General features: G+C 41.8%; 1 protein-coding gene and 2 long non-coding RNA genes across 17 annotated transcripts in view; 2 read left to right on the top strand and 1 right to left on the bottom strand.

Moving 5' to 3' along the window:
* Positions 1–9,726, top strand: part of LOC117080592 — a 19,255-nt gene extending 9,529 nt beyond the window's left edge. The window contains exon 3 of the long non-coding RNA XR_004435899.1: positions 9,557–9,726. This is a non-coding gene — a long non-coding RNA (uncharacterized LOC117080592). The remainder of the gene's footprint in view (positions 1–9,556) is intronic.
* A 17,849-nt stretch (positions 9,727–27,575) lies between these two features.
* CD44 (CD44 molecule (Indian blood group)) lies at positions 27,576–120,704 on the top strand. 15 transcript variants are annotated; one of them, XM_033207915.1, is made up of 18 exons: positions 27,576–28,069; positions 64,536–64,701; positions 68,173–68,306; positions 74,326–74,394; positions 77,295–77,525; positions 84,192–84,320; positions 85,503–85,628; positions 88,441–88,554; positions 89,023–89,142; positions 91,829–91,957; positions 93,674–93,802; positions 95,978–96,079; positions 97,845–97,934; positions 99,124–99,327; positions 103,043–103,105; positions 107,868–107,939; positions 110,515–110,593; positions 117,457–120,704. In XM_033207915.1, exons 1-18 carry the CDS (start codon positions 28,003–28,005, stop codon positions 117,659–117,661), a joined length of 2,229 nt encoding a protein of 742 aa, XP_033063806.1. In that variant the 5' UTR covers positions 27,576–28,002; the 3' UTR covers positions 117,662–120,704. The 15 variants fall into 15 exon arrangements, with proteins under 15 accessions (XP_033063806.1, XP_033063805.1, XP_033063807.1 ...); XM_033207914.1 differs by having other exon boundaries at positions 93,671–93,802; XM_033207916.1 differs by having other exon boundaries at positions 89,026–89,142; positions 93,671–93,802; positions 117,457–118,357.
* Positions 42,220–62,444, bottom strand: LOC117081683. Its single transcript, XR_004436240.1, has 3 exons — positions 62,324–62,444; positions 59,373–59,445; positions 42,220–42,947 (listed from the first exon to the last, which is right to left on the bottom strand). It is a non-coding gene; the product is annotated as an uncharacterized LOC117081683 (long non-coding RNA).
* Positions 120,705–128,727: the final 8,023 nt, after the last annotated feature.

Raw genomic sequence — 128,727 nt, 5'->3', positions numbered from 1 at the left:
GGCATTCACAGAGTTTCCCTCCTCCAGCCCAGTCCTGGGCAGCAATGGCCTTCATGTTAGATGCCAAAAGGAGCATTCATCCTTCCCCCATGGGCTGGCACTGGGGCACTAAACTTGGGCACCAAGGTGGGGCCTCATGGAGGCTCACGGAGGGGACTGTGTGGATGGGGTGTGCTGTGTCATGCCTTTCCACCACCGTTCCTGCTCCTGCCTGCCTCCAAGGCCTGCATATGACTCAGGAGTCAGTTCAAGTTTATCTCTCTTGGCAGATATTCCCTGCTCCCTGCCCACTCCACCACCACATCCTCTCCAGAGCTGGAAGATCCCTTCCTACATCCCATAGGTCTCAGAGCACTTAACCGCTGGTTCCAGTGGACACATCTGTTTCTGTCTTTCACCTCCCTCCTTTTGACTGTGAGATCCTTGCATTCTCACAGTGCCTTGGCACTTAGTAAACCCTTGGTACATATTGGGTGAATCCAGGATGTGCCCTGGTGCAGAACATTACAGGAGCATGTAGAGAAAGCTTTTATCACATTTCTGAAGTATCTTAAGGTGAGGTACTTGTAGAGAGGGAGAGAAATCCTAAGAGCACATTTTTGTTGAGGATTCGATAGTTGCCAGGCACTAGTATGGCTTTTTGCATACTTTGTGTATTTGCTCACTGAGTCTTCACAACAACCCTACAAGGTAGGCGCTGTCTCCACTTTGCCCATGAGAAAACAGAGGCTGAGAAAGGTTAAGTAACTTACTCAAGATCCCACAGTAGGACAAGATAGAGGGATTTTGACCTCACAGCTCAAGCTCTTAACCCTCTGCCATGCATGTTGTGTCCTTAGTACCACCTCCCCACCCTCCCAGCCACACAGGAGCCCATATCATAGGCTAGACATTCTCAAGTGGATCAATTAGATGAAAAAGCAAGACAGAGCCTGCCCCAACAATTAATGCTCAATTATTGCCCAAATGCTAATGTACAGAAGTGATGAGGACTGGACTGGAGGGAGAGCCAGAAAGGACTTCAACAGAAAGATGTGCCTCATCCAGCTAAAGAGACATGGAGGAGCAGGACCAGCAGGTGATGGGGGCTGGGGACAGGGTGGGGTGAGCAACCCGTTTCAGGTTTCTTCCAAGAAGATTTGTGCAGGTGACTGGCTGAACTTAGCCACAGTTTCAGGAATGCATAGAAATGAAACCACTGGAAGCATTTGGCTTCAGTTAAACTTGGGGCCGAACAGAGCCAAGACAAGCACACATGGCTGAGGAGCATGGGCTGTCCGATGGCCATCTCGCCAAGATGAGGTGGGAGCAGTGACTGGGAGGAGACCCAAAGCCAAGGTGGGAAGGTATCACCAGCTTCCTGACCACATGGGAAGAAAGGTGGCTCCTGTGTATCCATCAAATATTTGACTAAGAACAGATCTTAGTAAGACATTGCTTTGGCTTTGGGAGGAGGGCAGGTTTGTTTGTTTGTTTTTCTCTTACCCCTGGAGAGAAGAAATAGAACCCATGTGAGCAGGGCTTGCTGCAAAAATGTCACCTCTCCATTCAGATGCTGCCACACTGTCGGAAATGCCACCATTAGTAAGGGATTTAAAAACTTGATCCTTCTTCTTCATTCGAGATGAAAAGAGTTTGCATAGCTATAGACCTTGGCAGGTGACTAAAAAGTGTTCAGGTTCCTGAAAAACATATGAAGAATCCTCAAAACAGTAAAAATAAAATGGCCGTATGATTCAGCATCCCGCCACTCGGTATATATCAAAAAATATGAAATCGGTCAGAACTATCTGCACTCCCATGTTCACTGCAGCAGTATTCGCAATAGCCAAGGTTCGGAATCAACTGAGTATCCATGGAGACCTATGGATGGGTTTTTAAAATATGGTACATATACATCATGAAAAAGTCTTAAAAAAGACTTTAAAAAGAAGTCTTAAAAAAGAAGAAAATCTTGTCATTTGAAACAACATGGAAGAACCTGCATGATATTATATTAAGTGAAATAAACCAGGCTACAGAAAGACAAATTCCATATGACCTCACTCACGTCTAATGTAAGAAAAGTGTTGAACTCATAGAAATAGAAAGTGAAATGGGGTTACCAGAGACTGGGGGCTGGGAGGATTGGGGAAATATTGGTCTAAGGATGTGGAGTTTCAGTGAGAAAGCAAGAATAAGTTGAAGAGATTTATTTTACAATATGGTGACTATAGTTAATGGCACTATATCGTATATTTGAAAACTGCTGAAAGAGTAGATTTTAAGTGTTCTCACCACAAAAAGCAAGTGTGTGAGACAAAGCCTATGTTAAACAGCTTGACTTAGACATTCCACAATGTATACAAACACCAGAACATCATGCTGTACATCATAAAGTTTATTTGTCAATTAAAAAAATAAATTTAAAAAGGATCCAATTCCTTATATCTGTTGAATCCCCCAATAGGTCTATTAAGTATGCTGGGCTCGGCCGGGCGCGGTGGCTCAAGCCTGTAATCCCAGCACTTTGGGAGGCCGAGACGGGTGGATCGCGAGGTCAGGAGATCGAGACCATCCTGGCTAACACGGCGAAACCCCGTCTCTACTAAAAAAAATAGAAAAAAAACTAGCCGGGCGAGTTGGCGGGCGCCTGTAGTCCCAGCTACTCGGGAGGCTGAGGCAGGAGAATGGCGTAAACCCGGGAGGCGGAGCTTGCAGTGAGCTGAGATCCGGCCACTGCACTCCAGCCTGGGCGACTGCGAGACTCCATCTCAAAAAAAAAAAAAAAAAAAAAAAAAGTATGCTGGGCTCTAGAATGTAGTTGTTTAAGCACCGAAGTGATGAAGCCAGACTGAGTTTGAATCCCTTCTCTGAGTAGCTATGAAACCTGGGGCCACCCACATAACCTCCCTGTGCCTTAGTTTTCTTTGCCCATAAATGGGGTGATGATAGTACTTACCTCGGAAGGCTGCTATGATTAAATAAACTACTGATGTAAGTGATTGGAACAATGTCTAGCAAGCAGCAAGTGATATGTAAACATTAGCAATTATCATTATCCTATTTTATATGTGTGGAAAACTGAGGCTTAGAGAGGTGAAGTGACTTACTCCAGGTCACACCACCAGTTGATGGCAGAATGAAGATTTAACCTCTGCCATTTGGTCTTCCAACTTGAAGCCTCATGATCACAATGAGGAAAGCTTTCCCTCTTCTTCTACCCTCTCAAAGCAGTGATAATCATTGTGAAGACCCTTTCTTTTAAATATGACAAAAAAATTGCCTGGCAGAGAGGACTTAAAAAGCAGGTAATGAAGCCCCAAGGATAAGGGAGAGCAATGCTTATTAACATTCTGCTATCTGTTGGACTATTAGATGATGGGTTGGAAAACCTTTTTCTGTAAATGGCCAAACAGTAAATATTTTAGTCTTTGTGGGCCATCTGGTCTCTGTCGAAACCACTCAATTCTGCCATTGTAGTTCACAAACAACCATGAGCAATATGTAATCAATGGGCATGGCTATGTCTCAGTAACTCTTTATTATGGATACTGAATTAGGTAGAATTATATTTCATGTATGGTGAAATATTTATCTTCTTTTGATTCTTTCCAGCCATTTAAAAATGAAAAAGCAATTCTGTGCTTGAGGGGTGTACAAAAGCAAGCAGCAAGACAGATACCAGGGGGCTGTAGTTGGCTGACCCCTGATGCAGAGACTGAGATTAACTTAATCCTGCCAGCACTGCTGAGACTCATTTTATGCATGAGTAAACTGAGGCTCAGGGGCTTCCATCACCAGCTTACAAGGGAGACTAGTGAGGAGCAGAGCTAGGATTCAGTTCCTCTTTCCGTCTCCTCTGTGATGCCCTTGGACCTAGTTGTTCCTTCTGCTTTTGTCACCACTGTGTGAAGAGGTTGCAAGACCCTTTGTTATAGGACAGGGGAAACTGTCCTAATGGACATGCCTCTCCAACGTGTGATCATGGCATTTGCCATACTCAAGCCTTTTAAGGAAACATCGTCAATCAGTTGATGTTCAGGACATGTTGCTTCAGGAAATAGCAGATCCCAGCCACAGCATGGGGAAGGTGCCTAGTACTCATTTGGTATGTGGCATAGGGCAATGGTTCTGTCATTGCCCAAGCTCTGTGGTACTGGTGAAAAGACTCTTGATTCTCTGGCTTGTGGTCAGCAAGAAGAAGGTTAGGAGGTTCCCGCATGACAGATCACCATCATGGGATAACACAGAAAGGTGCATTGGTCTCAAGGGCTTTGGATCATACTGGACAAGCAGCAGCAAAATGAGAAAGGTGCATGTCTGAAACATAAAACTGGGCTAGGATGCTTCCCGAAGGGTGTAGCCTGGGACTGGGAGATTTTCCGAGAGCCAACTAGGCTTTATCTCCCTCTTCCTCACATCCTGCATCTCAGACCTCAGACCTGGCCTCTTTCCCCACCTACCAGACACACTCTCAGCTGAGCCAGCTGTGAGACTCGGGTCCAGCATCCAGCCTTTCCTCACTGGTGCACATTGAAGACCCAGGAGTGCCTGCACTGGAGCTGCTGTTCCCAGACTGCAGCAAAACCACAGCTGTGGCTGCTTGCAGGTCTGAGCTTGTTTAGGCTTCACCGGAAAGAAAAATGCCCCCGCCTTGTGCAATGAGTGCAGTCTGTCCTGAGAGCTGTGGCAAGCCAAGCCTGTCTGAGTGAGGGTGACTGGGGACCCTGGCACTTGCCTACTTACTTTATATCCTTTGAAAATTATTGTTTCAGAAATAAACACTCTTGAAGTGGAAAATTTAGAAAATATGCATGACAAAAGAAAAAATGAAAATGACCCATAATCCTGCTTCCTAAAAGTAACTGTTTTTCTTCTCTTTCCAGCCTTTTTTTCTATGCATGTGTGCTCCCTATCCAAAGGGGATCATAGGATAAATGCTGCTAGGGGAATTTGTTTCTTTTTTATTTAACACTGTAGAGTAAACATCTTTCCATGCCAAAGCATACTTTTCTTTGCTGTTATTTTTGCCTATCATGTTTTTGGCAAGTCCTCTTCCAAAGGTGTGTGGAACTTGGAGAGGATTTCTGTGTATTGGGGTCCTAGGCTCCAACTGGATCACTGGATCCAGTCCTTTTTAGGATCACCGGATCCAGCCCTTTTTAGGTAAGAGTGCGGGGGCAGCTCTGTGGCTTTGAGTACTAAAAAAAGCCCTAGGCTCATTGTTTGCACAAGAGTTCCTGCCCCAGCCCTGCTCTGACTCATGGTGCCATCTTAGACTTGTCAGTTCATCCCTCTGGGCCTCAGTTTCTTTACCTATAAAATGGGATGGTTGGATTGAGGGCTTTGCCAGCTTTAATGTCCATGACTAAGCACTTGTATACTGAGGAAGATTCCAGAAGCCTCTGGGAGCATTGGCTGCTGGGAGGAAGTTGTCTCTTCCCAGTCAGTAAGCTGGCATCCAGCTCAAGGCTAACCAAGGAGATAGGGGTCTTGGCCTGGAAGATCTGAAACCTCTCTGGGGTAGCTAGCACCCTATGCTGTGGTTCCCAGGGCTTCACAGATCACTGGGTTCTCCCCACCTTCCTGTTCCCTGCCTCTGGGGAAAGGGAAGCAATTGTCCTGTGCCAGCACTGAGCTCACAACTCCACTGCTTCTTGGTCATGGTATTAACAGTTGGAACCTGCAGCAGCCAATAGCTACTGGTCACTCTCTGAAATGCAAACCAGGTGACTGGGCAGAGAGTGCTGTCTCAGGCAGTGCCAGGGCCAGTGTCTGGGGGGCTGGGCACGTGGTGGATCTGGGGCTTCTGGGAGCTGCAAAGGGCCTAGGAAAAGGGCCTTGGGTGGACAGGCTTTCCTCACCTCTGTTTTCCCTTCCTCCTGTGGTCCAGGAATAGCAGCTGGCTTTTCTTAATCTGATGTGAAGAGTCCTGCCAAGAAACTTGGAGGCTGAGGCAGCTGCTGTGTGAAGGTTTTGAGGAATGGGAGCATCATGAAATATAAACAACAGAATCTTTTTTTTGTGGCACTTGGGTTGTTTGTCTTCCATACTCTTTTATAGAAATTACAACAACAACAACAACAACAACAACAACAACAGCAACAACAATAATAGCAATACAGCTACCATGTAATAAGCTTTTGCTGTCTTCTAGGCAATGAGCCCAATGCTTTACTTTCTTCATCTTGTTTGAGATGAGCTGTTGCTGGTATTATCTCTATTTTACAGCTGGGGAAATAAAGGTTCCAAGAGGTTAAGCTGTTTGCCTAAGGCTCCCCAGCAATGAGTTGCTAGGCTACAATTTGGACTCAGAACGTCTGTTCTTAAGCTTGGCCTCTTACCCACCTGGCCCTGCTACCTCCTCAAAGTTTCATGCTTCAGTTGGGCAGGAACCTCCCACTGTAGTTTCAGTTTTTCCTTATATGCAGAGATTGCCAGAGGCTTAGAAATTGTATCAGTTCCAGGCATCTATGTGCTAGGTCCCATACTCATCAACAGCATACCCAAAATGTGTAAGCTTTGGTCTTCAAGTGCTGGCAGTTTAACATTTCATTGATGAGATGAGTGATAACAGATCCTGAGGTCCTAGGGGGCATTTATGTTTTTCATGGCATCATGGAGTATGTGTTTTGAGCTATGCCTTCTGCAATGTGAATCCCAGCTCTACCACTTACCTGTGACTCTGGGCAAGTCTCTTATCCTCTCTGTGCCTCAGAATCCTCCTCTCTTAAACAAGGGGAATGCTATACACTTTATAGAGATGACTCTTAAGGATTAAAGAGAAGGTATATAAAGTACCGTCACTTAGTAGGTGCTTCATGAATGTTAGCTCTTATTATAAAGATTAAAAGAATGGTATCCTAAGTCAGATGCCTGAGTTTTATTCTAACTTAACTACTTAGCAGTTGGGTGACTTTGGATAGCTCACTTTTGTCACTCTGTGCCTCAGTTAATAGGATTGTTGTAAGGAGTAAATGTGTATCTTCTATGTATGTAAGTATACAAATACACACACATACCTCAGAGCAACACATGTTTACTAAGTATCTATTATGTCCCTGGCACATACTAACTGTTCTGGTTTTTATTTTCCATTATTATTATTCCTCTACTATCAGCATAATTTTATATTTATTACCATGACTATTAGTCATGCATCTGATTTATGGATTCAAAACCACCTCACTCACTCCTCTAGATGACCATATTCGTATTCATGGCATTGCACATTTAAGTCATCAAAATTTGTAACTTTGGAATTATTTAAAATTTTCCTTTCCCCCTCCACAATCACCCTGTCAGTACTGTCTGGGACTGTTTCTTCCATCAACACCCTCCTTTCCACTCCCACTGGCAGTCATTTAGAGTTGGTGTAAGTGAGTGTCGCAGCTCCTTCCCTGGGAGCCACTTTTGATGAGAAGAAGCCAGGAAGGGAGGGGGTACGTGGTTCTTCCACATCCACTCTCCTATGGTTGGTCGTTTCTCATCAAGGCATCCAAAGAATTATTCCTTGAACTCAATTCTGTTTACTTCTCTCCTGAAAAACAATCAACGCCCCGCCCACGTCCCCCCATGCCTTTTATTTTTCACAAAGATTCTTGAGTCTGGGATTCAAGGCTTTCCACAGTCTGGTCCAAGCTTTTTACAGGAATCACCACGGATGATGCCTGATCTTGCATTTTGCTCATGCAGTTTGTTTGTACCATTCATGGTAGGTCTCTAGTCAGTGATGGGTTCAGGAATGGGCAGTCCTAAGCTACTTCATGTCCATGGGATCTGAGGAGAAGTTTGCTTGGGGCTTCTGGGAATGATAAACTATTTTCTTTTTCCCTCTCTGCTTTTCAATGCAAACACCTTTTGTCCCAGGTGCAGCTGACAGCCAGCTTGCAACCACAAGGATGGCCACCATGAAGTCAAAGGAGAACTGAGAGAAGAACCAAGAAATAGACCAGGAACCCTGACCGAACTGCTCTGAAAAGCCCCTGCTTCTGGACTTCAGTGTGTAAAATACATTTCCTTATTGCCTAAGCCTGGTCAAGACATACTTTTGTTACTTGCAGCTCAAAGAATCCCAATGGATACACTCATCTTTCCAGCTTTATCTCCAGCCATACAGGATAACTTACTTGTCTTGAAATTTCCCCTCACAGTCCTACCTTGGTGTCTTCTCTCATTCTTGTCTTCACCTGGAATGCTCTGCCCAAACTATATTGTTAAGGTCTTATACACTCTTCAAAGTCCAGATTCAAAGGCACCAACCCATCCTCTCATTCAGAAGGACTCTCTGCCCTCCTGAGTCTCCAAGATGCTTTGTGTACACCTGATGGCACTAAAACGTCCAGCTCTACAGCACACTCATCTGCCTCCTTCATAGGATGGCATATTCCAGGGAGGCTGTTTCTCTTTATCATTTTGAATCCCCTAGCTTGGAACAAAGTGTGCTTAGGAGATATGTGTTGCATTAAGATGTGGAATTCAATACAAATGATAACCAAATGTCAAATGATGGTAACAAAAACAATCAGTGTTAAGTAAGGCAGAAAAGGATGGGATCTCTCTGGGCTGGAGCAGTGAAGAAATGATACTTATGTCTTGAGGGTGGGAACTGTGGCTCATGTCTTGTACTCCCAGCACTTCGAGAGGCTAAGGTTGAAGGATTGCTTGAGCCCAGGAGTTTGACACCAGACTGCGCAACACAGCAAGACCCTGCCACTACAAAAAAATTAAAAAATTAGCTAGGTATAGTAGCATGCAACTGTAGTCCCAGCTACTCAGGAGGTTGAGGTGGGAGAGTCACTTGGGGCCAGAATTCTGAGGCTGTACTCCAGCCTGGGTAACAGAGTGAGACTCTGTCAAAAAGAAAAAAAAAATAAGAAGAATGAAAGGAAGTAAAGAAGAAATAAGTGCTACTTATGTCTTGGGATATGCTCCAACTGGTAGGTAGAATTTGGATAGGTTGACTTGGGGGGAATTCCTCCATGGAGAGGACTAAGCAGATGCAGCAATCTGTTTCTCATTCCTCTACTCATTGTAGTATGTTTGAGGGGTTCTTTGTAATTGTTGGGAAATGTGGTCTCCGTAATAAAATTCTGGTGGGTGGAAGAGGAGAAAAGTTGGTTTCGTCCAAGTGGAAATGAGTTCTTCATTTTTTCTGTGATTATAAAATGAATAAAACACAAGTGGCAGTTGGGGGTGGGCTGGGAGCATCTCAAGACGGTTTTTATAAGCCCAACAAAGTATGACTGTGAGACAGAGGGATGTTGAACTCATCACCATGTTCCTCCAGGTATCCAAAGATTCCTTCCGTTTCAGGGGCTTATGTGTTCAGGCTGTTATAAAGAGGGTTGTCCATCCATATAAGGTACTATGGTGGACACATTATGTGTTCTTTTTATCTCATTTTCTTCATGATCACACGAGAAGACTACAAGTGCTGCCATGTGACTGGGTCTTTCCAGTGGGATATAGGTGGTAATAAAGTACTACTCTACTTCCAAGCCTAGCCCCTAAAATGGCCCATGCAATCTTTCATGGTCTCTCTCTCTCTCTCATTGTCTGGTTGAATCTACAGGTTCCAATGGAAGACTCTGAGGAGGACTTAGGCAAGGCAAACCCACCAGATGAAGGAAGGCTGAATCCCAGAGTCTCACTGCTTGGAGAAAAACAGCTCAAGAGAGCTGCTTGACCAAGAACACCTGCATTGAACCTCGTATGAGAAAGAAATAAAATTCTACTACTACATTAACACCTAAAATGTTGAGTCTGTTTGTTAGCTAGCCTACTCTGATTAATATGGATGTCAAAGAGATGGCTTAGCAACATCTGAGGGCATGCGTAAATGCAGTCCTATGAAGATGATCAGCACATGATAGGTAGGAGGCTTTTACCTGATGGTCATGAGAAGGAGAGGTAATACAGACCCTCAGTACTGGAAAGATTCAGTGTTTGCTTCACTGGTAAGGGATAGTTTGCTTTAAACTTCCTAATGCTGGCTGCAAATGGCACCTGCTGGGCAGAGGCTGGGCAGTCTCTGGACACTGATTTCAGTGCTGTTCATGAGGTCCTGCCTGCTCCTATTATTTGACAGCCCTTCTTTTAAGCCCTGTGGACTTCCTCTTTGATAACATTCCTCTGATTTTCCTCCTTCCTCTACCTTTAATTTTGAGAGATATTGCCAAACCACTATCCACAAAAGAAAGCCCATTTAAAGTGTCATTATGTGTTTGTGGGGTGGACATGAATGCTTATTTCCCTACTTACTATCCAGTACTGCATGTTATCAAACTTTTAAAATTTTATTTCATTACAAAGAAATTATTGTGGTAAAAACATGACACAGAATTTACCATCTTAAGGATTTTAAGAGTACAGTTCAGTAGTAGCGTTACGTGTGTCCACATTGTTGTACAAGCAATCTCCAGAAGTTTTTAATCTTGCAAAACTTCAACTCTATGTCCATTAAGCAACAACGCCTCATTTCCTCCTCCCCTATCCCCTGGAAACCACCATTCTACTTTCTGTTCCGATGAATTTGACTACTCTAGATACCTCATATAAATAGAATCTTGCAGTATTTGTCTTTTTGGATTGACTTACTTCCTTTAGCATATTGTCCTCAAAATCCACCCATGTTGCGGCCTGTGTCAGAATTTCCTTCCTTTTTAAGGCTAATATTCCATTGTGTGTGTGTGTATATATTTTGTTTACAACATAAATTTTGTTTATCCATTCATCCATCCATTGATGGGCACTTCCACCTTTTGGCTATTATGAATAGCGCTGTTATGAACATGGATATACAAATATCTTTTTGAGATTCTATTTTCGTTTCTTTGGGAGATAAATATACTCAGAAATGGAATTTTTAAATCATGTGGTACCTCTATTTTTAATTTTTTGGGGCCCTCCATACTGTTTTCCATAGTGACTATACCATTTCATATTCCCACCAGCAATGCACAGGGTTCCAATTTCCCCACATCCTCGCCAACAGGTATTACTTTCTGCTTTGTTTCAGGGTTTTCTTGACAGCAGACACCCTAATGGTTGTGAGATGGTATCTCCTTATGGTTTTAATCATTTTTTCATGTTCACCTAATATGCTTTAAATTTTAATTCACATTTTTTGTTATATATAGAGGTCAGAAGAACCCATCCTAGTGATGGGATGTTTCTGGTTTCCAGTCTTATAAGAACTACACCAACTTTGCAAACAACAACTAGTGTCTGGAGTGAGTTATGCCTTGGCAGTGGTAGAGAAACTCATGTTCCTCAAATGCAAGGTTTACACAGCACTTTGTAGTTTATACACATTATCTTACTCGATTATCACAGCAGCCTTACAAGGTGCAGAAGGCAGATGAGGAAATTGAGGTTCAGAGATGATAAAAGAGAGAAAGAAGGAGACTGGCTCTTTAAAATCATAACCACAGAAGCAAATGCCTAGTGATGCACAACAGATATTGCTCTCTGCCTGTCCAGCATCGGTTCTCCCCCTTTCCTTTCGTCAGGGTTCCAGTTTTGTTAGGGTGTCCACCCTATGTATTCATAACTCCCATAATGGTAGTTCTATCTCCTTGCTTAGCGATTGGTTTACCAGTGGTCAGTACAGTGTGAAAGGGATTTTATGAAAGATTTCTTCATTAAGGAAAAAAAAAAAAAAACTTTAGAAAAGAGGTGGAATTTTCTCCCTTCTTCTGGATGATGTGGTTCCCAGATGGGATGCCAGGAATTGCAGAATCTATCTTAGGACCACAGGGGGAACCAGTCTTAGGATGAAGCCAGGGGCATATGACAGAACAGAGTAATAGAAAGCACCTGGGTCCAATATCACAGAGTTGTCAATAATAACACACTATGTTTTTTTCTTACTTCTTGTGGTGTGAAATAGTACATTTCTTTCCTGATTGAGCCAATTCGAATTGAGATTTTTTAGGGGTGTTTGGCAGCTGAAATAATACTATTAAATGGTGGATGAAATTATAAAGTGACAAGAAAGTGGTGTGAAAACATGATTCAAGCACGTAAATGTCACATCCCTGCATCCCCATGTTGGGTAGTAGGTCAATACCATTCCAGAGGTGTTATGAGGAAAGCCAGGAGAGAGGGAAAGACAGTGGGTCTAACCATGGCTGCCAGAAACCGCCAAAGGTCCAAATGGTGAGAATGAACCTGTTGTCATCGTATCCAGCAGGTCAGCATGAGATCAAATATTGGGTCCCAAAAGAAACCTGTTGTACACCGGCCTGATATTCTCATTTTGAGGAACTGCAGCTGCAAACGCTCCTGGTCTCTCTGACCATCCTTTGCTCCCTTCTCCCCACAAAAGGAGGAGGAAATTCTCTGTTGGTGAGTTTGGAGATAAACTGGACATTTTCCACCTGGCACCTCCCTTTCCCTCTCAGATATGCCACCTGCAGTGATGGTCCATGTTGGGCTGCTATCCACTCTGCGGCAAGTGAGGAAAGCTAGAAATTTTATGAGGTGTGCTCCAAGTTCACTTCAGGGGACAGGATTAGGAACTCCCCTGTGGCTACATATTTAAGCTGTATTATTTTCTTCAGCTTTTCCTGGTCATGAAGCTCAGATTCTGATCTCCATCTATCTGATTCCTATATAATTCCTTCCATATCTCTTCCTGAGTTCAGAGCCAAATAAAAATATTTGGAAGGCATTATTCATTGGACCCTTAGACTCTAACGCAAACCATGAAATCAAAATTGGTTAGTTTTAATAAAACTAAAAATAAAGGTACGAATAACGGTGTGAGGGTAAAACCTCACATCCCATCTACTAGCATACTGCTTTTATGTGGTCTGTTGCTCCGATGTAACTATATTTTCTGCAGAATGTGAGGGATATTTTCATATCCTGGTGAGAGGTGGGACGTTGTTTCCAAAATTTAAAAAGCTGGGATTCTACAAAGGCTTTTAGAAAACCTTAGAAGGGATGATATAAGAACTGAGTTCAGAATAGAGTTTCTGAGCTAGGATGGGTGGGATGAGTGAGTGGCGTAAGTGGGTGGGATGAGTGAGTGGCGTAAGTGGCTCTAAAATCATTTGACCTGTTGGATTATTGCAAATCAGGCTGCGTTTGGCTCTAGGAAACATTCTGGGTTTCAGCCGCATGGTCTTGAGCCAGCTGAAGGTAAAAGAATAGAAATACAGTGTTAGTAGTAGTCATAGCAGCAGTAGTATTAGCACCAACTGAAGTATGCTGAATATGTGCTATTTTATTTTATCATTTTATTAAGTCCTCACTATGACTCTCTGAATTAAGTATTACATTAGCCTTGTTTTACATTTGAGAAAACTGAGGCTTAGAAAGATTAAGTAGTTTGTCTAAGGTCACACAGCTAGAAGTACCAAACCTGGGTTTTAACCTGGCCACTGCGACTCCACTCTAGATACTAACTTCATATTGCAATCAAACTGTTTATAACCATTCCAATTTTCGATCAGTTTTCTGAAGGGATAATGCCACAGAAGCAAAAAGCTACATGTGTAAAATTTTCCATTAGAATGTTTTATATCGCTGTGATCCAAGGAAGTGACTTGAATGCACACCAGCATGGAACTATATTAATAAATTATGCTACATCCAATCAATAGAATGCTAGATGTAATTTTAAAATATTAATTCCAGAATTTACATTAAAAATGAGCATTATATTCTACTATAAAGACACATGCACATGTATATTTATTGCAGCACTATTTATGATAGCAAAGACATGGAACCAACTCAAATGCCCATCAATGATAGACTGGATAAAGAAAATGTGGTACATATACACCATGGAATACTATGAAGCCATGAAAAGGAATGAGATCACGTCCTTTGCAAGGACGTGGATGAAGCTGGAAGGCATCATCCTCAGCAAGCTAACACAAGAACGGAAAACCAAACACCAAATGTTCTCACTCATAAGTGGGAGTTGAACAATGAGAACACCTGGACACAGGGAGGGGAACAACACACATCAAGGCCTGTTGGAGGGTGGGGGGTGAGGGGAGGAGGAGCATCAGGACAAATACCTAAGGCATGTGGGGCTTAAAATTATATGACGGTCACTTGGACACAGGAAGGGGAACATCACACACCGGGTCCTGTTGTGGGGTGGGGGAGGGGAGAGGGATAGCATTAGGAGATATACCTAATGTAAATGATGAGTTAATGGGTGCTGCACACCAACATGGCACATGTATACATATGTAACAAACCTGCACGTTGTGCACATGTACCCTAGAACTTAAAGTAAAATTAAAAAAAAAGAAAACTGAGAAAAAGAAATTATATGACGGGTTGATAGGTGCAGCAAACTACCATGGCACATATGTACCTACATAACTAACCTACACTTTCTCTACATGTATCCCAGAACTTAAAGTAAAATTTAAAAATAAAGTTTTGAATTTGTCCAGTAAATAATAAATAAGTATAAAGCTGAAAAAAAATGAGCACTATAGAACGTAAGGCTAAGGAACAAAGCTGAGGAGAAAATGGCATGCATACCCAGATGGCAACAGTCTAAAAAAAGCAGTCCCACCTGCGATCCAACACTGAAAGGAAATATGCACAAATAAAAATAACAACGTTTAATAAGAAGTGGGATCTAGGTGAATATTTTTCTTTTTGCTAAAGTTGTTTCTAACATTGCAGAGGCCCTATTTTGTCAAGAAAAGCAGAACATATCCGTAGGGGATACTGCAGGCAGAATCACGTGTGTGTGTGTACACTGGCTAGTTCATTGGTGGGGAGCAGGGTCACTGGGCACACTTGCAGAGGGCTTTCTCAATGCTGAAATGTGGCTCAGCCTCATCTGACCTGCAGATATTAGCCTGAGCTTCAAGAAGGCTGCAGCCAGGTGAGACTCTTCTCCTCTCGAGTCTCTTTAAACTTTCAGCAGACATTGAAGTCATAAGTGCAGTTTCCTATAATCATCCCACAGAAAAGGAAAACTCTGTCTCTGTCTCCAGACAGCTTGTATCCTGAGGTATTCAGGAGCCTACCCAAGATGCTGGTGACACCACTGAGATGTGGGAGAGAAGCACATGGGGCAGGACAGGGCAGAGGGAAAGACAATACAGCAAAAACTTTTCTAGAGGAAATACGATGCAAATGAGTAAAGGGCAGGAAGAGAGAAACAAATGTTAAGGCATTGGATAGTAAGTGACTTTCTCAGAGGGTTAAGACAGAAAAAGGTCATATGATTGATTAGTCGGTTTCCTCCATCTACAGAGGCCCTTATTGCAATGCAATGAACAGGGCTTTGGTGTGAGACCAGGTTCCATCTGCTTCCTGTCTGTGTGAGTGTGGGCAAATGGCTTAACCTCTCTGATCCTCAGATTCTTTAAGTGGCAATAGCCATTCCTCCAGCACAGCAGTGAGTGAGATGTTCTGAGAAAGGCCTTCTCCCAGTGCCTGTCTGATGACATAGGTGGCACTTCAGTTATTCTCTACTTCTGTCCCCTTGGAGATGGGGCTTTCTGAAACCATCCACAGTACAGGCATAGACCCAGGCTCTGCCCCAGACAGCAAAGCATTTCCTGTGCCCTCCAAGTCCATCCCATGGGACAGCTCCCTGCCATTCTCCCTTCCTCTCCAACTGGGTACCAGAAAAGCCTGCCACTGCTCACCAGAGGGAAGGGAGAGGTGACCTGACGGCTGCCCCCTGAGCATCTGTTCTGCTCTGCAAGTGAGTTTCCTGATTGCGTGTGATGAGAACGGAAACAAAAGCTGCAATCACTTTTGCACCAACCTAATATAAAAGGTCTGAATCAGGCCACCAGGAGCTGATACTCTGTGGGTGGGGGAAGAAAAAGGGACAAACCCAGGCTGAGGAAGTGGCAGGCTGCAGCAAGACCAAGGTGGGTTGAAGAAAGAGTGAAATTAAACCAAAAAACTCCCCAAAACAGTCATATATGTGACTGCTGGGAGGGGAACCAGGGCAAGAGATAGGAATGAAGGGAAAATAAGGAGAGGATGCAAAATGAGAAAGTGAGGGAGACAGGGAAAAAGAGAAGGGGAGAAAAAGTGGGAGAAAAACAGAAATTAAACGAAGACAAAAAGAATGGCAAGCTTGAGAAAGGTTAAAAATGTCTGGGAAATTGGTAGAATCGCCATCATTCCTCTGCATCCTGGAGAAAGCAAGAGGCACCTGCTGAATGCGATGATTTATGGAGCAGGTACTGTTGACTGGATGAGGGGTGGCTTCTCCGTGGGGTGAAGCAATGGAAATGTTGTTTTTGGTTTGTCTGTGGAGACATGACTACCCCATGCTGGATGTCCCCTGACCCACAACACTAGGTGAGAATAGAGGAAGTTTTCCATCCATGAACAAGCGCAAGCAATGACCATTGGTACAGCTCCATCTGGACTGGGACAGAGGACATTGGCTACTTCTGAGAAAGTCAGACTTAGGCGTAACTTGGGCTAAAGTCCAAGCCAAGGGTGTTTCTGGGTTTTCCCTTGTTTTGTTCTGAGTGCTCAGAGTTCTCATGCCCTCACCCACATCTACGACCCTGGGTCAAACATCCTGATGAGGAAAGATCATCTAAACTCATTGACCCCAAGGGAAAAGGGACTGATAAGACTTTAAATGCTCAGATGGTAGACTTTGGGGCATCAGCTGGCTGGCAGACGAGGGGCCAGAAGGATCTTCTCTGAAGGACACCATAGGGTGCTTTGCCTCCTGCTTTCTCATCTTTGTCAGTGTCATTCAGAGGTTCCCCGATGGGACTATTCACTACACTTGTGCTGTGGGCTGGATGTAAGATTGGGCCAGATCCCCAGCTCCCATTTCCCACAGGACTGGTGTGAGCATGGGAGGCTTCCTTTTCACTTCTACTGTAGACAGATCGAGTCCACCTAGCATGTGATGGAGACTGTCCTCAAGACAAGGGTGTTTCCATAGAGGTGATGTCAGAGTCACTCAACATGTGTGTGTGTGTGTGTGTGATGTTTACTGAATCTTAATATGTTTTTAGAATAATATTGCTCGATTCAAAAGTAATATACATATTTTTATAATACATGTACAAAATCACTAGTAGAAAGAGTTTAAAATTACCAATAATGTAATAATAGTGTTGTGGTTGGATAAGGGTTTAAAAGTCCTTATCTTTTATGGATACATCCTGAATATTTACAGACAAGTGTATGATGTTTGGAATTTGTTTCAAAATAATCCAACAGTTGGGGAGGAGGTAGGAGGTACAGACAGATAACATGGGCTATGAGTGGGTAATTGTAGAAGCTAGGAAATGGCTGTGTGGAAATTCATTATAATTTTGTCTTTACCTGTATATATTTAGATTGAAATTTTCCATAATTAAAGGTTGTTTTTGGCCGTACGCAGTTGCTCACGCCTGTAATCCCAGCACTTTGGGAAGCCGAGGTGGGAGGATCTCCTGAGGTTGGGAGTTTGAGACCAGCCTGACCAAAATGGAGAAACCCTGTCTCTACTAAAAATACAAAAAATTAGCCAGGCGTGGTGGTGTATGTCTGTAATCTCAGCTACTCGGGAGGTTGAGGCAGGAAAATCACTTCAACCCAGGAGGTGGAGGTTGCGGTGAGCCGAGATCACGCCATTGCACTCCAGCCTGGGCAACAAGAGCGAAACTCCAACTCAAAAAAGAATTTTATCTTCCTTTTGTGCTATATGTATCTTTCCATTAAACAGTCACTTATTCGAGAAAAAAAATCACCAATGGTCCCACCTCATGTCAGTCCATTCATAGGTAAACATAGAGATGTTGAAAACAAGACCTTATTGATTTGGTCAGTTTTGATGTTTTGCACAGTCTATTTCAGAGTACAGTGAACGGGAACTCTTTGAAGGTGGAGGCATGCTCAGTGAGTGAGGCTCACCCAGGTGTCTCCATTCTTATCATTGTGGCATGGTAGGTGCCGTGGACCTAGGAAATAAATGAAGAAATGAGTACAGACCAAGACATCAACATGCATACCCCCCCATTAGAAGAAGAAACAGGAGAAAAGACTCAGAGGAGGAGCAAGGGATGGAGAGAGAAATGTAGCAAAGACAACGGCTTCCTGGACTCCACGTTCTTCTCTTTCCTCTGGACTCACAGCTGGACCACAAAACCTTTCCAGCTTTCCTTGCAGTTAGGTGAGGCTACGCGACTGGGTTCTGGCCAATGGAATGAGGGTGGAGTGAAGGTCCCACTATCAGGTCTAGCCCATAAAAACCTCACAAACAATTATCCTCCGTAGTCTTTTTCCTTCCACCAACTGAATGGACATGACCTCAGTGAACTTGGAAGTCATGTATTGAAAACTGCAGTCTCTATCAGACTGAATTGTTTATCCCTCTTCACCATCCTATCTACCCAGAAACCCTTACAAGTATTAGGTAACCACAGGATAAATCTGTATGTGTTTAAGCCATTCTACTCGTAGCTGAAATTGGACCAAAAATGCAGAACGATAAATTCATCTGAAAGGTAGAATGAAAGATAGGCTATAGCCATATCTATAAAGACAAGGGAAAATATAATTTTAAGGAAGGTGAGTCAATAATAACAAAGACTGTTTTATAGACCCTGCTATATTCTAAACTCTTTGATAAGTTGAATAGATGTATGATTACATTATATATTTTAAGTTTCATAATAATTATATCAAACATTAAATGAGGATCTTAAGCTCAAAGAGGTTGAGTACATTGCCCAAAATTCCACAGCAAATAAATAATGCTCTTCAACACCGTATGATCTTACATCCAAAATAATAAGTCTAAAGAGCCAGTTAAAGTGACATGCAGAATAGTGGATGGGATTGAGCCAGGGAAAGGAAGGGGGTTGTTTATTGGGCATGGGATTGTGAGGATTGAGTAACAGGACACTGCTCATCCATCAAGATCTGGCTCAGTAACCCTTCTTCTCTATAGAGCCTTTTTGAGCTACACTTGTCAGTATCACCACTCTGAATTTCTTTCTTTCTTTCTTTCTTTCTTTTTTTTTTTTTTTTTTTTGAGACAGAGTCTCGCACTGTTGCCCAGCCTGGAGCCTGGAGTGCAGTGGTGTGATCTCCGCTCACTGCAAGCTCCACCTCGCAGGTTTATGCCATTCTCCTGCCTCAGCCTCCCAAGTAGCTGGGACTACAGGGACCCGCCACCATGCCCAGCTAATTTTTTTTGTATTTTTAGTAGAGATGGGGTTTCACCGTGTTAGCCAGGATAGTCTCAATTTCCTGACCTCATGATCTGTCTGCCTTGGCCTCCCAAAATGCTGAGATTACAGGTGTGAGCCACCATGCCTGGCCTCTGAATTTCTTTATTATTTACTACTCCTTATCCAGTGCATTACAAACTTCCTTGGAGTATTACTGGACTTGCTCTAAGGTCGATTTATATGCTAGATTTTTACTGCTTACTCACATTAGGTTCTTCTCTACCTTTAGGCAAATGGAAGGATTACCCTTCCCCAGTCGTCTTGCACTTAAGTGGGATCTTGTGACTAGCTCTAGCTAATGGGCTAGGAAAAGAAGTGACATCTATTATTTCTGAGACAAAGCATTTAATCACTGGCATGAGACCTTCTACTATTCTTTTTCTCTGCTGCAGCAATTGTGTTACAAGACAGAGGTAGCACAAGATCAGTGAGCAACTGCATGGAAAACAGTTGTTTTAGAGAGTTTCCTGAACGCACAGCCAACTTAGCATGGCAAGAAGTCACCTGGGTAATTGTGTTAAACCAATGAGACTTTGCTTATGTTGTTACTGCAGCACAACTCAGAGTATTTTGACAAATACAATTTAATCTTCCATCATGATCAGAGATGTCAAATATTAATCATCAGTGTTACCACTGCCTCATGCTACAGACATGATGTATATTATTAATCCATCAATGGACTTTTATCCATTGAACTGTAAAGCCTCAGAATCTTTCTCATCATGGTAAACTAAGCAGTCATTATTAATTGATTACTTGTGAAAATTAGGGGAAACCCACTAAAGTCATTCCATTCCATTCGGCATAAAATCCAAACTTCTTACTGGGGCCTGCAAAGGTGCACAAGAGCTGGCCTTACCTTCCTTTTCAATCTCATTTCCTACTATTTGCTTCCTCATCACTCTGCTCCATCCACATTAACTTTTTTAGTTCCTCAAACACACTAAGAACACTCCCATCTCAAAGCCTTTACATTTGCTATGTACTTTTTTTTTTTTTTTTTTTTTTGGTGCAAAGTTGCCTAAAATGTCACCTCTTTGCCCAGACCTTCCTAGTCTCCCTTATTAAAATTGCCTGCACCTTCCACCCACTTCCTCAATGATAATAAAATGAAATGCCAGTCGTCTTTTTGTGCTGTTGTATTCTTGGTATTTAGAGTAGTGCCTGGAATATAGAGGTACATACAAAATAGTTCTTAAACTAATGAAGGCAACTGCTCCGCCAACCTTGGTCTAGATCATAATCTCTGAAGAGAGAGGGCAGGTCCTTCTTATCTGTGGCTTGTCCTCTGTGGTGAATCCATGTAGTACATGCAGAAGGTGTCCATTAAATCCCCATTGGATGATTAGAAGACTTTTATTTTCCATTGCATCATGATGGAGTCACATCTGTGTCTTTTTGCCTCTTTCACCTTCATAGGCTCTCTCAAGACGTCTCTTCCTTTCTCTCTCCCTAGCCTGCCCTCCCCACATCCTCTCCCATTAAAGTTCAGTTCAATAAGTCTCTTTCTCACCCACGCCATGCCTTCTAGAGCAGCATTCTTCTGTGGCTGGGAAACAGTAGCCAGCAATAAAATGCGTTTTGGCCTAGCCTCGCATCCATGTTCTGTACCTATTCCTTTTCTACAGGATTTGATGCTAAGCCTAGTCAGGACTTGGCAGGAGCCTTATGCCTGTACATTACAGCCCAGAATTTCTACCCTTTGGGTGTTTTAAAGAGAAGCAGCTGTTACCATCTGCCAGATGAAAGGCTTTGCCTTTGAAAATAGACTGTGAGGCATGTTCAGGCAGAAAGGGGCTCTCTGGAGATCTGGGAGGATAGAACTCAGAAGACCTGTCACTCATTTGGATTGCCATACAACTGTAGGCAAAGTATCAGAGATGTCTAGTTTCTATCACAGTGAAGGAGAGAGAACTATGTTCTTTGGGTAGGATGGAATGATGTGGGGAGGGATTGTAGGTGAGGCCAAGTGGTGAAAAGCGCACAGACCTCAGAATCAGAAGACTTGAGGTTTAGAGTCAAAGTCCTGAATTCAAGACTCAGTGGTAGCGGCATCCACCAGCCACCTGAGCCGCTGTTTACTCTTTTGTAAAATGGTGTGATACTCTCCTACATTCAAGTCTTTTTGGTTGCATGGAACAGAAACCAGCTTATGCTAATGTAAACAGAATAAAAGGAATTTATTAGCAGGATCTGACTGCATTCTTGCCATTGGCTTCTGTAAGGCACAAGTGTGTCAAGAATGGACTAGAAAAAGAAACCCGAAAAGTGTTAGACCTCAAGAAGTATTTCCTGCATTTCTGTGAGCTTCTGTTTTATTCTTATTTACCCTGCTTCTCTGTCCTCATGGAGGTGTACTGCTGCCCCACAGCTTCCAAGTTTGTGTCTTAAGCCTTCAGCCTTGCTCTAATCCCAAATGTCAAGAACAAAGACTGATTGATCAGGATTGCTTTAGGTGTCTACTACAGGGTCGAATCAGTCCTGGGCATGGGAAGTGAGGGTCATATAGTAAAACTGTGGCTGCCAGAAGCTGCTTTTCACACTCTAGATGAAATATTTAGAGAAGGAACTATAACTTGTGGATTGGGCCAACAATCCAAAAAGGGTCTTGTGAGTATAATCGTCATTGAATAAACTCTCAGGTGCTGTAAAGAGAAAATGGTGTTATTTCTAGTCAGAATATACAACCATCTCACAATGATACCATAAGGAATCAAGGCATAGTCCTGTGCAAATCTAAAATTGTCCATTGACTAGCCAAGGTCTGAGTCTACACATTTAAAGTTGTCTTATTCTAGGATTCTAGTTTTTCAGAGGGCTGTAAGAGTCAGCATTCTCCATCCTCTACCTTAGCATACTCTTTTCACCTCCTCCACTCCAACAAAAGCTTCCAAAGGAGATCTTTTTTCTTAAAAAAAAAAAAAAAAACTGATTTCCATGATTCAGAATAAAATTTGGTAAAGACTAATGAATTAGGACTCCATTAATTTAGCATTTTTGCTATGTCAAGAATCAGAAAGGGATTAAACTTTTCTATCCCCATATCTCTTAAAGCCAGGAAAGATTTGCTAAGTGAAATAAAAATGTGACTTTGGACAAGTTTTATAAACTTTCTAAGACTTTGTTTCCTTATCTGTGCAATAGAAATTAACTTTTCATAGGATTGTTGTGACAATTAAATGACATTAGGCTTGACATATAGAAAGTACTAGCTATTAGCTATGATGTTGAAGATAATGGTGGTTGTAGTGATGGTAGTGATAACATTAGTGGTGATGGTGGATAATGGTAGTGGTGGTGGTGATGGTGGTGGTCATGATAGTGGCAGTGGTGATGGTGGAGGTGGTGTTAGTCTTCAAGGTAGTCATGGTGGTTGTGGTAGTGTGATGATGGCAATAGTGGCAGTGAAGGAGTGGTGATGATTAATTATAACAGAACCAAGAATGTATAAATTGTTCTCAGCACATAGTAGTCACATAGTGAATGAGTGCAGAGAACAAGCAATTTTCAGACAATTACAAGGCTCTTAGTTACCACTTACATATCAACCATGGATATATCCAAAACAAATCATGCTTAAATGTTCATTAAAACAGATACCTAAAGCCTTCCAATAGATGTTTAACCACTTTGTATGAAGTGGAGAAAAGAGGAATAAATATGAATTTTAGTTACTACATGAACATAAAAGAAATATAATTAAAAATAAATGTAATTACATTTCCCTTAAATAATAGTGCATAAAATATAGACTGTTTCACTTGTCTTCCTTCCAGTCAGCTTGCTACATGAAGTCACATATCATTAATTCAAATCTCATCCTCAAAAATTCACATTTCTAAATTTATTATCATCCAAGTCTAGGATTTGTCCTATCTGCATACTATTTTAACCTCCAAAGGTCTGTGTAAAACCCATTTTGTGGCTAACATGGACCTATCTAAAAAAATCCAGATGCATCTGTCCCCTTGGCACTTCCAGGGTGCAGCAGCTACACCAATTTCTTTATTTGCCATAATTTGAAAGCCTTATTAATCCCAAAGGCTCAGCTCTGTAATCAGACTTAGTTAGCTTGAGACTAATCCTTGGAGGTCATTTATTTTTCATGAAGTTTGCTTCCCAGCTACTGGTTTATTTGGACTTCACTAATAATTATTTCGCTAGAGCTTTTTTCACCACTGCTCATTTGTATATGTAGAATTCACACTGTGAATATGAACTAAGGATGAATTTTTTTAAGAGTTAAAGTTTAACTGGCATGTCACTTTTTCTTTACTGTGCCAGATCATTCCTTTTCTGGGAAGTAATCCTGTGAAATAATTAAATATTGTTCCTTTAAAAGTCTGTGACCTGCTGCATTTGTAATCCTTGAATTCCATGATTCGGTCCAAGGTCTCCCAGCTTTGCATTTCACACTCCTGCTCACATTTGGTTTAGATTTGGGTTTTCTTTGCTTGAGAGGAGCAGGATTTATTACTACCAGTCAGAAGCCATAAGGCCCCAATATTTCAGCAAAGAACACTAGTCTGCCAGAGTGAGTAATGCTCTGGCTACACTCAAGTGTCCCTGAACCAGTCACCCCAAATAGGATGTCATTGCTTGCATTTATTTAGAAACTGTCAAGTTGTCTACATGTTTCCACCCACTAGTTCATGCGATTCCTGAAACACCCCTATGTGCTTTGATGCGAGGAAAAAAAATAACAGTCCCTCATGCATTTATGTAATGCTTATTTATGGAGCACAGTGTATATGTTAGGGACTGGGAGCTGAGTATGTGATAGTGTCCCAGAAGGACATGTCCCTGTTCTCAGGTATCTTAGAGGTCACTGAGTCGCACCACGAGGCAGGCACCCCAGGAAATGGTCTTGATGTCTTCTTTCACTGACTACTCATAATAAACTATGGGAAAAGTCTGATTACCCTTGTTTTGTGGCTGGGATTACCGAAACTCCCAGAGGTTAAGTTATCCTCTGATAAGGGGGAAAGCCAATGCTCAGACCTGGGCTTTCTCAGTCCAAGGCTGCTGATTGCATTCTGGATTCTTTCCAAATAGTGTGACCTCATGTCAACTCAAATCAATTCAAGTTTCCTTTCCAGTTTCCCACATCCCATGGTTTGGCTTAGAAAGAAAGGTGGTGCAACACACAATAGGTATCAAGCATCTAAGAGTTTGGAAGGGTTTGTGTGACCAGTGAAGTGGGCAAGGTGTGTTTGGAATGGAAAGTGGGTGAGAGGGGAGCTCAAAGAGGTGATCCAGGAATTCCCAAAGGTGGGCCTTGACTCAGTAAGTCACCAGGTCTGTTATTTGAAATGAGTCATTTGTGGTATGGGGGCAAACGACTTCAGTCCCTCACCAAACTATCAGGAAGAAGGCAAACAAAATACTCCCCGCTGCTGGGGAGAATAATCCTATTACAGCCCCTAGAATTTGCATGCCCTTCTACAGTTTGCAAAGCACTTTCAGACCTGTTTTTTTCCTTGGTGGAATTGTTTACTGCACTAATGGAGAATGGACCAGGACTTGATATGGCCTAGTTTGGTAGATTTATATATTTTTAAAGAATAATCCTCTGTCAAAATGTAATTTCATGCAGTGGTCTGGTATATAAAACTGATGCAGGTGGAACTTCTGTGGTTGGGATGGGGCCTGGGGAGGGAGAGGCACAGCTTACTCTGACCACTATGTCTGCTTCTGAGGGGTCTCTAAGGAACCTCCAGGTCCCATGAAACACAGTAAGACAGACATTGTTCCTAGTGACTCCCCATGTCACTTCACTTTCTTCCTCCAAGAAAAGGAAGCTGAAATCCCTGGAGGTTGCATGAGGTGAGCAAAGCTGCTCGTTGTCCTGTATTCTTGTGAATGGAACCTCCCAGGGCTGGTTTCTCACGTGGGTAGGGCCTGAAGTCTTATCTGGGAGTCAGTTTGCCCCCAGTTGTTTCAAGAAATAAAGTGTCCTCTTGGTCGCAGACAGCAGCAGCAACAACTTTTTCCTGCGGACTGGCAGCATTTTCCAAGCACCGGCTCTTCAGGTGGGAGTTTCGGGGCGCTGTCTTCATTCCAGACTGGCAGCTCTTTGAGTCATGGCATGCCAGCTTCTGAGTGGCTGAGGACTAGATCCAGACAAGGATTTTTCAGTCCCAAACACTCTTCCTGAAAATGTAAGAGGAGTAGTCTTTAGTCAAACAGAAAAATTTGCACTGGACTAGACAATGGTGGTGGTTGCACAATACAGTTAAGGTACTACATGCCATGGATATATACACTTGTAAAAGGGGGAAATGGTAAATTTTATCTTATGCATATTTTAACATAATAATGATTATAATTTTAGCTATGTACATTGGCTCCTTATTTCCTACAGGATCAAGTTCAAACTCCCTGGCATAGCTTACACCCTGTACTCCCCACACCTCTAACCTCATGTCTGCTATCTTCCCCCAGCCCCTTCATCTGATCTAGGTTCAGATCAACTGACATTGTTCTGCATTCTCTGGACAAGCCATGTTCTTTCACTTTTCTATGCTCAAACATAATTTTGCTTTTAGTAATGACAGCAAACACTTATTTAAAGTGCTTACTGCATGCATATATAGACATAAATCTAGTGCTTAATACATGCAGGGCTTTTGAGTCATTTAATCCTCATCAATTCTATGAAGTACATAGATACTATTATTAAGCCCATTTTATACTTGGGAAAATTGAGCGAATTGCATTAGTCAAGGTCACACAACTAAGAAGCAGTCAAAATAGGGTTTGGATCTAGGTGTTCTGACTCCTGAATCCATGCTGTTCATCACTACACAGTACTACCTGTGAATGACTTGTCCCTGTAGTTTCATCTGAAGAATTCCTCCTCCTCCTTTGAGGTCTGCCTCAAATATCACTTCCCCTGTGAAGACTGCCTGGTGTTCTCCAGGAGAGAGTGTGACTCCCTTCTCTAGGAATGGTAGCACCCTGAACATACACATTTTGCAGCATATTTGACCTTGCATGGTAAAGGCCTGCTTGTGAGTTAGTTTCCCTACCAGAGGGTGAGGGCCCTGGAGATAGTGCCAGGTCTCGTTTACCTTGATACCCCACAACACTCATTACATGTTTGATGAATGAATGCATAGGTGGATGGTTGGGTGCATTTCTCTCAACTTTTCAATTTCTTGAAATAAATAACAAAATCTTACCTTCCCTCAGAAGTTCTGGCATGGTTCCTTCAGTCTTGCCACAGCCACTGATAATCACTTTCATTTTCTGTGCAACTCACCAGGCAAGAAGTCCTTGCAGATTTACTTTTAGTAGTTCACATGAAAAATAAATACTGCATTTGATTTCCAGACATTAAACAATAGTATATTATAGGTAGATATAGAGTTATCATTCAAAGTTATTTTCAATAATATTGAATTTCAGTAATATTTCATTGATATTTCAATCTCAAAAGGCTTCCCCTGAAGAATATTACAATCTCTTTCTCTCTTTAAGATCTGCTGGATAGAAGAGGTGGGAGAAAATGAATTAATGTTTACACAGAAAGGAGGATAATGGGGGCAAAAAATAATAGATGAATGTATGGGTGGATGAGAGAATGGATAAAATGACAAGTGGATATGTTGATCATGGACAGATGGGAAATGAGTGGATATATCAATAAACAGATATGTGGGTGGATGGGTGGAGAAGAGGATGGTGGATGGTTGTGGGTTTATGAAGAGGTGTGAAAAACGAAGTGCGGAATGATGGATGAGAAGTTGTATGGGAAGATGAATAGAAGAATAGGTGTATGAATAAATTAAAAGATGTGTGGCTGGATGAATTAATGAATGAATGGGACGATGGATGGACCTAAGTGGTTAGTGGATGGACAGGAGGATGGATGGATGCGAGAGCCCCGGAAAGACATAAGGAAAGATGGGTGGATAGATGGATGGGTGGATGGAAGGATATTTAGGAGGATGAATGAGCATGTGTGTGGAGAGAGGTGCCCACATCCACTGGCTTGAACACATGGGTTAGTGGAGCCAAATGCCAGCCCTATGACCGGCCATTAGTAGCTTTCCCTGAGCCGTTCTGCCAAGAAGCAAAAACTAATTCAAGTCATGTGGACTTCACTTGTTTTTGAGGGAGAAAAGAATGAGCTCTCCCTCTTTCCACCTGGAAGATTCACCAACTCCCCACTGTGGGCACGGAGGCACTGCGCCACCCAGGGCAAGACCTCGCCCTGTCTCCAGCTCCTCTCCCAGGATATCCAACTACCTGTGTAACCCAGAGATCTTTCTCCAGCCGGATTCAAAGAGAAATTTAGCGGGAAAAGAGAGGCCAAAGGCTGAACCCAACGGTACAAGCTTTTATGATGCAGTCATCCTCTGTCCTGACGTCGCGGGGCCAGCAGGAGAAGAAAGCCAGTGCGTCCCGGGGCACAGGGGCCGGTGGGGTTCGGAGGCACACGCACCCCGCGACACTCCAGGTTCCCCGACCCACGTCCACGGAAGCCCCGATTATTTACAACCTCAGCAGAGCACGGGGCGGGGGCAGAGGGGCCCTCCCAGGAGGGCTGCTACTTCTTTAAACCTCTGCCGGCTGCTTAGTCACAGCCCCCCTCGCTTGGGTGTGTCCTTCGCTCGCTCCCTCCCTCCGTCTTAGGTCACTGTTTCAACTCGAATAAAAACTGCAGCCAACTTCCGAGGCAGCCTCATTGCCCAGCGGACCCCAGCCTCTGCCAGGTTCGGTCCGCCATCCTCGTCCCGTCCTCCGCCGGCTCCTGCCCCGCGCTCAGGGATCCTCCAGCCCCTTTCCCCCGCGCCCTCGGTTCGCTCCGGACACTATGGACAAGTTTTGGTGGCACGCAGCCTGGGGACTCTGCCTCTTGCAGCTGAGCCAGGCGCAGATCGGTGAGTGCCCGCCGCATCCTGGGCAGCAAGATGGGTGCGGGGTGCGCAGCGCGGACCGGGAGGTAGCCCCTCTGGCTGAGTCGGCCCTGGGGGACTGGAGTCAAGTGAGTTGCTGTGAAGTGCGTTGGGCTCCGGAAAGCAGGGCTGGGATTTGCGCTAAACCGTTGGAGAATGTGTCTGTGGAAGCACCGTTTGGTTGAAAGAAAAAGAGAAAGAGAAGAAAGTTTGTTGGGCAGGCTGCCGGCGCGCAGTTTTGGGCGAGGTCGCTAGAGCTGGAGCACATGGCAGAAAGTAACCGTTCTCCTGGATGCACGCAGTCGGTGTCTGGACTAACAGGCTCCTGTGCCCAAGGGCTTGTCAAGCCCCACCGGGCTGTGTCTAGGCAGGGCAGAGTTAGGCGGGGCAGGAACTGGGGCTAGAATAGGGCGAATGGCTGTTATCAAGGTTGGCACAGAAGGGGTCACAATTGCAAGTGTGAGACTGGCTGGCAATGGGTTTTCCAGAAAGGGGTCCTGGGTTCTCCCAACTACCCACTAGGCATTGTTCCAAAGCTTACAGTCCGCACTGCCACTGCCACCTTAGCGCTGTGGAAGCCTGAACCAGCTCTGCGGTGAAGTCTTGGGTCTCCATGAGATTCCAGCCTGGGACAGGGAGCATGAATAGGAGAGGCAACCACTGGACCAGCTGCTTGGTCCTTGCTACCTCCTGCTTCTGCCAATCAGTGTGGGGGAAATCTCAAGAGTGAGGTGGCTCATATTCCCTGCCTGGCAGCCTCAGAGCAGAGAGAAGAGCCTTGATACCAGGGCAACATCAGGGACACTGGGGCTAGGGCTCCAATATCTCATCCCAACAGGGTCAGTGCTATGAAGGGGAGGGGCTGCGTGTAAGGTATATTCTAGCACGGCTCAACTCCAAGCATTCTCTTTCTTTGTCTATGTACGTACAGATAATTACACGGCCAATTCGCTTATCACTGGCCAAAATTAATTTTTCTCTTAAGAAGTGCCAGCTGGGTCATTAAGACAGCTCAACCTGCATGCAGTAAATTCTACTCAACAAATATTTATTAACCCAGTTCCATGGGGGTACTGAGAAAGTGAAACACAGTCCCACCTGGTTACTTTAGATTGAGTACCCAGTATAACTTATCTTGAATTACTTTCTGCTTTCTATATCTTCCTACTTTCTGCAGTAGGAAGAAAGTGACCCTAGGTAGAGGCTAGACAGGATGAGTTCTCTGTGCACATGCATCTCCCTTTCTGTGTGAGTAAGAGGTCATTACTAGGTGGGGATTTGGGGATCTAGGATTTATACTACTGAAGCTGAAATAGTAATAATAATGACAGCAATAACACAGCCGGTCACAGTGGCTCATGCCTCTAATTCCGGGACTTTGGGAGGCTGAGGCAGCAAATTTCCTGAGGTCAGGAGTTCGAGACCAGCCTTGGCCAACATGGTGAAACCCCATCTTACAAAAAATACAAAAATTAGCAGGGTGTGGTGGTGCAAACCTGTAGTCCCAGCTCCTTGGGACGCTGAGGTAGGAGAATTGCTTGAACCCAGGAGGCTAAGGTTGCAGTGAGCCAAGATTATGCCATTGCACTCCAGCCTGGGTGAAAGAGCATGACTCTGTTAAAAAAAAAAAAAAAAAAAGCAATACAGCACTAGCTACCATTTACTGTATATTTTCACTGTGCCAGGCATTATGTTAAATCCTTTCCATGTGTTGTCTCATTCTCCCCTCACAATGGCCTAGTAAGAAGTTTCCTGTTATCAGGCCTGTTTGACAGGAGGAAAACTGATGCTTAGAGAGGTTAAGTGACTTGCTGCATTCACATAGCCAGGAGCAGTGCTGGATGGAAACCCAGCTCCACTGAGCTCCAAAGCCTAGGTTTAGAATATGTTAGACTGTATAAGACGGACAAACTTGGAAAGGATTTCAAGGAGGAAAGGATTTTGGTGGACTCTAGGCCTTAGGGAAAGTTCCAAAAGGGACTGGAGCTCAAATAAGCCCTTGAAAAGTGGAAACACTCAGTATGGGAGAGAAGAGTCAAGTTGGAGATCAGGGAGAGCCCTGGGCCTGGTCTCAGAGAAGAGGACCCTGGTGGTTTCCCTATGGCCTCTAGGGAAGTTTATTTGTATGTTACCTACCAGTGCCATCTTCTGCTTTGTCTTTGGGCATTCTGACTCCTGACTCCTTCCAACTTGTCTACCTGATTCTTCTAAAGGGCCCCACCTCCAAATATTTGGCACGTCCTAACCCTTGAGGTTCTCCCAGAGACTGGCAGGCTCCCTCCTGCCCCGAGTTTCCACGGCCTCTTTGTGCAGCATCATTTAGAGGAAGCACAATGAAGTGCCAGTAGCAATAACTGCCCCGGCCCTCGCTTTCATGTGCTTGTAAAGTTGTTTGGCAGGAACTGAGACTTGGAAAGGAGACGTGACTTTGTCACAGGGCTTGGGGCTGGGCATGGGGTGGGTGGCGGGAGGGAGAAGGAAGAAGGGGGAAGGAAAGGAGCTCTTGTTGCCCCATTCTGGGGAGTGGTGGACTCTGGACAACCAAGAGGAAACTTTGGAAAGGAGCAAGGCTTTCGGGAAGAGGAAGGGATCCGGTCTTTGTATGGGAAAGCAAAAAGTGGAGAAATGGCCAAATGTAGTTATGTGACATTGGACCCAGAAACTCTGAGTTGGGGAACAGATATCTTGAATTAGGGGTCCTGTGCAGGAGGAAGAAAGTGACCCTTGGTGGAGGCCAGCAGGGATGAGTCCTTCATGCACACGCATCTCCTTTTCTCTGTGGGTGAGGGGCTCTTTGCTTGGGAATTGCATGCCTGGTGTTGAGAAAGAGGTGAACGTCTGAGAGTCCTGGGGCTTGGGGCTGGCACACACCTTTCTGCTCCTTTCTCTCTAATTGAGCATGAGAGACTCCGCCCCTTGTGGGGAGTTAGAACTTTGGCTGTGTTTTCCCATGTGAAGAAGCAAAGAGGCAAAGTTTCATCTCTGTTGGGGCTAGCATTGATTAATTGAGGTACTCCCCATTCACACATTGGACACCTACTTCCTGCAAAGGCATGGTGACAAGTCCGTGTGTGGGAGGCTGGCAGCCAGAAGGAAAATGTTCCATTTGTTTTTTCCCAAATTTCCCCACAAAGGAGGGGATGCTGGACAGCATGGAATTCTTAGTTTGTGACAGATTCCCTTCCATTCATTCAGGAACTATTTCCTGACTCATTGTCATAGACTCAGAGATGGGAACTCTAAGGATCATTTAGAAAACCTGAAAGAGAGGGACTAGTGACTTCCCCTCTCTGAGACTTGTTAAGATATTAGGGCAGGGCATTTTTCATTGGTCTCTCATATATCTCTATCATGAGGACTGTGGGAGCCTCAACCCCAACCCCTGCACTGGGCGGGGAGGGTGTGATCTACTGGGGTAACAACATTTGTTTCACGCCTTAAATACTACCTTACACAGTCATTACAATTTTATATATTACTTTACAATATACCCAATTTGAATTTAATGCAATAATAATGACATATATTTTTGACCACAGAGCAGCGTTGGTGTTTGAGAAAGATTCTCTGTATTGTCCTGGGGCTTCTAGCACCTCCTGGAACATCACTAGATGGTTAGGAGCACCGAAGTTTCAAAAGCCTGACACTCTGCTATGGTACCATATGGTCCTATGTAAAGCAGGGCCCTAAGTCCCAAATCCCTGGGAAGTACCACTCAGTGAGCACTGACTCTATGCTAGACATGAAGCCAGGGGGTAGCACAGGATATCTTATCTAAGCCTCCTAACAGGCCTATACACCTAGCACTCTCTTAACTACATTTTCTAGATAAAGAGATCGAGACTTGTGGAGATGGCATGACTTGCCCCAGGGTCCAGTAGTAGAGTTGGGATTTCCCTGCCATCTAACATCCTCCCATGTTAGACTCCAGGGTTTATGCTCCTTCAATTCATTATGTGTCCGGAGGACTTTGAAAACTGTGCGTGGCTCTCCCACACTCCCTGTCTCCTGTGGCTAGCATAAGTAAAGTGTCGCATGGGTGGCTTCTCTCTCCACCCCCGGCAGGCTGTGGACTCTTGGCTGCCCTGCCCTGGCCTGTCTTCCCAGGTATGGCCACAGATATCAGAGATGCCAACCAAGTTATTTGGAACTAAAATAAGTCACTTCCCTTATCAGAGTCCAGCTGCCCTCCCAGACATGCTCTCATTTGCAGGCTTGGAATAAAGGGAGAAGTGGTTGCTTGTCTACGAGACAAGTTGGGGCAATGCCCTCTGCCTGAATATTAAGAAAGCAGCACTACAGGAGCTCTCACTCTGACCTGGCAAGCATTTCACATGCACTGACCCAGAGACCCACTCCTCACATCTCATTAGTAGGTTGTGTGACCCCTGGCAGGAGGCTGACATGGGTCTTGAACTGAAACCCACTGTGTGGCTCTAGGTGACACATGGCCACCCAAGTGAGGTTGTGGATCCACCTGCAGTGTCAGATGCTTCAAGGCTGGGGTCCCCTGATGGAGAGGAGGTGGTTGGAGATCACCTGGGCCTCCCCAGCACTGCCTCCTGGCTGGGGCTGGGGCTGGGGGTAAGAGAGTAACTGCACTTGTGTTTCCCCAGCACCTTCGCTTTAGCTCACTCCAGCCAAGAGCCTGGAAGGGAAGTGGTTCCTGTGAAAGAATGAGCTGAAGCACGTGGCAGATGCTACCAGGCACCGTGTAGTTTTCAAAGGGGATCTTTTTCTGCCTCAGAGAGAAATTCTGGGGTTTGAACAGCAAGAAGCCGATGACTCAATTTCCTTTGTGTCCCTGCTTTAATGGGAAGGTTGCAGGCGTTCTTTAGAATTGCAGGGTAGGTTGATACCTTCTACCTTAAATTTGAATCCCACTTTTCACTCACTTAGCAGGTTGAATTTTTTTAAGTGTACCCCCCACGGCTGCCCAACTGGGTTTGGGAGGCAAGCCCGATTTGCCAGAGTAAACCAGAAGGGGTGCTTTCTAAAGTTTGTGGTTCTGGAGTCTGGTCTGGCATGGATACAGTCATTGTGTGTTCCAGATTTTCCAGGAGAGTCAGGATCTCAAATATGCAAACACTCTACCAATTGACGTATAGTGTATATTTTGACTAAATGTTTGTATATTTTTCCACAAATAAATGCATGACTTCATGTAATTGAAAGTCAAACATTTTTAAAAAATGCTTTTTGCATAAAGAAATTCACATCTTTACAACTCCTTAACTAGGATGGTGTCAATTAAATTAATGTTTGATCCAGGACATGTGTACTTTGGAGATAAGTCTTTCATATTCCTCCTCTCTCCATTGCTCAATCGCCCCACTGTGTGACGTACAAAGATAAGCCACGTGTTTGATTCTTGTTTGCTGGATGTGGACATATACACATCGCAGATGTGCCTGTAAGTACGTGCCTGATGGATCTATGTGTGCGGTGGGAATTGGTGATGCCAAAGAATGCTAAAGACTTTCATGCCCCTTAAAGGGGAAAATAACCACAAGAAAACAAATTCTAATGTATCTTCTCCTGTCTGTCTTCTGCAGCACTGGGGGAGTCCCCTGATAACAGGCATCATGTCATATTCACTTTTGTGGGCCCAGATCCCAGTAGTATTGACACATAACTGTTGAACTGCAATGAATGTCTAGAATATAAGTCATGATATCTATATATATGGAAGCATGCTGTCAATATGGCTAAGGTGCAAATACATTTATGTGTAAGTGAGAACCGTGGTGATGGCTGTGTTGCTCGGGACAGGGCTGAGGAGGGCGCTTGGCTGACTGACTGCCCACCACAGGCCTCATGTTTGGTCTACCCCAAACAGTGAGCTCACCCATCTGTTTGTTTGTGGCTTTGCTGGCTGCCTGCTGTGACCGCTGGGGACATCTGGCTAAAGACAGGGTTACTAGATAGTTGGGCTGAGAAGGGAGTGGGAGCCAATGAGATGAAGACACCAACCCCAAATTTAAACCTCAAAACAAGAACACTCCCCAGCAGCAGCCAGCTTGGAGTTCTAGTTATTTTGGAGATACTGATATGAGGTTAAGATCCTTGGGTGAGAGGCCCACACTCCTCCAGCCCCAACGCCTGCTTCTGGAAGGTGGTGGCAGAGGACAGAAGTAGAAGTACTACACAGGAGATTCTTGCCTTCTCTGTTGGTCTCTTTGGGCAATTATCAAGCTGTCGTCTGGCCGGATACTACTGTAGCTTCTTCAGGGGCAAAGCCATAGGGAATCCTGACATCCAACAGGGAGCCACTTTGGCAATGGCAAACCGTGTCTCCTCTCTACAGAGCTTGTGATGTCAGAAATTACCCGTAACTGGGGTAGGTTTTGTTTTCCTGAAGATTGTCTGCCCAGCTAGACTTGAGAGACAGGGAGACAAACACAGAATGAGGGGGTGGGTCTTGTGGGGGTGGGGAACGATGGAAACTCGCAGAGCCAGATCTCCCCGAGTTTGAGGTGCACTGGCTGCCTGGGTGTGTCCTCCTGAGGCAAGTGTCCCTGCTAAGTGCAAGTGTGGGCAGACAGATCTCAGGTGGGTGGGGAGGGACTGAGTCACCAAGGAGGTGATTTGCAAAACTCAGGTCCCAGAAACTTTCAGGTCTTCAGCTTTTAAAAGTAAAGGTTAATTGCAAAACTCTGGAGTTTAGGGAAGAGATTATTCACATAGACCAGTCATTTTGAGTATCTGCTGTTGTGGCATTACAAGTCTCCTTTGGCAGTGCCTGAAAATTCACTTGTTTTTGAGAGCTCTTATGCTTTTTCTGCTTGCATCTTTGCATAAGTTCTATGTTTCTGAGAACTCTCACCACTATTAGTAATAATAGTAAACACTTACAGAGTGTTGGTCATGTACCAGCGCCATTCTAATTGTTTCCTATATACTACTGCCTTGTTTAATCCAAACACTGACCTCATGAAGGTGGTGCTGATATTATCTGTCTTTTACATATGAGGAAACTGAGGCACAGATAATTGAAGTAACTTGCCCAAGGCCATGCAGCTGATAAGTGATGGTGCTGGGATTCAAACTCACATCTGGCTACAGAGTTCATGCTCTTTGTCACTACATTAGAGTGCTTCTCTTCGTATATTAAGATATCGAGGCACCCCAGAAATCCAGACGATTGTACCTGGAAGTACTGTAGTTGTCTTCAAAAACTTCATTTGGGAATCTAGTTGTGGGTGAGGTCATAACATCCACAGAGCTTTTCAACATGATGTCAGAGAAAGGGGCTAGAATTGCAAAAATGAAGGAGGAGGAAGTTGTAACGGAAACTTCTTCCAATGCATATTCTGAGTTGACTCATTCATTCCGATCTCTGAACAGAAGCTCTACTCTCTTCTATGTGATGGAAAGTTGAGGATAGGGTAGGACTGACGGGGATGTAAATTCAGTTGTTTGATCATTAGGATAGGGTAGGGCTGAAAGGGATGTGAATTGAGTTGTTTGTTCATTATCACTTCATTATTTGTCACCTGGATGAAAGGTGAAGGTGGCTGATTAGTGGTTCTCCATCATCTAGAACTTTGGGAAACGAGATAATCAAACAGCAGCAAAATATTTGCCCTCAGCCTACAGGCCCTTGGTTCCAGGGTCTTCTCTCTACCGGCTAGAATGGATGAGGGAGGGAGGCAAACTCTGAGAAAAGAGACTGTCAAGAGTAGGGTTGTACATATCCAGGGCACAAGGAATTTGGCAAAAGCTGGAAGTGTGCTATAGCCCTTCTCTCCAGCCCTAGCCTAAACCAGATGACCAGGCTTCTATTTGGCCCAGCATGTGACCATCCCATCAGGGAGCAAGAGAGTTTCCTCTGGGTACCCCTCACTGAGAAAAAAGCCACCCAGGAAGGAGGAGGCAAGGCCCCCTGGGAACATCTGGCTCAGTCCACCAGAAGGGACACAGGCCTTTTCCTGGGAATGGGGACTCATCCCAGATTCCAGCCCCCTTCCCCAAACTTTTTACATTTTTTTTTCAATTTTAATGTATCTCTTTACACTTAAACAGGCCTGCAGTGACTTCTAGGAGGACCCACACACCAATCATGGAAGTAGGCAGCATCTTTTTCCACTTCCTTTCCAAGATAGTAGCACGATAACAGTAAAGCCCCTTTGTAAGTATTCACCATTATGCACATTAAGATGCCAGGGAGAGGGCCGAGCACGGTGGCTCATGTCTGTAACCCCAGCACTTTGGGAAGCTGAGGCGGGCTGATCACCTGAGGTCGGGAGTTCGAGACCAGCCTGACCATCAAGGAGAAACCCCATCTCTACTAAAAATACAAAAAAATTAACCAGGCATGGTGGCACATGCCTGTAATCTCAGCTACTCAGGAGGCTGAGGCAGGAGAATCACTTGAACCCGGGAGGCGGAGGTTGTGGTGAGCCAAGATCACACCATTGCACTCCAGCCTGGGCAACAAGAGCAAAATTCAGTCTAAAAAGAAAAAAAAAAAAAAAAGATGCCAAGGAAATAAACAATTCCATGCATCCAACACCTGGTCTCCTGCCTGTGGCTTAGAAGGACATTTCTGCCCAAGCCTCTAGCCCCAGTCTTTGCACGCTCTAAATGAGTACCTACTATATGCCAGTCAGAGATGTTGCCTCTGCTGAATGTGTCCAGTCCAAAAACCAGAATCCAACAGAGCTAACTAAGCACCATCTTGCAGGAAACCAGCTGATGTAAGCTCCGCAGCCACCAGTGAGTTGCTGGGCCCACATTAGCCTGCAAGAAGGGGAGGGGAATTCAGGTAACCCACAAGAGTGTTGCTCACACAGAGGGGATAAAAGTTTGGGGAAGAAATCTCCTGTTAAGGAGTTTGTTTTTGCAGTGGATCCTCTGTGGTGAGACTAGTTGTCTTTACAATATCATTAGAGGTCAGGTACATTCCTGTAGACTCCCTTAAGTGACTTACTTTCTCCTATTGTTCCCCCTGAAAATTCATAAAAACCTCACAAACACATCTCCATTTAAAAAGAGGAAGTTTAAGAGATGGCATGTAATGGCTATCTCTTCTCTTTTGTCAGTGAGCATAAAAGCTCCTTAGGGAAAAGCCCAAACCCTCTACACATTTTCATATTCATAATAGCCCTGAGCAGTCAGCACAGTTCCCCAATTATAGTGGGTACTCAGTAAACACTTGGATGGCTCACTGAATTAAGAACGTTTCTAGACTTGGCTAGCAAGGCCATCTCTGTTACTTATTTTTCGTGATTTTTATAGGTTCTGTCTAATTCTTTTTCTTCATTTTTTTTTCTTTCTGGTTTATACAAATCTTCTTTCATTTTTCTCCATTGCTGCTTGTAGCAATCTTCAACCCCCTTCCCCCCTTGAAATTTCTGTTCTCTGCACTCTCTTCAGTCTAAAGAGTTCTTTCTCGAGGTTTGAAATGTAACGCAAGGCAGGGAAAGTTTACAGCTCATTGTATTTTGTCCAGTAGAACGGGGATCTGGATTTCCTATAGGTCTGACTGCCTCTTTGTCTACACCTTTACTTCCAAATCTAGCCTCGTGTAGAAAAAGACCCCAAACCTTAAAGTCATGTTCTCAACAATCCTCAGAGAAAAATTGTTGGCTTTTTGTCACTATGCCAGAGGAATAAAAGGGCAGTTGTTTCTTTCAGTCAATGGTTTGAAAACCTCCCAGACTAAAAATCACCTCCATATAATCAGACGCTTGGTGTGGTATAATGAGAATGAGGAGGTCTGGCTTTGAGGAGAGTCATTTAGAAGGTATAAAGACAATGGAACAAGACAGGAGGACCCACACACCAGTTAATTCCCCTCTTGCCACTTAACAGCAGCATGAGCTTGGGCAGTTGCACTTGTTAAGTGTCTGGAATAATATTTAGCACATAATGTCTAAAGCTAAATGTTTATTTCATAGAAGGTACCCCAAGAATAGAAATGATTATTATATCTTAGCTTCTCTTTATTACTGATTCACTATGTGCTGCTAAGCAAAGTATTTCACCCCTATTTACCTCTATTTTTCCACATGTAAAATGAGAGGGTTGGATTCTAGTTGATCTGTGAAGTCCTTTCCAGACTCGTGTTCTATAAATTCGTCACTCTGTGAGCTTACTAACACCTAAGCCCCATAAAACCTAATGGAAAGAATAACATAAAACCACCATAATGCAGTGTCAAAAAAAAATTGATGCCTGATTTGTATTAAATGTCAAAAGTGAATTATTAATCCATGCCAGAAATAAACATATGGACCCAATTACGCTTGAACTCCAATCGGCAAGAGTGACTCGTAGGGAGAAAGTGCTTTGCCCATAGTACTTCATAGAATCCTCTAGACCATGTGGAAGGTGAGCAGATGAAGCAGCTCTGGCCAGAGAATTTAGCAACATGACCCAGTCACACAACTGAAACTGCAGGAAGTCAGTCCTGGGATTACCTGCAGCATCTGAACACTGTACTCTTTATATTGTACTTTAAAAAACATTGCTTCACATGGCCAGAAAAACCAACCTCCGAAGGAGAGAAAAATTGTTCCCTTCACTCTCAGAGCTTCATGAGCACCTTGGACTTGCCAGTTTTCCGCAAGCAACCCTTGCAACTTGTTGGTACAAAATTAATCACAATATTCAGACAAAGCAGTACTTACAGGGTGAGCACTAGTATCCTATGCAACTAGGGTAGCCTGAGAATCTAGGGGAAAACAAGCAAGACAAAACAAAATATTATATATAATCTTCTCCCAAATCAAGGCACTGAGCAAGGCAGGCCTGTGAGATGGTGAATTTCTGCTTCTTCTGAGAGTCCTCCAGACCCCCAGTAAAAATTTCTTTTCATCATAAAACCAGAGAAATTCTTGATCAGGAAAAAGAAAGAAAAAATAGAAATCATAGAGATTGCACAACTTAGGAGTTTGTCAAAGTGTGTCAGAGGCTATAATATAAGGCTAGTTTCTGGCATTCTATCAGTCACTGAATGTCCTTGGTCAGATTATAGCTCCTACTTGTGCTCACTTTATACCCATCTGGAATCTACTGACCATTAGTTGAAATAAAATCCCAGATGTGCTCAGATCTCACATCCTGTGCAATGTCCTCGGTTATTGCAGATACGGTTCAGTCATCTGTCTCTCCAGCTAATCATACAGGCACAGTATTCTAGAAGTGAGAACCCACTCGTAGGCAGGAGAGGTTCTCCCTCTTAGTCACAGGGTGACTGTGGGCAAGGTCCTTCCCTTGTTGGTTGCCTCTGTCTCTCCAGTTATAAGATGGTGACAAACTGACCAATTTAAAATTTCCTTAAAATGTATTGGCACTGTGGGCAGAAATGAGGAAAGCGGAAGACCTAGTTTCTGTCCTCAGGGAGCTTACCATTTGGTGGAAGTAAAGTTAAACAGGTGAAAGAATTATGCAAGAGAGCATAACCAAGTGTCAGAAGATCAGGAAAAACAGATGTCTCAATTGTATGTGAAGGCTTCAAGGAATTTGAGGATGAGTTGAATGTGGAAAAGAAGATGGACAGAGAGAGGGGAGAAGAGAGAAACCCAGGGAAGGGCAAAACATGAGCCAGGAGTTTAAAGTGGGGAGTAAGAATGGCTTGACTGGGGCCGGGGGAGGGGTCAGCATGCTTGGATAAGAGAATTCATGTTAAGAACAGTGAGAGATGAGGTTAGACAGATTCCAGGCAATCAAGTAACAGTGGCACTGTCCACTGGCAGAAGATCCAATTTTTCTGCCCCAGAAACTCAGAAGTTCTCATGAATCACCCTCTCAGACAGTGCTAGACAGAGTTCAGAAGCAGGCCAGCTCCAACAGTGAGAAAGAACTTTGGCAACTTTGCCTGGGTTAGAGAGTGGCAATTTAAGTGAATCCCAACAAGACCTACTGTGGCAATAACAAATAGATTTTAGCTCAAGGAACATTTCCCATTGACTGCCTAGAGGCCTCCTGAAATGCTGTGCTAAGAAGTCAAACCTTGGCTCAGGTATACAGAGTGCTGTGATCCATTAGTGATGTCTGCTATGGGCACAGTATGAAGGATTTGACCCCCATGCATCACATGGACATCACCGTAGAAGAACAGCAGGCTTTCTTTGTTAATGTTTCTGAGAGTTGTGTGTATAGTCCTCTGGGAGTTTAGCCATTCTAGAATCTGGCCAGCTAGCCATGCTATAGACTCTATCTCCTTCTAGAACAGTAGAAAAGCAGTCTGTTGCCCAGAGGGCAGAGTTTAGTCACTTGAGCCTTTTGTTAGGATTCATTCCCATTCTGTCTTCCCATTTACCCACTTGAAGTTAGATGCTGGGATCCAGATAGCTCCTGTGTTTGAACAAGGGCCAGACTTCCTGGCAAAGGGTCCCTTCTCCCCATCAGTTTCTTCAGCTGCAAACTGAGAAGACAAAAGTGATGCCTCACTCGTGGTGGCGACAGGAGGAATAACTAGCTAATGCGAGGAAAGCCTTTGTAGATGAAAGGGTGTTATGTGCATGTTAATTACAACGTTTATCAGCCCTGGAGCCTCTGCATTCTCAGCTGTCACTGGAAGCTCTTCTGTGCCTCCCAAATGCAAACAGCGGCCGCATTCCACGAACTGACCTCACTGAGTCCTGCTTAGAGCATCCAAGTCAAGAAGGCTGGATTTTGAGCTCAGCCTGGCCAGCTAGCTCACTCTGGGCCACTCAAGTTTCCCACCATTCATCCCCAAGGGAAAAAGTAGGCTAGCTACCTGGGCAGGTAAAATAAGATAGAACCAAGGTATAAACAAAAGGCTCCATCAAAAGTCTACCAGAAATAGCCCCCGGGTAAGATTAGGACACTCTGCTCTAATTCCCACCCTGTGAAAGCCTAATTGTTTGACCTTGGGCTATTGGCTTTATCTGTCTAATGGTTCAATATACTGTGTGAACCATTTGGGGATAATAATCCCTCTGCCTCCCCTAGACCTCTCCACCTTTGCCTGCTGGTGTGAAAGTGTTTTGTGCTAGTAGGCAGAAGCACGTGATACAAAACTACAAGGTCCTATTATTACCTAGGATAGCTTTCGCCTCTATCTATGTCTCCTGTTGCTGGTTGACCCCAATCATTGAAACTGTATTCTTTGGAATGCTCAGCAGTCTCCTCCAAGCTGCCATCCCCTCCTTATCTAGGTGGGCCCAGTATTGGCTCAGGGTTCTTAGTTGTGCCATTTCCTAAGGCTTGCAAATTCCTTCAGCCTACCAGGGTGGTTCTCAGTGTCCTTGCTGGGATAACTCAATAAAGGGCTAGAGGTAGGAATGGGATAATCATCAGATGCTTTGCTAAGGCTGATGGGACAGCTTAGAAGGTACAAGCTGAAATGAGCCCATGCAGCAGCACCAAAATATGGGTTCCAAGAGGAAGAAAAGGAGAAAGAGAGAAAGGACCCTATACGGGAAGTTATCATGGGCTGATGACAAAAAAGCCAAAGATGAGGGCATGTCAGAATGGGAAAGGGTGTCAGGAATTTTGTAGCCCACTTGTTTGATTGGAAAGATAAGGAAGCCTCAAGGGCTGCAAGTGACTTTCCCAAGGTCACAAAACTAGTGAGTGGCAAAACCGTGGTCTTCTGACTTGTCCAGTTTCCTTTTCATTTTATCCTTTGAGATGCTAAAAGAGAGGACACTAACTAAACAAGCAGACAATGATCTGATCAGGACAATAAGACTTGGAATGCAAAACGAGAAGAAGATAAAAGTGCAATGGATTTTTTAGTGGCACAATGGGAAATGGAGTAGGTGTTTACACTACCCTGGGGCCCTCACTGGGCTTGGAACTGGTTCCTTGTGCACTGTCTTGTGCATCCATATTTGGTATATTTTTTATCCTTTTTGACTTAATGAGCATTTGGAAACCATAAGGCCCAGAGCAACCTGACCTTTGCCTTGCCCAGACTCTCTGAGCAATTTTGTGAGTTGAGTCAATAATCAATGGTTTTCAAATTATTCAATTGTTCACTCAATGCACACTAGTTGAACACCAATATCTGTGCTCTGCTAGGCACTGGGGATACCACTGTAGACAACAGAGGCATAGTCTCTTCTCTCCTGGAACTTACAGTCTATCTGGAAGACAGACAGTAAACAAGTAATGATACTTTTGTTTAATTACACTTGTGGTAAGTGCTATGAAGGAGAAACACTGGATCTTGTGAGAGCATAATAGAGAGATATCATCTGATTTAAAGCACCAGGGAAAGCCTCCCAAGACCTGTTAGATATATAGCAGTAACTATGTCTCCAGGATTCCCACAATTCCTTGAGGAACCCCCTTGCCGGACTTCGCAGAGCTGCACCAACCCTCTCACTGTCTCACCATTGGGTCTTCTGAGTAAGAGAGCAAGAAAAAAAAATTTTACTCCTCAAAATTCTGAAAGCAAGTGGTTTATCATGTCTGCCCTGTAATAGACAGAGGTGAGAAAATAATGGGAACCTCTAATCTGACTCAGGATTTTAGAAGCACACATTTGAGGAGAAGGGAAACAAAAATTCTGGAGAAGCAAAAAGTGCCATATGGTATAGATGTTATTTTAAGTTACTGGGAAAAATTCATAATTTACTTAGGGATCTTGAGTATCAAGCATTGGTTTAGAGTCAAATCTTATCCATTTCATTGGAAGTTCCTTGATCTTGTGGCTGAAGCTTGGGCCTAGGGTTTTACTAGTGTGTATGTAGGGGATGGTTTACAGGGTGTCTTCCAAGGTCATTCAGGTGCCTCTTTTGGGGTCATGCGGGAGGAATAGAACAAATTCTGGGATATGGATGTACAACCATTTGGCTCCTAGGGCCTCACTCCTTTAGCTCCTTGTTGGTGACTTCTTGGAGATGACAAGAGTAGACTCTTTCAGAGCAGTGAGATAGTTGTGCTGACAAAACAAAAACAAAAACATCATTTAAGATGCCTTCAGATGCAAGCACATGTAATAACAGAAATATTTAAAAATTAGTAGAGTATAGGCACTAGCTAATTCAAATGCTTGGTTGTAAACAACTATGTCTTGTAAATAAGAATAGATCAAAGTTTATTCTCCCAATGACGATGATAATATCTTTCTCACTCACTTTTACTCAAATTGGCTTTATTGGGCAGGAGACACAGGGATGGAGTTATAGCTATCATGACTGAACTTAAGCTACAACCCATCTATGCATCAAATCATCATGTGTCTCATGTGTGATTGTTATCTGTTGTGTACCCCTATCCGTACACACCAGCTGAATATTTCTGTAAGTAACAGAACAATCAACCCTCATAAAATGTTACCTCCCAGGGCAAGAAGTCTGGGATGATTCCGGAAAGTCAATCAAGACTCAGGTTTATTTTTTGCAACTTTCAATTCTGCCACTCCCAGTGTCTTCCTGCAATTTAGCACCCCTCACGTTCCTAAACTAAATTCTACAGTTCCAGGCATCCTATGAAAAAAAAAAAATCAATATTTAGCAGCAGAAGAAAGAGTGCATATTAACAAACATCTCTTCTTAAATTGGAGGAACGGCTTTTCGGGAAGTCCGTAATTGACTTCTCCTTATTTCTCATTGGATGAATGGAGTCACATGCCCACACCTAACCAATCACTGGCAAGGAGAGCTTGGACCACAGTGTTTGACTTAGACCAATCATGATCCGTCCACTGGAGCTGGGATTTGAGGTCTCACCTCTCCTGAAGCACAAGTTCAGGGTTTCTGAATAAAATTGCACTTCAGGTAGAAAATTTTTTTTTCATTGGTAACAATGTGGGCTGCAAAGAGTGAGGGAGTCCATCTACCTTCTAGAGTTGTGGTTTGAGACTCCATTTGGGCTAAGAAAAGAAGGCAAAGCTAAGTTTTTTGTTTCTATGCCACACCCTCAACCTTTTTCGGAGAAGACATGCCTCATGGGTAGAGCTCACATGGGGGACACACTGCAGTTTGAGGCTTAGATGGTCTGTGGCTTATACTCAATGATAATAGCTATAATTTTATCCTTTCCTCTCTTCTACAAAACAGAATCATATCAGGGAATAATCTTAAATCTGTTATAATTTACAAGAAATAGCCAGTCTTTTGTACACTTGAGTACCTTATTATTAGAAACTCATTACTTGCAACCCATCTCAGCACTGTTGGAGCTACACCATGTGTGAGGACCACTGCTCTAGAGTGAGCCATTAAAAAAGAATTACTACGACCTTGAGTGAGCATCTCTTTCTCTAAATTATGAGATGATGACCCTCAAAGGAAATGCCCGTTTTCCCTTTTCTACTGCACTCTAGGCATGTATTAATGTGTGTGAAGTGTTTTCAGTTCCATTATCTAAAGCAGCCCTCATATTAACGTCGTGGTTGGCATTATTGTCCTCCTGTATGGGATGAAAGTTTAATGACTTCTGCAAGGTTATGAAAGGTCAAGGTCACAGCTAATTGGTGCAAATTCAGGATTTGAATCCTAGTTTCTACCCCAGAGCTGATGTCCATGTCACCATGGACATTATTTTCTCCCATTATACCTGATTTACTTTCAAGGGGTCTGGAATTGACTATTGGATTTTGTATTAAAAATTGCTCTTTCATAGGCAGGAAAAGTCCTTCCTAATAGTTTGAGTCCAAAGCTTAAGGGTCTAGCATCTCAACCTTTTAATAAACCCAAAAATGAACAGGAGGGCTTTCTGAGCCAGTCCCCTGCCTCCACAGAGTTAGCTCATGAATCCAACATCATGGGAGAAGTCTTCAGGATTTTGTTTACCTTTCCTTTTGTATTACCTAATATAGTTAAAGGATTTGTGATGGCTGCATCCAGAGATGTTTAAAGATGGACCTGAAGGATGTGATTGTGTCTTAGGCAGAAAGTGGGCTGGTTCTTTTCAGTATCTAATGATGAATGATCTAAAGGAAATGGATTCAAAACCATTTGATTCTAAACCAAAATGGTGTATGCTTTTTTTTGAGGGTGAATGTCCTGATCTTGAGCCTTGTTGAGCATTAGACTGGCCAGCTGGTTCCTAATCCATCCTTCAATTCTCAGCTGCAATGACATTTCCTCAGAGAGACAGATCTCCTTTGGGGACAGCACAGTCCTTCTTAGAGGAAAGGCTTCCCTTTCCACTGAGCTTGGCTCCTACTATACCTCATGTGTGTGTTATGTTTACTGTGCTGTGTTGTCAATTTGTTTAATGTCTGTCAGTGGCTCATGCCTGTAATCCAGCACCTTGGGAGCCTGAGGCAAAAGACTTACTTTGACAGCAGAGGTTTGCAGCCAGCCTGAGCATCATAGTGAGACCCTGTCTCTACAAAAATATATTTTTAATTGGCTGTGCATGGTGGCACACACTTGCAGTCCCAGCTGCTCAGGAGGCTGAGGTGGGAGTAGTGCTTGGGCCCAAGAGTTTGAGGTTACAGTGAGCTAGGATTGTGCTACTGCACTCCAGCCTGGGTGACAGAGCCAGACCCTGTCTCTATTAAAATTAAAAAAAATAATAAATAACCTGTCTACTCTATTGGTCCATAACCTCTACCGAGACAGTGACTTTGTCTGCTTCATTCAATGCCTGGATCTTTCCTGGCTCCTAGCACAGTGCCCAGCACATGGAGACACTGAATTGGGATTCTTGTTTTTGAAGGCCCCATATCCACTTCAGTATTGGGGTGATTTTGGTGGGATTGTGGCTTACCATGGTGGATGCAGCCTGTGAGTTGCAAATTCAACTTCTTAAATTCCTTGTTTATCTATCAGCTATCCATCTATCTATCTATCTGTCTATCTATCTATCTATCTATCTATGTTCTATGCTCCATCTATCATCTGTCATATATCTATCTCTATTAATTATCTCTATCTTTATGTCTATCATCTATCTGCCATATATCTATCTCTATCTCTTAATTATCTCTATCTATTTATATCTATCATCTATCTATATCTATCATCTTTTAACCTACCTGTTTCTATTGGAATAAGAGACAAGTGCTTGAAAAGCAGAGGAGAGTCAGTACACAGGCCACATCTTCTCTCACTCCCTCCTTCCTCCTCATGGCTGTGAGCCACCCCAGTCCCTGTACCCACTTATTTGGCTGGCATCATCTAAGAGATCATCTCTTCCACAGTTTCCTGCAAGATTATCACCCCAAGGGAAGCTGAACACATGCAACATTTGCCCACTCAGGATGAGTGTGAGGGATAAGGAGGAAACATTTTTCCTCTAGAGACAGGGCAGTTGGGGCAAGGGATGGGGAAGCAAGACATGGATACTCCAGGCTAGTTCTTGCTGGGGCTGAGGGGTCTGCTCAGTGTGGCTCCCCTCTGGGACATGTTTGGGGCGGCTCTCTCGCCTCTGAAACAAGCCTCATCAGATCATCCCCAGGCTTCCTTCCGCATAGTTTCTGATGATATAGGAAAGGAGCCTGATTATCTATTTGAACTTCCTGTTCTTTGTATTGTTTGGAAGGCTAAAGTCAACAGCCACTTTTATATTCTGCATTGTTTGCGTTGTTAAAAACTCTGGAAAACTCATCTGGTTTCTTCTCCAAAAGTAGCTTCTCAGAGCCCTGGGAGACATTCAGAAATAAGATCCTTTTCAAATAGTCCAGCAGGGACCAGGGTCTCTCAGAACCAGCTCTCCTATCTTCTTCCAAAGGCCGGAATTGAGAAGGCTTACTCCAGCCCACATAATTTAGTCTCTGGGCTGTCAAGGATGCATTAGGGGAATTTGCCTCTGGTGTGCTGGGTGCTCAGAAAACTGTGTGGGTTGCAGAGATAGAGCTAGGTTCCAGTTCTGCCAGTCACCAATTATGTGGCCTTAAGCAGTTTACTTAACTTTTCTGAGCCTCAATTTTCTCTTCTCTAAAATAGAGTTGTAATATAACCATGGCTTAGAGTTGTGTAAAGATTGATGCGATCACAGACTTGAAACCCTTGATAGAACGACTGGCATGGAGTAAGCATTCAACAGTTATAATTAAGATCATTGTGATGATTACACTTGGGGCCTCTCCATCCACCATTCTGCCCCAACTGTGTTCCTGCTGCACTTGAAAATGATTCCAGCTGCCTCTGGAAGATTTTCATCCTGTTTCTGGGCAAAACATTAGCCAATAAACTCTCACTGAATTTGGCAGGGCGGGCACACCAGCGAGCTGACACTATGTGCATACGGGCTTCCTGGAACAACTGTTGCTGAGCCGATGAAACAGCATGGAACGTTCCGGGAAGCAGGGTTATTGCTGTAGCTGGTGAAAGTGAACTGGGAAATGCACTCCAGGTCCTGTCTTTACTTGCACAATTACAGTCCATCTCCCAGGCTGCTTGTCTCAGCAGGATCAGCCTCTTCCTGCCTTCTCTCCTGGCAGTGGCAGTGGGTGGTGGGGCTGGAGGAAGAAATGGTACTTTCCTCCCTCTCGAATGCAATTGTTACTTTACAGTGTTGTTCTCTGGCCTCAGAGAACAGAAGGGCCCTTTCTAGAGGCAGTTTACCAGTGTAGCTTCCTTTTCACTTCGAGAAGTTTGGAGTTTCCCAGAGCCCACTTCCTCCCCAGAAGCGCAAGCTTGGAATTTCTTGGTTGCTGATGAGGGGCCAGCTTCTGAGCGCATAAAGTGTGTCCATCGTTTTTAATCAATTCTCTCATCTCCAAAAATATCTTTAATTGCCTTTAGCTGCTTAGTTCTGCTCTCCTTTAAAGAAAGGAAGATCTGGCCACTCCCAGCCACACCTTAGAAGTGAGTAAGGCTTTTGCACCTTTTAATGGGAGTATTTACATGTGTGTCGGTTTCTCATCTGCTTTTAATTTTGTGAGAGTGTGATTTTGGACTGTTGTTTGAGATGAAAGAGCAGATTATCAAAGTGCAAATGATTTTTGCATGGTGCAAACACATCATAAATTAGAACCTATGAGACCCCTTTGCAGCGGGGAAGACTGGGGCCAGTCATCCAAGGTTTCCTCTTCCTGTAGGAGAAGGGGAAAAAACAGACATTTATTAAGCATCTGGTATGATCCAGACTCTCTACTGGTGTTTTTTGTATATTTATTCTCTAACTCCCATCAGCTTCTCTTTGAGAGAGGCAGCAAATGACAACTGAATAAATGAATGGCTGAATTTCATCAGAGCCAGTTTACAGGCAGAGAAACTGAGGCTCATAAAGCGGACGTAACCCGCCAGAGATGTCTCAGCTCTTATGCCGTGGGGCTGGAATTCAATTCAGAGCTCCTTCTCCCTTTTAACACTACACTGCAAGTTTCCGTTCAGCTTCATGGGATTAATCCTGTTCTTCTGCCCCTAGAATGGAGACTTGAAAGTTCAAGACATCTCCTTTTCCTAAGAAATTGGATTTTTCTGGCTCCTTGAGAATTAAGGAGCTCAAAACAATTCAGAACTCTTGGGAGGCATCGTCAGGAAAGGAGGTGGTGGAAACTTCCCTCTCCCCACTCTCCCCCGGGGCAATGGGGCCCCCAAGACCACCAAAGATCAGGGCGCCAGGTGGGGGATGCCTCTCGGCTCCCCATTCATTGTTCATCTGGGGGCCACTCAGCAGCTCCTAAGGCATGGATTGTCTCAGAACTGAAGAATGGTTCAAACTGGCCCAAGATGCTGAAATTTATTGCAGGGAATATTGGGGCAGTGTGTAGCAATTTAGGAGCCTTCTCTCTGAGGGAATCGGTAACTGCTGCATTTCTGTTAATTGAAACCTTTCCCTCCAGTTTCGATGGGGCAGGTTCTCATATCTGTGTGCTGAAAGGCATTTGTTTGGTGTAATCTGAGAGCAGGATGCTGGCAACACTTTCTTTTGTGTTTTGCTAATTGTTTCTTTTTACTGGCCAGTCCACCCTGTCTGACGCATTCATTATACCATAACCACCTTGACACCAGAGTGAAATGCCATTTCTCTGCAGGCAGGAGGGAGTCACGCGGATTCCTTGAGTGTTTGTAGAGTAAGTGAGAAAGATATGTAGCCTTCTCCTAGAGGCAGAGGGCTGGGTTGACTAGGATCTAGAGATTTTCAAATCCAACTCCATCCTTGTCTGATAAAGTAAACGAGGGCTCGGAAGGTAAAGTGATTTCTCTAAGTACTCACAGCTTATCAGTGAGAAGCCTGATATTAAAACTCTGGGTCACTAGACCTTCAACCTAATGTTCTTCCCACTAAACCAAGTTAACGTTTATCGTGCACCATACTAAATGGCAGACACTGGGGACACAAAGATGAATAAGGCATGGTCCCAGTGGAATCCACTTTGGTTATATGGGTTAGGACACTTGAGGCAGGATCCTCCTTAGAATGGTGTTATATAAAGTCTCTCTCTCTCTCTCTCTCTCTCTCTCTCTCACACACACACACACACACACACATCTATCTCCAATCTATCCTGTCTATCAAGAGAAAACCATATAATGTAGAGTAAGAGCCCATGTACTGGATAATTAGGCTTCTGGCTCCTAATTATCAGGAAGCCTGGAGGTCTTGAGTGGTTGTAACCAAGGATACTGAAAGTGGTTGACCAGTTAATGAAGAATTAAGTTAAAGTAAGAGGCACTTTACTTTTAAGCTGCCTTTTATACACTTTAATCTTTGAGATGATTGGCTAATATCTGTTAAGTACCAGGCTCTTTGCAGAGAGTCAGGTTCTTTGCTAAATGATTTAGGTATATTTCTTCATTTAATATTCAAAAAGCACCCCATAAGGAAGGCATTACTTTTACTTTACTGATGAAGAAACTGAGGCTTAAAGGTTAAGAAAACACAGCATGCATAACATCCCACAAGAGCTCAAGCCAGGACTTGGACCCAAGTCTTTCTTGGATCTTTCTGATCCAAGCCATATATGGAGTGCGGTTACTACAATCTTACAATACAACGAGGGTAAATCCCTGCAATCACCAGTCACCAGCAACGTGAAATAATGGATGCACAGATGTCAGGGGGTCAGGAGAGCCTTGTAAGCATTCAGAGGGCTTGGGAGTGGACACATCACAGTTGCACTCTGCTGGGCCGCTCTGTAAATCTCTGGTTGGATCTTGCCTTGAATTTTTTCTGGTCAAGACTCAGAAGGAATGGATGTAGCTTCACTAACACCAATTCTACCCAGCTTGTGACCCAAATGGAACTCTTATCCCTTAAGCCAGGTCATTCAGTTGTTGTAGCCTTTGCCTTCCAAGTTCCCTTGTCTACCCTACTGAGTTTGAATTCTAAGGACATCTCCTTATGGACTGTGGAAGGCAAAGATGAATTCCAAATCTTATTTAATCTGTGTGTTTTGGGGGGAGGGGGAGTGTATTTCCTTTTGCCAGGTATCTGAGCCTACAAAAAGGCCTGTAATAAATAAGTAAAATATGTCCATGAGTTCATAAAAAAGTGAGCCTTAGACATACAGACCACCTGTCAAAAAGGCCTGTCATTCTCTATTATGATATCCTCTTTTATTTTCTGTGTAACACTATCAGTATCTGAAATTACCATATTCATGTATTAATCATTTACCTGAATACTATCTCCTCACTCTAGAGGTAAGCTCTTTGAGGGCACAGATTGTGTCTGACTCTCCAGCACCCAAGATTATATCTGGCTCGTATCATCCATATCATAGGGAGGTGCCGTGAATTGACACCTTGCACCATGCCTTATGGGAACTAATGGCGCCTTGAGAGGCACAGATTTCATAGAAAGAGGCCCAGTTGTTCCCACCCTGATCGTTCTAGAGTTGCTCTCCAATGTCTATGGTGAAAGAATGTGTTTTTGCGAGGTATGGTCTCATGTCATGTTTGAGGGTCATTTATTTAAGGGAAAACCAAGACCTTATTTTCTTTGACAACTGCACACAAGGGTCATTTGTAAAGTCCTTCATTTCCAAGCTTCTGGATCTTTGCATGGATCATGCTCCTTAAAAGAAGGAAGTTATGTTTGGCCTGTTTCAACTGAGCATGGAATGGTAAAGATTTTGGTCCAAACCCTGTGGCTTGAGTTGGATTTAAAAGCTTGTCAGAAATGAGTTCTCTGGAGCTTGGCATTTGAGACTGGCATCTGTTTTTCCAGATGAGATTTCACAGATTGAAAGCTCAGCAAGAGGTGTGAATTACAAGCAATTAGTTCACAGGGCAGTTGGAACTGTAGTAATCCTGGAGATCTTTTGGCCTGGATTTTAAAAATATCCCCACAATCCAGCTTCTCCCTCTGTAGGGCTTCTGCTTGGAGAGGTTTATGTAACTCCCCAAAACATCTAAAGAGTGACTAGCAGTAGGGTTCTTGGACTGCGACGGAGACCCTGCTTGTTGTATGCATGCTCTTGTGTGCATAGACAGAAACAGACACACATGTGCACACACACACACACAGACACATACACCCATGTTCGCTTTAGCATCTGATAGAAAAAGAGGAGCATGAGGAAAGGGAGAGATTGAGTCATTAACATGTGACCTGGTGATTTCTGAGTCCTCTGACTTTGAAATCAGTGGAAACCTAGAGCTCCGCTTTGTCACTTGTAATGCTTTGTTGTTGCAAATAAATATTTTTGCAACTGCATCACTTCATTGCTAATATATTTGAAGAAGGCAAGATAACCTAAAGGCATGAATCTTGTTCTGTCTTAATCCACCTATAGGTCAGTGTTGGTTGCAAGGTAAATTGTAAGTAAGGGCTATTGGCCACCAAGTGCCAGGGTTATGAATGCTTTACCTTTTTATTTTTTTCTAAACTGAGACAAACTCATGGTTGTTCCTAGAAAAGCATGCACCCTCGCTTGCATTTGGATAAGCTTCTTTGAGTAACAGGGAAGAGGCCACTGGGATTACAAGGCACTTAGTGCCCACTGGAGTGTGACTGGCACTGTGCACCCTGTGAATTATAGTGGTGGTATGGGGAAAGGAGTTAAAAAGCATCAATCTATGGAGTATGCGAACCAGATGGCATCTGTCCTGGGAAGAACAGACGTCCCTCATAGAAGAGTTAGAGGACTATACCAGTCAGGCAGAAATCCAGTCCATTCATCAAGCTTTTCCTCTGGCTGTGGTCCCTACAGGGTCAGCCCTGTTTAGGCTCAGGCCTCCTAAATCCCAGTGCAAGACCAATTTCTCTATGAAATTCTCCCTGTCTCCTTTGGTCTCATAGCTACTTCCTGGGAGGAGAAAGTAGTAATCAGCTCCCACCCCCCAGCTAAATTTGCATGGTATTAGCAAATTCTAACCCAAGACGTTAAAACTATCTGAGAAGAGGCATGACTCTGCTTCTTGTCTGTACTCTCCTAAAGATGCAGCAAGGAGAGAGACATTTGCATGTGGCCCCCGAGGAAGAGGAGATTTGTCTGTCTCACCCCCTGCTGGTGCAAACTTGCACCTCTCTCAGCCTCAGTTTTATTATGTGTATAAAGTTTCAATGATCGGAATAGTACTTATCTCATGTGACTATTATGGAATGGAAACAAGATAGTTCATGTGAGGAACCGAGCACAGAGCCTGGCACACAGTAGGTGCTCTATTAGTATTAATATCACTGGAAAGCCCAGCTAGGGCTCAGCAGTAGAAGCTACCAGAGCCTTAGTGTTACAGCCACATCCTTTACCCCACCATTCACATGCATTTCATGCCCCAGCGTGAGAATCCACATATTCCAAGCAGAGAGCCACAGCTTTGGTAAACTGAGTCTTAGCTCACTCGTGTCAGAGACCAGGTGTTATCCTGGGGTTTGACTCCTGGCTCTTGCCACATTCATAGCAGGATGCTGAGTGGATTGTACTCTGAGCTTCACTTGTTGCATCTGTGAAATGGGGGTGATTATTTGACTTCTCAAAGTATAGCATCTGTTAAGGCACAGAGACTACAATCTGACACAAAGTAGCAGCTCCATACATTGCAGAATCTTTTCTTTTTCACTTAAGGAGATGTTAAAAGAGGCAAGAGGAAAGAAAATCAAATTTGGAGATGCCCTGGGCTGTGTGTTGAAGTTGGGCTCTGTTGGAATTAGTGGTGGCCTTTTTCTTCTCTCCACTTGGATGGCTGCATCTTCGAGGACAAGTCTTACTGCAGTTTTTGATAGTATAAATCTGGCCAAGTCCACTACTTACCCAGCCCCAGTCTCCTTAGAGTAGGATTGGAAACTTGGACTTTGCTATCTCCTCTGCAGAGTGAACTAGGGACAATCTTTATGACAAATTTTAAGTTGCAAGATATTTGTATTCTTGTTACTGAGGGGAAAAATACAAAAATATAATACTAAGCCTGGCTGATGGATAGCATTTTTGCACAATGTATTTCATTTGGGCTGCACCTTTGAGCTGTGCTAATTGCTCTGAGCGTCTGTTTTTATGTCCATTGCATGGGGTGATTTACCCTCCTAGATTTCCAAATGCTTTGGAGCCCCTGGTTCATTGCAGGACTTACTAAGTGGTGGCCATCAGCATTTTGATTGGCCCCTGCCACAGTATTTTCCAGACTTTTCCATTGAGGCTCCTAGGGCTTTGTGGCAGGTGCCAGGACAATTGATGGGGTAGGGTGGGTGCTGGATGAGAATGAGCAGCTGGTAGGTTGAGTCTCTGGGTCTGCCCTTCCACCCTCACTCCAGTCCCCATTAGCTCAGCTCAATTTTTAACCACTTGAAATATTGTGGTTGTGCCCAAGACATCATGGCAGGGAGAGGAAGAAACGTCTGAAAACCATCAATCTTTTCTCTGTGTGCTGCCACTGGTCCCATGGGCCTGTTGACAACCCAAGTTGAAAAGGCAGCACCACTGGGGAATGGGGAAAATTAACAGAACTAGAAAATCTGAGTTGAGATCTGGGTTTACCAAACTCTCTGTAAGACTTTGAGTCTGTGAAACTTACGTCCATTAGTTTCCTCATCTTTTAAATGGGTCTGTAGTACCTACCCTCTGGGCCTCACAAGGCTGCTTTTGGATGTGAAAGTGCTTTATAATTGGTGATGGAAACTCCTACATGACAATAGCAAAGCCTGATGTACTTTAATCCATTCTGTTCTGCTGAGGGTGGAGCCCCAGTGTGTCTTAATTCATATGAGGTTTTTGAGAAGCTTTCTGAGATTTTAATACTGTCCCAGGTATGCACATCAACCCTCTCACTTTTATCCCCCAAGCTCCAAAAGTTTCATAACTTTTTATTTCATCTTGGGTGGTAGGAAGGCAAGGTGTGCCTGAGGGAGCTACAGTGAGTTATTCAAGGTCACATCATTAGCTTATAATTAACAGAGTTTCAGCTAGAACCAGTGCATCCTACTCCCAGATGGGGGCCCCTGGCTCATCTCAACATGTCAGCAACCATTAATCACCCCTGAAATACAGATATTACCTGTTAGTAACAGTGTTTCAGCCTACCTCAACTGTTGTGAGAGTCTTCCCTCAAACTAAAGCTAAGCAGTTCCACAAAATGCCAGCTGTAGACATTAGCAGAAACTGTCTACTGATTAGCTGATGTATCAGTCATTGTAACTACCCATAAAAATAAAATCCAATGACAAAACCAAGTGGACCAACCTTATTTTCTACTTGCAAGAGGAAAAACCCTATCTGGGCCCCAAGATGCTTTTTTTTTTTTTTTAATTTCATTTACCACATCCTGGGTTTGTGCTAGTCAATCTGCTAAATCAATAAGATCTGAAAAAGCAGAAAACAAAGATCGTGAGGCCAGAGGATTTCCTGATCACCATGGCAACACACAGGGGTGGGCATTGTGGTTTCTCTCCCCGAAGACGCACTCGTCGAAGACTACGTGGTGTTACAGAGTTCTAGTGCAGTGAAGCAACAGTTCTGGGACACATACTTTCTTTTGCCAGAAAGACTCTGTCGGATCCAGGATCAGGAGTCAGGGGTTAAACAGTTCTCCATACTCTCACCTCCAAGTCCCCATCATCCCATCAGGAGGCAGGGACAGGACTGCTCTCCAAACTCTCAAAACAACCCAAGAGCTTTCTAGACTGTGCATTGGGTTGGTCATTTGGTGGCTTTGGCTGAAGGGCCAGGGTAACAGCTAAGAGAAGCCTGGAGATTCTTCTCCAATGCAACAGGACCCTGTTGGTTCAGCATTGGCTGCCGTGACAGGCTCCATGCTCCACAGAAAAAAGGCAGAGAAATCAGGAGGTCCAGCCAGGCACCAAGACGTTGGGGTGCCATGCCTTTCTAAGTGCCAAGTGATGAATAGCTCAGTTGAAAGCAACCCAGGGCACATTCTGGAGGAAATTCTCTGGGTATGATTGTGCATGACTGTTTTCTCTGCTCATTAAACCCTCATCTGCCTCCAGGGCAATTCCGGGAGAGACTGAGTCACTCAAGACTCATGGTCTGCACTGGGCAGCCAAAGGCGATTCGGCCCCTAAGTGTGATTCTGGCCTCATTCAGAAGTGGATGCTAAACAATACATCCTTTCACAAGGAGCCATCACATGGGCGTCAGGAGATGGGGGCGAGTGATGTGGGGGCAGAGGGAAGGCTGCTGGCCCTCTAGACTGGCAGGCCTGCAGGGCAGCAGAGGGAATAATAGCTAGAAAGACTCCCAGATGAAAACTTCTGGGCTTTGAAGCCTTTGAACAAATGAAGAAGAAAATGACTTCTTCGTGTCCTATTAAGACAGTGAGTTGTGGTTTTTTTGAGAACAGCTTGCTCAGACCTCTTATGAAAGATAGATCAGTAGCAAGAGTACTGGTGTAGGAGTCAGGAATCTGCAATTATGAACCCCTGAGTTTTTTTTTTTTTTTTTTTTTTTTTTGACTTGCTGGAGGACCATGCTCGGCTATTCTTGATTTTACTTTCTCCTGTGTCACCAGAGAAATTGATTAGAAGCTTCCCATTGTGCCTCCCGGCTTTAAAAGTAGATAATCCAATTAGCAATAATGCTTTAAAACAACAAAACATTGTCCTTTTCCCTTCCTACTTCTGATCAGAACCAGCTCAGTAAGATTTATTAGTTGTGCAATCTGTTTTGGACATGAGCTCAGTAAATCAGAGGACAGAAATAGAATCCTGGCTTTTTAATGATAAACACTGTAAAAATAAAAAATTTGGAGAGTTTACCAGTGCTTCTGACTGCGCACGTGGTTTGTGTGTGGCTGACTCCCAGGAGCTCAATCACTTTGGGTGCAGTCCACCCAAAGAGCCATGTTCCAGCTACATCAACCTGGAGCCTTAGCTTGGTCAGTCTAGATTTTTAGGTTTGACTGCAGACATCTCAAAATGTCACAAGGACAGCCTGTGTCCTTGGTGACCCAACCCTGGGCCAACCCTGAGTCCTGGAGTCCTCTCCTAAGAGCCCTGCCTAATTGTAGAGAGAGCATTCAGGCTGTAAAGGGCAGGGGGCCTGGGGGTTATGACTAGGTCTGGGCTTTCTAAATTCCCAAGGGTGTGAAGACCAACAGGTAGAATCAGAGAAAGCAGTCAACCCATTGTTGGGGAAAGCCAGTCAAGGTCAAGGCTTCAGAATCTCCTCTCTGGGGAGAGAGTGTAAATTCCATTAGTGAAGTTTATTCCACTGAAGCCTAACCAGGCCTTGGTAAAGGCCCCTATCTTGTGGTCCAGAATCAAGGGACTTCTGATCTTAAAATAATATTCAATAAGCTCAAATTCTTCTCTCTAGGGCTCTTTTCATGATAACCTCTCCACGCTTTTTAAAAAGTCACATGAAGGGTAAGTGGGCCTCCTGTCATTTCAGTGTCTGACCTGTGCATAAGTTGGAATTTAACACTGGAAGATGATCAGCCAGATTGCCCAGTCTGAAACCCAGGTCCCCCAGTGACTCACACAAGTTACTTACATCTTCTCAATGAATCAGTTACCTCTTGTGTAAAATGGGGATAATAAAAATGCCTACCACATAGGATTGTTAGGAAAATTAAGTGAAATATTAGGTATAAAGTTCTGAATACCTTGAACCCAGACTAGGCACTCAGTGTGTGCTCACTGTGGTTATCATGGACCATGAGCTGCAGGAATTAGAACACCATTGAGTAGTAGGAACCGGCTTTATTCTCATCTTCATGATGAAGCAACTTCTCCTTACATATAGCTTAATCTGGAACCAAAAATCTAATTCTGTCTCATCCCTCCTGAGGAGATGACAAATTGGGATCAGGCACACCTGGGTGGCTCAACTTAGAAAACAAATTAACTCATTTTGCAGAATCTGGAGACGTCTGGTCTGGAGAACTGACAGTGCCCTCTCTTTGGGCACAGTACAATTGTAGGTTGTCTTCGGGTGGTCTTCATATGGAATGTACTGTGTTTGCCATGTTCCCTAGGAGATTTGGCCTCAGAAATGGCCCTGTGATGGTATGTGAACACACTGTTCTGTTACTGAGATGATGGCTTGCACATTCAGACAGATAAAACCATTTATAAAACTAAAAGTTGGTCTCTGAAAGATTTGCTTTCAGGGAAAATAGCAAATGCTCACAGAAGCAGAGTTCTGGGTTAAAGACATTTTAAGTGTCCAATAAGGAATTCTCAGCAAACACCAGCTGGTGATTCTTCAGATATGATGTGGGAAAGGAACCTGATAGGTGATCTTTTTGCACTGTATAAGACTGAAGCCTGTCGGGGGTTGGGGGCAGAAAGAGAGCATTTATTAATTCATTATTTCATTCAAAATTTGCCTACCATGGGTGGCTGTACTGGGTACTGGGGATATAATAATTGTGAAGAAGAGAGACACCATTTCTGTTGTCACGAAGCCCACAGGGAAGTTCCAAAATTTCAGAATGCTGCAATTTCTGGTTACTGAAGAGACCTTGGAGATAATAATTTCTTGCAATTCTTTAACTGGTTGTGTCACAGACTTTAAGAACCAATGAAAACCAGAGATGTTGACCCACCTAAACACACACAGACACACACACACACACACACACACACACACACATATTCATACACACAATCTTGCATATAATCTCACAGGTCCACGGCCGTGTTGAAGATCAGCTCCTGGATCCCATATTGAAAATCCCTTGCAGCCCAGCTCCAACACTAGCTACTGCATGAACCAGCCCACTCACCTCTCAGGAAAGTTTGGGAAGACGTAGATAATGGCAACTTGGGTGAAAATTACACAGTGCTCTCTTCCCAGCACATGTGATTTTCTACAACTTCAGAAATAACTGGGCTGGACCAAGAAGCTATTATTCCTCACAGGCCCTAAAATCTAGGCAAAGCTTTGAAATGTGCTGGGACAATTTTATTAGAGATCTATTTTCCTTGATCTGAGGCTTAGGGGACAGTATAGATGAGATTAATGGCATTTGGGGTCAGCGATGGTTTATCCAGGAGAGAATGCATAGTACCCGTAACCAGGAGCCTGGATAGTAGGCAAGATAGCACAGAGGTTAGAACCCTGACTCTCCTGTTTGGATGACATTGGGCAAAGGACTTCACCACTTTGTTCCTCAGTTTCCTCATCTCTAAAATGGGTTTAGCAATAGTGCCTACCTCATAGCATTTTTATGAGAATTAAATTAGCTGAAGGACATAAGGCACCTAATAAGTGTGCAATGCTCATTGGCTCTGATTATTAAGTGTCAAACATCATATCAAGTGTTTGACATACCTTATTTCATTTAATAGTCCCATAAACCCTGACAGATTAGCATTGTCATCCCATCAAGGAGGAGGTGGAGAGTCAGAGAGGTTAAGTAACTAACAACCTGTGTCACCTGAAGCGAGTGGCAGGGTCAGGGATTAAAGCAGGTTTGAGGAGGTCCTAACTGGGTTGAACTACCAACCTTCACAAAAGTTTGGCACTAGAGACTAGCTTTATAGGACAAAGAAACCTTCTTTCAGAGCTCCTTTTTCTCGCTTTCCTGACAGCTCCCTAGCAGACCTCTTCCCATGTGGGTGGGGAGATAAGGTTCCTAGACACTGAGACACTGGTCTCCATGACCCCTCTGTGCTGCCCACAGCCCTGTAGTAATGAGCATTCTAAAGGCCTGGTGGCATTTCTCCCATGGGAAGTCTCTCTGAATCCAAAAATGGCATCAAACAGTCAGTGTTTTCTGTTGAGCCCATTTATCGCTCAGAGGGAGCCACTTGGGACACTTTATTCATTACATGATACAGGAGATTTATGGGAGACCAGAGGGCTCAACGGAAAACATTCTTGATTTATTTCCAGCCGGAAAGGCTTGTTTGAGAGATGCAATCAGCCTTTTAGTATTAGCCTCTTGAGTCAAAGTGGATCCTGAATCACAGAGGTCTCTGTTTCTCAGGAGAGACACACAGACATCTGAGGAGTCTTGCCTCTCTATAGTGGTTTACAGCATGGCTAGCACCATTGCCAGAGACACTGGCGCTCTGTCAACCAATGTTCTGTGGTCCATGGCTATTCACATCTTAACCTTACCTTAACTCTACTTCATTGTGAATTTGGGCATGGTTCTTTATTTCTTCCCCTCTCTGTGTATTAGTTTCTCCATCTGAAAAATGAGGATACTAATATTACCCACTTCACAGGGATGTTTTAAGGATAAAATAAGTAAATAATTCTAAAGTGCCTAAAAGAGAGCCTGGTATATACATAATGAATGCACAATAAATATTAGCCACTGCTCTTGCTGTTGACATTATTAATATCCTGCAGGGTAATAATTTGGGTTTGCATTAGTATCAAGGAAACCTGTTGAAATGTCTTCATAAATTATCAGGGTATGAATGACACACAGCCTTGAAAATGTTGGCTCCTTTTAAGTCAAGAGGGACCTAGAGGAGAAGGATTGTGAACACTCACAGGATAGTTGACCAGAAATGAAGTATTTGACACCATTCTTGCAACTCCTAAGTGGCTAAATAGCATCAGGGTTAGGAGTTGCACTTTCTCATGAGATCAAGATAAATGTAAGCTGTGGAATTTTTACGTTGCATAGCATTTCTTCATCCAATCAGTAGCCCTTTGCAAATACCTACAATGTTTCAGGACCTGCTTAAGCCTTCACATCTAGGAAGGCTAAAGGTTGAGTTTATCTGTTTCATCCTGTCTTGGCTCATCACATGCACATACAACCACACACTCACTTGCATACACACATATGAGTATGAGGAGAATTCAAAATGTTCATGGAAAAATGAGATTAAAAGAGAAAAGTTTAAAGATGTAAACTTTTCGTCTCACCATAAGTGCCATCACGTTCAAGATACTGTTATAAGCTATGATAGCAGCCATTTAGTCCATCCTTTAAGAACTGAGGGTCCTGGGAATTTAATCATGTCAATGCAGTCTTTCTTACATTGTTAACTAAAGAAAAATGGGTGCCCTTTAAAGATTTTTAAAGATTAAGTAACAAAAAAAGTCAGAAGGAGTCAAATTTGGACTGTAAGGTGGATGCCTAATGGCTTCTCCTTAGGAATTCTCAAAAAATTGCCTTTGTTTGATGAGAGTAATGAGCAGAAGCATTGTCATGGTGGAGGAAGACTCTCTAGTAAAGCTTTTTCATACATTTTTTTCTTCAAAAGCTTTGGCTACCTTTCTGAAACCACTCTCATAATTAGCAGATGCTATCATTCTTTGACCTTCCAGAAAGTTAACAAACAAAATGCCTTGAGCATCTCAGACAACCGCTGTCATGACCTTGGCTCTGGACTGGTCCACCTGCTTTGACTGGTACACTTTTGCTTTGAATGGACCACTTCCACCTCTTGGTAGCTATTCCTTTGATAGTGCTTTGTCTTCAGGATCACACTCGTAAGGCCATGTTTCATCTCCTGTTACTGTTCTCAAAGAAATGCTACAGGATCTTGATCCCACTTGTTTAAAATTTCCATTGAAAGCTCAGCTCTTGGCTGCAGCTGCTGATCTGGGCGCAATGGTTTTGGCAATCACTGAGTGGAAAGTTTGCTCAACTTTAAATTTTCAGTCAGATTTGTGTAAGCTGAACCAGTTGAGATGCCTATTATGTTGGCCATTGTTTCTGCTGTTAATCATTGGTCCTCTTCATTTAAGTCACAAATAAGATTAATTTTGTTCTCCCAAATTGATGTGGATGGCATATCACTGCAGGCTTCATCTTCAGCAACAACATCTTGTCCCTTCTTCAAACAAGTTATCTGTTTGTAAGCTGCTGATTTCTTTGGGGCATTGTCCTGATGAACTTTTCATAAAGCATCAGTGATTTTTCCATTCTTCCACCTAAGCTTCACCAAAAATTTTGGTGTGTGTGTTCTTGCTTCAATTTTAACAGAATTCATGTTGCTCTGAGAGAGCATCTTTTCAAATATGTCTTATCCTTGTTAATGCCTCAAATTAGTTCCCGTTCAGACATATCAAGTTAATGAGAGTTTATTTTGGTACAAAAAAATTGAAATCTATGTATAATTTTTTTCATAACACATATTTTTCATGAACTTTTGGAAGACCCGTCATATAGACACACTCACACAATGCATGCATATATTGTCATTGAAGTTAAGTTGGCTTCTGAAACTCAAGGGATTTTACTGAAACTCATGAAACTCAAGGGATTTTACTGAAAAGTCTCAGCCTTAATTGGTTCCTCTTACATTTGCATATTCTGTCTGCTGGGTGGCAAGGTAGAATTGACTGTAATAAGAAAGAAACTACCATTTAGCTCCAATTATTGTCCATGCCTCAGAGTTGATTTTTAACCTGAGAGTGACAGCAGCCACCTGGGCCAGGGGCAGACAGGTAGTTTGCCTTTCCTGGAATCAGAGGCTCCCCTATTAGCCTTATCTTCAAGAAGCTGATAGGAATGCTTTGTTTTCCTTTTGTGTGTTGGACAAGGAGAGGTACCGGAAGGTCTGTCATGCAGATTGACAGTTTCCCTTTGTAAGACTGGCCAACTGAGGCCAAAGTTGAAAATGTCAGTAAAAACAAATAGCATTGCAAAAGGGCCTTATGCATTTCCTTCTCTATCCTTTCATTGCCCCATCAGCCAAGTGTTGCATGAGTGGCTTAAGAGAACACCACTAGGCTTGAAAAAGAGTGAACTGCAAAAACACATTTTCTCCATTTCACCTAGTTAGTATTTTCCCCTCCACGTGCCAATGACACAAACAAAAGAAAATAAAAGTAATAGACATTGGCTTATGTCTATTCAAGTTCCATTTCTTGTTTCTTCTTTTACTATTTTCAGAATCAAGGAAGACAATACAGAATTTTAACAATTTTCTTATCTCATTTTGCTTGTGTTAGACATTGTTTCCTAGTGGTTGAGACCTGCTTCCTGCTCAGGAAAGAGAAAGCAGTGGTTGCCCATACAATTCAATAATAATGACTCTATCTTTGTCATTATTTAACGATTGTTTAGGTGTGCCCATAAATAATACATACATAAAACTCACCTTTCAGGGTTCTGGTGAAGATGATGCAACACAGAATCTCAAAGGTACTGGGTACCCAGGGACACTGCAGTAATAGGTCCCTTCTCCCATTGCTGTCAGCTCAGAAATACAGAACAGAGCAACTGGGATTCAGGAAGGAGACTACAGGCTCTAGATAGAAGTACTCACTCACTTCCTTGGGCAACTCACTTCCCTGAGCCTCAACTTTCTTGTTGGTAAATAAGTGGAATCTTCCTACCCACCTCTAGACCTGTGTAAGAAAGGGATGGAGCTGGTTAATGCCAGTTCTGTCTGATTCCAGACTGGGTTCTTAACTAACAACAAGGAGTGGTGCCTGGCCAGGCACCTGGGTCATTGTCCCAAGATGATGTCAACATGTCTCCTTAGAGAAGGTCTGTCATTGAGGCCTAAGGAAGTGTTCAGGAGGAATCAAGCTTCACCGGGAGAGTTTCAATGTCTTAACTCTTTGCATGCAGTTTCCTCAAGTATAAACTGGGGATCATATAGTCCCAGGAGTTTTCAATTACAGCCTTTGAAGTCTTTTGAGATTGTTACACAGGATCAAGTAGAATAGGATGATTTCTAGCCCTCTATTGGAATTTCAGATTAATGTCTACAAAATTCACTAAAGTCCTTGTATTGAATAATTCTTTACCCAATTGATAGCAGTTAGGCTTCATTTTCAATGCCATTAACTCTGAGAGCAAACGACAGGCTTTGAGTCTGCCAAAATATTAAAAGTGTATTTCTGAGGAAATTTCAATGAGTCATTCGTTTATATAACAAATACTTGTTGAGCGTCTATTTTCTATTGGGTACTCTTGTAGGGGTTAGAGATAACAGCTGCAAGCAAGTAACAGGCCCTTGCTTTCTCAGAGCTTTCATTCCAGGAAGGAGAGAAAGAGAGTAACCACACACAACAATAGATGACCATGCTGTTGTGAAGACACAAAAGCCAAATACGTTGAGGGAGAGACTGGTGGTTAGATAAGGGTGTTTAGGGAAGCACTCTAAAGTGAGGTGATGTGGAGTTAAAATTCTGAATGACAAAATAATGAACCACCTATGTGACCATTTGAGGATGGAATATTCCAGACAGAGAAGAAGGCAGATACAAATGTTCTAGGATGCGAAGGAGCTCAGTGTGTCTGAGAGAATTGAAGAGAAGATTTGTGTTTAGAGCAGAGCAAGCTACTTTGAGGTTAGAGAGGGAGCCAGGAGCCAGATTATGTTGGTTTTAGCCATAATAAGAACATATATACTGGGTGTGAACATAAACTGTTGGAGGTTGTAAGCCAGGGAGAGATCACTTGATTGTGGAAAAATGCTCATAAGATTATGTGGAAAAATGACTTTCAAATCTAGAACTGTATATACAGTACCATTTCAATTATGCAAGCATATGTGTGAGTATGTATATGTGTGTATGTGTATATAGATACATACTTTATGTATATATGCATAAAGTACGTGTGTGCTTGTGTGCACGTGTGAATGTGTATACTCAGTAAACAAACTGGAAGAAGATATAGAAAAGTGTTTGCTGTAGTTTTTGTAGTGGTGGATTTATTTTCCTTCATTGCTTTCCTGTGTTTTGTAAGTTTTCCGTAAGTTTATATGACATCAGTAACCAAAATTAAATCATCTGCTTTTTAAAAACTTTGTTGCAGAGCAATCAATGGAGAGAATGTAAGAGTGACACTATTTTACCATGTCTTACCTCAGATTTGAGCTTAATATCATGGTGATTTGGAATGCTGGAGTGAATTTTGAAGGCTCTGGCTAGCAGAGAAGTTTATTTGGCTTTGGTTTTTGGTTTGTTCTTTTTTTTTTTTTTGAGATGGAGTCTCGCTCTATCACCCAGGCTGGAGTGTAGTGGCATGATCTTGGCTCACTGTAACCTCTGCCTCCTGGGTTCAAGTGATCCTCCTGCCTCAGCCTCCTGAGTAGCTGGGACTACAGTTATGTGCCACTACACTCGGCTAATTTTTGTATTTTTAGGAGAGACGGGGTTTTGCCATGTTGACCAAGCTGGTCTCGAACTCCTGTCCTCAGATGATCCACCTCCCTCGGTCTCCCAAAGTGTTGGGATTACAGGCGTGAGCCACTGCACCCGGCCTTATTTGGCTTTTTAAGGAGTCTGTCCCAAAGTGAACTTCTTACTGCCTCCAAATTATGCAAAAGAATCGAACATTTCTATTTCTTTCCATAGATTTGAATATAACCTGCCGCTTTGCGGGTGTATTCCACGTGGAGAAAAATGGTCGCTACAGCATCTCTCGGACGGAGGCCGCTGACCTCTGCAAGGCTTTCAATAGCACCTTGCCCACAATGGCCCAGATGGAGAAAGCTCTGAGCATCGGATTTGAGACCTGCAGGTAACATACCAGCACCCGACCACTGGCGAAAGCTGGCGGCCTGGGACCAGGGAGCTGGGCTTAGAACTCCTCTCCCACAGCTGAATGGACTATTGCCTAAAGAGTCAACCCCACCTATTAGTTTGGCCAAGTCAATTTGGAACCTGTATGACAACTGGAGTTTAAAGTCAGCTAAAGACACCTTTGTGAATCATAGAGCGGGAACCCAGAGGAAGCCATTAGAGCTCTCCTGGCTTTGAAGAAGCTGCAATATCATTGTCAGAACCACAAGGAAACATAAACCAAATAACAGTGTTTAAAATAAATATGTGGCTGGTAGAGTCTTGGCCCTGCAGACTTGGCTCAAAGCAGACCTTTCAAACTACTCTACCTTGCTCTCTCTTCAAAAAAATTTTTTTTGGTTTCTCTTCTATGTTTCTCTGGTTTGAAAAAGTAAATAAAAAGGCATGAAAGCTATTAAGCTATATTATATTAAGTTATATTATTATTGAGAGCCCTGAGAGGGCTCCTACCAGGTATTCTAGAGCTCCATAGAGTCTTCCTCAGACTATGGCTCCAAGCAAGATCATCACAACAGGCAAGCTTTATTTTTTGAATTTCCAATGGTCTTGTGTTAAGCAGTGCACAAGAAGAGCAAGCCATGATGGCAATCGCAGTGAATTGTTTTGGTTTGGTTTGTTTTCATTAGAAGAGGACGAGTAACCTCTACAACTGCTCTAAGCTTCTACCCCAGCCTGCAGGTGTGCTTTTGCAGTGTCTTTAGGTGATACGATTTCCCTTTCTCTGCAACACACACTCACATGCACACAGACTGCTTTTGAAAAGTCAAGCTGCAGAACTCTTGATGGAAACCATGAAGTTTAAGTTAAGTGCTTCTATCCTCCCACACTGATTATAGTCATGCACCCACATTATGAGTGATGGCTGAGACTCTTGCTGAAAGGGAAAAGGAAAATCTTTTGCCTAAAATTGCCCTGTCTGATGTGGTAGCCACTAGCCACATGTGGTGACTTACACTTAAATTAATTAAAATACTAAAATTAAAACTTTAGTTCTTCACTAGCACTAATGACATTTTAAGGGCTCAGTTAGCCACCAATGGCCAGTGGCTACTGTACTGGATGACCCAGGTTAGAGAACATTTCCATCATTGTAGAAAGTTCTATTGAGCAGCACCGCTCTAAAATAAAGAGCAGATATACATAGACATCTGTATGTGTTCAGAGCTAGGTCTGGGGGAATATGAAAGGAGCAGAGAGAGGGAGAAAGCTCTGGTGGCTACTGAACTTATACTGTAGGATGCAATAAAGAAAGGCCAGTTAGCAAATCCATTATTCTATTCCCAAGGCTAGTTGTTTAATTATGGCCCTGACTAGGCCACTGGCCTAAGAAAGTGAATTTAGTAAGCTGAACTTCGACTGTGAAATACAAACAAGGCATACTTGCAAAATATAGAAATGCTCCCATATGCTAAGGACCAGGGGAGTTCTTACAACTGCCACTGGCCAATCATCAAGCACTTAGATGCTGGGAGCCCTACTGCCCACCTGGCCAAACCCTCACTTAACTCTCAAACTACACTGTTGATCAATATTATCACCTCATTTTATGGATGAAGCAACTGAGGCTTAGAGAAGTTACACACACAGTCTGCCCAAAGAGGAGTTGGGATTCTGGTTCTGCTTAGCCTGAACCCAGGACAGGATTTTAATGACCAAGCCCTCCTCAGGGGCTTAAAAGGGGAGGAAAGTATGCTGTCTGGATTTGCTGAATATTCTTTCCTCCTTGTGAACAGTCACTTACTTATGCCACATACACACATGTAAACTTTAATATCCCCAATTTACAGTTAGCATGACACATAAAACCGGTAGGCAACATGAGGTGGCAAAAACTCAGTAATAGCTTACAAAGAGAATGCAATAGATTCTAGAATGTCGGTGTTATCCATACTTGATGACATGATGTGATGGGGGTGAGTTGGCAGGTAGGTTCACCAAGCAGTATTATTTAGAAAAAGAAAAACTGTGCCAAAGAAATCTATCATTTCACCCATAACTGGTATTAAGTATTACAAAACTCATTTCCATAATTTCACTCCAGTAGCTATGAATCAGCTTTCTGCCATAGGACAGATGGCAGAGTCTCATGGGTTAGGATAAAACTGTAACAGCTACTCTCTTTTGTCTACCCCACCCTGACTGGTAGCAACTCTTAGATATATGAAAACTTATTACCATTTAATTGTGCCTGTATCCCCTGCCAAGCTAAAGAGGCTTTGGGGAAACCAGTTTGTCTGTTTAGATGAGAAATTAGTCATGCGAGCTACAATTGCCACATAGATAGGAGTTCTTTGTGCTTGGGAACTGCAGACTCACAGACATTTCCATGGGTCTTGCAGGGTGATGCACTCCATGCTGTTGCCCCTGGCAGGAAAGATGAAAAGCAACAATGGGCATTTTAGCCAGAATTGAATTTTGAAAAACCTGCTGGATTTAGCTTCCTCCTCTCTGCCCTCCTGCTGCGCCACAGCTTCTCTTGCACATGGCATTTTCTCAGCTCACATCTCATTTTTATATTCAGAAAAAATTGTGTTTTTAGCACAATTAAAAAGTAAGCAACTTTTTAGCCACCAGGATGCTGCTAGAAGAGGCTGGGCTTTGTATGTGGTATCTGAAAGGGCCTCCAGCTGTAACACATTCTCAGAGATGCCTTGGCGGGGAGAGAGGGGCTATGCATTTCTCTGGCTGTGCTGCTTCTGGAAAGTTCCTGAGCTACATGAGCTGTTGCTATCTGCTTACTTAATTGCTATGACTCCTATTGTAATGATGGTTAATTGATTCCCACTGGCAATAGAATTATGCCTGCAATGCTCAGGAGGCCGTGTGCTGTGCTGTGTACTTGGCATATGAACAAGGCTTCGTGTTTAGGATTATGGCGTATGGAGTAAGGGGACTCGCAGGAAAAGTTGTGGCTGAGAAAGAAGCAGGGGAATGGGACATGAGACAGGTCTGAAATATGTGCACTGAAATGAAGAAGCACCCCTTCCTATCTATAGAAGTTGGCCATTTTGTGTATTTTCTGGAAAACATGAAAGTAATCCAGAGCCAGGATGAATCTCACATCAAACCTTCTCTCTTCTGTGACTCACGCTTCCTTCTGTTTGTTCAGATAGACTCAACACTGCTGAACACAAATTTTATTTGAAACTAATTATTCCTTTCATGATTTTTTTTAAAGCTCTTTATAGGTCTCTAAATAAAATCACTTTGTTTCTATTAGTCTTGTTGATCTCTTTCCCTCTCTATGCTTTTATTTTTGGATTTCACGTAACTCAGTTGTTGAAACCTCCGATATCCCTTGAGGTGAATTGAGTGAAGAGTTGCACGGCATTAAATGTCATTCAATGGGATATTATGAAATTCCCATCTTAACCTTTTAGGTCAATATCCTCTTGTTTTTCTCTGACAGATACGGGTTCATAGAAGGGCACGTGGTGATTCCCCGGATTCAGCCCAACTCCATCTGCGCAGCAAACAACACAGGGGTGTACATCCTCACGTCCAACACCTCCCAGTATGACACATACTGCTTCAATGCTTCAGGTTGGTTCTCAGGGGGATGTCTGTTGGCATGAGAGGCTTTGGGAGCCTGGTCTTTGGAGCTCAGCTCAAGTGGGGATTCTCGTAGCCTCCATTTACATAACAAATGCTCACTCAATATCTGTACAGCAGAGTCAACATTCCTGTCTCCATGGAGCTTACATGCTAAACTGGGGAGGCAAACAATAAGCAAATAAATATTAAATACCCTTCAGGGTTGTCCAGTCTTTTGCCTTCCCTGGGCCACATTGGGAGAAGAATTGTCTTGGGCCCCACATAAATTACACTAAAACTAACAGTAGCTGATAAGCTAAAAAACAAACAAAAATCACACATAAAAAAATCTCATAATGTTTTAAGAAAGTTTACAGATTTGTGTTGGACCACATTCAAAGTCATCCTGGAGCACCCGTGGCCTGTGAGCCGCTGGTTGGACAAGCTTGCCATCTATGAAATCAGAAAGTGATACAAGTGCTGTAAAAAAGAGAGCAGAGTACAAGGCTAACGAGTGTCAGGGATGCTTTTATTTTCTGAGAAGGTGGTCAGGAAAAGTGCCCCCTGGTCTGTTGTGAGAATATCAGTGCTCAGAGGGGAGAATGCCATGGAATAACGTCAGAGAGCTAAGCAAGGGCCTGCTAACAGGGGGTGATTCATTCTCAGTGTGATGGGAAGTCATTATAGGTTTTGAATAAGGGAGTGACATGAATCTAATGATAGCTTTGGGGTGTAAGTCAAATGTCTTAGCTGAGAGGTATTTATTATATGAGAGGGCTGGAAAAAATTCTTGGAGAGTATATGGTATGCCTTTGACCTTCTTAAATATCCCTTACCCAACAGTTGAGAAAACCAGAGAAGAGGAAACCTAAGTTAAGATGTAGATGCTAGGACACAGGCCAGCCTTTCTCTATGTCTTTGTGACTTTCTGCCTACCATTAACCTAGAAAATTAGGCTTATGAGCCTTATTCAAGTCCTAGCAAAATTAAATAATTCTATGCATCATGAATTTTCAGAATTTTTTGAGAAGAATCAAAATTATAAATGTCAAATATCTGGATGCCACCTGTCAAAAGTCTTACCTCTTAAACTGGGTCTTCTGTTCCCATGGAAGGTTTGAAGTTGTGTGAAGGGAAAGATGAAGCCTTGAGGTAAACTTGGTACATCTTGCTGGAGTGTCAGTTTTCCTCAAAGATGGGAAGGAGATGTTAAATTAGCTGGAAAGGGACTTAAGACATTAACAGCCTGAGATAAACACATATAAATATATATATAAAATCAAGATATCACAGATATATATATACCATATATATCACATATACCATATATATACCATATATATTTATGGTAGTAAAACATAAAAATCTGCATGGATTTTTAAGCTATAAAAAGGACATCAACTTAATTATGAGATCTACCTACTAATAAAAAAATTAAAACAAAAATTAAAATTAATTGTGAGATTACATCAGTGGCTTTAATCTACACCACCCACCCTTTGTTGTGTGAACAGTAGGTATCAGAGTGGAAATTCAGAGAAGAAATCTAGAGTTTAGAACAAAGTATCAGGGCTGGCTAGTTGAAATGGAATGTGTGAAGCCAGTAGATTTTGACAAAAATTTACAGGTCATTAAACCTATGGAGAGACACACAAAACAGGAACAGAAAACTGTATAATGTTTACTCCTCCCTGTTATATGAGTGAAGAACACAAATGGAGTTTGACCAAAGGGAAAGGAGTCCAATTAATGCTAAATAGTACACGACTCATACATACTAAGTTCCCATACCCATGTCTAGCATGTCACTCTAATGATATTATAATGAGAAAACCACATATAAAAAAGCAAGAAATAGACATACAGCAACATGTGGTCTAGCTAGCTCCATCTCAGTGCAACAGGTCAGAGGGAGACATTGGGAAAAGCTTGTGCTTTAGATGAAGAGGTTGGCTCAGTGGGAAAGGGCTGGCATGAAGTTGTACACTCCTGAGTCTCTGGGCACTGCTTATTGCATCTCCCATTGAGTCTTGCTGAATGAATGTATGCAATAAATTATGTAGTTGCATACCCACATTGTCTTACCTGTTTTACAAGTTGGTTTCACTTGCCAAAAGGAACCTCAACTCAAATAGGTAGAAGCTCACACTGTTTTATTGCCTGGCATCGAAGCCATCTAGGCAGGCTGCTACTGAGACTTGTTTCTATCCTTAATTTTGTTCATGAGGTTGGGCCCATCCCTGGAGTTGGGAGCAAGAGCATTGATTGATTTTCTTCTCCTTGGAGGGTTAGTTCAGTTGAAAAGTTTGAGAAGTACAGGGGGTATGTTCCTTACTAAAAGATGAATTAAATAATAAAGCTAGAAGTAATATTTTTCCTTTTGTCTATTTTCCAAATTGACTCAATATTGATAGCTACTTTTGTAAGTTTTTATTTATGTTTAAAGGGAATATTTATTGATCACCTGTATGTGCTCAGTACTGCACTAGGCAAAGATGGGGTAAGAAAGAACTGGAGGCTACATTTCTTGTCTTAAAGGAGTTAACAATCTTGTTGAAGCAATGAGACAAAAAATAAAAAAAATAAAAAAATAAACTGGAGAAGCAGATAAATGTGTTTAAGGATAAATAAATTCTAAATGTCTTGAATTAGAGTCAGATGATAGGGGTATTAAGTGAGCTAAAGATTTTGATAAACTGCCGTATGCAAAGGATTTCATTGCAAGGATTCCTGAATCTAATTTAGCCTGAAAGCTGCTAGCAGGTGGTCCTGTCCTAGTGCTGTGATCCCCCCATAAAACAGCTATAGGGACAAAAGTCAGCTTGATCTTAGTAGATAGCTTCCATAAGCTTAAAGTTTTAGCAATATTTTTAGAAAACATGGCCTGTGGCTAACAAATGAAAATAAGGCAGAACTTGAAAAGACCTTTGTGATTTTTTTCTCCTCATTCTCAGTGGTTGAGGACCAATGTGAGCCTGGTGACTTCTGTGTGAACACAGAACTGACTTGAATTGATTCATTTAAGCTTGCTTTCAGTCAAGTGCCTCATTTTATTTTGAAGGTAGAATTAAAGGGAAGATTCTACATGTATTTGTTTATTCATTTCCTCCTTTATTCAACAACTATTTGAGAATATTTCTGAGATAACTAAAATGTATCCAGCATTGAAGAGGGTGCTTTTCTATCTGGAGATTAGTGGCTAGACTGAATAATTAATATTTCTCTTGGTTATTTTGGTGTGTTGAAGCCAAGGTTTATGAGAATGCCCACCTCAGAGAATTTCTAACAAGTCCTCAGATTCAGGAATACCTCACCAGGTCTAGCTTTCCAAGCAGTACAGAGCTCATTAAATGGAAAGAAAGGCTATCTAATGAGGCCCTGGAATCCGACATGAGAGCATGAGTGTGTTAATTGCACATTTGGGTCACCATCCACTAAGCGTATTTGCCAGATTTGATGTTCTTTATAAAAGTTAAGGTGAATTGGAGCATGAAGGGGGTCCATGTGAACGAATGCTCTAGTAATTTACAAAACTGTCTTAGGGTTTTTGACATCGTGCTCCATTCTATTACAACTTGCTGCCTGGAAATTCCCAGTGTACTGTTACTTGCAGTTATATTTGAAGTTGGGGGAGATTGTTGCATCCCTGGCGTTAAGAAGCCATAATCCAAAGCCTGGTTCCGGGTATGCACAACATACAAATATCAGAAACATCTTATAGGTTGGGTCAGTTTCTGCTGATATTTCCATGAGAAACAAGATAGATACTCTACCAAATCTCCCAGGTTGGTTATATGCCCTTATTTTCAAGTGCAATAATTTTGGAAAATATTTTTGAAAACTGTAAAAAGCTAAATTAATATTAATTATTACGGTCCCCCATGACGTTGTGAATTTCTCACAAGCAGGGACAGAATCATGCTTATCTTCTTTTCTCCTTTTATATGGTCTGGCATATAAGTGTTGAGTAGATGCTTAAAAATAATAAATGAAGAGTTATAGATGTAACTTCCTTTAATTATTTCTTATGGCGTTATCATTTAGGGATAATCTAAATGCTTGACCTGTACATATTTGGAGACCCATTTAGGGGGGTTAACATCTTAGGTGTGTTTACTGGAAGAATAGACCCTCGGGAAATTATATTGGTACTTTTTTCATCCATTTAACACATTTTTATTGCATGTTTATCTGTCCCCATCACGCATAAATGTTCTGGCCAAGACAGATAAATTTATTACTCATCTGTGGAGCTTATATATTTCTAGGGAGGGAGGCAGGTAGCAGGAAGCAGTGATTGAGAGATGTGCCACGAGCAGCCATCAAGTAAGATGAACAAGATAAGTTTATATAGTGGTAAACATGAAGAAGAAATGAGAGCAAGATGCTATGTGATGGCGACAGGTGTGGGGGAGTGATGAAGCAGTTTAGATTGGAGGGTAAGGAATGGCCTTGCCAAGGAGGTGATATTTCTTTTTTAAAAAATCTGAGAAATCTTTTAGAACAGGCTTTGCAAGAATGGCTTTTCCGAAAACTTTCTGTTTTTTCCAATCGAATGTATAAAACTGATAGTTTCACTATGAGGCCAAAGAAATGGGCAGGTTAAGGTTATCCTCTTTTATCTGTGGGAAAAGATGCTCGCATGTACTAGGAAGCAAACAAAACCTGTTTTGTTCAACTTGTGTTTCTATTCACTTTTATGCGCATGCAAAAATTATAGGAGGACACTTAAAATACTTGTGATAGCAGTCTGTCTGCCTGCCTCTCTTCCTCCCTCCCTCTCTCTGTCCATCTATCCATCCGTCTCCACCCATCCATCTCCTTCTTCCCCTTTGCCAGGAGCAATTCTGGGATAAACTAACCTAACAAATAAATTTCCATTTTACATTTACGTATGCACACACACAGTACAAAAACTGTAATGCACAAATGGACTTAATCTTTCTACAGCAGCAAAACCAGTCTAAAGCTCTCTGAGGCTTTAGAGCTCAATTGAAGGTCTAGTCACAGAATAAAGCACTTTGGCATGAATGGAAGGTTGCTTTAGCTACTCTGCAGTCTGCTTTTAAGACACAAGGAATTAAATGCAGGGTGGAAGTTTCAGGGCCTGTTGTCAGGGGGCTTGAGACAGTGCTGCTCAGAGGGCTACCAGTAACATCTGTGGATGATCAGTCAGGTCCAAGATTCAGGTAGAAATCTTTATTCCTAAAGAAAGGGATGAAAGAGCAGAGGATAAATGGAGAACAAGAGGAACAAACCCAGAAATACCAATGGTGAGATATGCCAAAACAGTAACCTTGAAAAATATTGTGGGCACCTAGGCCAAAGGTGGTCAACCTCGGAAGTAACATGCTGAGAAGCTGTCTATACAGAGTAAGCACTTCAAAAGATCAGCTAAATTAATAAATACATTACTACATTAATGAAAGACTAGAGATTCATTTGGTTTTTAATATTTCAACAGTAAATTCTTTGTTATGATTATGTTATTTTAACCTTCAGATTGTCAGGCTGATCATGTTGATAAACATTTGATTGTGTGTCTGTCATGTTTTCTCATCATTTCTGTGGATTGTCCAGATTGTAAATGATTTTCTCATGATAGTTCATACTTTACTTTTAAATTTTTTACAATGTTCCTGCATTACTTTTATAATCACAAATTTAAAAAATCCTCCCTAACGTGTTCGCATTAGAGAAGGAGCCATGTCTATCTCATTTATGATTGTACCCCCAGGCTTCCACAGTGCCTGATATAGAATGTATATTTATTAATGAATGAATTCACGGGGGTGGGGAAATTTCTGGAAATTTCATAAGCTCCAGAAATTTATGAAATCAAGTAAAAATGGAAAACGCATCACAGAAGATAGAGAAATTCCTAGCCAACTTATGGAGTTTTGGAAAAAGAAAATTATTTGGGACAAGTTAAAATAAAACTCCATCCTAACTGACTAATAAAAATGAGGATAGATTTTCCTCATATTTTTAAAGGGTTCTCATCCTTTTTTTTTTTCCTACCCCATAGCTCCACCTAAAGAAGATTGTACATCAGTCACAGACCTGCCCAATGCCTTTGATGGACCAATTACCATAAGTATGTCTCTCTTCTAATCTTAATTAAATTTTCCTATTTTGAGGAAGGGGCTCAGGTGGGTTCTCTATGGTATATTTGAATAGAACATTAGGCCAGGTGTGGTGGCTTACTTCTGTAATCCCAGCACTTTGGGAGGCTGAGGTGGTTGGATCACTTGAGGTCAGAAGTTTGAGACCAGCCTGACCAATATGGCGAAACCTTATCTCTACTAAAAATACAAAAAATTTGCTGGGTGTAGTGACAGGCACCTGTAATCCCAGCTACTCGGGAGGCTGAGGCAGGAGAGTGGCTTGAACCCAGGAGGCAGAGGTTGTAATGAGCTGAGATCGCGCCACTGCACTCCAGCCTGGGCAACAGAGTGAGACTCCATTTCCAAAAAAAAAAGAATATTAGTCATTTCCCTAAGACTGAGGACAATTGGCTTTAATTCAGTGTCCCTTCCCTTTTTTCTGCAATGACTTGAAACTGCTCTCTGGTTTACACTCATGCATTGTTCCTCAAACTTCAGTCATTTGAAAACCACTTTCACATTTTTTTGGTATCTCTATATATACAATGCTAACATTTACTTGATTTTTTTATTTAATTGACCCATTGTTTTCTACTTAAAATGCATTTATTTTTAAAAAGAAATTGCACATGGAAAACTAACATCACATCATAAATAGAAGGCAACCTTAATAACATATTAAAATGTAAGAAAAATTAAATAATGTTCTTAATTTGTAGCTGCCAAAAACTCTAGGTCTGAGTCATGTTCTCTCTTAGAAAGGGGAATTAATAAGTGTCAGGCGTAGGGGCGTTTTGGCCCCAATTAGCAATTTCATGTTTGATGTAATTGAAGTATTGAAAGATAATCATGAAGGATATAAACTTCCTGATATGAGTTTTGACATTATTTATATCACATCCATTTTAAATCATCCTGATATTTGATTATCCACAGATGTATATATTCATGCACTTTTTAAAAATAGACATGGGGGTCTCACTATGTTGTCCAGGCTGGTCTTGAACTCCTGGGCTCAAGCAATCCTCCCTCCTCAACCTCCCAAGTGCCAGGGTTACAGGCATGAGCCACCATGCCTGACCTATTCCAGCATTTTAGAAATCAGAAAATCTGAACCAGAACTTTCAAATATCTTACTGCCTCCGAGCCTCATTTAATGGGAAACAGTACAGTGTTGAGGAGGTCTGATTTCTGCTTCCTCACAGCTGGACACTGACAGTGTGCATGGGCATGATGTTGCAGTGGCAGATAGATGAGAATCTTTGTAGACCATACAAACCCAGCCCCACATTGTTGTGTAAGGAACTGTCCCTGATCTGTGCCTTGCAATAGGAAGGGGAGGCTTCACACCATGATGGCTATGACATGAGATGTGCTGTCTCGGTCAGGCCTGGTTTGAAATCCCAGTTCCTCACCATGTGTGAGATTTTAGAGGAGTGACATAGTTTTTCTGATCCTCAGTTTTCTCATACGTATAATGGAACAACCTATGAGAATTTTCAGGAAATTTGTAAAAGACACTATGTCTAATGTATGCCCAGCCCATAGTAGATATTTAATAAATGCCCTGTTTCTTTGATGCCCACAGTTCTCTTTTGAAGTCCAGACCTGCAAGAGTTTGGTCAACAATATTTCCTTGTCAAATCCTCACCTGCAGAGATTACCAGGGTGATTGACACCTTGATTTTTTTTTCATTTATGTATTATTAATAGTTCCACTTGAGGCTTGGCACAGTGGCTCACTCCTGTAATCCCAGGCCGAGACAGACAGATTACCTGAGGTCAAGACTTCAAGACCAGCCTGGCCAACATGGTGAAACCCCATGTCAACTAAAAATACAAAAATTAGCTGGGTGTGGTGGCGTGCACTTGTAGTCCTAGCTACTTGGGAGGCTGAGGCAGGAGAGCTGCTTGAACCCGGGAGGCAGAGGTTGCAGCATGCCGAGATTGTACCACTGTACCCCAGCCTGGGCAACAGAGTGAAATTCCATCTCAAAAAAATTAAAAAGTTCCATTTGAGCAAGCTAAATAGGTGGCCAAAAAGAACCTTTAGTCCCATCAATGCAATACAGCAGAAAATAATTTCGTCTCACTTGCATAGTGAGTGGCCCAGACTTGAGAGCAGCAAATACTTTTAGGGAAGAATAACGAATGAATCCATTCAGGCTTTTTCTTCTCCAGTTCCTTCTAGTCATTTGCTTGTTGAAACCACAGATGTTGATCTTTGTGTATATCTGTGCTTGTTAATTTCCAGGTTGAATTTCACAGAGAACTGCAAAGGCTCTATCTGTATTTAGACCTGCTGATTTCCTAGCCAGAAGTGGGTGTTTGCACAAGCAGAAAACATTTGCCCCTTAAAAAAGAAAATATAAATCTTCATCAATTTTCAGATGTATCTTCCCTGCTGAGGCTATTAGTCTGCTACTTCAAATCCTTTTTGGAGGAATATATGGAATTAATAGCAACACATTTTATATGTACTTCAGAAGGGAGAGTAGGGAACCAAGTGGGAGGATGATTATTTATTGAGCACCCACTGTATTTTGAATACTGTGCTGAGCACTTTACTTACAATGTATCACTTAATCCCCATTTTACAAATGAGGAAACTGAAGCTCAGAGTTGCCTTGTCCAGAGCTCTATGAAGCTGGGATCCAAACATGGGGATGGGACTCCCCAGTACTTCCTTGTTTCCTGCCTCATCCCCAGGGTGTGTAGGGGGATGGGAGGCTGCACTTTCTAAGTGCATCTGCCACTCTGTCCCATCACTGGATAGATAGGTGTTTTGCATTGCAAAGGAAAATAGCTTTGAAGTCACTATGTTAAATGCTAATCCACAAACTCAAAATATGAGCTGTGAAGTTCTGTGAGAACCTTTTCTCTCTCCCAGCTATTGTTAACCCCGATGGCACTCGCTATATCAAGAGAGGAGAATACAGAACGAATCCTGAAGACATCTACCCCAGCAACCCTACTGACGATGACGTGAGCAGCGGATCCTCCAGTGAAAGGAGCAGCACTTCAGGAGGTTACATCTTTCACACCTTTTCTACTACACACCCCATCCCAGATGAAGACGGTCCCTGGATCACCGACAGCACAGACAGAACCCCTGCTACCAGTAAGGAAAATAAATCACCGTGCTTCCCAATAGCAATTCCTTGGCAACATGTCTCTGACCTTCCTGAGCATTGCACACTCATATGCTGATTTTCTCATCTCTAGACAGCTGGAAGCTGGTGATGCCATTCGGGGAGGTGGGCTCTTGTGGTTGTCAGTGAACTGTATGCACTGACTACTACTGCCTACCTTTTTTTACTCATCTATAACTGTTTTTCTTACCTTGGCATAAGAAGTGCCATATAGGAAGTTTTATTTTGGGGAGAGCCGTCCTTATTCTCTTATCCCCAGGGATACAGTGACAATTCAAGCCTAGTATGAAAACCATTTTCATTTTTTCATGTTTCCTTCTTGTTCTTATCCACCTATGAATAAGATTGTTTTCATAAAGTCGGGATCATAGAGTTTGCGTACCACTTCACTATCACCTTTTTAAAAACCCGTTTATGCCTGAGGTTGCAATTTTTTGAAATTTTGCAATCAGAACTTGGTGATGACCTTGAGCAGTAGGATATAAATATCTCCCACATGCTTAGCGTTCCAATAATGGAACTGTAGGTATACATGGGTCAACTGTGGCCTTTTGTGTTTTAACTTGATTTACACTCAAACTATTGATAGTGTAATATTCAGTGATTTTCATTAACCATGATTTACCCAACAATTCCTTCATTTTTGGTCCAAGGAAGCATATCTGGATGAGTTTTCTGGTGAAATCAAATCAGCGTAAGAGCTCTATATTCCAGCCTGTTGGGGAATGTTCTCAATACTTACTTGGTGTGTGGGGGTAATTCGTTACTTAGAGCTGCAAGAGTGGAAGTACGTAAACATTGCGTTCGATTTCTTTGGAGTTTGCCCCTCACGCTTCAGCTCCACTGGAAAGTGTTTACATATCTCTTGTCTCCTCTGTTTCCCTCTTTGCTTTTCTTCTACAGTTTGTTTTGAAATGGGCTCCCAGATGGGCCATGTTCCTCCAGTGGAGGATTAATCAAACTCAAATAGGGCATCTGTGTTTGTAGCAGTTTTCCTAGTATGGTATGGATTTTCTCTTTTCCTGGCTATTGCTCCTGAGGGGTGAAACTTGGGCCCCAAAGAGTGTGGCAGAAATGCACTAGCTTGTGAATACTCAAGACAGGGCCCTTCTCTATTCCTCGTCACCCAGGAGCCAGGGAAACCTCCACAGCACTGTGATTTCATTTATAAGGTCACTTGTGCAATAGTGTTTTAAATTTCTGTCAGTCTCTGGCTGAGGGCATGATGCAAATAGGCTTGGGGTTCCCATCACTCCCTGCACATTCTTTGAAGCCTTTTAAAAAGCAGCTTTTTCAAGCTGTCCATGCTTTCTTGGGTTATTGGCCCTCTTGAGTTTACATCAGCTTATTGTTGGTAGTCTCATGGGCAGCCCTTCTTGAGAGAGGCTTCTGCAAACCACGCAGGCAGTGCTGCTAGCCACTCACTGCTTCTTGGGTTCCTGTCTTTTTAAAGTAACCATGTCAAAGGTGCTTATCATTATGGCATGCAATTTTGTCAGATGGTGGCAAACACAATAATTAGTGGTCTCAGCAGGAAGCAGAATAGGTCTACCCTAAAGTACCACTTCCCACCAAAGAAGAAAATCCTGATAAAACATAACTTGTGGGGACCATACATAGCTAACATTCAAGCCACTAATAGCCTATACAAAATAGTATTTCATGTGTGTTTTAAAAAAGGCAATTAGCACATTTTATTAACCCCCATAGAATATCTCTTAAGAACTGTGTCTTCCCTTCCTAAGTTAATCAGCAAATGTATTTTGAGAACCTACTATGTACCAGGCCTATTAGAATGCTTGCAATCCAAGGATAAACATGGGTAGGAAGTAACACTGAAGAGAAGCAAAGATAACTGAGGTATTTATTCATTGAATCAATATTTGAGGTCTTCTGCATGCCAGACATGGCTCTAGGATGCTAGGAATTCAGAGTTGGACTTACCTTCATGGAGACTATACACTATTAGTTTAGAAGTCAGGGAAAAAGAGTGTTTATGAGACTTAACTAAAACATAGTTCAGGATTTGGGCTGAGAAATGAATTGTGCCTTTCTCTTCCCAGATAAATTAGTTAAGTTTCCTTCAGCAGCTAAAAAAGAAAGAGACTAATGAGTCTACCAGATGAGTCCAAGGCTAACCTGAGAGTGACTGAAGTACTGTAGTACCCAATGGGACAAGTAGCAGCTCCAAGTGGATCACTTCATGCAAAGAAAGGTACCAAAGCAAACAACCTGGTGGAAACTTGAATGTAGCATAATGGTATGACAGGAAAACTCAACACTAATAGGCTTCTGAATAGAATCGTATTTCTAAAGTCCAGTGAGGAGATTTGCAAAACCTTATCACTGTTGAACTGAGAGCTGGGACAGAGTGAGAGGGAGTGATTGCAAAACCTCCCTCATGCATTGCAGGAGTGCAGGGGTCAAGAGGAGTGCTGGCTAAGAGCATAGAAGAAGGCTGTCTTTGGCTCGGCTGGCTCATTCCTTCCTGAAGGGCCTGTAGTGGGTGGCAATAGGGACAGCTAGTAAGAATAACCATCTGGGTAGCTTTAGGCTTCCAGCAGGCTGTTTACCTTGAGTGTCATCAGTCTCTTCCTATTGGTGACCTGGAGCTCTCTGGGATCAAGAAATCTAAACTAATTCAGGAAACTGACTCTTGCCTTGGAACACTGTATTTCCTTGTCTTCTGGGTGTCAAAGGAATACTTTCTTTTTTTTTTTTCCAGATCTGGTATGGCCTATTTAGGTGGGGAAAATTAGAAATTCTGCTAGCTAGGCAGTAGCTTTTTCTATTTTTCCCCCTCATACCACTCCTTTCAGGAAAACAAAAATAACACCTATTTCTATCTTGTTCTTGTAGGTTTATTTCCTCTGGTCCTATTTTTTCCTGGTGTACTACTGGGTGAGGGTGGTAGGAACTATGCATCTTTAATAAAGTTTCTGAGGTAAGAATGTGGTGTCTGTGGATTTTCCAGGGGATGCTCAGGTTTGTCTGGAGGCTTCATGGGTAAAATTGGCTCCTATTTCTCTACTCTCTGTTCTGAACTAATGTGTCCTTTACAGCAGGGGTGTTCAGTCTTTTGGCTTCCCTGGGCCACATTGGAAGAAGAAGAATTGTCCTGGGCCAAACATAAAATGTACTAACACTAACCATAGCTGATGGGATAACACACACAAAAAAATCTCATAATGTTTTAAGAAAGTTTATGAATTTTTGTTGGGCCACATTCAAAGCCATCCTGTATTGCATGTGGCCCACAGGGTATGGGTTGGACAAGCCTGATTTAGAGGACAGAACATACTGTGCCAGTGGGGCACAAATGCCTAGGGTTCATGGACCTTCAGTAGGTTCAATGATAGACCATAAGGCATTCTAGAACCATCTGAAACAATATGCAAAATTTTGAGTGTGTGTATATGTAGCATCTCTTTTTTGAGGAAGGAGGTCATAACATAGGTTTTCAAAGGGATATATAATTTAAAGTGGTTTTTTAAAATCTCAACTGGCTTAAATTAGATATTTATCCTGATGGTTTTTGCCATTCCACTTCAACAAGGAAACATGCTGGACTCATGTCAAACTTGAGAGTCAAATGAGAGATTTTAAATTGCAAAATGTTACTGATGATATTTCCTCTAATCTGAGAAAAATGTGGAATTTCTCTAACTTTGGCCACTCTGGTTTTTGGTAGAAACACATATTGAATTAGAATAAAAAGTAACAGAAATTATAGATGGATACCTGAGGAAGTTTTATCTGATTTCTATACTTTGAACACATTTTCTTTGCAAAGTTCCTGCTCAAGTATGAAGTTTGACCTGAGGCTGATGCATGCGGGTGGAGTTTTGAAATGCTAGTTGTCATCACAAGCTACTTGGGTACAATGTTAGACAGATGTGAAAAATACACGCTAGCAACTCAAAGATAATCCAAAGATAAATGAATGAAAGCAATCGTTCGAAATTCTGCTTCGAAAACCTCCAGTTCATGGCTCAGTCGCCCAATCAAGAAAATAGAAAATTTCTTTCCTTCACAAGTTATTAAGTTGCTGCTTGATTTTGCTTTGATCATGAATTCAGGAAGGTCAGTTTGAAGAATGAGTAGCATGAAATTTATACCCATGCGGAATTTGCATTTCTGATGTTGCCCTAAGATTGTGGGAGATGTTAGGAGTCTGGAAAGATAAAACAAGGCCTAGATTTTTCTTTTCTAATTATCATTCAATAATAGATACAGACATCATATATAGACAGAACTGAAAGTAAAGATTTATAGAGGGAATATCACTAAGTGATATTTTCATAATTGATCCAGTTACTTCAACTGTGCACTCAAACAGCCACGCAACAGCACAGAAGCAAAATAACTGGATTTGGTCCTGGTTTGGTAATTCACAGCCTAAGACTCAGGATCTCACAACAACAGCAATGACAGGTAAACTGCTTCGTCTTTTGCTTATCGGCTCTCCTGAATGTCAGATCTTTTAGTGTTAGGGGAGAGGACATCCATCATCACGCCAAATCTCCTTCACCATTCTTAGTGAGAATAGGGTCTTGTACCACTTGGTATATCAGAAAGGCCTGTGGATCTGGGGATACGACTGATATTCTTAAATGTCCTGTATGTTTTCCTTTTGGCAATGTGTATGTAGAATCAGAATGATTTTTCCATAAGAGGAAGGAAAAACTATGAATGAATACTTCTGAATGAATGAATGAAATTATGAAAAACTACAAATGAATGAATTGACTGTGTGATTCAATGGGAAAATGTCCTTTAGAAAGAAGTCTACCGGAAAGTGCAGGCTTCTCCTTTCTGCTGTTCTGATTCTCACAGCCAATAATAAGAGAAGGAAATGCAGATTTCTCTCATCAAAGTGTAGGCCCTGAACCCTTCTTTGAACACTTAAAATCTCAACTGTAAAATGTAGGAAATGACCTATTGCTCCATATCAGAATCTAGGCCTCTAACTAGCTCCCTGGGTGTGTGGCTCTTAGCTCTATATACCTGCAAAGTGTATTGATAGAGGAGCTTTGGGGAAGAATGATTCAAAGCGTGTAAAAATGGGAGATTGCAAGGACACCTTCATTTATTAACTTTCATTGATGGAGGTAATGGCCATACTCCAAAATAACTAGGCATTCTTTCTGCAGAGGGGAGTAATAAACATGGAAAAATGATTCTTTACATTTGTTTGCCTTATATGACATTGGATAAATTATATTCTTTACTTCTATAAATAATCATGAGGAAAATAGTGCTCATGTTATGTTATTGTTGCCATATCACAATGTCTAAGACCATGCAGGGGTGGGAAGGGGGGGATAGAGAAATTGCAGAATAAAGAAAATGCTATTTTAAAATGTTGACAATGTTTGTCTTCATAGGACAAAGAATGTGAAGGAAAAGGTCTTTTTGGCAGTATTTCATCTTAGGTCATTTTTGGGCTTTCTTGATAGCTGAAAAAAAAATCTAACTCACCTTACTTTTGTGTTTGGGGATGATGGTTTCAGCCTCTCTGCTTGAACTCGTTCTCAGTTTTTTGTCTACTGTTAGCTCATATTCTTCTGATACACATTTTTGTGCATTATTGGTTGCAGAAATGGCGGTCTTTGGAGATTTTTAAATCAAGACTCTTGCTTTTGGTCTTATTAGCAAGATCATTGGGGTCACTTCATCTATGTCTGTCTTTCCTGATTGATTATCCTATTTTCAAAGAATGAGACTCAAAATGTCCTATTCTGCTTTGCAAAATATAGTTTGACATAAGAAATTACCTTGGGCAAGGTTGTGAGAGGATGTGGAATCTAAATGGAGAAAAGTGGAGAGGCATATTTTTCAATCTTCTACTTCTATGTCATTTTCCCTGTGTGTTGGATTGTTAAGATTATGTATCTATTGCTGGCAGAAATATCATATTCTAAATTCTTGGAGAATGATATTGGTTGCCCAAGATTGTATAGAAGATTAAGGAGCTAGGACTCTGAAGAGCTGGGTTTTAGAATCATAAACTCTCAGATTTGGAAAGGATGTTAAATGGTCTGGTTCAATCAACACTTCTAATAATTTAATCTCTTACACAACTTTCCTGCCAAGTGATCTTCCTGACTATGGGAAACATAATACTTTATGAAGAAGTTCATTGTTGGATAGTTCAGATTATTGTTTTTTCCAATCCAACCTTTGGAAGAATATTCATCTCCCTGAAATTTTCACCACAGATCCTAATTTGGCCTCCTGGATCCAGAGACAAAAAATTTAATCCCTCTTTTACATTATATAGACTTTCAAAATTTGAAGATGGCTCTCATGTGTTCCTGGAGCCCTCACTCTTGCTAATTAGACTTCTGACTTCAGATAGGTCAGAAGCTCTGTCCAGCACAATTTTTAAATCTTTAAGATAAGGAGCATGAACCAGTTGACATTTAAGATCCTTCCCTCTCTGACATTCTATAAACTTCAGTTTGAGCCTCTGAAAAAAATGGAACTTTTTTGCTTTTTCCCATTCTTTTCACCATCTATATCAAATATAGATGATTCTCTTGAATAGTAAAAGAGTACAAGCATATTCAATGCTATTTCTTAGGAACTGTTAATTAATCTTTCAACAATCAATTCAATCATGATTACAACAGCTTTGATGAGGACTAGTGCTACAGCAACTGAGACAGCAACCAAGAGGCAAGAAACCCAGGATTGGTTTTCATGGTTGTTTCTACCATCAGAGTCCAAGAATCATCTTCACACAACAACACAAATGGCTGGTAATGAGTTATTATTGTCTCATAGCATATGTTTTCTTGACAGCCTTGAATAATTTTGATTGACCTCTGGGATGTTATTAAAGCCTAAAGTTCCTTCTATTCTCACAAATGTTCATTATGACTTTAGAAGGATCATGATCTCTGGTATCTATTTGTTTGCTTGTATGGCACCAATAAGCAGATTTCTTCTTTCTAATATATGGATTAGTATAGCCCAGGAGAAGGTTAATATAGAGACTATAAAATGGGAATAAGCTTTTTTTAATGATGTAGCAAAATTGTGACTCTGAAAGATTATTCATGTATATTCTAAAATTACCACAGTCATAAAAAGTCTTGGACTTTCATGAGGAAATAGCATAGCTAGATCTGAAAAAATAATAGAAAATCTTCATCAATGGAACTATTCTTGGGGTAGACACTAATCATACGAAAAGACAAATGCTCATTCCCTAAGATAGCCTGAATCTCATTTAAAATGTAGAAAACCCTGTTTTAGTAAAAAGACATTGTCTACAGTAACCACTGAGAAGGAGATGAAGTTTTTCATCTCCTTTTTTTATTCAAAAAGAAAAAGAATTTCTCAATATCTCAACCACAGTTCACTTTAGTTAACCCCTTTGATTGCCTAATAATGCCAAAAATGATTTCTCTGTTAATTGGCTCCACGTTTTTGCTCTATGCTGAAGTAGTGTTGGGAACAGCAGTGTAGCTTCCATCTCTGTTTGAAGACAAAAAATGAATTAGCAAATTGTGAACACAATGAAATGACTGACATAGGTGTGGATTCCAACATTTTTCTGAAGGTGTCTTGACAAAAAAAAAACAGGCACTTATGAAACCTTTCCATTCTGTTCTTGACGGCTTGGCTTTAATGGCATATGCTTAATGAGTTAATAATAAACACATCTGAAAGCGTGGGGGAGTTTTCATTGGCCTTTAAAGACCCATTTTAGCTTTCTTAAAGAGAATATTCAGTTTTAAAGATCATAGCCACTTGTTTTGAGATTTATGTATTAGCTTCGGAGACCAGAACATAAGAATTTGGGGTATGCAAGTCAACTCCCTCACTTTTTAAAAAAAATCTGGGAAATCCATTATACCTTCTGTGCCTGATTTTCTTCCTTTGCAAGTGGGTTGCCTGGCATCCAGCTCAGCCACTAATGCAAGTCACCACAACAGGTACGTCTTCAAATACCATCTCAGCAGGCTGGGAGCCAAATGAAGAAAATGAAGATGAAAGAGACAGACACCTCAGTTTTTCTGGATCAGGCATTGATGATGATGAAGATTTTATCTCCAGCACCAGTAAGAATAATCAATTACAGTACAGCCATTTATGCAAGGCTTATTGATTAATCTGAGTGATACCTAATTGTATCTCTTTTGAGAAGTAGTTGATGTGAAAAATAGGTGAACCTGTGATCATACCTTAGTTATATCTTGATGAGATTATGGAAGAAGAAATAGAATGTTTTGAGAAGTGGGGAAAATATCTCATAAAATTTCTAATGTCTCAGGTTCTTCCTGTTTTATTTATCAATGAGGTCCACTGCTACAGACTGTCTTTGAATGATTAGACTTTGTCAGAGGATGACATTAAAACAGTCCAAAAAATATTCATTGTGTACTTACTGTGCTAGGTGCTGGAAACACAAAGATGAAAAAAGCCAGAGCCTTTGCCTTTCAGAATCTCATGGTCTGTTGGAGCAATAGACTTGAAGAATGTGATTAGGAGGGTATTAACTAAACTTTGTAGGCTGGGCGCGGTGGCTCACGCCTGTAATACCAGCACTCTGGGAGGCCGAGGCAGGCAGATCATGAGGTCAGGAGATCGAGACCATCCTGGCTAACACAGTGAAACCCCGTCTCTACTAAGAAACACAAAAAATTAGCCCAGTGTGGTGGCAGGCACCGGTAGTCCCAGCTACTTGGGAGGCTGAGGCAGGAGAATGGCATGAACCAGGGAGGAGATAGCGCCACTGCATTCCAGCACTCTAGCCTGGGCAACAGAGCGAGACTCTGTCTCAAAAAAAAAAGAAGTTGTAGAAGATCCTAAATTGAAGGCCCTTAAGGCTTAAATGATGGGAGCTAGAACTCAAGAATTATCTTAATCAAAACCCAACTAAGGTCAAAGGAACAAATCCAGAGTTTTAACAAATGAGCTGGACACCAAAGACCTTGAAGAGAAGGGCAAATGTCAGGTTAGCTTTAACAAGACATTACCACTTATTAAAAGCAAATAATGAAACGACTATTGGTACATAATAGTATCCAAATTTTTGACAATTATAAAACTTTTTGAAAACAAAGAGATGGAAAGTGAGCTTTAAAGATGTCCTTAAAAAGTTAAAAACATGCAAAGGTTGGTCTAATAGTCTGCCAGATTACTGAGTTTTCCACACATACCTGTAATGACTTAAGATTTTGCTGAATAGAGCTGAGAATCCTGAACCTGACTCCATCACAGTTCTGCTTTTCCTTAGAAAAAAGGCTTTTGGGGTGCTATATGAGCTCCCCCAATTCACTGAAGTTCTATCAATTCCATTAGAACCTGACAATTTAATCCTCAAACGGACAGCACACAGAGAAGAAAGGGTCCAGAAAAAAAAAAATAGCTTAGGTCTTGAAGGCATCTGAATATATAACATTGATATAACAAATACTCAAAAGGAACTAGAATTTTCTATCTAAACTTTTAAGTGATTTTTTAAGACCCAGCACCCCTCCAGAGCTTAATCTATGGAATAAGAAAATTCTTTTTGATAACTTCAGAACAAAAACCAAATAATCAAAAACACTGGAGTTTTACATTACACTGTCTCCTGTGTTCAGGACCTGGCCCAGCTTTGCAGGTGGGCCCATTAGTAAAGACGTGGTCTTGATACTGAAGAAAGTAAATTCCCTTGGGGAGTAACCCAAAGATATCTACCTGCAAATGAATTGTATGGTCAGGCTTCAGGGAAAATCTTCCCATGGTGTTTTTTGTTGTTGCTGTTGTTGTTTTTAATTTTTAAAATCTCTATGGCATATTTTCCAATTTCAGTTTACTTTTCTGCTTAGCACCTATAGACATAATTCAACATGATGCCCTCTTTCTTCTGGAGGGGTGCGATAACTGCTTGATAATAAGCACCTTTTCATGCTTGGTGAGAATGTGGTTAATGATTCTAAACTCGATTTTCATAACTTGTAAAATAGAGCTGACAGTATTATAGTTCTGAAAACAGTTTTGTGTTATTTGGGTATCAAAATAAAATTTGAAACAATTAGGATGGATTTGCAAATAACCTTTCCACAAAACACATTGATTCCGATTTTGTCATGATCCTTCTGTTAGGTGCATCTCCTATTCCAGCCCTAACAGATTGGGTGACAATATCAGGGTGCTGGTGGATGTACGCTTCTTTCTTTCCAGTGTGCTTCTATGATGGTGGCTGGTTACCTGTGGTGTCTTATTTTCTTTCATTGGCTATGAATGGCTTGCTCGTGACATATTTTGTATTTGATGAGAATACTATAGTGTTTGATAAATATTCAGAAATGTACAGCTAAAACGTATGGCTATTCTAGGTAGACAATATTTTTCGGAATCATCTATAGGAAAGCTCTGGCTGCTCAGACATTTATTTCCCCACTGAAATTACTAACAACATAAAGTGATTATTACGGTATAACTTTCAGTTATCTGCCTCTTCACCCTGAGGATCTACAAATAGCACACAGTGACTAAGTCCCTGGGCTTTCAAGTGCAGAGGGATACTACAGACTGCATGGATGGGCAAAATGGCGCCTTTGGTTATCCTCGGTGAAGGGCTGGTGTTTTCAAAGCTGTCCTTCCTACTGCTGCAGCTTCTTTGACTGTTCTATCTGGAAGATCTCATGTTCTGAACCCCAAGGTATTCTATGACAGAATGCAAAGGACACTGAGATGCTTACCAATATGGCTGAATTAAGCTGAAGGCACCCTCCGCTTTCCCTCCATTTCCATGCCGCCATCTATACAACCTGGTATAGATGATTCATTGCATAGTCTACAGAAACAAGACTATATGCGAGACAAGTGGCGAAGGCTCAAGAAATAACATTTTTCTAATTGCTTCAATCATCGTTATCACAGTTTCAATCACACCACGGGTTTTTGACCACACAAAACAGAACAAGGATTGGACCCAGTGGAACCCAAGCCATTCAAATCCGGAAGTGCTACTTCAGACAACTGCAAGGATGACTGGTAATGGGTTATGCATATTTAATGAAAGGTTTTTTTCCCCTCAAAGCCTATGATGCTGCAAAGGTCAATCATCGGGACACAGTGGGAAATTTAGCTAGTATCTCATCAAGAAATTCTTAGTGGACTTTCATGAGGATACTTAATTCCATTTAGGAGTCATTTATCAATTATACCATGTGGGTATATTTTTATGTTGCTTCATTATAAAAATGAATATGTTTGAAGGGTTTATGGTGCTGCCTTTGACAAACTGATCATAGTGGAATAATAAGGGAACATGAAGAAATTCCAAGCCCATTGATTTTCTCTTGAGACCAATTAGGTAAAGTTACTCAAAATTTTTGAGAGTGGATGCTCAGAGATAGTACTTTGGCATAGAATTGTTAAATAGCATGCACTTTAATGGAAGAACAGAATCATTAAAGGTTGATTGATAACAAGTCACAGTGTATTTAACCATCATCACAGCAGATGTAGACAGAAATGGCACCACTGCTCATGAAGGAAACTGGAACCAGGAAGCACATCCTCCCCTCATTCACCATGAGCATCATGAGGAAGAAGAGACCCCACATTCTACAAGCACAAGTAAGCAAGATGGCGGTCGGCAGTTCTGGGTTAGATGAGTTAGTGAAGACATTCCAGCAATAGGGAAGATTTTGTTTAGAAATTGGCCACATCTTCTATTTCCACTTAGTAATTTCTTTTATTCTCAGAGCCTGAAAATTTGCCAAACTTGCACACAAATTTTAAAAATTGGAAGGAAAATGATAATACTTCAGGTTGCCCAAAGACCAAAATGTTTTAAGAAGTAGATCTAGATACAATTTTTGTGTTAAAAGTTCCTAGAAGTTCCATTTGGGTAACTTGTGTCTGTTTATGGAAATGTGTGGCAAAGTGTGTTCTTTTGGTGCTTAGTAGTGAAATCTGGAAAGAAAGCTTGTCAAGTGAATTGATCTTTGGAATCCTTATTTTCTATGAAGATCTTTGAATATAGCTTCTTTTTTGCATTCTGTCCTTGACTGTTCTGTAGAAAGACGTCCCTTGTACTCTTTAGAACAAAGTTGGTAGCTCGTATGGTCTGCATTTGAGTTCTACCACTGCTGCTTTTTCTGTTTTTAAGCCCAAGGTAACTTGGGAAGGCTTTGATGCTCTTACTGTTATTTCTACCATTATGAAAACTTGTCAGTTTTTCTAAAACAATTTCAAGTTGCAGCACTGGACTGTGAGAATAGGGGACCCCCTCACTTCCCAAACATAAGAAGTAAGTGCTTTTCTTCTTTTATCTGTCCCACTGAGATATGTCTATCTTATTTGGAATAAGAGTATTTATTTTGGAAAACAGCTTTTTAGCATTTTTAAAATGATGATTTGACTGTCATTCTCACAGCCCTAAATACACCTAATGGGGAAATGTGAGCTATAGCCACTTAAAAACCAAAGGGCTTTGGGAATCTATGGCTTGAGGTGTGTCTTCAGACAACAAAAGAAAAATTTCAGGTATCAGCTAGGATAGAGGTTAGACATTGTACTGAATATATCCAGCAGACCTTATATTCCATTACAAACCCCAGTAGATCTGATGTATGCATAAGGCTTATGGACTAAGTTAACAAGGAAGTCTAGGAAAAGAAAATACAGAGGAAGCATACATCTCTTTGGAATAGGATTTCGTTCCAGTCCCTTAGAGCCCTAACAGTATATCTTAGAAATTGTTTTAGACAGTTTGTACTTAAAGACCAGAAAGCTACTTTAGAGACTTGGAAATAATGAGCCTATTGTCAAAAGGTGGTGCTTGGGGGGCATTAGGACTAGAGGGTAGGTGAAAATTCAGACAGAATATAACTTGACAAAGAGAAGACAGCAACAACTGTAACAATTCTCTTATGAATATTTGCGAAACTCAAAGGGATCTGATTGGTGACCTCTGGTCTTTATCAAATTAACACCACAACTGCTAGAAGAAAGTCAGCCTTCATCTTTTACAGTAGAAATCATATGTTTTGTGAACCCATTCCTATTTAGGCTGAAAACAGTAAAGAGTTATGGGTACTTTAAAAACTCATTAAAGTAGTGATAGAAGGAGTATAGAGTCCTTCTATGCAGTCACACACACTTCCTTATTTCTTTTATTTAAACTTTGAGTAACATGGCAGTCTATGTTTGGGTCAATGTTCCCTTTTATGTAATTACATTCAGTGGTTTTTCTAACTTCATTATTGGTTGGGAATTAGCGATTTAGTCAGTGGTAGGTAAAACTTAAGATTTTGGCTTTTTTTCCCCTCCCCCTGGATAACCAGTTAACCCAATAATGGCTTGGCCAATGTAAGGGTAAAATGAGAACTGTTTTATTTTTTAAATGTCATTGCTGTCACCAAATCACACATATCATTTTCTAAGATAATGAAATACAACCATTTTACAAGTTGCAAAAAAATACTCTGACTTGGCAAGTTAATAGGCTCTCATTTTCTTGATAAAACAAAATTGTTTTAAGTTGCTATAGTTAAAAATGTTGGTGGCTTTCTGACTTTTCCTGAAGGCACCTTGATGGAATTTTATTCTGTTGATTTTGTCCTTTTTAAAATAATGGTTGAAATTTTAAGCCTGTCACACACTATTATTTATATAATGCCTCAAACTGGCTTGGATAGTTTTCGTCAACTGAATTAATTTTGTTAAAAAGTGGTTTTAGCAATTTTAGGCACCATGTGAACATTGCCACATAATGTGTTAGTGAAATAGCATTCAAGCCATCCCAACACCTTTCCTGCTGGGCAAATCCACTGCTGGTGCATTTCCAGTGTGTGCAATTATGGGTTACATGACCACCATTTGAAATGGTCTCCTAATGTGCTGATCTTGTCAGTTGTTATACAGTATTTTCCTTTCATCAGAATGACTGGAGTGAAGAGGTTATTCTTCGAATGGTTTTCTAAGACAGGGTATGTGAAGCCATACACTACAGTAAAAAAAAAAAAATAATGATAACTCATAGAACTCTGAGAATTCATCAGCTATGGTCTGCTTAGTCCTATGGTTTTGAACAAATCAAAACCTCTTTGGACCACAATGTTCCCATCTGAAAAATTAAATGTTTGGATCATTTTATTTCTGATATCCCTTTCAGAATATCAGTGGCCTGTTTCCTTGCTGCTTTTCTTTTCTACCTTCTGTTCCCATGTGTATCTGCCCTTAAAGTAGAAAGATATGTTGACAGCTATTGGCAAGGAAAATAGACAACTATGTCTCCCAACTGATATTCTTCTCACAGTCCAGGCAATTCCTAGTAGTACAACTGAAGAAACAGCTACTCAGAAGGAACAGTGGTTTGGCAACAGATGGCATGAGGGATATCTCCAAACACCCAGAGAAGACTCCCATTCGACAACAGGGACAGCTGGTAATGGGTGGTTTAACAAGTAAATTTGGATGGCAACTTCCTTTTGGGTTAAATGGTAGGCATTGAGGACACTGATCAAAAGGACATTGGAGGAATTGTCACAAGATGTTAGGTTACTTAATAAATTATGCTGTAGTTAACACAGAGCCAAACCTTAAAGGCTCATAACAAGTCACCTGAACAGGAATGGATACAAGCCAGTTACGAATAAGAACAGGAAACACAGAGAACATGTCCTTGAACATGTCTCTTTCACACCGAGTTCTGGGCATTATCTAGTGAGATTGTAGCGGAGGCCCTGATAAAATATCCCCTTTTGTCGTATAAAGGAATCTACTCTAGAATATGGGTCCAGACTTTACAATGTGATTCTGCAAAGTGTGACTTGTGAGAAAGCATTTTGTCAGAACTCTAGTGTTTGAAGAAATAGAGCCAGACATTATGTGAAAAATGACACTTGTCTGATGTCATTTGGCCTTTTGGCCATGCCTGTTTGGTAATTTGTCCTTGAATATAAAAAAGCCATCTTCTCTATTCTTGAACTGTGAGATTGTGGAAATTGGAATCAAGTCTTATCATCATCTCTAAGTGATACCAGATAACTTGGCTCTGCAAGCTCCCATGCAGGATTTTTTTGTCTGTGTGACATAAGTATTGAAATGTGTCCTGCCTTACAAAGAATGTGAATTCCATATTCTCACTTGGTATCAGTGAGAAATATTCCCATATTTCTATTTGCAATATAGAAGATAATGCATCATGTACTTCTGGGGCATGGCAAGTTCTGAATCAATTCCTGGCAGAGCAATGGATTCTGTGACTGTCTATGTAGTGTGGTTGTTGCTAAGAGGATGCTGTTGCAATCTTTTCTACCTATACTTCTTCATTGGCTCAGAATGAAGCAAGGCATGTGCTGCTTTCTTATACGTCATTTATGCATATTCTCACTTGGTATCAGTGAGAAATATTCCCATATTTCTATTTGCAATATAGAAGATAATGCGTCATGTACTTCTGGGGCATGGCAAGTTCTGAATGAATTCCTGGCAGAGCAACGGATGCTGTGACTGTCTATGTGATGTGGTTGTTGCTAAGAGGATGCTGTTGCAATCTTTTCTACCTATACTTCTTCATTGGCTCAGAATGAAGCAAGGCATGTGCTGCTTTCTTAAATGTCATTTATGCCATAAATCCCATTGTCAGGTAGTGCTTCTAACGGATTCCATTCATGCTTTTGAGATAAATGGCATTGACTTTCATATTGATCGCATGGAAAGCTGTTACCTGATTCCTTTCCTGAGATCACTTCCAGCCTAATGTGCATTCGGCTGGAATATGGTTGTCTCAGAATAACATAATGCACTCGGGCTTTTATACTTCGGCCGTTAGGGTACTGTGGCAGCATGGCACAGGTCAAGAACTACTCCTTCATCTTCCTTTGATGTCTGTAACTCATCCTCTCTGCACTGCAGGAGTTGTTAATGTGTTTGTGTGCTCCAGTTCACATGCTGATTGCTAAGAAGAAAATGAACATTAGTGAACCCAAACCTGCTGAAACATTCTGAGTTTATGCAACTTCCTTGCCCTCTATACAAGGAAGATGGTTTCATTGTCTTGTCTAGAGAATAAAGTCTTTTCAAACAATAAAATCAGTGTATCCCTGACCAAGCGTCCATTAACACTTTGACAATTGCTCCAACTGCATGGTCTCAGCAGCCTCAGCTCTTACTAGCCATCCGATGCAAGGAAGAACAACACCAAGCCCAGAGGACAGTTCCTGGACGGATTTCTATGACCCAATCTCACATCCCATGGGACGAGGTCATCAAGCAGGAAGAAGGATGGGTAATAGCCTCTGAGATTTTTATATATTCTGTTTTTTGAAATCCATTGACTGCTGACTATTTTTCTAGAAATATACCCTAGGTTTAGACCAAACTACTTTCCTAAAGGACTTGAGGTTCTTCAAAAATTAGTTTTCTTGGTAGGAGTGATACACATATTCACCTGAATATGAAGTTCCGAGCTGAAAGTAAAGAATTTAGCAGGAGAGTTGGCAAAAGAAAACATTTATTGTCAAAATATATCTGTGTGAGGCAGTAAGTAATAGATGTGAAATGAATGTTGCCAACAATAAATGCTAAAGAAATTCTGAGAACCCCTCCCCGCCCACCACAGCATCACAGAAAGGTGAATTGGATCTGGTTTATGAAAAATAAAAAAACCCTGGATAGTCAGAGAAAGGAAGTGGGTGGTGGGGGGTGGGGGGCAGTTTTCCTAAGAAGGAGACTCATTTAAGGAGAAATGTGAAGGAAGAAAAGCCAAGGAATGAATATGTCAAGTGAGTAGATCCATTTTTCACAAAGGAAGATGTGTTTGAATGGCTAGGCAGGGGCCATTATGTTGAGTGACTGAAGTACCACAGGCAGACCCAGCACACATGAGTCTGCACATGGCAGCTGGAGCTCTGAGGAGCTGGAGCTCTGAGATATGGGGGAAAACCAAGCCAGGCAAAGATCTTCAGAATCAATATTAAGTCTATGTACTGGGCCGGGCGCAGTGGCTCAAGCCTGTAATCCCAGCACTTTGGGAGGCCGAGACGGGCGGATCACGAGGTCAGGAGATCAAGACCATCCTGGCTAACATGGTGAAACCCCGTCTCTACTAAAATATACAAAAAATTAGCCGGGCGAGATGGCGGGCGCCTGTAGTCCCAGCTACTCGGGAGGCTGAGGCGAGAGAATGGCGTAAACCCGGGAGGCGGAGCTTGCAGTGAGCTGAGATCCGGCCACTGCACTCCAGCCTGGGCGACAGAGCGAGACTCCATCTCAAAAAAAAAAAAAAAAGTCTATGTACTGATGAAGAGAAAGAGATTCCATTAAATTAATGAACATGTCAAGGACAATACAATTGGCTTCAACTACACAATGGTATGATAACTCTTGAAGGACTCTACTTCTAAGAGGGAAGATGAACAAGAGTCTAGAGTCCATCATCAAGTGGGACTTTTTCTGGGAGAATGTCCATTTGTGGTTTTGATTCAGGTTAGCACTTGCTTTTGTTTGAAATCTGGGATAGTAGAGTCACCACATTTTTGTCCTACAAAGATCTTGAATATTTTAGTGTTGAATATTTAGTGTTGAATCTTGAATATTTAGTGTTGAAAGGTTGCAGTGCAGACGTGGGTACCCAGTATTCTGGTGCTTCGCTGGAACTGATTAAATCTCCCCAGAGGCAGTGGTGTGGATAGACTCTGACTGAATTGGAGAGCCAGCAATATAGATGGGGTTTATAAATTGTTTGGCCTCTGTTTCACTCAAGACTTCTTATTTCAGCAGAATAGATCTGTGATAACTATTAAAAACAACATTTACAAGTATTTCAGTGAAATTTCTGCACTACTCAACATTGTACAAGTTAAATTTTAAAGACCGCTTATACTTGGGTTTTGGGGAAGAATAATTCAATGACATCCACTACTTCTTATTTCTTGCCCCTGTATACTTTCTGTAACTCCACCTAGGTGGTATTGAATGCTGATTTTGTGTTTGTTTGCATTTTCACTCTGTGAAGAGAAAAAGACTAAAGGGGGGAAGAGGGCTATTTTTAAAAGTCCCTTTGGTTGGTAAGGGGGAGGGGATAAAATGGTACCTGAGCCAGCACACTTTATCTTTTCTCCATGTGTCAGATTGCATGTTTCTATAAAAAAGGCAATGTTCCTGTCTCTCTGTAAGCTTTGGGTGTTCCATCATGCGCTCATGTAGAGTCCTTCCAGACTCAGCAAAAACAAACACGAATCATAGCTTTCATATAACTCGGCCCTTCAAGGAAAGTCAGTTCCTTGTTGTGGTGCTCTTGATGAAACAATAATCTATCTCAGTTCTGGAGACATAGTCAGTATGTGCTTTCTTTCCTCTTGGCCAGATGTGAATATTTTAAAAAATCAGTTGTAGACCATAAGCCACCTTCGGGTAGTGGGTTTGGGAAATCAAGCATTAACACTAACATTGATTCCTTCAGACATGGACTCCAGTCATAGTACAACGCTTCAGCCTACTGCAGATCCAAACACAGGTTTGGTGGAAGACTTGGACAGGACAGGACCTCTTTCAATGACAACGAGTAAGAATAACGATGCTCAGCCTCTTTATTGACTTGTATTCCTGCTTCATCTCTTACACCCTATTGGCGAAGATGTAGAATTTTGGTGGTGGAATGGTGCTATGAGGCTCACCTCAGCCCAGAGTGTGAAACTGTCTTCATTGTCTGTATTTCTTGTGGAGGTCTCTCAAGCTGATTTTCCCTTCATTTCTTGGTGCCTTCCAGATGCAATGACTTTGTGTTTTTAAAAAAGTAGAACTCTATTGAACTCCATTTTCATTCTCTAAGTAGTTATGTCAGTGAAACACAAGCCCACTTCCAGGGTGTCTCTATATTTTAACTGACCATTTCCTTTCAATATCCATTTTTCCTACAGCCAGTGCAGAAGAGGGGTAGGATTGCTTGCATGATTGTAAAAAGACATTTTTGGGGCCAGATAATCCTAGAGATCGCATCAGTTCTTAGAGGAGAGGCAAGGAATGTTATTGACAATCAACAAAGGTGACGGGATCCCTGGAACAACAACTACAAAAAAAAAAAAATTGCTGGTATCTCTTTCTATCACTAAGAAATGTTCAACTTCTAGTAGCCTTAATTTCTACTATATGTGCAGGGATGTCCTAGAGATCAGCCTAAAGTCATTCATAATTTCTTTGAAGAATACAAAGGAAATCTAGAATTAAGAAGGTCCCATTTTACTGCTTGCCACACACAATGGGCAGAGTCCTTCATATGAGCCCTTTAGACAAAGGAAAAAAATCAGCAAGCATGTATTGATTGTCAGCAATGTAAATAGCACAGCGTTAAGCATCAAAGGAGATGCAAATAAGCCTATGAATGGCCCTTGCCAAAAAAGGACTTATATTTTCATTTTATGTCACTGTTGGCTTTTGTTCTGACATTGGGCTTGGGATTTGGTGACTGTCTCTCTCCTGGGTTGTAATATTTGTTTGGTGGTGGGCATGGCTTATGGGTGTGCTTTATGAAGTTTTTGTACCTGCAACTCAGAGGTCAGTACCTTTCTTGAAAGAACACAAAAGAAATAAACTTGAAACAGTTCAAGTGATTTTAGATATGGGCAATGGTTCAACCTCAAATTGGTATATGTCACTGAGGGCCCTGTGTTTGCCCAGGCAAGCGTTTCCTTGGTGCAGTGATGAGAATCCCTATACACAGGTGAAATTAAAAAAAAAAAAAAAAACAACTTAATAATGGAGTAAAATGGTAACTTTAATTTGATGACCTTTACAAGGTAGCTAAGTATTTCCTTGTATAAATTTGATCTGTGTTACTCGAGTAGGCTATTCTAGATAGGCTTCTTTTTCTTTTATGGTTACAAGTAGACTACAGGCTATCATAGCGTTCATTTTCCCTACAGTCACATGTCTTGACACACAGTTAGGTGCTCTTGATTACTGATAGGAGCATTGGGATTCAAATATTCTTTTTCCATGTCTCTGTGTTCTCTGGTTTTCCTGAGTGACTGGGAGCAATGCTACAATTGCGCCAGGACAATCCAGGGTAGGCAAAGTTTTGGCTCATTCTTCACCTTGCCACATTGCCTTTGATGATTATACTGAGAAATAAAGGGTTTTTGGAACCAACTAGGGGCAAAATAGAATTCTGTATATTTCTATCAATCAGAGGAGAATGGTGTGCACAAACCTTGGTCTTCCTGTGCACCTATCCATCTGACTCTACTCTGGCCAGATCTTCCCTGCTAGCAGATAACAGGATTTGTACCATAGCTTCAAATTAACACTGGATTCATCCCTCATTGAAACAGAGCAGAGTAATTCTCAGAGCTTCTCTACATCACATGAAGGCTTGGAAGAAGATAAAGACCATCCAACAACTTCTACTCTGACATCAAGCAGTAAGGATTATAAAATCTAGTTGGCTTCAGCTATTGATAAGAATCAATCAATTACGGGTACTTTTGCAGTGTCTTTGGTGGAGGTGCATCGATTAGTTGCTGTTATGCTGTTACTTTTAATCAAAAGGTGCGTCTGGTGGTGGTTTTCTGATTTTCCTGTTTTATATACTCTTTGAACATTAAGTGCAAACTACATTTCTTAGTCTTAAAGGTTGGATTTCTTTCACTCTAGGGTTAGTGTTTTGTTTTAACCATAATGGATTGCTTATGTATGATTTATTTTATTTATTTATTTTTCTTAACTTGAGATCTTTCTAACTTTTTTATGTGGGCATTTAAATTTAGTGCTATAAATTTTCCTCTTACTACTGCCTTAGCTGTGTCCCAGAGATTTTGGTACGTTGTATCTTTGTTCTTATTAGTTTCAAAGAACTTCTTGATTTCTGCATTAATTTTATCATTTACCCAAAAGTCATTCAGGAGCAGGTTATTCAATTTCCATGTAATTGTATGGTTTTGAGTGAGTTTCTTAGTCTTGATTTCAAATTTGACTGTGCTGTGGTCCAAGAAACTGTTTGTTATTATTTCAGTTCTTTTGCATTATAATTTATAATTGGCATAAATGTCTGATTATATCACTTTACATTCCTCACAATAATATTATTTTGCCTTTTGTCCTCTGGACCTACATGGTGCTGATGACTAAAAAGCAGTCCCTTCTGGAAAAGAAAAGAATAATTAATTTAGTAGCCTTGGGCCCTTGAAACCATGCATTTGCTATCTAATTGCAGGCAGCAAAATTTTATCTTTCAATCCAATGGTATGTTCTCTCCACTTCATCAAAGATGAATCCAATTGAGAAAGAACTCAAGATTATCTATGACCTCAGCTGACTTTAAGGTCACAGTTTTAGTGACATAGCCTTACCTAATAACCCAAGCAGATGTTGCAACAAATGCCAATTTTGGGTATTAAGATCACCAAAATCTCTTCTGTTGAGTGATGTCCAAGTGGTGTCTATTGCAAAATATTTATTCTGTTCAATAGTGTGACAGACTTCACTCTTTTGCTCCCTATTTATGGATAACAAGTGGAAAGCTTTTGCAGCAGTTGTGTGTTCTGGAGACAAGCACATGGTGGGTGGTAATCTTACAAATATGGGTTCATCACTGATTCCACCTCCACACAGATAGGAATGATGTCACAGGTGGAAGAAGAGACCCAAATCATTCTGAAGGCTCAACCACTTTACTGGAAGGTTATACCTCTCATTACCCAGACACAAAGGAAAGCAGGACCTTCATCCCAGTGACCTCAGTTAAGACTGGGTCCTTTGGAGTTACTGAAGTTACTGTTGGAGATTCCAACTCTAATGTCAATCACTCTTTATCAGGTAATTTGGCATTTATTATCTAGTTTGCTTTCTCTATACAGAGAAACAATATACAGTTTCATATTACAGAGGACATTTTCTTTGTAGTCTGGAATTGGACTAGTTTGTGATATAGAAATGTCTTTCATTATTGGTTATCAATTCTAGTGCAAATAAACTTGGGTATATTTTAGATAAAAGAATGCTTCCTTTTGCCGGTGTTTTTTCCATTTGTGTGTGTTTGCGTGTGTGTGTGTGTGTGTGTGTGTGTACAACTTGGCTGTTATGATGGAATTGCTTTCTTTGTCTTATCTTGTGATATATGAAGTTGAACCACATGAAACTGATATTTTTGCAGGTCAAAATAGTTGAATTTTAGCAATTCCATTTAATTTGACTAATATATGCTACTTATTTGGTAAGGTTTTATCCTACAGGTGAATAATTTCTATATACTAGTATCTTTGCTCTGAAATTATTATCTGGTTTTGGTGATAGATTGATCAGTTTTACTTTTGGTGTTGGATAAACCTCTTCTAGTTCTGATGCATACTTAAAATGTTCATGATTTAATCTAGTAGTAATGAATAGGGACCACTTCTCTGATTGTAATAGTGAAGACAGGACTGAAGATAATTTATTCAATTAAGTTTGACATGAACCTAGAGTAAGTCTTTTTTTTCCTCAAATAAGTAGTCATCTCTGCTTCTGCTTTTCTTTGCTTCTCCATTTGTATTAAGAAATTAGCACTGAAGAAAGGGGAACTGGAAAACACCCACTTTAGTGAAGAAATAAGAAACAGATTCTGTCTTCCTAGTACTAGTTTTTCAATTGCTTTGTAACACAATCACTAAGACATATTCAAGATTAGAGACTTTAGATATATAATTTTGGAGCAGAGATCTTCTCTCCTCCCCCTAAAAAGAAAAATAAGAATATATATATATATATATATATATTTTTTTTTTTTGAGATGGAGTTTTGCTCTTGTTGCCCGGGCTGGAGTCCAGTGGTGCGATCTTGGCTCACCGCAACCTTCGCCTCCTGAGTTCAAGCAATTCTCCTGCCTCAGCCTCCATGAGAATCCAATATGTAAAACAGATGACAGTTGCGAGGCAGGGACAGAAAATTCAGAATGCCACACGCTAGGCCTCATTTCTCTGGGTGGCCTACCCCAGAGCTTCAAGAAAAACAGTTTAAGAAAATGCTAACTTTAGGCCGGGCGCGGTGGGTCAAGCCTGTAATCCCAGCACTTTGGGAGGCCGAGACGGGCGGATCACAAGGTCAGGAGATCGAGACCACCCTGGCTAACACGGTGAAACCCCGTCTCTACTAAAGAATACAAAAAACTAGCCGGGCGATGAGGCGGGCGCCTGTAGTCCCAGCTACTTGGGAGGCGGAGGCAGGAGAATGGCGTAAATCTGGGAGGCGGAGCTTGCAGTGAGCTGAGATCCGGCCACCGCACTCCAGCCTGGGCAACAGAGCCAGACTCCGTCTCAAAAAAAAAAAAAAAAAAAGAAAATGCTAACTTCAGCAATATTGGCAAGACAAAGCCCCTTACACTCCTTAGTTCTTTATTCAGCATTGTTCTGCTCTCACTTATTAAAATTTCCAAGTACCATTGTCAGTATTCTTCAGAAAATCTTACAGTGCTGTCTCATTGCTCTTGGCAAAAGAAAGCCTGTTGTGCAACCTAATGAATTTAATTTTTTTTTTTTTTGAGACAGAGTCTTGCCCTGTCACCCAGGCTGTAGTACAGTGGCGCGATCTCGGCTTACTGCAACCTCTGCCTCCTGGGTTCAAGCAATTCTCTTGCCTCAGCCTCCTGAGTAGTAGGGATTACAGATGTGTGCCACCATGCCTGGCTAATTTTTTTATTTTTAGTAGAAATGAGGTTTCACCATGTTAGCCAGGCTGGTCTCGAACTCCTGACCTCAAGTGATCCACCTGCCTCAGCCTCCCAAAGTGCTGGGATTACAGATGTGAGTCACCGCGCCTAGCCATGAATTTAAATTTTAAATGACAATTTTAATAGTCATAGTACCCTAGAAGGCTTATAGCCTAATGTTAGTATATCAAATACTTTTTACAAGACTGATATTCACAGACACTGATTCCTTCTAATTTCCACAGTGGTAAGGAGAGATTTTCCATGATTCTCCATGGATTAGACAATTAAGTCACCCAATTCTCATCCTTGGTTTTCTTCAAAAACACTCACCCCTATAAATCTCATTTATGTCCATGTATTTTTCTCAGTCTTTAGGCTTAATGTTAAGAACTAAAGCATTTGTTGAAGCGAGTGGATCACTTGAGGTCAGGAGTCTGAGACTAGCCAGGCCACCATGGTGAAACCCCATCTCTACTAAAAATACAAAAAAATTAGCCAGGCATGGTGGCAGATGGCTGTAGTCTCAGCTACTCGGGAGATTAAGGCATGAGAATCACTTGAACCCAGGAATTGGAGGTTGCAGTGAGCCAAAATCATGCCACCGCACTCCAGCCTGGGAGACAGAACGAGGCTGTGTCCCCCAAAAAAGAACTAAAGCATTTAGAATCATAGTGGCGGTGGTGGTGGTGGTGATGGTGATGGTGATGGTGATAATGATGGTGATGGGATGGCGACGGTAATGGTGATTTTGGTCGTGGGAGTATTGGTGTGGCATTTCAGCAAATGTTTTCATTTGTTTTAACCATCAGCTAAGGAACAAAGCAATCTGTCTCTTCAACATAATTACACAGGTGACTAAGTGTCACCCACTTCCACCTTCTCTAATCAAGGAAACGGTGATGATCAGGTTACTATAGATTCCTTATAAGGTGCCTTCATAATGGATAACTGCAGCCATTTTATGTAAGCATTGTCCTGTGGTCAAAAAAAAAAAAAAAAAAAGATTCCAGTATACTTTTGAAAAATGGAGGTGGAGGAGGGAGTTTTAATATGCTGCATTCAAGATTTGACCTGTGGATTTAGATTTTAGCAATTAATGAGGTTGACTTAATCTAAAGCTTTCTGGTGATAGATGTTTGAGAAGTTAGGATTATATTAACTTGTCATGTTGAAACCACAGATTTAACTTTAAAAAAATATTATTTTAAACTTAGTATAATACCCATATTCCAATACACATTATTCATGTTAGCTATCATCTCACCATTTCCTTTTTTACTTATTTTTAATTTTTTTTGAAAGTAAGTATTTGACTTTTCTCTTTGAATCTTCACATCATTCAATCCCAAGATTCCTTATTGCATACTAATTTCCTGCCGCCAAGAAATCTGTTTCATGCCCTAAGCCAGCGTACGCCCATTTGCTGTGATTACATTTCTCATAATCCAATTCATATTGTCCTTATTTAAAATATACAATGTCTAGTCTCAACCTCAGACCTGCAAAGGCATCACAATATTTTTGTTAGCATGTTCCTTACCACAGTTCTTGGATTTCTACCAAAACCAAGTTTCTACAAAACTTCCCGTGGGTCATCCTTCTTAGCCTTTGCTGCCCTAGTTTCCTTAATTCTGATTAAAGCTCTAGCTCATTTATCAGTGGATTAAGCAATGAATAGTAATTAATATTGTGCACCTATTCAAGGCTGTTTTACCATCATTTTTTGGAATACCTTAAAAAGACTAAACTTTGCGATAGGCTGTATAAGAATGCAAATGTAAGGAAATGCAGACGAGAGTGTAAGTGAAAACATGCAGTACTGACCTTCCTGACTGCTCATTACAGGAGACCAAGATGCATTCTACCCCAGTGGGGGGTCCCATACCACTCATGGATCTGAATCAGCTGGTGAGTTCAAAACCGCTTCAGTCATGTACTGTTATAATCGTTTAGCCTGACGATGACGACCAATGAAGTATGAGTCAGTGTCTCCAGAGAAGTGGTTCTCAAACCTTCTTAGCATACATCACAATTACAGGGAGGGCTTATTAAATCACAGCGCTGGACCCCACCCTTAAGGTTCCTGATTCAGTAGGTCAGGGGTGGAGTCCAAGCATTTGCATTTCTAATCAGTTCCCTGGTAATGCTGACACTGCTGGGACAGGGATTGCACTTTGAGAACTACTGCTCTGGAGAAAAGCCTTGCACTGAAAACCTCAGGAAGAATTCAGGCAGTGTCCCAATTTAACATTGCACTACACCAGAGTGAGTAAGAGCATGAATTTTGTAGTAAAAATGGCCTGAGATCGATTCCAGCCCTCCACGTATTAACTGAGCAAGATGCTTTAAAGGGTCTGAGACAAAATTTCTCAACTAATAAACTTGGAATAATAATAATTGTCACAGGACATTGTTTCAAAGACTAAATGACAGAATACATGCAAAGCATTTAGCGTCATCCTGGCACATGATATCATTACTAGTATTTGTTGGGAATTTGCTGTGTGCCAACAGTATCTTTCTAAACACTTTACATGTATTAGGTTGGGCCAAATGGAACTGCCATTATTGTAGGTCAAGAACAGGTCAGTATCAGCCAGGCGCAGTGGCTCACAACTGTAATCCCAGCACTTTGGGAGGCTGAGGCAGGTGGATCACGAGGTCAGGAGTTCGAGACCAGCCTGACCAACATAGTGAAACCCTGAGTCTACTAAGAATACAAAAATTAGCCGGGTGTGGTGGCACGCACCTATAATCCCAGCTACTCAGGAGGCTGAGGCAGCAGAATTGCTTGGACCTGGAAAGCAGAGGTTGTAGTGAGTCAAGATCGCACCGCTGCACTCCAGTCTGGGTGACAGAGCAACACTCTGCCTCAAAAAAAAAAAAAAGAAAAGAAAAGAAAAGAAAAGTTGATATCAGCAAATGTATAGAGTTTATCTAGTATTAACTCATTCAGTCATCCTACAAACTCTGTGACATAGGTAAGTACTATTATTATCCCCATGTTACAGATGAGGAAACTAAGCCTCAGAGAGGGTAAGTAACTTGTTAGAGTTGACAGGGCCAGGGAGCGATAGAGCCACCTTTCAAGCCTGGAGGGTCTCATATTACTTCTCATAGCACAGTCTGGAGAAAGCATTCCATAATGATCATAATTACTGCCAGGCATGAATTCTTAAATAGACTCCTGTTTGTTGTGATTCAGATCACATCCCTGCAAACCTTACCCCAGACTGCAAAAGTCTGGCATGAGGTAGGTTTACTAATGACTTCTACTGCTGGGCTACTGGGAGGTTCTGCCAGTGCTGCTTTACTGTGGTCTCTCTGAACATCATAAATCCAGGTGACCCCATGTAAATGATTTAAGCCATATCAATTATTGCCTTCCCTTTTTATGCCCAAGTTTGAGTGAGGCTCACCAATAGGTTTAAATGTTTACACATTGAAAACAAATATGAAGATGGATATTTACATGGTGGCTTCCACAATAACTCTCTATGGAGGAGCACTAGGAGGTAGGGATTCATTAGAGATGCCTCTGAATTAGAGACAGAAGTCACAGGTTCACTGGGGACCTTAGGCAGGGCACTTAACCTTTCCCAGACTCAGTTTCCTTGGTAGGAAAAAGGAGATCAGATCATCTGCCTCAGTTGCTTCCTATAGTTCTTGTGAGGAAGACAGGGTACCAGAAGTGTGAAAGTACTCTGAAACAGTGGGGAGTTATTAAGGGGTATGATCTGTAAAACCAAGAGACCCCAGCCACTCTGTAAGGTGATTCTTTAACCATCAGTGCAGACATCACCTAGGAACTTGTTGGAAATGCAGAATCCCTGGCCAACCCAGACCTACTGAATCAGGATCCGCATTTTTTTTTTTTTTTTTTTTTTTGAGACGGAGTCTTGCTCTGTTGCCCAGGCTGGAGTGCAGTGGCCAGATCTCAGCTCACTGCAAGCTCCGCCTCCCAGGTTTACACCATTCTCCTGCCTCAGCCTCCCGAGTAGCTGGGACTACAGGTGCCCGCCACCTCGCCCGGCTAGTTTTTTTGTATTTTTTAGTAGAGACGGGGTTTCACTGTGTTAGCCAGGATGGTCTCGATCTCCTGACCTCGTGATCCGCCCGTCTCGGCCTCCCAAAGTGCTGGGATTACAGGCTTGAGCCACCGCGCCCAGCCTAGGATCCGCATTTTAACTATACTCTCCCACCCAGGTGGTTTATATGCACATTAAAGTTTGGTGGCTTAGACTATGCTAGACTGCTTTTCTCACCATTGAAGCCAATTGAACGATCTCTGTGCACATGTCTCAGATTACATGTCATCTCCCAACAGGAATATCAAGTGTTCCTCTTTGTGGAACTTCCTATTGTGGCCAGTCCTACCCTGGCTGGATTTGTAGACATCTAGGGCACAAGGCAAGGCCTGCTGTCTCACATCCATCCTCTGTGGCTTTTACTTGAAGTGAGAATCAGGCGGACAGGAGCCAGTCTCTTTTGTTTGGCTTCTGAGCAGGTGTCTGTTGTTCAAACAGGAGGTTTCATCTTGTTGCACACACACCCAGATCTTTTCTTGCTGGGAGCATTTCTTTTTTTTTTTTTTTGAAAATGAAAATAAAGAGATTATGATCCATTAATGGCCTCTTTTTTAAATATCAAAGGCTTATGTGAGTCAGAAAAAATAAAATAAAATAACAGTGAGAGTGACTATACCTCCTGGGGAGTTTTCACGGCCAAAGATCTTCAGTTTAAGTGGCCAATGTCCCATGACTTGGGCAGGTGAAAACCTGCCAATCACCAAGGACACTGGAAAGCATGTAGGGAAAGGGCCTTGGACTGTTTTGGAGGTTTGTAAAGTCAGAGGCCACTGTCAACATAGGATGGGGGATGTTGAAACACCTAGATATCTGGTAGGAACTTGTTTTGCTCCCTTTTAAGTTTTAACAAAAGCATCAAGTTGCATAAACAAGAGCCATCATGTCCCCATATAACCATTGTCATCAAGATTTCATTGTGCACAGCCTAAAGTTTGGCTCCATGAGGAAAGCTCTCATTTAAGACCCCACCATCTTCATCCATTGACCAGCCTTCAGGATTCTACAATGGGCTTCCATTTGGTAGGAAAAAAAAAAAGTTCATTTTGGTGGGACACTTTCACATTTTGTTTTGAAGCAATGGAGGAAGAATTTTTTAAAATCTATGAAGCTTTTATTTTGATGAGTCTCTTCACAAGATGTCTTAGAAGTTTCTTTTTTTAAAAAATTATTTATTTATTTATTTATTATTTTTATTTTTAATAGGGACAGGATCTCCCTATGTTTCCCAGGCTGGTCTCAAACTCTTGGGCTCAAGTGATCCTCCTGTCTCAGCCTCCCAAAGTGCTGCGATTACAGGTGTGAGCCACTGTGCCCAGCTTCTTAGAAGTTTCTTTTAGAACCATTGTATCTCCCTCATTTGGATAGGCCTCCATTTCTGACTTGAGGATTGTCTGTCTTGTGATGCTTCCTCCCAGTTTAAGGCATTTTGTTCATTTCCTTATTTTGCTTTTTGCTTTTTAGCAGTAGAAAATGTTGATTCTTCTAACAAGGTGTGTTTCAGTAATATATTAGCAGGAACTCTAATAGGGTGATTTTTCATAGTCAGAAAGGGTCACTGCTGCCAAACTCCTTATTTATTTATTTATTTATTTATTTATTTATTTATTTATTTAGAGATGGAGTCTCGCTCTGACATCAGGCTGGAGTACAGTGACACAATCTCAGCTCACTGCAATCTCTGCCTCCCGAGTTCAGGCAATTCCCCTGCCTCAGCCTCCCAAGTAGCTGGAACTACAGGCGCCTGCCACCGCCTGGCTAATTTTTGTATTTTTAGTAGAGACGGGGTTTAACTGTGTTGGCCAGGTTGGTCTCGATCTCCTGACCTCGTGATCCACCCACTTCGGTCTCCCAAAGTTCTGGGATTACAGGTGTGAGCAAACTCCTTATTTTATAGTGTTTATGTTGGCTCCTATGATGCTATTGGATGGGATTTTCAGGTTCCCTTTGGGCTTTCTGGAGCGTGTGAGTCCCCTGGGGGTCTTGTTAAAATGAAGATTCTGATTTGGTAGCTTTGAGATGAGGCATAAGATTCTGCGTGTCTAGCGATCTCCTCAGGTATGCCTGTCCTAATGGTCCAAGAGCCACACTGTGAGTAGCCAGGTCCTAAATTAAAAATAGAAATAACAACCACACACAACTACCAATACCGTGCACTTCTTTAAATCTCTGTAAAATTATGATGAACAGGATTCTATTATCCCCATCTTACGAGTGTAAAAAGGGAGACTTGGAGAAGGGAAATTGACCCATTACACATGGCTAGTTAGCAAGGGACAGTGGTGAGACTCAAATCCAGGGTTATCCAGCTCTAGACCCCAAAGTCCTGAACACCGTACAACACTGCTGCTGAGAATTCTCATGTTCCTTGATACAAAATAACATTACCAAGCCTTAGCCTTAATCAAACCAGGGTGGCGGGGGGGATATCTTTTGTGTAATGCTTTATAAACATCTGCAGCTTGAATCCATAAATGGCCTCTCAGTGATTCAGAATGTGGAGAGCTGCCCTTTCTGCAGCTCCACAAGGAACTCCTGGTTACTCATTGCAAACTTTGGTTGAGAGATGTTGCTTTTCCCCTTAGGACACTCACACGGGAGTCAAGAAGGTGGAGCAAACACAACCTCTGGTCCTGTAAGGACACCCCAAATTCCAGGTGAGTTTCCAACTGTGAGGCAGAAAAACATGCTGAAAGTAGCTTTCTCAGAATGTCTCAGCAAGGAAGAAGAGACCCGTTTGAAAGCACATTCTCTGCAATGCCCAATATATGAATCTGATTGCTCCTCTTTACAAGTTAAAGGATGAGTGAGAGTACTACAGCCTCTTGGTAGGAAAAGATGGAATAGTCTTCTCTTCCTGGGTTGTGCAAACTAGCTGAGCTCATACTCAGATCTGTCCCTGGCCTGTCCCAGAGAAGTGTCATGTTAGTTACTAAAGCTTCCTTCCTAAGTGAATGATCACCAAGAGGACCCCATGTCATTCCTAGGTCCTTTCTACCCCAATCCAATTTTCCCTTATTTCTGGGGTCCAAGGTGAAGCATGTAATTTTCCTCTTACAATTACAGACAGGGAGGAGCTACAAGAGCATTTATGTTAGATGGAGTGAAAACTTTCTTTTGGTTCCCCCAACTAATTTTTTTTGGTCGAGGGACTGCCTGCTGATGTGGACAGAATAAACTTTTCAGAAAGTATGACATGTGCAGTGAGGAGGCTGGGACACCTGGTTCTGCTGAGCATCAAGACAAGGCATTTGTTGCAAATTCTTTATTTGACTTGGAATCAAAATTGATTTGTCAAGGAGAATTACTAAAGGGAATGGTCTCCTAAGGTTGTAAATTACCCTTTTAATTCTCTCCCCTTCAGAGGTCTCCAAACTGAGTCTCCCTTGGGGAAAGAGAAGAATGTGTCTTGCACCTTTCTCCTTTGTCCCAGCTTGCCTAAGCACACCTAAAGACAGACCAGACAGAGAGAGGGGTGGGCTGCCCTGGGGGAGAGCGGAGGGGAAGCCTTAGCTGTCAGCAGGCAGCAAGCTTCTTCCCAGCTCCAGGGACAGTGCAGGTGGGACATCTCAGGGCTGGAGACCAGGGCCACTGTGGGCAGGAGTAGCGAGGAAGAACAGAAATGGGGCCCTCCTGTCAGTCTCCTCCACTTCTGACTCTACCTCCCTCTCCAAACTCATCTAAACCAGGAAAAGGTGAGGCAAAGGTAGTGCTGAGCAGGAAATCAGAGGTAAACCAAGATTTCCAAGAAGAAAACAGATGATGAGACTTTCCATGTCTCTTCTTTCTCAAGCCCTGGTTCATGGCACACATATAAACCCACTTTGCAACTGAATTTAGGAGAGTTGTCAAGTCATATTTTAGTCCTACAAGAGCCTGATTTCAAAATGTGTAGAATATTAATCCACAAGTGATATGTAATTATTGAAGACATTTAAAAAAATACAACTAGATAAAGTAATGGAAATATAAATCACTTATTATCGATCTCACCATCCAGAAATATCACGGTTACCATTTTCATATACGTCTTTAATTTAATTTAATTTTATTTTATTTTTGAGATGGAGTCTTGCTCTGTCACCCAGGCTGGAGTGCAGTGGCACACCCTCGGCTCACTGCAACCTCCGCTTCCTGAGTTCAAGTGATTCTCCTGCCTCAGCCTCCTGAGTAGCTGAGAATACAGCATGCCGCCATGCCCAGCTAATTTTTGTAATTTTAGAGATGGGGTTTCACCATGTTGGTCAGGCTGGTCTTGAACTCCTGACCCCGTGATTCACCCACCTCAGCCTCCCAAAGTGCTGGAATTACAGGCGTGAGCCAGGGCGCCTGGCCTTTCCTGTCATTTTAAAATGTAAAATATATACCAAAATGTGATTACGCCTTACATGGTGTTTAGCAAACATTGCCTACTGGTTAACCATGGCTTCCATGTCATTGAATATTTCCTCCTTATATTGTAGCGTGTAATGCAATAGATGTACCCTAATTTATTTAACCAATCCTTATCGTCTCCATTTTTTTTTTTTTTTTTTGAGACGGAGTCTCGCTCTAGCCCGGGCTGGAGTGCAGTGGCCGGATCTCAGCTCACTGCAAGCTCCGCCTCCCGGGTTTACGCCATTCTCCTGCCTCAGCCTCCCAAGTAGCTGGGACTACAGGCGCTCGCCACCTCGCCCGGCTAGTTTTTTGTATTTTTTAGTAGAGACGGGGTTTCACTGTGTTAGCCAGGATGGTCTCGATCTCCTGACCTCGTGATCCGCCCGTCTCGGCCTCCCAAAGTGCTGGGATTACAGGCTTGAGCCACCGCGCCCGGCCCCATTTTTGTTTTTTAATACAATGTAAGGTGGATAGGTTGGTGCTCTTATACAGGAAAAAATGTTCCTTTCAAAAAAAGCCTACATTTCCTTTTATCTGTTTAATAATATTATACCAAAGGCATCTACAAGATTCAACAAGTCATCCTGTCCTTTTTTAGAAACATAGTTCTCCTGAAGGGACTTAAAAATCCTGACTGATGATAAAAGATTAAAGCAAGAAGGCTGTTGGATGGATGGATACTTATAGCAAATTGCTCTTCCAGAATTACCTGCCTATTGGCTGGACCTGTTGACCAGACCCCCCCGTGCAGCGCTGACTGTGGTGCTTGCTTACAGGTCAATTATAAAGTGCATTTTTGTTTTTACAAAGTGTGTCTCTGAAGCTCATACATGTCATTTAATTTACTCACACCAGAATGGCTGATCATCTTGGCATCCCTCTTGGCCTTGGCTTTGATTCTTGCAGTTTGCATTGCAGTCAACAGTCGAAGAAGGTAAGGGGCTGTCCTGGGGGCCTTCACCTTGGAAAGGGCATCATTTAAACTTGGGCTTTATATCCTTGCTGCTCAGAGTGTAGTCCCTGGAACCAGCAGCCTGGGCACCCTGGGAGTTTGTTGGAAATACACAATCTCAAACCCAACCCCAGACCTCCTATGGCAGAGTCTGCTTCCTAACAAGATTCCAGTGATTCATGTGCATGGTGCAGCTTAAGACATCTTTCTTTGCCCTGGTTTTTAAAGACAGGAGACACCTGTGATTGTTTGGCTCATCACTTTTAAATAGTGGTTGAATGCTTTGTGATTTTACATGTTTTTTAGGGTTGAACCTCATGCAGACTCTATCTGATAAAAGTTATGAAGTATCTCACCAGAAAGGCATACAAAAGTATACACTCATTCATTGATTTGTGAAATATTGATTAAATACATTCACGATGCACAAATATTGTATAAAGATTCAGTGATTCATCATCCCCTGTAGCCTCTCTGAGGCCTAGGGAATGTTTCAGAACTTTTACCAGAAGGAGGTATTGGCCTTGTGCTTTTGTTTGTTTTTTGCTGTTTGTAATGATATCATTTTCTATTTTCTGGGAACTGTAGTTGAAGAGATTCAGGTTATAGCATAAGAAGAGCACTGTTTCATAAGTCTCCTCACTGTTAGGAGGTCTATGAAGCAGAGAAGAACTTTCCTTAGGAAAGTCTAAATGAAGACAGTCATCTCCCTAGAACTGACACATGGGCTGTTTTTATATTCTTGAAGGCCACTATCTCCCTACCTAAACCAAGACCTATAGGTTTAGATGTTATTTACATTTTATATATACTATATATATATATATTATATATATATATATGCCCTAGGATGCACCACTTTTGCTCACACACACAGTCCATAGATATGTGTGTGTGTGTGTATGTGTGTGTGTATATATATATACACACACACACAATAGTAATTCTAGCAACAGAGGAAATGAACTTTAACAGGGACATAAATCTAAATTTATAAAAGTATAAATCTAAATTTCTTACCCAAGACAGTTTAAAGATACGTTATTTTTCTCCAGGACATAATTCATAGGAATATTAAACCTTTTGTAAATGTTCCTTTAGATGGTTTCTCATAAGGTAAAAGAACCTTATTTCCAAGCAGGGCCACATTTATTGTGTCCCCAGATCACCTCACAGGGCAGAAAAATGCCCCTCAGTCTGGGAGAAGACCTACAGAGAATCATGGACTCCTTACTGGCTTTTGGAAAGCAACCAACAGCTAATTCCAACACCATGGGCAGTCCATACAGTCTCTAATTATCTGAGAAAATCAAATGATGCTGTTATATAATTATGCTGGTACAAGTTAATAAAAGTGCCATATTACAGTTAAATAGCTATGTTGCTATCTATACCATTGAGGGCATAATTTTAAAAAGTAGTTATGATAGCTGATTGTATAAGGAACAAAACTGAGAGAAAAAATCTAAAAGGCTGCCTATGATTGAATGGAAAGACTTTTTTTTTAGTTGAATTTAAATAATGTGACTTGCGGGAGTCTTTACAAAGAGTCTTTATACTTCCCTTCAGCTTCCTTGTTTTCCCTTGGATTACTTTTGCTCAATTAAATATGAATTTCCTATTGTGTGCAATCAGCCCTTTATTACCAAGCCCTAGGATGCACCACTTTTGCTCACATACACAGTCCATAAGCTTTGCACATGTCACCATAGAAACGCTGGCACGGATGCTGTCGACGTTCAGGGAGACCTCAGAGAAGCATCTCAGCTGTCCCCAAGAGCAGCTGGAGTCCATATATTGGAGCTGGGTATCTCCCCCATTGTCTGTGTCTTGTCAGCAGCAGACAGCAGAGAAGGGGCCTCACTCCTGCCCTCTCCCTCCTCCCAAGACCACAGTCACCCTGGTAACCGGCAAACAGGGACACACAGGGTCCGGCACAGAGAGTATCTCACCAGGAAAGTAGCTGCTTGGATGCCATAGATCACTATGTCCTGATTTGATAATTGAAAACAGATTTGCCACGCAGCTAAAGGGTGGTTAACAGCTGCACAGGCCCTTTAATGGGCTCTGTGATTCTAAAGCTGTCAACCCATTTCTAATCCCCTTCAAAGGCTAGGGCTTTTCTGCTTTGAGTGTCACATCTAAGAGAAAGAGATACAGAATCCTATTTTCATCAGAGAAAGGTTGATTGAAAATAGGGCCTCCAATGGGTGTTCTTTTATTCAGCAAACATCTTTTGAGTGGCTCCTGTGACTACCAGCCCTGGCAAGGAGAAAGAGAAGGTAAAAAACAAAAAGAGTACCATCCCTTTTTTAAAAGAATCTTGAGGTTTAGTGGCAGTATTGGCCTCTTGAATTTGAATTGGCTAATATTTATTGAGAACATTCCCTGTGCCAGACACTGTTATATAAATTATGGTTAAAAGGCAAAAGTGGAAAATCATTAGTCTCTGAAGTTGACATACAAGGATGGATCATGGGCTTGCATGATGAAGTGATCTGTGAGTCACGTTGTCTTAAAGATGCTGGCTTGGGGGTTCTATTACTTCTTTAGCTTTTTCCACCGCCGCCATCATCCACAACAGCTTTCCTTGATGTTCCTCATGTCACCTGACTCCTTGAATTACAGCTCTCCATGGGAAATCATGCTTTATTCCCTCTCCGTGAGAGCACATAATTATTTTAGGAGTCAATTGGGTTGATAGATACTGGGTGAGGCTCCAGAGAAGATTTTCCTTTAAAGACTGTATCTGGGCCAGGTGCAGTGGCTCACGCAATGGCTCACACCAGGTGCAGTGGCTCACTTTGGGAGGCCGAGGCAGTGGATTACTTGAGCCTAAGAGTTCAAGACCAGCCCAGGCAACACGGTGAAACACCGTCTCTACAAAAAAGACAAAAATTAGCTGGGTGTAGTGGCGCACGCCTGTGGTCTCAGCTACTTGGGAGGTTGAGGTGGACGAATCGCTTGAGCCCCGGGAGGTAGAGGCAGCAGTGAGCCATGACAGTGCCACTACAGCCTGGGCAACAGAGTGAGGCCCTGTCTCAAACAAACAAACAAACAAACAAAAACCCATCTGAATTGTCTGAAGAGGAGAAAAAAACATGAGGACTTTACTGTGTGCTGCTTGTACATAAAAACTGTTCATCAACCTTCACTTTAATGGGAATAATCGTCTTTTCTATAAACCCCAGCAGGCAGTCACCCACACTCCAATCAGTAGGTCTTCTCTATGCATCTCCATAATTTAGAAATATTTTCATTCTCTTATGCTCCACAGGAGCTCCTGTAATCTGAACTCACCCAACTTCCTCCTGCTGTCTAAAACAGTGCTATGCAATAGAACTTTCTGTGATGATGGAAATGTTCTATATGTCCACCGTCCAATATATAACTACTAGCCAACTGTGGCTACTAAGCACTTGAACTGTGGCTAGTTTGACTGAAGAAGTGAATTTTTAATTTCATTTCATTGTAATTAGTTTAAATTCAAATAGCCACATGTGGCTGGTGGCTACTATATTAGATGGCACAGCTCTAAAACAGTGCAAAATAAATCCCTAAATATCTTTAAGGATTGTCAGGTAGAAGAGTCATGAGATCAGTTGCCAAGTTACCCACCTAAATCTTTTGAGATAAATTCTGCCATGCCATAAAAGTATGTTACCTGGCGTCTAAACCCCAGCCAGCCTGCCCTCCCTTTCCTGGTGAGGTCCCAGTCTGCCTCCTTCACACACTGTGTGATTGCTGTGTGCTCAGCTAATGCCTGAGATTTAAGAGAAGAGGAGATAAAGGTAAGACACAGATCCACGAGGATCTCTGATCTTCAGAGTCAGAAAATCCAAGCTGTGACTGGGCATAGTGGCTCACACTTGTAATCCCAGCACTTTGGGAGGCCGAGGCAGGCAGATCACTTGAAGTCAGGAGTTTGAGACCAGCGTGGCCAACATGGAGAAATCCTATCTCTATTAAAAATACAAAAATTAGTCAGGTGTGGTGGCGGGTGCCTGTAATCCCAGCTACTCGGGTGGCTGAGGCAGGAGAATTGCTTGAACCCAGGAGGTGGAGGTTGCAGTGAGCTGAGATGGTGCCATTGCACCCCAGCCTGGTTGATGAAGTGAGACTTTGTAAAACAAACAAACAAAAAACAGAAAATCCAAGCTGTGATTCTTGCAGTGCCATAACTAGCTGTGAATTTGGACAATACCCTTGACTTCTTGGACTTGGTGTCCAGTTCACATAATGAAGAAGCTGGGCTAGCTCATCTCTGAAGCTCCTTCAGGTCTAGTGCTCCTTCTTAAATTCTTATAACTAAGAAGAACTGAAAAATTAGAATTTGTCTTTTAAAATTATTTATTAGATGCCTAGAGCACTGAATATTGGAATGAGTTATTTATGAGAATCATCCTACCCTCCTGAAAGTACTCAGACAGATAGAAACACATAAATCCAAAGGTGTTGGCGGGCCAGCCAAAACCCAAGCACAATATTCCTGTGTTCTATAGGTCAAATGTTATCCACTGTCAAGATCAGTTTCATTTAGATTAATAAAATTAATCCCCACCCACTCCCATGCACAGACACATTTTTTATGCTCATAAATCACTTTCCCACAATATTTCATTCCATCCCTCAACCACCCATTGGTTAGGCAAATGGGAATTACTTTAACTAGATAACTTTCCTCCAAAGAACACAGGGACCAGAGAATTGGAAGTAACACGAGCAGCATTCTACCTTGAGCCTTTTAAATCCTCTTCATAGTAAATAATAACGAGGTAGGTGGAGGCAGCCAGGAGAAACAAACAAAATTCATTTCATATGGCTTTTGTTATATTAACAATTATAGACAGCACTTGAAAGCTTATTGTGCTCCAGATACTGTTTTAAGTGTTATCCCAAACCTTAGTTTCCTTACCCTGCATAAGAGCAAGAATAACAATTATTTCCTTATCCTTCATAAGAGCAAGAACAATAACAATAGACTCATTTATTTAGTGACAGTCTCTGTTTCAAAGGGCTTTTCACAATCCTATCATTTTGCTACTCTTAATAACCTGGTATTATTGATGCAAAACTGAGGCTCAGAGAGGTTAAGTGAGTTGCCCCAGGTCACACAGCAGTAAGTTCTCAAAACCAGGCCTTCCAAGCCCCTTTTCTTTTCTTTCTTTCTTTTTTTTTTTGAGATGGAGTCTTACTGTGTCACCCACCTGCACCTGGCCTCCAAGGCCCTTTTTTTGACCATGCATCCTGCTGGACTCTATCTGTATTCCTGGTTCCCATGAATCTGTTTCATGATTCAAGCATCCTTCCCCCAACTCCTCATCAAGCCTCATGCCAGAGGAGACAGGATCTACCTCCTGTTGAGGAGGTATAATTTCTATTTCCCCAAACAAGAACTTAAAGTTTACGGCCTTGGCAGTCCTACAGGGAATGGTCCATGATCACGAATAATAGAGGCTTTGTCTCTATTACCCCAAATATCCAGAGGCAAAGTGAACAATTCTGACTTCATACTGTTTCCAAATCTCCAGAGGGCTGGCAGCATTGACAGAGCCAGGCAGAGCCCAGGCTTTGGTCATAAAGGCCTGGATTTTAATATTGGCTCTGTCATTCTTACTCTCTATGTGACCTCGAGCAAGTTATTAAACCTCTTTTGGCCTCAGTTTCCACTGCTGTATTATGGGAACAATAGCTTCTTTGAAAGAGTCTTGTAAGAATTATAGAAAATTACATGTGAAGTGTCTGGCATTCAGGAGGTAATCTGCTTCCCTGCATCCCCATCCTGCTTGTAGTTGTGAAACTGTGCAACTTTGCTTCCTCTAAGCATAGTCTGACTTGTATATGTGTAGCAGTGATGTGTTACAGGGAAGAGGAAGCATTGTGTCATGCTGGGTGGGGTGAAGCAATGGACAGTAACCAGGGAAAAGATCAAGGTCGTGCTCTTCCATGGCAATTTTCTTTTGCGTTTGAGTCTTAAGTAATGTTTGAGAAACCTTAAAGTAATGAGAATAATTTGTCTTATGTTATTAAACTTCCTATATCAGGGTTATATGGGAGTTAACCAATGGTAGGAAAACATCATGATGGCCTGACACCTCTAGAAAAATGTTTTATTCTTCTCGGTACATTCAGTAATAACACTGACAAGGCCGACAAAGTGTTGACTGGGAGAGGAAGTTATCGGACTTTCTTGAATATACAAATCAGAATGATTTACAATCATCATGTTGGTGGTTTATCTAAATCTGCAGAAACTGCTAACATACTTAAAAGAGGCAAACATTTCCATTATAAAGTATGATAGAAGGGGAATCAGAACTTGAGAGTCAGACAGACCAGGGTTTGAATCCTCTTTTCTTACTTGCTGCGTTACTTGGGGGAAGTTACTGAATTTTCTGATCCCCAAGGTTTCTTCTCTTGGAATAGGGGGATAATAATAATAACACCAGCTTCCTGGAGTTGTAGTTGCTGATTTGCAAACTTGACTGTGCAGAGAAGCCCCCCTGAGGAGTTGTGAACCACAGATACTGGGCTCCAACCCTAGAGTTTTCTGATTCAGTAGGTTTGGGGTGGGGCTGAGAATTTGTATTTCTAACAGGTTCCAAGATGATGCTCTTGCTGCTGGTCCAGGGACCTCACTTTGAGGAGTGCTGGTTGTTAAGAGTCTGGTCATTAAGTGCTGGTTGTTAGTTGCTAAAGTAGAGAAGACACTTAGTACAGTGCTTGGCACACACTAAAGCCATCATAAACCATAGTGATCATCATGATGGTGCTCAATAATGATGATGATCTGATGCCTGAGTCACTGCACTCTTTCTCATATGGTACATTTTTTAAATCATTAGGTGTGGGCAGAAGAAAAAGCTAGTGATCAACAGTGGCAATGGAGCTGTGGATGACAGAAAGCCAAGTGGACTCAATGGAGAGGCCAGCAAGTCTCAGGAAATGGTGCATTTGGTGAACAAGGAGCCATCAGAAACTCCAGACCAGTTTATGACAGCTGATGAGACAAGGAACCTGCAGAACGTGGACATGAAGATTGGGGTGTAACACCTACACCATTATCTTGGAAAGAAACAACCGTTGGAAACATAACCATTACAGGGAGCTGGGACACTTAACAGATGCAATGTGCTACTGATTGTTTCATTGGGAATCTTTTTTAGCAGAAAATTTTCTACTCTTTTTGTTTTTTGTGTTTTGTTCTTTAAAGTCAGGTCCAATTTGTAAAAACAGCATTGCTTTCTGAAATTAAGGCCCAATTAATAATCAGCAAGAATTTGATTGTTCCAGTTCCCACGTGGAGGACTTTCATCCCTCAGGTGTGCTGTGGATGACTTCTAACAAAAACTACACATACATATTCCTGATTGCCAACCTTTCCCCCACCAGCTAAGGACATTCCCCAGGGCTAATAGGGCCTGGTCCCTGGGAGGAAATTTGAATGGGTCCATGTTGCCCTACTTGTATCCTAATCCCTGGGCATTGATTTCTAGGGAGGTTGGGGGTTGGGGTATACTAGTTACACATCTCCTTCAACAGACCCCCCTAGAAATTTTTCAGATGCTTCGGGGAGACACACAAAGGGTGAAGCTATTTATCTGTAGTAAACTATTTATCTGTGTTTTCAAAATATTAAACCCTGGAGGTCCTTTGATCAGTATAATTTTTTAAAGTTACTTTGTCAGAAGCACAAAAGGGTTTAAACTGATTCATAATAAACATCTGTACTTCTTCCATCTTCACTTTTTGTGCTGTGATTTTTCAGTTTCTAAACCAGCACTGTCTGGGTCTCTACAATGTATCAGGAAGAGCTGAGGATGGTAAGAAGACTCAGAATTCTAAGTCTTCATCTCAGAGACCCTGAGTTCCCACTCAGACCCTCTCAGCCGTATCTCATGGAAGATCAAGGAAGGCAGCACTGTTTTGTTTTTGACCCTGTCCGAAGGTTTTCTGTCTTGTCCTGGAATCAGAGTTGGATGCTGAGGAGCTTCGGACTCTGTTATGGTTTAATGGCCAACTGTTCTCTCCTGTGAAAGGTTTTGCAAAGTCACATTAAGTTTGCATGACTTGTTATCCCTGGGGCCCTATTTCATAGAGACTGGCCCTATTAGTGATTTACAAAAACAATATGGAAGTGCCTTTTGATGTCTTACAATAGGAGAAGAAGCCAATGGAAATGAAAGAGATTGCCAAGGGGAAAGGATGATGCAGTGTAGATCCTGTTTGACATTTTTATGGCTGTATTTGTAAACTTAAACTTTAACACACCAGTGTCTGCTCTTGATGCAGTTGCTATTTAGGTTGAGTTAAGTGCCTGGGGAGTCCCTCAAAAGGTTACAGGGATTCCCATCATTGGAATCTTATTACCAGATAGGCAAGTTTATGACCAAACAAGAGAGTACTGACTTTATCCTCTAATCCCACATTATCGCCCACTTGGCAAGTCCTTTGTGGCATTTATTCATCAATCAGGGTGTCCGATTGGTCCTAGAACTTCCAAAGGCTGCTTGTAATAGAAGCCATTGCATCTATAAAGCAACAGCTCCTATTAAATGGTATCTCCTTTCTGAGGCTCCCACTAAAAGTCATTTGTTACCTAAACTTATATGCTTAACGGGCAATGCTTCTCAGACCACAAAGCAGAAAGAAGAAGAAAAGCTCCCAACAAAATCAGGGCTGGGCGTAGACAGAGTTGATCTGAAGAATATCTTTAAAGGAGAGATGCCAACTTTCTGCACTATTCCCAGCCTCTGCTCCTCCCTGTCTACCCTCTCCCCTCCCTCCTTCCCTCCACTTTGCCCCATAATCTTCAAAAACTTCCCTTCTCTTCTGTGAACATCATTGGCCAGTTCCATATTCAGTGGCCTGGGTTTCTTTTTATTTTCAATTTGAAAGAAACTGGACATTAGGTCACTATGTGTTGTTACTGCCACTAGTGTGCAAGTGCCCCTTGTTTTCCCAGAGATTTCCTGGGTCTGCCAGAGGCCCAGGCAGGCTCACTCAAGCTCTTTAACTGAAATGCAACAAGTCACTTTTGGACAAGTTTCAAAATGGTTACACCAGCCCCTACCTGTCCCCCAGGGAGAGAGGGGTAGTGATACAAGTCTCATAGCCAGAGATAGTTTTCCACCCCTTCTAGATATTCCCAACAAAGAGGCTGAGACAGGAGATTATTTTGGAATTAAATACTTTTTTCCTTTATTACTGTTGTAGTCCCTCACTTCGATATACCTCTGTTTTCATGATAGAAATAAGAGAGGTCTAGAGCTTCTATTCCTTGGCCATTGTCAATGGAGAGCTGCCCAAGTCTTTACAAACCCTTGTAACATTGCCTGAAGTTTATGGAATAAGACGTATTCTCACTCTCTTGATCTCAAGGGTGTAACTCTGGAAGCACAGCTTGACTACATGTCATTTTTACCAGTGATTTTCCAGGTGACCTGGGCTAAGTCATTAAACTGGGTCTTGTTTATAAAAGTAAAAGGCCAACATTTAGTTATTTTGCAAAGCAACCTAAGAGCTTAAGATGTAATTTTTCCTGCAATTGTAAATCTTTTATGTCTCCTGAGGACTTCCCTTAAAATTAGCTCTGAGTGAAAAATCAAATGAGACAAAAGACATCTTCAAATCCATATTTCAAGCCTGGTAGAATTGGCTTTTCTAGCAGAACCTTTCAAAAAGTTTTATATTGAGATTCATAACAACACCAAGAATTGATTTTGTAACCAACATTCATTCAATACTGTTATATCAGAGGAGTAGGAGACAGGAAACATTTGACTTATCTGGAAAAGCAAAATGTACTTAAGAACAAGAATAACATGGTCCATTTACCTTTACGTTATAGGTATGTCTTTGTGTAAATCATTTGTTTTGAGTTTTCAAAGAATAGCTCATTGTTTATTCTTGTACTGTACAATGACCACTGTTATTGTTACTTTGACTTTTCAGAGCACACCCTTCCTCTGGTTTTTGTATATTTATTGATGGATCAATAATAATGAGGAAAGCATGATATGTATATTGCTGAGTTGAAAGCACTTATTGGAAAATATTAAAAGGCTAACATTAAAAGACTAAAGGAAACAGACTCAGAAGTCTCTAATTTAAAAGAATGGGAGGCTGAGAGGGACAGAACTATGCTTATCTGGCACTGTCTGGGTAATTTAGAGGAACAAAGTCAAAGGTATCTGAGGTGGCTGAAGCCTCACACTCATTTTATTTTTTTAAAAAGCAAAAACAAAATGGGTTTCCATCAACTTGAAAGTCTTCTTTTGAAGAAAATTTGGTTTTCTATGATTGTCCTGTGGTTCACATGTTTCAAACTAAACGAGATATAGTAAAGTGTTCGTTCTTTTAAAGCCAAGAACTACTCCTGGACTTCCAGTTAAAGAGAGGAGAGTGTACATACCTTCATTCCCTCATGTAAGCCTCTAAAAAGAAAATAAAGAGATATTTCCAGATGGATTCAACCCATGGAGTTCAAAAGATTGGAAGAAGAGACAAGAGCAACAAAAAATTGAAGCTGAAAAGTGATAGCTGATTGGTAACTGAATGAACAGATCTAGAAAAGCTGACTCGTAAGCCTGCAGTGTGGAAAACTGAGAAACAACCAGATTTATGTGACAGAACCATCAAAAGGCTCAGTAACTACTCTGGAAATGAATGGGAAGATGAGGCTAAGATTAGGAGGACAAGCTTAAAGTCTATGTAAGAAGCAGTTAGAATTCCAGGTCCCCTTCCTTACTCTGTGTAACTGAATACTATCCTTTCCCAATCTCAGCAAAAGATCAGAAGTTTATTTTCTGGAGACAGGGAAATAGAGAGTCTCTGGTTGAAGTCCAACAGCACGTACACAGTTGACATTAGAAATACCACACAGTGATGCATGTCTGTAATCTCAGCACTTTGGGAGGTTGAGGAGGGCAGACTGCTTGATCTCAGGAGTTAGAGAACAGCCTGGGCAACATGGCAAACCCTGTCTCTGTAAAAAATATAAAAATTAGCTGGGCATGGTGGTACCTGGTACCTGGTACCTGTGGTCCCAGCTACTTGGGAGGCTGAGTTGGGAGGATCATGTTTGAGCCTGGGAAGTCAAGGCTGCAGTGAGTTGAGATTGATCCACTGCACAGCAGCCTGGGTGAAGAGTAAGACCCTGAAAAAGAAAAGAAAGATAAGAAAAGAAAAGAAATAAAAAAGAAAAGAAAGGCCATGCTGAAAAAGTGAAACCATGCTTAAAGAGTGTTGAGATTCCCTATCCTTCTCTCCCAGCTTGGCTCTTGGAATGCTGGCAGCTAGGCATATGTTCTCCAGGCAGAAGCTCAATGTTTCTGGGGAATCTTATAAGCCTGAGATAAAATTCTAAAAATATTAACATGGTAGTTCCCCAAAGAAATGGCCTAACAAAGCAATCTGCAATGAAGATGGCATCTCAAGCCACACCAGGCACCCAGAAAGCTCAGTCAGCTTTCTGTAGCTTACTTTCACACATGAGCTGTTACTAAGGAGCACCAGACTTTTGGAGAAAGCATCTAATATTAAAGGCAGAGACTACAAAAAACAGGAAAAAGTACCTTGACAGAAAAGAAACTGCTTAGAGAAGGAAACTTTCTCTACTAAAGGTCACCAATACCCTCAGTAAGATAAGAGGAGATGGTATATCTATAAAGCAAGAACACAATGCCAGGATAAAAAGGAACATATAGAGAACACCTGAAAAAGGAGCTTTTAAAAATGTAAACGTGAGAGCACAAATTTAAAAATAAACCTCACAGAAGGTTTGCAAAATAAAGTTAAAGAAATACTCTCAGAAATAGAGCAAAAGCAAAGAAATGGAAACAGAGGGGGAATACATTGGGAAGACTGGCACCCGGTCCAGCAAATTTAACATGCAAATGCTGTAATAAAAGTCACAGGGAGAGAAAACAAATAGGAAGAAATCATCCAAGAAAAAAAATCAAGAAAATTTCCCAGAACTTTAAAACATGAATATCTTGATAAGGACAAGGTGAGTACTTAGTAAAATGAATAAAAACAGACCCACACTAACGCATATTATCTTAAAAATTCATGACACCTGGGGCAAAGAAATGATCCTATGAACATCTAGAAAGGAAAAATACATATATGGTGGATCAACAATCAGAATAGAATCAGATTTCTCAACAGCCACATTGGAAGATAGAAGACTATGAAACAGTGCCTCGAAATTCTGAAAGAATTATTTCCAAGCTAGAATTCTAACTTGTTAAACTGCAAATTAAGTATAATGATGGAATAAAGATATTTTAGGTAATCATAGTCTCCAAACCTGCTCACGCATTCACAGGCAACTCCCAAAGGATGTACTCCATCAAAACAAGGGAGTTACCAAGAGAGGAGAGGACACGAGTTTCAGAAAACAAAGTAGAGGGAGTTCTTAAGGTGATGACATAGGGAGATCCCAAGATGACAGCTGTACAGCAGGTCTAGAGAATAATTAAAGTTGGAGTACAAGTAATTAAAACAATCAATGTTTTGCTTTTATTGACTACTAATTAAAAAGAAAATTATTTTTTGTTGTATTCATTAACTACTGATGCATTAAAAACTGTTCCAAAATTAGTCACTTAAAATAACAAGCATGTATTTATTTCTTATCCATCCACCAGTTAACTGAGTGCTTCTGCTGATCTTGGCAAGACTCACTTGAGCATGATGGGACTCATGCATTTGTGTGTGTGATTAACAAACAGGCCAGCTAGAAGCTGTCTAATCTCAGATGGCTTCATCTGGGATGATTGGGGCCTTTTTCCATCTGACTCTCACCTGCCTCCAGCTGGCTGGTCCAGGCCTGGCAGGGCTCCAAGTAAGAGCACATGCTCACAGGTCCTCTTGAGGCCTAGGCTCAGAACTGGTGCTCTGTCATTTCACCATATTCTATTGACCAATCAAGTTACAAGAGCAGCCCAGATTTTAAAAGAAGGGAACTAGATTCTATCTCCTAATGGGAGAAGCTGCAAAGTCACATTGAAAAGAGTATGGTTACAAAAAAGGCAACTATCAGGGCCATTAGTGCAATCAAGGTCTATGATAGACATGTTGGAAGATTTTTGTGCTCAAGGGCACCTCTCATGTTTATGCTTAAAATATACTCACCATGTGAGCCATATTGGCAATAGCATTAACTTAGAAAACCATAAACAACTTTATAAACCCCATGCTTTTAGAAAAGGAAGGAGCACAGTCATGTCTAAATGTGTTTGGGAGATTGCTTGGTATGGTAGAAAAAACATGAGCTTTGAGATCAGACAAATTTTAGGTTTTAATACGGATTCTACCACTTACTTAACTATGCAACCCTGTTCACACATCTTAAATATTTTGAGTCAGTAAAGAGACAGTAAAACCTTCATAGGGTGGCTATGAGGATTAAATTTAATAAGTACCTGGCAGTGCTTGGAGTATATTAGGTCCTCAAAAATATTAATTTCTACCTGTCATTGCCCACATACGCACAGTAGGTACTTAACTTCTTCCTTCACCATTTCCTCCAATGTTCTGAACTCTAACCATCTTTTAAGTGTGAGTTGCTATTAACTTACAGTGGCTGGAGACAGATTATTTCAGCATCTGAAGCTCCCCATGAAGAAAGCCCTTCAATTTTAATCGAAAGGTTTTTGCCTTCAAAGCAAGACTAACAAGCAGGGAAGCAAATAGCTGGCATTCGTTGATCAAATCTTGGCCATCCAAGTTGTGGCTGCAGGTTAACCAAAGTTGGGCATCCACCCATGGCTTTGATTGTCACCTCCAAGAAGTTGCCTTGCTCCACCCCTACCCAGGATGAGCTCACTTCCCCCTTTGTGGGTATACATCTTACCTTGTCCATATGTCATTGTAGTTCTTACTCTGCAATTTCATTAATCTGCCCATGAGCCTGTCTCTTCTACTATATGATGAGCCTCTTAATAGCAGGATCTGCTTTGTGTATCCTATGTGCAACAGAAAACTCATCTCAATAATAGCCTCAAAAGTTACCATCTACTGAGCACTTAATGAATGTCTGGGTTTACACATCTTTGAATTTCCCTTACAACCAATGAGGAAGAAATTCTTACCTGTTTTTAACAGGAGGGTCATCTGAGGGTACAGAGAAATTCATTATGGTCCCCCAAACCAAGTAAGTAGAAAGTGGTGGAACCAGGAATAGACCTCAGCTGTCTCCAAAGTCTCTGGCTTAATATGCCTGAATTGTCTATTGTCAGAAGTTTGGCAAACTAAATTTGCTGAAGTTAAGACATCATCTCCAAATGTTGCAAACCAGGTCTGTATTCCGGAGCTCTCTGTGCCTGGTGGAGCCAAAGGAGGCTTTCAGAAACCACTGAAAAGATTTGGGGATGAGTACACTCACAATTTAGACCATATTGGCAATGGAATTAATTTAGGAAACCATAAACAGCTTCATAGATGCTGTGTTTATTGGAAAGGGAAGAATCAGTCATGTGTAAATGTGATTTTTGCTGTGATGCCCTGGGCAAAGAAGGCTCAGTGGAGAAGAAAGTCTGGCTGGGCATCCTGGCCTCAAGCCCCATTTCGTGCCTGTGTTGACACCTGGTCTTGAACACCAGTAGTTTGCCTGTAAGGGCCGCCCAAAACCTGCCTCCTTAATCCTGCCCCATTAGGCTTCCAGACTGCTGATCTCATTACGTGGTGACTACTATTTTCCAGAAGTCTTGTTTAAACCACTTCCTCCTTCCTCTCTCCCTAAAGAGGAATAATAACCACCTCAGAAAAGGAGGCTAAGGTTTAGCTTTTAAAAGGTGATTTTTAAAATGACTCTCAGTTCAAATTCAACCTCTGCCATTTACTTATGTATAACCTTACACAAATTATTGAACAGTTCTGTGCCTCAGTTTCCTCATCTGTAAAGTGGGAATAATAATCTCTACCAGAAAGAATGCTGGGAGGTTGAATGAGATAATATCTGTAAAATGATGGAATATAGTAGACGTACATAGGTTTCCCTCCCTCATTTCTGCTATCTTCAACACTTTCCTTGTGTGAATACACAGTAGGGACATAGACAGAATATGAACCATGATTTGGGAGAAGTCAGAGGTGTTCCAAAAATTTCTGAACCTCTCCCAAACCCTTTTAAGCATTGGGGTCTGAAAAGCCTACCCTCTCCCACCCTAAGATTTCCAAATAGCATCAGAAAGAAAAAGAGATTCCCCCTCCTGTTTTCTGGGGAAGGGTCGGATATGCAGGTTTATTATTGCCAACATCTATAACACAAAAGCTCTGCCACAGCCAGCCTTCAAGGTGGCCCCTTGATAGGGAGAGAGAAGAAATGAGATTGAAATTCCAAGGGCCTAGCTCTGGAGATTCTGAAGATCCTATACCTTGGGAACTCACCCACGCAGAAGTGGAGAGACAGGTTTTCAATAATAAAGGCTTAAGGGCTTCAAATTTCAGCTTGGGTTACTAGAGTTCAGTAAGAGCTTTACTTTTTATTTTCTCCTCCTCCAGGATTCTTTAAATCTCATTAAGAAATGAAGAGAGAAAGGTGAAGAAAAGCTGTCAGAGGGGTAAACATTGTCAGAGGGATGCAAAGAAGAGTAAGATTTCAAACAGTTGTTCTGAAAGAAAGTTAGTAGCTATTTAATAAGGACTGTCTATGCATATAGCAGATATTTAAATCACAATTGGTATAAAGTAACCTCAAAAGCGTCTCAATAAGGACAGCATCTCTCTTCCAAACCTCAGTGGGTTTTGCTGGCTGCATTTCCAGGGCAAGTTGTCTTGGCCACACTTGACTTCTCTTCCACTCTCTGAACCCCTTTCACTGGGCTTGGAGGCACAGCAGCTCAGAAGTACAAAGTCTGGCCCGGGCAGCAGAGTCATTGGCCGTGCTGTACTCTCCCTCAGGTCAGGGAGAGCTGGGACCTCTCTCAACAGGTGAGGGACCTTCGACTCCCTGTTTTAGATCACTTCCCCCTTGGACAAAATTTAGACCTTTGTGCAAAAGCTGACTGAGAAAAGTGCAATGTGTTCATCTGTCAAGCTAAGGATGAGAGTAATGGAAATTTTCCCATCAAGGTTCACGTCCCTTGCAGAACCTTCGTTTTCACCCATCTTGTTGGCCTTCTCCGTCCTGTTGATAATGCGCCCCCTAGTGGATGCTTTACAACATCCCCTTTGTCTCCGTAGAAATTGAGTCCTTCCGTCTGACTTCAGTCCTGAAATCCTCAAGGTAAAACCAGAAAGAAGAGGGTAAAGGTGGGTATCCTTGCACTCAAGGCTTACTGGAGAGTGGGAATGGGAGTGGAACTGGGTTGCCTGAGTTGGAACAAAGGGTTGGGGAACAACTGAGAGTCCACGTTTTCTTTTTAATGAACATTTTGTGTTTTGAAAAGGATTTATAGATCATGAAGAGAAGGAAACATTCATTAGTTGCAATTTAAACATCATTTACTGATTATCTACTATATGCCAGGCATTGCACCATTGCTGCGCTACAGATCCTTGTCTGAAGGACACAGATAATTGTAGCCAAGAACCTGCTATGACAGAGGAATAGGTAGAGTAATGATCTATAGTGGCTGAAATTGAGCATTTGCTATCTACTTGGGTGCTGTCTTAAGCATGTTGCATGTGTTAACTAAATTATTTAACCTCTCTGTGGTTTAACAGGTAATCGTAGAACACAGCTTACAGAGTTATCAGAACTAAACAAGATAATATCTGAAAGATCTTAAACAGTGTCTGGTACAGACATGCTAAAATAAGAAAACGGAAATGATACTCTGCACAACCTTGTGAGATAAAGTACCATATTATCTTGCATCTACAGATGGGGAAACTAAGGCAGAGGAAGCATAGTCACTGCTAATAACTGGCAGAGCAGTCTGCCGATGTGAACAGCCCAGAGCTAGAACATGCTGTCTTAACTCCTGTGCCATACTGCTTCTGCCTGAACATACTGACTCTTTAAACAGGAATAGTTTTCATTTCAGTTCTTAAAGAAGGCTGGCATCAACACTGGTGAGCTATTAAATAAGTGTCAAAATTATTGGGGACTCTAAATCACTTTATGTCTATTAGTTGATTCTAAGTGTGGCACAGATTACTTGTTCATTTGGTGTTTGAGGAAAAGTTCAATAATATGCCAAACCTTGGTTCCCAGTTTTCACTTATGATGAAGCTCTTGGCTAACTAAATTTCCTGAAAGAATCTAAGACTACTCAAAGAAGAGACTGGCTTATTTTCTACCTTTTATTGCTCCTTAAAAATAATTCAACATCAAAAATACGAAAGTAATGATCTACTTCATTTCTCTAGAAAGGTAGACAACAAGACATCTGCTTTCTAGAAAATTATTTATTCCCAGAAATTTTATACTGGAAATGTTTTCTGTTCCAAAAAATATCATCTAATCTTGTTAACAAACCACACAGAGGGATTACTTTTTAAGTCTTATCGTTGTGACTGAATGAACTGAGACTTCCACTCTGCCTCCAGGGTTTAGGGAGGTGCAACTTGGACATTCTTTATTGTCAAATAACAATGAGGTGTCTGATAAATTATCTCAAAGGCAAGGTGGAAGTGAATGCTCTTTTAGCATAATAAGTCCAGGGTATTTAATTCTGTTAGTAAGAGTGTCAAAATGAGTAAGAGAAAATGGTATATGTCATACAGGTTAGAACAGAGAGTTTCTGAAAGAAATTAATCCTGGAGGTGGTGAGATGTGCTTGATTTTAGGTAACCCAGGGGAAAGCCAGTACAACCCAGGGTGGTAATATCTTTTTGATGCAGCACCCCGTCCCCCTGCCCCCAGTTCACAGAGACAAACTCTCACCCTTGTGGACTCAAGTAATCCCTTCTCCCTGTAGAGTGACTATCACTTGAAGGAGGAGAAAAGCAGTTGACATCCAACGTGGAAGGCTGGGAAAGCTGAGGGGACCGAAAAAGCTGAGACAGGCGTGAGCTGGTTACAGAGGCTCCTGGACTTACAATGGGGCCATATTCCTATAACACATCATAAGAAGTCAAGAATGCATTTAATACTGGCATAAACCCATCATAAAGTCAAAAAAAATTAAGTAAAACCATCATTAAGTTGGGGACTATCTGTA

Source organism: Trachypithecus francoisi, unplaced genomic scaffold, assembly GCF_009764315.1.
Source record: "Trachypithecus francoisi isolate TF-2019V2 unplaced genomic scaffold, Tfra_2.0 Lachesis_group8, whole genome shotgun sequence".
NCBI lineage: Eukaryota > Metazoa > Chordata > Mammalia > Primates > Cercopithecidae > Trachypithecus > Trachypithecus francoisi.
This window is presented reverse-complemented; position numbering and strand designations above follow the sequence as displayed.

What these genes read in the sequence shown, in the direction of transcription:
- CD44 (XM_033207914.1), top strand. Translation starts at nt 28,003, where the DNA reads ATGGACAAGTTTTGGTGGCACGCAGCCTGGGGACTCTGCCTCTTGCAG. An exon ending in ATCGGATTTGAGACCTGCAG is followed by an intron (nt 64,702 to 68,172) that starts GTAACATACCAG and finishes TTTCTCTGACAG; the next exon opens with ATACGGGTTCATAGAAGGGC. An exon ending in ATACTGCTTCAATGCTTCAG is followed by an intron (nt 68,307 to 74,325) that starts GTTGGTTCTCAG and finishes CCTACCCCATAG; the next exon opens with CTCCACCTAAAGAAGATTGT.